This window comes from Gopherus flavomarginatus, chromosome 11 (assembly GCF_025201925.1).
Source record: "Gopherus flavomarginatus isolate rGopFla2 chromosome 11, rGopFla2.mat.asm, whole genome shotgun sequence".
NCBI classification, from domain to species: Eukaryota; Metazoa; Chordata; order Testudines; family Testudinidae; genus Gopherus; species Gopherus flavomarginatus.
The window spans coordinates 4,218,994-4,356,266 of record NC_066627.1 but is presented as its reverse complement, the minus strand read 5'-3'; the positions used below and the strand labels follow the sequence as shown (position 1 = coordinate 4,356,266).

Sequence of the window (137,273 nt, the reverse complement as noted above, 5' to 3'; positions counted from 1 at the left end):
TGGGCAAAGATCTCAAAGCCGCTTTCCCCTTGTCCCGGGCCTTCCCCACCCTCTGGCAGGGGTCACAGGATCGGCAGTACTGTCGGACATGGGTAAAGACCCCAGGCCAGTAAAAGTTCTGTAGCAGCCTCTGCCTGGTGCGCCGGATTCCCTGGTGCCCTGCGAGAGGGATGTCATGGGCCAGGTACAACAGCTTGTGACGGAACTTCTGGGGAACCACCAGCTGCCTCCTGATCCCCCATGACTCTACTTCCCCTGGGGGAGCCCATTCTCGGTATAGGAACCCCTTCTCCCACAAGAACCTCTCCTTGCAACCTCTCCTCATGGTCTGTACTGCACTAAGGTCAGCCCGGTCCCTGTGCTTCCGCAAGGAGGGATCTTTCGGCAACTCGGCCTGGAACTCAGCAGCTGGGACAGGAATGGGGACCGGCTCTCTCTTGCTGGCTGGGTCTGAGGCCGCAGCCTCTCTGCACCGTGCCCCTGGGCGTTCCCCGCCCCCTGGGTTAGGGTCCTGCACCTCGGGTTGAGTACCTTCCCCGTTGTCGGGGTGCAGTGCCCTTTGCCGACTCTGACTACGAGTCACGACCAGGGTACTCTGAGTGTTACTAGGCCAGTCCTCGAGGTCCCCTCCCATTAACACGTCAGTGGGCAAATGTGGGTGTACCTCCATGTCCTTGGGGCCCTCCTTGGCCCCCCACTTCAGGTGTACCCTCACCACAGGCACCTTGAATGGGGTCCCGCCCACGCCCATCAGGGTCAGGTAGGTGTTGGGCACCATCCGATCTGAGGCCACCACCTTGGGCCGTGCCAGCGTCACCTCTGCGCCTGTATCCCAGTACCCAGTGACCTTCCTCCCATCTACCTCCAGGGGAACAAGGCACTCTCTCCGGAGGGGCAGCCCCGCGCCCACTCTGTAAACCAAAAACCCTGAGTCCGGAGCATCCAGCCCCCCAGAGGAGCTTACCTGGGGCCCTCCTCCCTCCTTCGCAGGTGGTATGCGGCCAGTCCCCCTCTCTTGGGAACGCTGCCCCTCGTCCGGCTGGGTCTTTACCCAGTCAACCCTCTGTGGGTTGGGTCTGTTCAGTCTGTCCCTGAGCTTGGGGCATTGGGCCCGTATGTGACCTCGTTGGCCACAGCGATAGCAGCCCATGTCCTGGGGGTCCCCTTGAGTGGGTTGGATGGACCTGACGCTGGATGTTCCCCTTTTGGGGGGGTTCTCCATAGGCCCCTGCTGGGAGGTGCCATGGTGACTCTCTCTCTGCGTTGAGGCAGGCCTACTCCTTCGAGACTCCTCCCTGTCATCCCCTGCCCGACTGTCCACAAACCCAGCTGGCCTGCGTGCTGTGGGTTCTCCGGCTTCTGGTCCATCAACCACAGCCTCAAGTCGGACGGGCACTGCTCGTACAGGTGCTCCAGTATGAATAGGTCAAGCAGGTCCTCTTTAGTTTGGGCCCCAGCTGTCCACTTGCGGGCATACCCCTGCACCTTGTTGACCAGTTGTAGGTATGTGACCTCACGGGTTTTACGCTGACTCCGGAACCTTTCCCGGTACATCTCAGGAGCCAGCCCGAACTCGCGGAGCAGGGCCTGTTTGAACAATTCGTAGTCCCCTGCCTCCGCCCCTTTCAGTCGGCTGTACACCTCCACGGCTGTGGAGTCCAGTAAGGGGGTGAGAAACTGGAGCCTGTCTGCAGGGTCAACCCTGTGCAGCTCGCAGACCGTCTCAAAGGCCGTCAGGAAGGTGTCTGTGTCCTCCCCCTCCGTATGCCAGGGCAGCAAGTGCTTATCAAAGCTCTTTGTAGTCTTGGGTCCCCCGTCACTCACCGCAGCCGGCGCCCCACTGCTCCTCAGCCTGGCCAGCTCCAGCTCCTGCTGACGCTGGTTCTCCTGTTCCTCCTGCTCCTGCTTCAGTTCTTGCCTCCTGAACTCGAGCGCCTCTCTGTCATATTCCAGCCACATCCGTTCCAGGGCCGGGGAGCTCCGCTAGGACGATCCCACCGCTACCTCCAGTTGTCACAGAGTGTGGGGGGAGTCAGGGCCCTGCACCCCATCCTGCTGGTGCCCTTCACTCCCGACCTGCAGCCCCCTAATCGCCACAGTGAGCCCAGATGCCTGGGTCCTCTCCCCAGTGTTGGGATGGAAGTGGAGGCTGGGAGCCAGGACTCCTGGGTTCTACCATGGGCGGAAAAGTGGGGTCTAGTGGTTGGTGTGGAGGGAGGGATTGGGAACTAGGACTCCTGGGTTCTCTGCCTGGCTCAGGGAAGGGTGCAGGGTCTAGTTGTTACAGTAGGGGGTTGGGAGTCTGGACTCCTGGGTTCTCTGCCTGGCTCAGGGAGGGGTGCAGGGTCTAGTTGTTACAGTAGGGGGCTGGGAGTCTGGACTCCTGGGTTCTCTGCCTGGCTCAGGGAGGGGTGCAGGGTCTAGTTGTTACAGTAGGGGGCTGGGAGTCTGGACTCCTGGGTTCTCTGCCTGGCTCTGGGAGGGGAATGGGGTCTAGTGGTTAGAGCACGGGGGGCTGGGAGACAAGACTCCTGGGTTCTCTCCACGGCTCTGGGACGGGAGTGGGGTCTAGTGTTAGAGCAGGGTGGCTGGAAGCCAGGACTCCTGTGTTCTCTGTCTGGCCCTGGGAGGGGAGTGGGGTCTAGTGTTAGAGCAGGGTGGCTGGAAGCCAGGACTCCTGTGTTCTCTGTCTGGCCCTGGGAGGGGAGTGGGGTCTAGTGGTTAGAGCAGGGGGGGCTGGGAGCCAGGACTCCTGGGTTCTCTCCCCGGCTCTGGGACGGGAGTGGGGTCTAGTGTTAGAGCAGGGTGGCTGGAAGCCAGGACTCCTGTGTTCTCTGTCTGGCCCTGGGAGGGGAGTGGGGTCTAGTGGTTAGAGCAGAGGGGGCTGGGAGTCTGGATTCCTGGGTTCTCTGTCTGGCTCTGGGAGGAGAGTGGGGTCTAGTGGTTAAAGCAGGGGGGCTGGGAGCCAGGACTAATGGGTTCTCTCCCTGGCCCTGGGAGGGCAGCACCTGGCCCAGGGGGCGCCGATTGCGGTCGGTAACTGGCCCCCCCATGTCTCATCTCTCCAGGCCCTAGAGCGTCACGGGGGTATTGACACCCTGGTCTCCAATGCGGCCGTGAACCCGGTCTTGCGCAGCACACTGGACGCCAGCGAGGACGTGTGGAACAAGGTGGGGCAGGAGGGCAGAGCAGAGAGTGGGGGTTGGTGGGGGAGGGGGAGTCATGGGCAGAGGGGGACTGGGATCGGAGGAGCGGGGAGGTGGGCTCTGTGGGGGATGGGTGGAGGGAGGAGGTGATGGGAGTAGAAATGGGGTTTGGAAAGAGGAGGTGGGGGTCAGAGGGGTGGAGGGAGAGGCACTGGAGGAGGGGGGGACGAGGGGGGGAGTGTGACATTCTGCAGAGGACAATCGGGACTGTGGAACCCCCCCCCCCACTTAATTTTCCAGTCTGGGGTTTGCACAAACTGGTTGAAGTCAAACAGTTGAACCAGCCCAGTTACTAGAGAAGGGAAGATTTTTAAGTGAATATTAAGCAATGAAGCACCAAGGTCCGAGCTGACTAGAAATGAAATAAAAGTGAACTCCACAGGCTGGTTCTTCGACTCGAGCAAAGCCACCAGGTTTAAGGTGAACAGTTCCTCTCACCCAAATGCTTTCAGCACTTGGGAAATTTCCAGGTGAGGACCATGCTCCCCCAAACCACAGCATGATACAGTAACAACGGGACAGCGAAATCCTGTAACTTCCTGCACCATTTCGCTACACATATTTCAACAGGACACTGATACTCAGCAGATTATGACTTTTCACAGGGTAACCTGCCGAGGCATACTTTGTACAGGATTTATCATAGATTCATAGATTCTAGGGTCAGAAGGGACCAATGTGATCATCTAGTCCGACCCCCTGCACAAAGCAGGCCACAGAACCCTACCCATCCACTTCTATAACAAACCCCTAACCTATGCCTGAGTTATTGAAGTCTTCAAATTGTGGTTTGAAGACCTCAAGCTGCAGAGAATCCACCAGAAAGTGACCCATGCCCCACGCTGCAGGGGAAGGAGAAAAACCTCCAGGGCCTCTGCCAATCTGCCCTGGAGGAAAATTCCCTCCCGACCCCAAATATGGCGATCAGCTAAACCCTGAGTATGTGGGCAAGACTCACCAGCCAGCACCCAGGAAAGAATTCTCTGCAGTAACTCAGATCCCATCCCATCCAACATCCCATCACCAACCACTGGGCATACTTATCTGGCGATAATCAAAGATCAATTGCCAAAATTAGGCTCTCCCATCATAACATCCCTTCCATAAACTTATCAAGCTTAATCTTAAAGCCAGATATGTGTTTTGCCCCCACTACTCCCCTTGGAAGGCTGTTCCAGAACTTCACTCCCCTAATGGTTAGAAACCTTCGTCTAATTTCAAGTCTAAACTTCCTAGTGTCCAGTTTATACCCATTTGTTCTTGTGTCTACATTGGTACTAAGCTTAAATAATTCCTCTCCCTCCCTAATATTAATCCCTCTGATATATTTATAAAGAGCAATCATATCCCCCCTCAGCCTTCTTTTGGCTAGACTAAACAAGCCAAGCTCTTTGAGTCTCCTTCCATATGACAGGTTTTCCATTCCTCGGATCATCCTAGTAGCCCGTCTCTGAACCTGTTCCAGTTTGAATTCATCCTTCTTAAACATGGGAGACCAGAACTGCACACAGTATTCCAGGTGGGGTCTCACCAGCGCCTTATATAACGGTACTAACACCTCCTTATCTTTGCTGGAAATACCTCGCTTGATGCATCCCAAAACCGCATTAGCTTTTTTCACGGCCATATCACATTGGCGGCTCATAGTCATCCTGTGATCTACCAATACCCCAAGGTCCTTCTCCTCCTCTGTTGCTTCCAACTGATGCATCCCCAATCTATATCTAAAGTTCTTATTATTAATCCCTAAGTGCATGACCTTGCACTTTTCACTATTAAATTTCATCCTATTACTATTACTCCAGTTTACAAGGTCATCCAGATCTTCCTGTATGATATCCCGGTCCTTCTCCGTGTTAGCAATACCTCCCAGCTTCGTGTCATCCACGAACTTTATTGGTGCATTCCCGCTTTTTGTGCCAAGGTCGGTAATAAAAAGGTTAAATAAGATTGGTCCCAAAACTGATCCTTGAGGAACTCCACTAGTAACCTCCTTCCAGCCTGACAGTTCACCCTTCAGTACGACCCGTTGTAGTCTCCCCTTTAACCAGTTCCTTATCCACCTTTCAATTTTCATATTGATCCCCATCTTTTCCAATTTGACTAATAATTCCGCATGTGGAACTGTGTCAAATGCCTTACTGAAATTGAGGTAAATTAGGTCTACCGCATTTCCTTTGTCTAAATAGTCTGTCACTTTCTCAAAGAAGGAGATCAGGTTGGTTTGGCACGATCTACCTTTAGTAAAACCATGTTATAGTTTGTCCCAATTACCATTGACCTCAATGTCCTTAACTACTTTCTCCTTCAAAATTTTTTCCAAGACCTTACATACTACAGATGTCAAACTAACAGGCCTATAGTTACTCGGATCACTCTTTCTCCCTTTCTTAAAGATAGGAAATACGTTAGCAATTCTCCAGTTGTACGGTACAACCCCTGAGTTTACTGATTCATTAAAAATTCTCGCTAACGGGCTTGCAATTTCATGTGCCAGTTCCTTTAATATTCTCGGATGAAGATTGTCCGGGCCTTCCTATTTTGTCCCATTGAGCTGTTCGAATTTGGCTTCTACCTCAGATGTGGTAATATCCACCTCCATATCCTCATTCCCGTTTATCATCCTTCCATTATCCCTAAGCTCCCCATTAGCCTTATTAAAGACTGAGGCAAAATACTTATTTAGATATTGGGCCATGCCTAGGTTATCCTTAACCTCCTTTCCATCCTCAGTGTGTAGCGGTCCCACTTCTTTCTTCGTTTTCTTCTTATTTATATGGCTATAGAACCTTTTACTATTGGTTTTAATTCCCTTCGCAAGGTTCAACTCTACTTGGCTTTTAGCCTTTCTCACTTTATCCCTACATGTTCTGACCTCACTAAGGTAGCTTTCCTTGCTAATCCCACCCTTCTTCCACTCCTTGTAGGCTTTCTGCTTTTTCTTAATCACCTCTCTGAGATGCTTGCTCATCCAGCTTGGTCTACAACTCCTGCCTGCGGTTTTTTTCCCCTTTCTTGGGATGCAGGCTTCCGATAGTTTCTGCAGCTGCGACTTAAAGTAATTCCAGGCCTCTTCCGCATTTAGATCCACAAGTTCTTCAGTCCAATCCACTTCCCTAATTAATTTCCTTAATTCTTTAAAGTTAGCCCTTTTGAAATCAAAAACGCTAGTCCCAGATCTATTTTTGTTTATCCTTCCATCTAGTTTGAACTGAATTATCTCATGATCACTCGAACCAAGGTTGTCCCCTACAACCATTTCTTCTATGAGGTCCTCACTGCTCACCAAAACCAAATCTAAAATGGCATCCCCTCTTGTTGGTTCTTCAACTACTTGGTGCAGGAATCCATCAGCTATCACATCCAGAAAAATCTAAGCCCTACTATTCTTGCTAGCACTTGTACTCCAGTCTATATCTGGGAAGTTAAAGTCTCCCATGATCACACATTTCCCATTAGTGTTTACTTCCTTAAAAACATTAAAGAGGTCTCTGTCCATATCCAAATCAGATCCCAGCGGTCTGTAGCACACCTCAAGCACTATCTCAGGGGAGGCTGGCCATGCTGTTCCTTCCCCCCTCACAGGCCCTGGGCCCGAACAGCATCAGTCAAACGGCCGTCCAGGGCTCACCAAGGCCCTGGCACCCGAGCTCGGCGCCCGCAACACCAGCATCAACTGCCTGGCACCGGGCATCATACAGACCAAGTTCAGCTCAGGGGGCTGCTGGGGGCGGGGCCTCACCTGGGGGGCAGGGCAGTGACCCCCAAGTCTGTTTTTCCTCCCAGCTGTGGAAGGACGAGGCCGTAAAGGAGGAAATGATGGAGAACCTGAGAGTGCAAAGGTACCAACGTCCTCCAGGCCCCCACGTACCCCTCCCCCATCCCCGTACACACCCCTCCCCCATCCACCCCTACACACCCCTCCCCTCATCCCCCCAACCCCATACACACCCCTCCCCATCCATCCCTGTACACACCCCTCCCCTCATCCCCCCAACCCCATACACACCCCTATACGCCCCTCCCCTCATCCCCCCAACCCCATACACACCCCTCCCCATCCATCCCCCTACACGCCCCTCCCCTCATCCCCCGAACCCCATACACACCCCTCCCCATCCATCCCCCTACACGCCCCTCCCCTCATCCCCCCAACCCCATACACACCCCTCCCCATCCATCCCCCTACACGCCCCTCCCCTCATCCCCCCAACCCCATAAACACCCCTCCCCATCCATCCCCCTACACGCCCCTCCCCTCATCCCCCCAACCCCATACACACCCCTCCCCATCATCCCCCTACACACCCCTCCCCTCATCCCCCCAACCCCATACACACCCCTCCCCATCCATCCCCCTACACGCTCCTCCTCTCATCCCCCCCTCCCCCTACACACCCTTCTCCATCCATCCCCCTACACACCCCTCCCCTCATGCCCCCAACCCCATAAACACCCCTCCCCAGCCATCCCTGTACACACCCCTCCCCTCATCCCCCCAACCCCATACACACCCCTCCCCCATCCCCCTACACACCCCTCCCCTCATCCCCCCAACCACATACACACCCCTCCCCATCCACCCCCCTACACGCCCCTCCCCTCATCCCCCAACCCCATACACACCCCTCCCCATCCACCCCCCTACACGCCCCTCCCCTCATCCCAACCTCATACACACCCCTCCCCATCGATCCCCCTACACACCCCTCCCCATCCACCCCCCTACACGCCCCTCCCCTCATCCCAACCCCATACACACCCCTCCCCATCGATCCCCCTACACGCCCCTCCCCTCATCCCCCCAACCCCATACACACCCTTCCCCATCCATCCCCCTACACGCCCCTCCCCTCATCCCCCCGACCCCATAAACACCCTTCCCCATCCACCCCCCTATACGCCCCTCCCCTCATCCCCCCGACCCCATACACACCCCTTCCCTCATCCATCCCCCTACACGCCCCTCCCCTCATCCCCCCAACCCCATACACACCCTTCCCCATCCATCCCCCTACACACCCCTCCCCTCATCCCCCCAACCCCATACACACCCCTCCCCATCCATCCCCCTACACACCCCTCCCCTCATCCCCCCAACTCCATACACACCCCTCCCCATCCATCCCCCTACACACCCCTCCCCTCATCCCCCCAACCCCATAAACACCCCTCCCCATCCATCCCCCTACACGCTCCTCCTCTCATCTCCCCGACCCCATAAACACCCCTCCCCCATCCACACCCCTACACGCCCCTCCCCTCATCCCCCCCACCCCATACACACCCCTCCCCATCCATCCCCCTACACGCCCCTCCCCTCATCCCCCCCACCCCATACACACCCCTCCCCATCATCCCCCTACACGCCCCTCCCCTCACCCCCCCCACCCCATACACACCCTTCCCCATCCATCCCCCTACACGCCCCTCCCCCATCCCCCTACACACCCCTCCCCTCATCCCCCCAACCCCATACACACCCCTCCCCCATCCACCCCCCTACACGCCCCTCCCCTCATCCCCCCACCCCATACACACTCTTCTCCATCCATCCCCCTACACAACCCTCCCCTCATCCCCCCAACCGCATCCACACCCCTCCCCCATCCACCCCCCACACAACCCTCCCCTCATCCCCCAACCCCATACACACCCCTCCCCATCCATCCCCATACACACCCCTCCCCCATCCATTCCCCCATCCCCCTACACACCCCTCCCCCATCCACCCCCCCACACAACCCTCCCCTCATCCCCCAACCCCATCCACACCCCTCCCCATCCATCCCCATACACACCCCTCCCCCATCCATTCCCCCATCCCCCTACACACCCCTCCCCTCATCCCCCCAACCCCATACACACCCCTCCCCCATCCATTCCCCCATCCCCCTAGACACCCCTCCCCCATCCACCCCCTACACACCCCTCCCCCATCCACCCCCTACACACCCCTCCCCCATCCACCCCCTACACGCCCCTCCCCTCATCCCCCAACCCCATACACACCCCTCCCCATCCATCCCCCTACACACCCCTCCCCTCATCCCCCAACCCCATACACACCCCTCCCCCATCCATCCCCCTACACACACCTCCCCTCATCCCCCCAACCCCATACACACCCCTCCCCCATCCACCCCCCACACAACCCTCCCCTCATCCCCCAACCCCATACACACCCCTCCCCATCCATCCCCCTACACACCCCTCCCCTCATCCCCCCAACCCCATACACACCCCTCCCCCATCCATTCCCCCATCCCCCTAGACACCCCTCCCCCATCCACCCCCTACACACCCCTCCCCCATCCACCCCTACACACCCCTCTCCTCATCCCCCCATACCCATACACACCCCTCCCCCATCCATCCCCCTACACACCCCTCCCCTCATCCCCCCAACCCCATACACACCCCTCCCCATCCATCCCCCTACACACCCCTCCCCTCATCCCCCCAACCCCATAAACACCCCTCCCCATCCATCCCCCTACACGCCCCTCCCCTCATCCCAACCTCATACACACCCCTCCCCATCCATCCCCCTACACACCCCTCCCCTCATCCCCCCAACCCCCTACATACCCCTCCCCATCCATCCCCCTACACGCCCCTCCCCTCATCCCCCCAACCCCATAAACACCCCTCCCCCATCCACCCCCCTACACGCCCCTCCCCTCATCCCCCCAACCCCATACACACCCCTCCCCATCCATCCCCCCACACGCCCCTCCCCTCATCCCCCCAACCCCATAAACACCCCTCCCCCATCCACCCCCGTACACGCCCCTCCCCTCATCCCCCCAACCCCCTACACACCCCTCTTCCATCCATCCCCCTACACGCCCCTCCCCTCATCCCCCAACCCCATACACACCCTTCCCCATCCATCCCCCTACACACCCCTCCCCTCATCCCCCCAACCCCATACACACCCCTCCCCATCCATCCCCCTACACACCCCTCCCCCATCCATCCCCTCATCCATCCCCCTACACATCCCTCCCCCATCCACATCCCTACACACCCCTCCCCTCATCCATCCCCCCATCCCCCTACACATCCCTCCCCCATCCACCCCCCTACACACCCCTCCCCTCATCCATCCCCCCATCCCCCTACACATCCCTCCCCCATCCACATCCCTACACACCCCTCCCCTCATCCATCCCCCCATCCATGCCCCTACACACCCCTTCCCCATCCATCCCCCTACACACCCCTCCCCTCATCCCCAACCCCATACACACCCCTCCCCCATCCATCCCCCATCCATCCCCCTACACACCACTCCCCCATCCCCTCATCCATCCCCCTACACAACCCTCCCCATCCATCCCCCTACACACCCCTCTCCCCATCCCCCCATCCCCCCATCCCCCTACACATGCCTCCCCCAACCACGCCCCATTCATCCCTCCCCCCATCCATCCCCCCATCCCCCTACACATCCCTCCCCCATCCACATCCCTACACACCCCTCCCCTCATCCATCCCCCCATCCATCCCCCTACACACCCCTTCCCCATTCATCCCCCTACACACCCCTCCCCTCATCCCCCAACCCCATGCACATCCCTCCCCCATCCATCCCCCCATCCTCCTACACACCCCTCCCCCATCCCCCATCCATCCCCCATACACCCCTCCCCCCATGCCCCACCCCTACACACCCCTCCCCATCCATCCCCCTACACACCCCTGCCCTCATCCCCCCAACACCATACACACCCCTCCCCCATCCATCCCCCTACACACCCCTCCCCCATCCATCCCCCCATCCCCTACACACCCCTCCCCATCCATCCCCATACACACTCCTCCCCTCATCCCCCAACCCCATACACACCCCTCTCCATCCATCCCCCTACACATCCCTCCCTTCATCCCCCCAACCCCATACACACCCCGCCCCCCATCCATTCCCCCATCCCCTTACACACCCCTCCCCATCCACCCCCTACACAGCCCTCCCCTCATCCCCCCGACCCCATACACACCCTTCCCCATCCACCCCCCTACACACCCCTCCCCCATCCCCCTACACACCCCTCCCCTCATCCCCCCAACCCCATACACACCCCTCCCCCATCCACCCCCCTACACGCCCCTCCCCTCATCCCCCCACCTCATACACACTCTTCTCCATCCATCCCCCTACACAACCCTCCCCTCATCCCCCCACCTCATACACACCTCTCCCCATTCCTCCCCCTACACACCCCTCCCCCATCCATCCCCCATCCATCTCCTACACACCCCTCCCCCATCCATCCCCCTACACACCCCTCTCCCCATCCCCCCATCCCCCATCCCCCTACACATCCCTCCCCCATCCACCCCCCTACATATGCCTCCCCCATCCATCCCCCCACACATCCCTCCCCCCATCCATCCCCCTACACACCTCTCCCCTCATCCCCCCAACCCCATACACACCCCTCCCCCATCTATCCCCCTACACGTCCCTCCCCCTCCATCCCCCTACTCACCCCTCCCCCATCCACCCCCTACACACCCCTCCCCCTCCATCCCCCTACTCACCCCTCCCTCCTCCATCCCCCATCCATCCCCAAACACACCTCTGCCCCATCCATCCCCCTACACACCCCTCCCTCCCTCCCTCCCTCCATCCCCCTACACACTCCTCTATCCAACTACTCCTCCATCCATCCCCCTACACACCCCTCCCTCCCTCCTTCCCTCGCTCCCTCCATCCACCCCCCTACACACACCCTATCCATCCCTCCATCCATCCCCAAACACACCCCTCCCTCCCTCCATCCATCCCCCTACACACCCCTCCCTCCCTTCCTCCGTCCATCCCCCCTACACACACTCCATCCATCCATCCCTCCATCCATCCCCAAACACACCCCTCCCTCCCTCCATCCATCCCCCTACACACTCCTCTATCCAACTACTCCTCCATCCATCCCCCTACACACCCCTCCCTCCCTCCCTCCATCCACCCCCTACACACACCCCTATCCATCCACCCATCCACCCATCCATCCCCCTACACTCACCCCTATCCATCCATCCATCCCCATACACACACCCCTCCCTCCCTCCACCCCCCTACACACACCCCATCCATCCACCCATCCACCCATCCATCCCCCTACACACACCCCTATCCATCCATCCATCCATCCATCCCCATACACACACCCCTATCCATCCATCCATCCATCCATCCATCCATCCCCTACACACACCCTTATCCATCCATCCATCCATCCCCATACACACACCCATCCCTCCCTCCACCCCCCTACACAGCCCTCCCTCCCTCCCACACACCTCTATCCATCCACCCCCTGCCCAGTCCCCTCCCCCAGGGCTCACCCTGTCTCTTCTCCCCAGGCTGGAGGTCCCGTCCGACTGTGCCGGGATTGTCTCCTTCCTGTGCTCCCCCAACACCAGCTACATCACCGGGGAGACTGCGGTGGTGGGCAGGGGCGCCCCCTCCCTCCTCTGAGCCCCAGAACACGGATGGCCTGACGGAGGGATGGATGGGCGGGCCCTGGTTGACCCGACCCCAAATTGGGGTCTGGGAGCTCTGATGGCTATTGGGTTACACTCCTGTGGGGAGGGGAGTCTTTGGGTCCCCTCTTGGGGTCTGAGAGACAAGCAGGTTTGGATGGCAGGAATTGTGGGGAAGGGCTAGAGGGAAGTGGGGGAGCAAGATTTGGGGGGGGTTCAGTTTGAGGCCCATGGGGGGGCTGGCGAGAGCCAGTGAATCAGCTTTTGGGGGGTAGGGAGCTGGGGTGACCTGTATGGGGGGGTCTCCTTTGGGGAGAGAGAAGCAGGGTAGTTCTGGGGATGGGGGCAGGAAGGGTGGGCCCAAGGAGTAGATGCGGGCAGGGAGTGGGCATCAGGGACGTATTGGGGTACACATCAGGGAGGAGGGGTGAGGCAAGGAGAAGGGGAGATTTTGGGGATCTGTGAAGGTGGATTTGGAAACAGGGGCCATTTGGGAAGGGGGGGCTGAGGGTTGGGGCTTGGGGACCCCTGCCCTTCCCCCTTTCCCCATCTCTCCAGGTACTAGCCACCCGCCACAGGCCTGAGAGATTGTTTCTGCATCCTCTGTCTGCCTCCTTTGGGGGGTATGAAAAAGGGGGAGCAGGAGGAGGGGACAAAGCGGGGGGGCTGTAAGGGGGTGGGGGAGGGGACAGAGCAGAGAGTCTGTAGGGGGGCCAGGGGACAGAGTGAGGGGTCTGTAAAAGGGGGTCTGGGGGAGGCGACAGAGCAGGGGGGTCTGCAAAGGGGGTCGGGGGAGGGGACAGAGCGGGAGGGGTCTGTAAAGGGGGGTCTGGGTGAGGCGACAGAGCAGGGGGGTCTGTAAAGGGGGGTCTAGGGGAGGCAACAGAGCAGGGCAGTCTGCAAAGGAGGTCTGGGGGATGGGACAGAATGGGGGGGTCTGTAGGGGGTGGAGGGGAGGTGACAGATCGGGGGGTCTGTAGGAGGTCGGGGGAGGGGACAGAGCGGGGGGCTCTGTAAGGGGGTGGGGGGAGGGGACAGAGCGAGGGGGTCTGTAAACGGGGTGTGGGGGAGGGGACAGAGCGGGGGTCTGTAAGGGGGAGGGGATAGGGCGGGGGTCTGTAGGGGGTCGGGGGGAGGGGACAGAGCGGGAGGGTCTGTAAGGGGGAGGGGACAGAGCAGGGGGGTCTGTAAAGGAGGTCTGGGGGAGGGGACAGAGCGGGGGGTTTGTAAGGGGGAGGGGATAGGGTGGGCGGTCTATAGGGGGTCAGGGGGAGGGGACAGAGTGGGGGGTCTGTAAGGGGGAGGGGACAGTGAGGGGGGTCTGTAGGGGGCCAGGGGGAGGGGACAGAGCGGGGGGTCTGTAAGGGGGAGGGGACAGTGCGGGGGATCTGTAGGGGGTCGGGGGAGGGGACAGAGCTGGGGGGTCTGTAAAGGGGGAGGGGACAGAGCAGGGGGGTCTGTAAAGGGGCAGAGGGGAGGGGACAGATCAGGGGGTCTGTAGGGGGTTGGGAGAGGGGACAGAGTGGGGGGAGTCTGTAAGGGGGTCGGGGGAGGGGAGAGAGCAGGGGGGTCTGTAAAGGGGGAGGGGGAGGGGACAGAGCGGGGGGTCTGTAGGGGGTCGGGGGAGAGGGCAGAGCGGGGGGGCCTGTAAGGGGGAGGGGACAGTGCGGGGGTCTGTAGGGGGTCGAGGGGAGGGGAGAGAGCGGGGGGGCCTGTAAGGGGGAGGGGACAGGGCAGGGGGTCTGTAGGGGGTCGGGGGAGGGGACAGAGCGGGGGGGCCTGTAAGGGGGAGGGGACAGTGCGGGGGGTCTGTAGGGGGTCGAGGGGGACAGAGCGGAGGGGGTCTGTAAGGGGGAGCGGACGGGGCGGGGGGTCTGTAGCGGGTCGGGGGAGGGGACAGAGCGGGGGGGCCTCTAAGGTGGAGGGGACAGTGCGAGGGGTCTGTAGGCGGTCGGGGGAGGGGACAGAGCGGGGGGTCTGTAGGGGGTCGAGGGGAGGGGACAGAGCGGGGGGGCCTGTAAGGGGGAGGGGACAGTGCGGGGGGTCTGTAGGGGGTCGAGGGGGACAGAGCGGGGGGGTCTGTAAGGGGGAGGGGACAGTGCGAGGGGTCTATAGGGGGTCGGGGGGACAGAGCGGGGGAGCCTGTAAGGGGGAGGGGACAGGGCGGGGGGTCTGTAGGTGGTCGGGGGGGACAGAGCGGGGGGGTCTGTAAGGGGGAGGGGACAGGGCGGGGGGTCTGTAGGAGGTCGGGGGGGACAGAGCGGGGGGGCCTGTAAGGGGGAGGGGACAGAGCTGGGGGGTCTGTAAGGGGGAGGGGACAGAGCGGGGGGGTCTGTAAGGGGGAGGGGACAGTGCGAGGGGTCTATAGGGGGTCGGGGGGACAGAGCGGGGAGTCTGTAAGGGGGAGGGGACAGTGCGAGGGGTCTGTAGGGGATCGGGGGAGGGGACAGAGCGGGGGGGCCTGTAAGGGGGAGGGGACAGAGCTGGGGGGTCTGTAAGGGGGAGGGGACAGGGCGTGGGGTCTGTAGGAGGTCGGGGGGGACAGAGCGGGGGGGTCTGTAAGGGGGAGGGGACAGTGCGAGGGGTCTATAGGGGGTCGGGGGGACAGAGCGGGGGGTCTGTAAGGGGGAGGGGACAGTGCGAGGGGTCTGTAGGGGATCGGGGGAGGGGACAGAGCGGGGGGGCCTGTAAGGGGGAGGGGACAGAGCTGGGGGGTCTGTAAAGGGGGAGGGGGAGGGGACAGAGCGGGGGGTCTGTAGGGGGGAGGGGGAGGGGGAGAGGGCAGAGCGGGGGGGCCTGTAAGGGGGAGGGGACAGAGCGGGGGGGTCTGTAAGGGGAAGAGGACAGTGCGAGGGGTCTATAGGGGGTCGGGGGGACAGAGCGGGGGGTCTGTAAGGGGGAGGGGACAGTGCGAGGGGTCTGTAGGGGATCGGGGGAGGGGACAGAGCGGGGGGGCCTGTAAGGGGAGGGGACAGAGCTGGGGGGTCTGTAAAGGGGCGGGGCAGGGGGGGTTATACAGTTTGAAAGGGGCGGGGTGTAAGTGGAATCCCGCCCCCGTTACGTTTCCCCGTTCCTGCAAGGGGGGGCTGTGTTGTTGAGAGCCCCCCCGCTCACACACTCCTCCGCCGCCGCTTTCCACCTTCCCTCCATCCCTCGCCCGGCTCCGCTCCCGGGAGAGCGTCTCGCCCCCTCCGGCAGCGGCCGCTTCTCCGTCCGCCGGGGGATCTCCGCCCTCCCGGCTCAGGTTCGCTTTCCCTGCCCCCCCCCGAGCTCCCCGCCCCTGCACCCCCAGATCTTCCCTCCAATTCACTACCCCTCTGAGCTGGTTCAGCTCCCTCCCCCCCTTCCTCCTCTCAGATCCCACTCTTTCCTCCGGGCCTGACCCCCTTCATTCCTCCTCTCAGCCCCCCCTCATTCCTCCGGGCCTGACCCCCTTCATTCCTCCTCTCAGCCCCCCATTCCTCCTCTCAGCCCCCCCATTCCTCCGGCCCTGACCCCCTCCATTCTTCCTCTCAGCCCCCCCATTCCTCCTCTCAGCCCTCCCTCTTTCCTCCGGGTCTGAGCCCCCCATTCCTCCTCTCAGCCCCCCCATTCCTCCAGCCCTGACCCCCTTCATTCCTCTTCTCAGCTCCACTCAACCCTCCTTTCATGCTCCCTTCTTTCGCCTCCAGAGCATGGACGAGATTCCTCCCCGCGCAGCGCCGCCTTGGGTGTGTCCGGCTCTCTAGCTGGGCTGGTCTGTCTCCCTCCTTCCTGGCCGCATGGGGCCGCTTCCTGCTTCTTCTCTGCCTCTCGGAATGAATACAGAGTGAGTATCTGTCCATCTATCTGTCCCCATCCACCCATCATCCATCCATCCATCTATCTGTCCCCATCCACCCATCATCCATCCATCTATCTATCTGTCTATCCCATCCATCTATCTATCCCCATCCCCCCCATCCATCTATCCCCATCCACCCATCATCCATCCATCTATCTATCTGTCTATCCCATCCATCTATCTATCCCCATCCCCCCCATCCATCTATCCCCATCCACCCATCATCCATCCATCCATCTATCTGTCCCCATCCACCCATCATCCATCCATCTATCTATCTATCTATCTATCCCATCCATCTATCTATCCCCATCCCCCCCATCCATCTATCTATCCCCATCCACCCATCATCCATCCGTCCATCTATCTATCCCATCCATCTATCTATCCCCATCCACCCCCTCTATCCATCTATCTATCCCCATCCACCCATCATCCATCCATCTATCTATCCCCATCCACCCCATCTATCTATCTATCCTCATCCACCCCCTCTATCCATCCATCTATCCCCATCCACCCATCATCCATCCATCCATCTATCTGTCCCCATCCACCCATCATCCATCCATCTATCTATCTATCTATCCCATCCATCTATCTATCCCCATCCCCCCCATCCATCTATCTATCCCCATCCACCCATCATCCATCCATCCATCTATCTGTCCCCATCCACCCATCATCCATCCATCTATCTATCTATCTATCCCATCCATCTATCTATCCCCATCCCCCCCATCCATCTATCTATCCCCATCCACCCATCATCCATCCATCCATCTATCTATCTATCCCATCCATCTATCTATCCATCCCCACCCCCTCTATCCATCTATCTATCCCCATCCACCCATCATCCATCCATCCATCTATCTATCCCCATCCCCCCCATCCATCTATCTATCCCCATCCACCCATCATCCATCCGTCCATCTATCTATCCCATCCATCTATCTATCCCCATCCACCCCCTCTATCCATCCATCTATCCCCATCCACCCATCATCCATCCATCCATCTATCTGTCCCCATCCACCCATCATCCATCCATCTATCTATCTATCCCATCCATCTATCTATCCCCATCCACCCCCTCTATCCATCTATCTATCCCCATCCACCCATCATCCATCCATCTATCTATCTATCCTCATCCACCCCCTCTATCCATCTATCTATCCCCATCCACCTATCATCCATCCATCCATCCATCTATCCCCATCCACCCATCATCCATCCATCAATCTATCCCCATCCACCCCATCTATGCATCCATCCATCTATCTATCCCCATCCACCCCATCTATCTATCTATCCCCACCCACCCCTTCTATCAATCCATCCATCTATCTATGCCCATCCACCCCATCTATCTATGCCCATCCACCCCATCTATCTATCCATCTATCTATCCCCATCCACCCATCATCCATCCATCTATCTGTCCCCATCCACCCATCATCCATCCATCCATCTATCTATCCCCATCCACCCCATCTATCTATCTATCCTCATCCACCCCCTCTATCCATCTATCCATCTATCTATCCCCATCCACCCATCATCCATCCATCTATCTATCTATCCTCATCCACCTATCATCCATCCATCCATCTATCTATCCCCATCCACCCATCATCCATCCATCCATCTATCTATCCCCATCCACCCATCATCCATCCATCCATCTATCTATCCCCATCCACCCATCATCCATCCATCTATCTATCTATCTATCTATCTATCCCATCCATCTATCTATCCCCATCCACCCCATCTATCTATCTATCTATCTATCTATCTATCTATCTATCTATCTATCTATCTATCTATCTATCTATCTATCTATCATGTCCCTGCTGCCCCCTGCTGGAGGGGATGGGACTGCCCCTTGTCTGAGTGTGTGTTGGTATTTTTCAGGCTGTTTCTCTAAGTTAGGGGTCTGGTTGTTTCTCCCTCTCTCAGCCAGCCACTCTCTCACTCTCTTTCATTGTAGGTACCCCACATCATGAGGCCACTGTTGGGAGCCCTCCCTGGCCCCCCGGCTCCTCTCCACACCCCCAGCAGCTCGTTTGCTTCCTGGGAACACCTGGAGCCTCTCTGAGTCAGGGGACCGGGAGCACATCCTGACACCTGCAGCGAGAGATTCCCAAGGCCTGCTCTACGCTTGTTGGACACTATACCTGTAGCTGGGGAACTCCTGGGCTGTAGAACACCAAGAATTCCAAGCCTGGCAGCACAGGTGGCTATAAGTCTAGAGGGCTCTATCTGCCTGTAGCCAGAGAACCGACCACTCTCTGACTGTAGCTGGAGAAATACAGTCCCTGCTATATACCTGTCACCAGAGAACTCCAGGACCGCCGTACACTTGTAGCTGGAGAACTCCGGAACCATTGCATGACTGTAGCTGGAGAACTCCAGGACCGCTGTATGCCTGTAGCTGGAGAACTCCAAGACTTCTGTACACCTGTAGCCAGAGAACCCTGGGATGGCTGTACACCTGTAGCCAAGAACTCCAGGACCACTCTACACCTGTAGTTACAGAACACAGGACTCACCTGTCACAAAAGACCCCTGGACTTACTGTATGCCTGTAGCTGGAGAAATCAAGGACTTTTGCACACTTGTAGCCAAAGAACTCCCAGCCCCCATCTGCCTGTAAAATACAGAGACTCCCAGGTCACAGCATGGCAGTGCAGAGCCAGAACCAAGTCACTGCAGATTTGGAGGCCACTGTCTGCCTGTAACACATGGAGTCCAGGACTATACTACATCTGTGACCAGGGAACTCCAGGAGCCACACACGGGTGTAATCAGACAGCCTCCATACCCCAGTAGCTACAGAATTACAGGCTGTAGTTTTACTGTAGGGCATCATACAGCCATAGCTGGATTCCTGTAGGTGTAGAAGCAACCATACGCCTGTAGCCAAAGACGTCTGGCACTGCTGTATGACTGACCGCCACTTTACACCTGTAGGTGGAGAAGTCTGGACTTTTGTACCACTGCCGTGCGCCTGTAGGGGACAACTCCAGGATGTCTGTATAACTGTATCTCCATTGAATGGTTATAGGTGGAGATGTCTGGGATTTGTGTATGACTGGAGCTGAAGTACACATCTGTAGCCAGAGAACTCAGAGGTTGGTCTGACTGTAAACACTCCCCTCTCCCCCACCACCATGTGCCTGTAGGTGGAGAACTCCAGGAGTGGCACACTGCTGTAGCTCCACTGGCCACCTGTAGGAGGAGAACTGGTTCTTCGTACACCTGTAGCTACACTTGACCGTAGACAGAGAAGCCGGGGATCTCCCTACGACTGTAAGGGCCAGGACTCCAGGAGTGGTGTGCGACTGTTGCCCTGCCTGTAGGTGGCGAAGTCTGGGACCTCACTCCAGCTGTAGGGGAAGAACTCCAGGACTGACATACGACTGTTAGTCCCATTGTCCACCTGTTGGAGGAGTGGCAGTTGCTGCTCCAGATGGCACCCTGACCCTGCCACCTATCTCCAGCCCCGCGCGGTGGGGCCTGCCCCGGCAATGAGCGCAGGGTCCTGTGGGTAGCCGGCGCCGGGAGAGGTGGGGCCTCATTACATGCATGTCCCACGGGGGCAGGTTCGACTTTGACGATGGCGGCTGCTACGTGGGTGACTGGCAGGAGGGCCGGGCGCACGGGTACGGGGTCTGCACTGGTCCTGGGGCCCAGGGCGAGTACAGTGGGCAGTGGCGGCGCGGGTTCGAGTCTCTGGGCGTCTACACCTGGCCCAGCGGCAACACCTACCAGGGCCATTGGAGCCAGGGCAAGCGGGAAGGGCTGGGCGTGGAGCGCAAGAGCAAGTGGTGTTACAAGGGGGAGTGGAGCCACGGGCTGAAGGGCCGGGCCGGCGTCTGGGAGAGCCACTCCGGAGTCACCTACGAGGGCATGTGGAGGGACGGGCTGCAGGACGGCTACGGCACGGAAACCTACGCCGACGGAGGTGAGGGCGGCCGGGTGCCAGCTCTGGGGTGGGGGCGGGAGAGAGGGGAAGGGGGGATCTGTCTGTCTGACCAGTTGCGCGGGCCCTCCACCTACCCAGCCTCACGCTCCCTCCATCCAACCACGTCTGTACACAGGCCCATGTGCCATCCACTCTCCTGCCCTGGTCTGCAGGCCATCGCTGCATCCGCATTCCTCCTTCCATTCATCCGCCAGCCAGCCACCCCTCTATCCCTGCTGTTCCACCTTCTCTCCTTCCCTCCCTCCATCCACCCAGGTCCATCACCCACCCCTCTATCTCTGCGGTTCCACCATCCCTCCATCCACCCAGGTCCATCACCCACCCCTCTATCCCTGTGGTTCTACCCTCTCTCCATCCATCCACCTGCCACCCACCCCTCTATCCCTGTGGTTCCACCCTCCCTCCATTCATCCATCCACCCAGGTCCATAACCCATCCCTCTAACTCTGCTGTTCCACCTTCCCTCCCGCTCTCCCTCCATCCATCCACCCAGGTCCATCACCCACCCCTCTATCCCTGTGGTTCCAGCCTCCCTCCATCCATCCACCTGCCACCCACCCCTCTATCCCTGTGGTTCCAGCCTCCCTCCATTCATCCATCCACCCAGGTCCATAACCCATCCCTCTAACTCTGCTGTTCCACCTTCCCTCCCGCTCTCCCTCCATCCATCCACCCAGGTCCATCACCCACCCCTCTATCCCTGCAGTTCCACCCTTCCTCCCACTACTTCCACATTCACTTCCTCCCTTTGTCTGCTCATTTTCCATCCCCCACCCTCTAACCCCCATGCCCTCCTTTGCAGGCACCTACCAGGGTCAGTGGCAATCCGGGAAGCGGCACGGTTATGGTGTTCGCCAGAGCGTCCCCTACCGCCAGGCTGCCTTGGTGTGCTCCCTGCGCCGCACCTCGCTGGAATCACTCCGCAGCGACCCCGACCCCGGCGTGCCCCCTGCTCCACTCCCTCCCCCTCCCCTGCCGCCTCCGCTACTCCGGGGGGACAGCCCGGCCTCGGGCTCCCGGGGTGGCTTCGTGCTGGCCTTCCCCGGTGACCCGGACTTCCCCAAGGGGGCCAAGAAGAAGACGGGAGGCTTCTTCTTCCGGCGCTCCCTGCTGCTGAGCGGCCTGCGGGTGCGCCGGGCCGAGTCCAAAGCCTCCCTGGGCAGCAAGCGGGGCTCGCTGAAGAGTGAAGCCGGCGTGAGCTCGACCGGGAGCGAAGCCACCACCCTGAGCTACGCCGAGACCGAGCCCCCCGAGATGCCGTCGCGGTTGGCCATCGAGGGCTCCTCCACCGAGGTGTACGCCGGGGAGTGGCGTGCCGACCGGCGCAGCGGCTACGGGGTCAGCCGGCGCTCCAACGGGCTGCGCTACGAAGGCGAGTGGCTGGGGAACCGGCGGCACGGCTACGGGCGCAGCACCTACCCTGACGGCACCAAGGAAGAGGGCAAGTACAAGCTCAACCGGCTGGTGAGCGGCAAGGTCAAGAACCTCATCCCGCTCCGGCGCAGCAAGGTGAAGGAGAAGGTGGACCGGGCGGTGGAGATGGCCCGCAGGGCCGTCAGCCTGGCCAGGCAGAAGCAGGAGATGGCGGCCACCAGGTCAGCTGGCAGACGGGGGCCGCTGGCGGGCTGTGGGGTGGGGTGGGGAGTGCGGGGAGTGTGGGGCGAGAGGGACTGTGGAGGGGAATGTGGGGTGGGGACATACGGGGCTGAGGAGAATGGGGTGCATGGAGGAGCGGGGGATGTGGAGGCAGAGCATGGGGTGGGTTTTAGGGGGAAAGGGGGACGGGACTGGGGATGTAGGAGGGGAGTGGGTGCAGAGGGAAGGGGAGATGTAGAGGAATGGCTGTGTGGGTGTGTGTGTGTGTGTATTTTGTGTGGTTGGGGGGCAGTGGATGTGTGTCTAAATAACACACCCTGTTACACTCTCTGGGGCCTGCAGTGGGACTGGGGTTTGAGTTGGGCTTCAGGGGCTTGGGCAGGGAGCCCCCTCTGGGTCCTGGGAGTCACCTCTGAGAAACACCCTAGAACACTACCTTTTCTCCTGGCCACAGATCTAGGCATGGCCCAGGCTTCAGACAGGCCTTGTAGGCCTCAGTGGGCTCAAAGCCCTAACTCCTCCATCCGCATGGAGGGGCCTTTTGTCCTACAACCCCTTCCCCAGGTGCCATTTTCCCTCCTTCCTGAACCTTCACTTCCTGCCTGGGAAGGGGGACCTCAGAGCACAATGGGGAGAGGTCATGAGGGAGTCACTGGCAGCCATCTTGAAAGTTGGCTCAAGTGACCCCTCGAGTGGGTAGACATCTTGAAACCTGGGTTAAGTGACACCCCCAAGCCAACCCAACTGGGTAGCCATCTTTAAAGTTGGATCAAGTGACCCTCAACTGGGGTAGCCATCTTGAAATCAGGTTCAGACCACCCTCAGCTGGGCAGCCATTTTAAAGTTGACTCAAGTGACCTCCCCAACTAAGCAGCCATCTTGAAAGCTGGTTGAAATGACCATGGAACACCAACTTGTCCATTCTCCCAGAGGCACATTATTTTGTCAACCACCCTCCCTGTGGGCATGCATGGGCGCAACAGGAGCTGGATGGGAACTAATTAACGATGGAGTCCCAGTAGGCAAATGAACTGGGAGGTTCCAGTGGCCAGCTGAGGGGCTGCAGAAGAAGTCCCACCCCTACTAGGAAACGGGAGTTCACCCTGCATTAGGGTGAGTCAATAGTAGCCACCTTGAAAGTTGGTTCTAATGACCCCAGTTGGGACGGCCATTTGAAAGTTGGTTCTAATGACCCCAGCTGGGACGGCCATTTGAACGTTGGTTCAAGTTACCCCAGTTGGGGCGGTCATCTTGAAAGTTGTCCAGTTGGCCTGGACGGAGGAGAGGCTGGGTGAATGGTGTGGAGGCCTTGCTGAGCCTGGGGTGGTGGAGGGGAAGGCCCTACCGCCCAAACTTGACCATACTGAGGTCCTTTCTTGGGGACCACTGGGTTTCTAGCTGGCATAGGAAAAGCAGGTGGGTGGATGGACTTGGCTGCCAGAACGTGTGTCCTTGCCCAGCCCTGGAATTGAGACGTTGGCTCGGCCACAAACAGCGATGATGGCTCCTCTCTGTCTGGCTGGAGTTTGCTTTTCTCTCCTTTCCTCTGGCAGCTCCTTCTCTTGCTGCTTTTCGTTAATTATTTCTTTTGCTGGCTGTCTTGGTTCGTGTCTCGGTTTGTGTCTCGTTTCGTGTCTCAGTTTGTGTCTCGTTTCATGTCTCGGTTCGTGTCTCGGTTCGTGTCTCGGTTTGTGTCTCGTTTCATGTCTCGGTTTGTGTCTCGGTTTGTGTCTCGTTTCATGTCTCGGTTCGTGTCTCGTTTCGTGTCTCGGTTTGTGTCTCGTTTCGTGTCTCGGTTTGTGTCTCGGTTTGTGTCTCGTTTCGTGTCTCGGTTTGTGTCTCGTTTCGTGTCTCGGTTCGTGTCTCGTTTCGTGTCTCGTTTCGTATCTCGGTTCGTGTCTCGTTTCGTATCTCGGTTCGTGTCTCGGTTCGTGTCTCGTTTCGTGTCTCGGTTCGTGTCTCGTTTCGTATCTCGGTTCGTGTCTCGGTTCGTGTCTCGGTTCGTGTCTCGTTTCGTATCTCGGTTCGTGTCTCGGTTCGTGTCTCGTTTCGTGTCTCGTTTCGTATCTCGGTTCGTGTCTCGGTTCGTGTCTCGTTTCGTGTCTCGTTTCGTATCTCGGTTCGTGTCTCGGTTCGTGTCTCGTTTCGTATCTCGGTTCGTGTCTCGGTTTGTGTCTCGTTTCGTGTCTCGTTTCATGTCTCGGTTTGTGTCTCGTTTCGTGTCTCGGTTCGTATCTCGGTTCGTGTCTCGGTTTGTGTCTTGGTTCGTGTCTCGTTCGTTCTTTCTGTCCCCCACCATTCCCCGCCCCCCCGCCCCACCATGTCGCCGTCCCCAGCCAGGGCATGGTTGGGGGCTGGGGGTGGGGAAGACGGGTTCCACGGAGTGTGTGCAAGGGCCTAGCAGAGGCTGCCTGGTCTCCTAGGCAACTGGGTGATGGCAACAGCAATTGGCTGGCAGTTGCTGTGGAAACAGCGGAGCAGCAGCATCCACTGGGCATGAGGTGGGGGGAGAGGCTGCTGGTGGGGGAAGGGCACTGCCCCTGGCATGGAGGGGGGAGGGGGCTAGGATTTGGGGGAGGGGGTTGGGGGTTGGGTGAAGTGGGGGATGGGCGCTGGACAGGGATGGGTGGGGGGTGATTCCTGGGGGCCGGGGTGTGTGATCAGTACCTATGGGTGGGAACAGGTGCCGGGGCTCAGGGTGGGGGCTGGGTGGGGCGACGGCAGGGGATGGGGGCTGTGGGGTGGGATGAGTGGGGGGAGATTCCTGGGGGCCGGGGTGTGTGATCAGTACCTATGGGTGGGAACAGGTGCCGGGGCTCAGGGTGGGGGCAGGGTGGGGTGACAGCAGGGGATGGGGGCTGTGGGGTAGGACGGGTGGGGGGTGGGTGGGGGGTGATTCCTGGGGGCCGGGGTGTGTGATCAGTACCTATGGGTGGGAACAGGTGCTGGGGCTCAGGGTGGGGGCTGGGTGGGGTGACAGCAGGGGATGGGGGCTGTGGGGTGGGATGAGTGGGGGGAGATTCCTGGGGGCCGGGGTGTGTGATCAGTACCTATGGGTGGGAACAGGTGCCGGGGCTCAGGGTGGGGGCTGGGTGGGGCGACGGCAGGGGATGGGTGCTGTGGGGTAGGACGGGTGGGGGTGTGTGTGGGGTGATTCCTGGGGGCCGGGGTGTGTGATCAGTACCTATGGGTGGGAACAGGTGCCGGGGCTCAGGGTGGGGGCAGGGTGGGGTGACAGCAGGGGATGGGGGCTGTGGGGTAGGACGGGTGGGGGTGGGTGGGGGGTGATTCCTGGGGGCCGGGGTGTGTGATCAGTACCTATGGGTGGGAACAGGTGCTGGGGCTCAGGGTGGGGGCTGGGTGGGGTGACAGCAGGGGATGGGGGCTGTGGGGTGGGATGAGTGGGGGGTGATTCCTGGGGGCCGGGGTGTGTGATCAGTACCTATGGGTGGGAACAGGTGCCGGGGCTCAAGGTGGGGGCTGGGTGGGGTGACGGCAGGGGATGGGGGCTGTGGGGCAGGACAGGTGGGGGTGGGTGGGGGGTGATTCCTTGGGGCCGGGGTGTGTGATCAGTACCTATGGGTGGGAACAGGTGCCGGGGCTCAGGGTGGGGGCTGGGTGGGGTGACGGCAGGGGATGGGGGCTGTGGGGTGGGATGAGTGAGGGGTGATTCCTGGGGGCCGGGGTGTGTGATCAGTACCTATGGGTGGGAACAGGTGCCGGGGCTCAGGGTGGGGGCTGGGTGGGGTGACGGCAAGGGATGGGGGCTGTGGGGCAGGACGGGTGGGGGTGAGTGGGGGGTGATTCCTGGGGGCTGGGATGTGTGATCAGTACCTATGGGTGGGAACAGGTGCCGGGGCTCAGGGTGAGGGCTGGGTGGGGTGACGGCAGGGGATGGGGGCTGTGGGGTGGGATGAGTGGGGGGTGATTCCTTGGGGCCGGGGTGTGTGATCAGTACCTATGGGTGGGAACAGGTGCCAGGGCTCAGGGTGGGGGCTGGGTGGGGCGACGGCAGGGGATGGGGGCTGTGGGGTAGGACGGGTGGGGATGGGTGGTAGGTGCTGAGGGTAGGCTGGGGGCTTGGTTGGTTGCACTGAGGGTGGGTGCAGGATAGGTGGGCAGGCTTGGGTGGCGGAGGGGCCCGCGCTGACCCCAGGGAGGCCCCACCCCACAGAGACCCACCCTGCCCTCTCCCCAGGGCGGCCGATGCCCGGCTGAAGGCCACAGCCGCGCTGGCCTCCGCCGAGAAGGCCGTGGAGGCGGCTCGAGTGGCCAAGATCCTGGCCCAGGATCTTCAGCCCATCCTGGACGACCCTGGTGAGTTTGGGGGGTGGGGCAGGGAAGAAGGAGCACCTAATCGTGGCTCTGTCGGGGAGCCCTCTGGCCCAGCTCTCCCTCTGTACTGGGGTGCTGGATTGAGGAAGGGGCATCCACCGCTCCCCACGCTTGTATGGGGGTGATTTTGAATCCCTTTTCTCACCCCACAGCACCCATTTTGTCTCTGCCTCCCAATTCCTGACCCCCCCATCCCTTTTCTCCCTGCACCCCCAAACCTGGATTCTCCTGACAGTGTGGGGGGGCTGAATTTGTGGGGGGCATTGAACCCTGTGGGATGCTATCACCCCCCTTTTCTCTCTGCCCCCAAAAACCCAGAGCCACGGCCCCGCCTGGACTCCGAAGGCACCGACACGGACCTGTTAGAATATGACAGCCCGGGGGTCTACGAAAATGGGGTCACCCCATCTGACGTGACCCCAGACCCCAGCTACCCTCCCACTCCGCTGCAGCACTGGAGGGGGGACTCCCGCCGGACTTGGCACCCTCTGGAGAACGGGGGACCCCCTCGAGTGCCCCCTGCAGATGCATCAGACCCTGAGGATGAGTGGGGGTGCCGGAGGTTCCCTGCCCGGACACCAGGGTTCCCACCCGAGGGACTGTGGGAGAGGGATGAGGAGGAGGGGGAGGCAGGGCGCCCCCTCATGGGCACCCCCCGCAGCGGCAGCTCTGGAAGCCTCCAGGAGGAAGAGGAGGAGGAGGAGGACTACGAGGAAGAGCTCCCCCAGCTGGATATTGGGGAGCCCCAGGCGGGGCCAGAGGTGGCAGGACCCCCGGGGCACTCTGGACTGGGGGCTGACAAGCTGCCTTTGGGGGTGAGGGCTGCGGCTCAGGGTGAGAAGGAGACAGGAGCAGCCGTGAGACAGGTAAGAGGGGCAAAGGGGCTCCCTCTTCTTCCCCCCTTCCCTGAACTGGGAGAGAACCCAGGAGTCCTGGCTCCTAGCCCTCCCCCCAAACCACCAGCCCCCACTCCCGTCCCCGAGCTGGGAGAGAACCCAGGAGTCCTGGCTCCTAGCCCTCCCCCCAAACCACCAGCCCCCACGCCCGTCCCCGAGCTGGGAGAGAACCCAGGAGTCCTGGCTCCTAGCCCTCCCCCCAAACCACCAGCCCCCACTCCCGTCCCCGAGCTGGGAGAGAACCCAGGAGTCCTGGCTCCTAGCCCTCCCCCCAAACCACCAGCCCCCACTCCCGTCCCCGAGCTGGGAGAGAACCCAGGAGTCCTGGCTCCTAGCCCTCCCCCCAAACCACCAGCCCCCACTCCCGTCCCCGAGCTGGGAGAGAACCCAGGAGTCCTGGCTCCTAGCCCTCCCCCCAAACCACCAGCCCCCACGCCCGTCCCCGAGCTGGGAGAGAACCCAGGAGTCCTGGCTCCTAGCCCTCCCCCCAAACCACCAGCCCCCACTCCCGTCCCCGAGCTGGGAGAGAACCCAGGAGTCCTGGCTCCTAGCCCTCCCCCCAAACCACCAGCCCCCACTCCCGTCCCCGAGCTGGGAGAGAACCCAGGAGTCCTGGCTCCTAGCCCTCCCCCCAAACCACCAGCCCCCACGCCCGTCCCCGAGCTGGGAGAGAACCCAGGAGTCCTGGCTCCTAGCCCTCCCCCCAAACCACCAGCCCCCACGCCCGTCCCCGAGCTGGGAGAGAACCCAGGAGTCCTGGCTCCTAGCCCTCCCCCCAAACCACCAGCCCCCACGCCCGTCCCCGAGCTGGGAGAGAACCCAGGAGTCCTGGCTCCTAGCCCTCCCCCCAAACCACCAGCCCCCACTCCCGTCCCCGAGCTGGGAGAGAACCCAGGAGTCCTGGCTCCTAGCCCTCCCCCCAAACCACCAGCCCCCACTCCCGTCCCCGAGCTGGGAGAGAACCCAGGAGTCCTGGCTCCTAGCCCTCCCCCCAAACCACCAGCCCCCACTCCCGTCCCCGAGCTGGGAGAGAACCCAGGAGTCCTGGCTCCTAGCCCTCCCCCCAAACCACCAGCCCCCACTCCCGTCCCCGAGCTCGGAGAGAACCCAGGAGTCCTGGCTCCTAGCCCTCCCCCCAAACCACCAGCCCCCACTCCCGTCCCCGAGCTCGGAGAGAACCCAGGAGTCCTGGCTCCTAGCCCTCCCCCCAAACCACCAGCCCCCACGCCCGTCCCCGAGCTGGGAGAGAACCCAGGAGTCCTGGCTCCTAGCCCTCCCCCCAAACCACCAGCCCCCACTCCCGTCCCCGAGCTGGGAGAGAACCCAGGAGTCCTGGCTCCTAGCCCTCCCCCCAAACCACCAGCCCCCACTCCCGTCCCCGAGCTGGGAGAGAACCCAGGAGTCCTGGCTCCTAGCCCTCCCCCCAAACCACCAGCCCCCACGCCCGTCCCCGAGCTGGGAGAGAACCCAGGAGTCTGTCCAGATGGGAGGGAGGTTGTGGGCATGGCCCAGCTGATGAAGCTCCTTGGGATTGGCTGGTGTCCTGGCACCTGTCTCATAGCAACTGCATCCTCCATCCAGCATCCCTCCCGCCCCACTGCAGCATCTCAGCCCCACCCAGCACAGCCGCAGTGGGGAGTGCTGGGAGGAACTGGCGGTGGGGAGGGGGGATGCTGGTCTGGTGACTTAGAGGGTGTGGGGCTGGGAGCCAGGACTCCTGCGTTCTCTCCCCGGCTCTAGGAAGGAAGAGGGTCTAGGGGGTTTGAGTGTGGGGGGCAGAGGGCCAGGACTCCTGTGGTCTCTCCCCAGCTCTGGGAGGGAAGGGGGTCTAGGGGGGTTGAGTGTAGGGGGCAGAGGGCCAGGACTCCTGTGGTCTCTCCCCAGCTCTGGGAGGGAAGGGGGTCTAGGGGGTTTGAGTGTGGGGGGCAGAGGGCCAGGACTCCTGTGGTCTCTCCCCAGCTCTGGGAGGGAAGGGGGTCTAGGTGGGTTGAGTGTAGGGGGCAGAGGGCCAGGACTCCTGGGGTCTCTCCCCAACTCTGGGAGGGAAGGGGGTTTAGGGGGTTTGAGTGTAGGGGGCAGGAGCCAGGACTCCTGCGTTCTCTCCCCGGCTCTAGGAAGGAAGAGGGTCTAGGGGGTTTGAGTGTGGGGGGCAGAGGGCCAGGACTCCTGTGGTCTCTCCCCAGCTCTGGGAGGGAAGGGGGTCTAGGGGGGTCGAGTGTGGGGGGCAGAGGGCCAGGACTCCTGTGGTCTCTCCCCAGCTCTGGGAGGGAAGGGGGTCTAGGGGGGTCGAGTGTGGGGGGCAGAGGGTCAGGACTCCTGTGGTCTCTCCCCAGCTCTGGGAGGGAAGGGGGTCTAGGGGGTTTGAGTGTGGGGGGCAGAGGGCCAGGACTCCTGGAGTCTCTCCCCACTCTGGGAGGGAAGGGGGTCTATGGGGGTTGAGTTGGGGGGGCACTGAGGGCCAGGACTCCTGGGTTCTCTCCCCGGCTCTAGGAAGAAAGGGGGTCTAGGGGGTTTGAGTGTGGGGGGCAGAGGGCCAGGACTCCTGGGGTCTCTCCCCGCTCTGGGAGGGAAGGGGGTCTAGGGGGTTTGAGTGTGGGGGGCAGAGGGCCAGGACTCCTGGGGTCTCTCCCCGCTCTGGGAGGGAAGGGGGTCTAGGGGGTTTGAGTGTGGGGGGCAGAGGGCCAGGACTCCTGTGTTCTCTCCCCGGCTCTAGGAAGAAAGGGGGTATAGGGGGTTTGAGTGTGGGGGGCAGAGGGCCAGGACTCCTGGGGTCTCTCCCCGCTCTGGGAGGGAAGGGGGTCTAGGGGGTTTGAGTGTGGGGGGCAGAGGGCCAGGACTCCTGGGGTCTCTCCCCGCTCTGGGAGGGAAGGGGGTCTAGGGGGGTTGAGTGTGGGGGGCAGAGGGCCAGGACTCCTGGGTTCTCTCCCTGGCTCTGGGAGGGGAGTGGGGCGGGGGGCTGGGAGTCACATGGAGGGTGGGGGATGTGGGGTGGGAAGTTGGGGGTGTGTTTGCAGGGGGTTGAGGCTGGGGAGTTGGGAGGTGTATGGGGGGCTGTGGCGTCAGCTGGGGTAGGGGTATGGGGGAAGGGGGTATTTGCGGAGAGGGTAAGGAGGGGTGTCGGGGGGGGGCACGTCTCATCCCTCCCTTTTCCCTTGCAGGGAGCTCACCCATTGGTGGTTCTGGCCGTCCTGTTGATTGACATCTGCCTGGCTCACCTGTTCTCTCTGCTTCTCACCTGAGACGGGTGGGGGGGCGGCTCCCCACCAGACCCCTCCCTCTGCCCCTTCCCCCATCCCACCTGTCACTCGTTCTCTGCCGCTCTCTCATTCCCTCTCTCTCACTCGTTCTTTTCTCCTCTCGTTCCCTCTCTCTCACACTCATTCTTCTCTCCTCTATTTTATTCTCTCCCTCATTCTTTGTCGGTCTGTGTTGTTCATTCCTCCGTTCCCGCTCTGCCCCCTTCCCTCTCTCTCTCTAGATTGTTTACATATGAAGGGCTCTTTCTAGCAGATTTCTCTCTCTCTCTGTCTGAGACCATGACAACCCCCCCATTTGAAATTTGAGGTTCCTTTCCCCTTAATGCACTCCTTCTTTTGGGGTTCAGTAAATCGGGGATGGGGACCCCAGGGCTGGGAGTGGGGGGGAAATCCCAACAGGGGGTGTGCTTGCCCCGCCCCTCCAAAACCAAACAAAAATGGCAAACTTTTATTTCTGCTTTTTTAACTCTTCTCGCTGCGTCTGAATGAAATAACTAGTTAAAACATTAAAAAGGGGGCGAAGGGGGCGATTCTGTCATGGGGGAGTGACTGGGGAGCTCAATCCTTGTGCGAGGCTGTTGAGGGCAGCTGCTACACCTAGTGGGGCAAAAGAGGAAGTCCCGCCTTTGGAAGGATGGTTCTAAAGGGGTCAGACAGGAAGTCCTGCCTCCTAGAGGGCTTAGCAGGGACCTCATGGTGTGGAACACCATCTACTGGAGGGTGGGGAAGTGCCTCCTTCAGGAGAACCACCCCAAGCATTCAGCACAGGAAGTCCCACCTTTTGCAGGGATGTGATGGTGCAATAAAAGAAGTGGGTAGGGAACACTCCCCTAAGGGGCGAAATGGGGAGTCCTGCCTTTTGTAGGGATGTGATGGTGCAATACAGGAAGTTCCACCCTTGGCAGGGTAGAGGATACTTGTCAGAGGGATGGAGCAGGAAGTCCCACCTTTCTAAAGGGATGTGATGTGCAATAGAGGAAGTTCTGCCTTCCGGAGGGTGGAAAAGACTCCTAACGGGGGCAAAGCAGGAAGTCCCGCCTTTTTGCAGAGATCGGCGGGTGCAAAACAAGAAGTCCCACCTTCTGGAAGGCAGGGAGACACGATTTAAGGCAATGAGGGGGGCTAGATAGTCCTGCCTGACCATGGGAGAGGAACGCAATGATACCCCAAGATATGTTTTGACTTAAAGGGGGGCTGTAAAGTTGTGGGGGATACATCCCCTCCACTCACCCAGGGCAGGGTTAGGAAGTTGGGAGGCCCTTTGGGGGCCCCCCCTGGCAGGAATCTCCCTCTCAGTCCCCCGGAAAATGCATGAGGATGATCCGTGTCTTGGGAATGTGTATAATCGACTCCAGTCCCCACGGCCCTGTGGTTTTCTACCTCCCTCCCTGCTGGCTTTCTCCTCCCTTGCTCCGGCCTTGCTCTGCCGTCCCCTCCCCGATCACCTTTTCCACTGGATATTTCTTATATCGTGTCTTTGGGATTGAAAACAAAGGTCTTGCAGATTTAAAAAAAACAGAAATTTAATAAAAATATATTAATAAAAAAAGGGAAAATGGACTGATATCGTCGTCTTTTGTGTTGGGAACCCAGGAGTCCAGGCTCCCTGGGCTCCCGGCACCAGCTCCCGCCCCCCTCCCAGGGCCGGGCAGAGAACCCAGGAGTCTGGGCCCGCAGCTCTCGCCCCCCTCCCGGGGCCGGGCAGAGAACCCAGGAGTCCGGGCCCCCGGCCCCTGCCCCTCTCCCAGAGCTGGGCAGAGAACCCAGGAGTCTGGGCCCCCAGCCCCCGCCCCCCCTCCCGGGATCAGGCAGAGAACCCAGGAGTCCGGGCCCCCGCTCCCCTCCCCTCCCAGGGCCGGGCAGAAAACCCAGAAGTCCGGGACCCTGGCCCCTGCCACCCTCCTGGGAATGGGCAGAGAACCCAGGAGTCTGGGCCCCCGGCTCCCACTCCCCTACCAGGGCCGGGCAGAGAACCCAGGAGTCCGGCTCCCGCTCCCCTCCCGGAGCCAGGCCGAGAACCCAGGTGTCTGGGCCCCCGCCCCCCTCCCGGGGCCAGGCAGAGAACCCAGGAGTCCGGGCTCCCGCTCCCCTCCCAGGGCCGGGCAGAGAACCCAGGTGTCTGGGCTCCCAGCCCCTCCCCCACACTCCAACCACCAGACCCCTCCCCCCAGGCTGGGGAGAGAACCCAGGAGTCCTGGCTCCCAGCCCCACTCCCTGCTCTAACCCATCCACTCTAATTACAACCACGCGGCCCCCCGGGGCAGACAAATCAGCCACCGGGACCTCGAGCAAACCACAAAAGTGAAAAACGCCCCATTTCCAGGGCTCTTCACCCCTTCTGTGGTTCAGGGACTCCCGTTCCCCAGCTGCTCCCCGCCATCCCAGGGGCTGGGAATGGCCTAGAGGGAAGGTGAAACGACAGGACTCCCGAAGCTGGCAATTTAAGGGGCAGGGCTGGGAGCAACTTAGCAGAGTTGGCAGCGTGGTCCTCAGCCAGCAGGGCCATGGTCCGTCCGACACAGCCGGTGTGGTTCATCCAGCCCCTATTGACGGGCGAGCTGGAGAGGAAGGTGGCCAGAGCCCCGGGTCTGGGCACAAAGCTCCAGGCGCTGGAGAACGAAGCGGTTCCAGCTCTCGCCTAGTTCAACCCGGGTTTTATTTCCACTTTGAAATCAGGCGCTGCACAGACTCAGCCGAGATCAGGGCCCCCGCGGTGTCTGGGGCTGCCTAGGTGGGCCCCCCCCCCGCCCCAGAGGATGGTCTCCTGTTGGGTTCCCCGACCTGCCCTGGCTGTTACCACCCCGAGGCTGGGGGATGGGCCAGGCTCCTTCCCCCCGCCCCCAGCCCAGTGCCACAGCGCTCCCAAGGACTGACCCATCCCAGCTCCTCCGAAAGCCCCTCCCGCTTCCTCAGACCCCCCCGAAAACCCAGTAGCTCCCCCGCTTCCCCTCCCCCAGAACCCCCAACCGCTCAGTTATTGCCCCATCCCCCTCCTTCCCCAGTCCCTCCCCCGGCCCCAACGGGTGCAGTTCCGCCCGCGGCCAGCAGGGGGCGCCGGGCGCCAGGTGAGCGCAGCATACAGGTGAGGTCTGCGGAAGTCTGGAGCGAGCCAGGTAAGCGGGGGGCAGGGAGAGGAGCCCCCCCATCCTGGAGAAATGGAGGGGGAGGGGCTGATTTGGGAGAGCAGCCAGGTGAGGGGGAGGCAAGGGATGTGCCAGAAGGGGTCGGGAGGGGGGTAAAGAGGAAGGGGGCCCAAGTGCACGTGGCGGGTGAGGGAAGTGGGGGGATGGGGCCATGGAGGGGGAAATGGGGCCCAGGGGACCTCGGGGGGGGGAAGGAAGTGGGGGGAGAGAGGTGGGGAGTGGGGGAAGGGCAATGGGGAGGAGACAGGGCCCAGGTGTGGGGGTTCGGTTAGGGGTGGCTCCGCCTTGGGGTGACCCCTCCCTCTCCTCCCAGGATGGGGGACCCCGTCCTGACGCTCCCGGAGCTGATCCGGCGGGTGCGGGGGGCGCGGACGCAGGCGGTGGAGCGGGAGCTGGTGCAGCGGGAATGTGCCCGGATCCGGGGGGCCATTCGGGTCGGGGACCCCCAGGCCGGCACAGCCAACCTCACCAAACTGCTCTACATCCACCTGCTGGGGTACCCGGCCCACTTCGGCCAGGTAAGGGAACCGCACCCCGATATGGCCCCGAGCCCTGCTGTACCCCCTGAACCCCACTGCACCCCTGTGCCCCCATATCCCCCATTGCACCCCCATGCCCCCATATCCCCCCACTTCACTGTCACAATCTGATATCCTCCACTGCACCCCCATGCCCCCATATCCTCCACTGTACCCCCAGAGCCCCACTGCACCCCCCAGAACCCCACTGCCCCCCGAACCCCACTGCACACCTACACCTCCACATCCCCCACTGTGCTTTCACACTCTGATATCCCCCACTGCACCCCGTGCCCCTATATCCCCCACTACACTGTCACACTCTGATATCCCCCACTGCACCCCCGTGCCCCTATATCCCCCACTGCACTGTCACACTCTGATATCCCCCACTGCATCCCCATGCCCCCATATCCCCCACTGTACCCCCAGAACCCCACTGCACCCCCCAAACCCCACTGCACCCCATGCCCCCATATCCCCCACTGCACTGTCACACTCTGATATCCCCCACTGCACCCCCACGCCCCCATATTCCCCACTGCACCGTCACACCTTGATATCCCCCACTGCACCACCACACCCCCATACTCCCCACTGCACCCCCAAAACCCCACTGCACCCCATACCCCCCACTGCACTGTCACACTCTGATATCCCCCACTGCACCCCCACTCCCCCATATTCCTCACTGCATTGTCACACCTTGATATCCCCCACTGCACCCCCGTGCCCCTATATCCCCCACTGCACTGTCACACTCTGATATCATCCACTGCATCCCCATGCCCCCATATCCCCCACTGTACCCCCCAACCCCCACTGCACCCCCCGAACCCCACTACACCCCCCCAAACCCCACTGCACCCCCACGTCCCCATATCCCCCACTGCACTGTCACACCTTGATATCCCCCACTGCATCCCCATGCCCCCATATCCCCCACTGTACCCCCAGAGCCCCACTGCACCCCCCAGAACCCCACTGCCCCCAAACCCCACTGCACACCCACACCCCCATATCCCCCACTGCAGTCACACCCTGATATCCCCCACTGCACCCCCATACCCCCATATCCTCCACTGCACTGTCACACCTTGATATCCCTCACTGCACCCCCATGCCCCATATCTTCCACTGTACCCCCAGAGCCCCACTGCACCCCCCAGAACCCCACTGAACCCCCCTGAACCCTACTGCACCCCCAGACCCCCATGTCCCCCACTGCACTGTCACATCTTGATATCCCCCACTGCACCCCCACGCCCCATATCCCCCACTGCAGTCACACCCTGATATCCCCCACTGCACCCCCATACCCCCATATCCCCAACTGCACTGTCACACTTTGATATCCCTCACTTCACCCCCATGCCCCATATCTTCCACTGTACCCCCAGAGCCCCACTGCACCCCCCAGAACCCCACTGCACCCCCAGACCCCCATATCCCCCACTGCACTGTCACACTCTGATATCCCCCACTGCATCGCCATGCCCCCATATCCCCCACTGCACTGTCACACCTTGATATCCCCCACTGCATCCCCATGCCTCCATATACCCCACTGTACCCCCAGAACCCCACTGCACCGCCACACCCTGATATCCCCCACTGCACCCCCACACCCCCATATCCCCCACTGCAGTCACACTCTGATATCCCCCACTGCACCCCCATGCCCCCATATCCCCAACTGCAGTCACACTCTGATATCCTCCACTGCACCCCCATGCCCCCATATCCTCCACTGTACCCCCAGAGCCCCACTGCGCCCCCCACAACCCCACTGCCCCCTGAACCCCACTGCACACCCACACCCTCATATCCCCCACTGCAGTCACACCCTGATATCCTCCACTGCACCCCTATATCCTCCACTGCACTGTCACACCTTGATATCCCTCACTGCACCCCCATGCCCCATATCTTCCACTGTACCCCCAGAGCCCCACTGCACCCTCCAGAACCCCCTGAACCCTACTGCACCCCCAGACCCCTATATCCCCCACTGCACTGTCACATCTTGATATCCCCCACTGCACCCCCACGCCCCATATCCCCCACTGCAGTCACACCCTGATATCCCCCACTGCACCCCCATACCCCCATATCCCCAGCTGCACTCTCACACCTTGATATCCCTCACTGCACCCCCATGCCCCATATCTTCCACTGTACCCCCAGAGCCCCACTGCACCCCCCGTACCCCACTGAACCCCCCTGAACCCTACTGAACCCCGACCCCCATATCCCCCACTGCACTGTCACATCTTGATATCCCCCACTGCACCCCCATGCCCCCTATCCCCCACTGCACCCCCTAGAACTCCACTGCACTGCCACACCCTGATATCCCCCACTGCACCCCCATATCCACCACTGCACTGCCACACCCTGATATCCCCCACTGCACTCCCGCATCCCCCACTGCACAACCACACTCTGATATCCCCCACTGCACCCCCATGCCCCCATATCCCCCATTGCACCCCCAGAACCCCACTGCACCCCCACACCCATATCCCCCACTGCACTGCCACACCCCAATATCCCCTGCTGCACCCCATGCCCCAATATCCCCCACTGCACCCCAGACCTCCTACTGCCCCTCTGCACCCCGATATCCTCCACTGCACCCCCCAGAACCCCACTGCACCTCCAGACCGATATCCCCCATTGCACCTAAGACTACCTACTGCCCTGCTGCACCCCAATATCCCCCACTTCCCCTCTGCACCTTGATATCCCCCATTGCACCCCCTGAACCCCACTTCACCCCCAGATCCTGATATCCCTCGCTGCATCTCTAGAACCCCACTGCACCTCTGCAGCCCCATATTGCCCACTGCACCCCCAGACCCTGATGTTCTCCACTGCACTGCTAGGCTCCCCACTGCACCCCAGGCCCCAATATCCCCCACTGCACCCCGAGACCCTGATATCCTCCACTGTACCTCCAGGTATCCCACTGCACACCCACACCCTGATATCCCTCACTGCACCCCTAGAACTCCACTGCATCCCCAGGCCCTGATTTCCTACTCTGCACCCCCAGGCCTCCCACTGCACCTCCACACCCTGATATCCCCTACTGCACCCCCAGGCCGTGATTTCCCCCACTGCACCCTCACACCACAGTAACCCCCTTTGCACCTTTTGTCCTCCTGAGATCTCAATATCTTCCCTCCCTTCCCCTGAGACTCCCAAACCCTGGCCTAGAGGGACCCCAGTATCATCCCACTGTGCCCCTAACCCCCCGTCTGCTCCCCCGGGGGGACCCCAGCAGGGTAAGATGGAGACTATTATTAATTTTTCTTTCACCTGTCGCCCCTGAACTGCCTGCACCCCCATCTCCCACCCTGCACCCTCTGCGTCCCCTTCCTCCAATCGCCCCTCCCCCCACTGATCCCCTGTACCCCCCCATCCCCCCAGATGGAGTGTCTGAAGCTCTTGGCCTCACCCCAATTCCACAAGAAGCGGATTGGCTACCTGGGTGCTGCGCTCCTATTGGACGAGAGGCAGGATGCCCACCTGCTCCTGACCAATAGCATCAAGAAGTGAGGGGGAGACCGCAAGAGGGCTGGGGTTTGGGGGGGCTGAGGATTGGAGATATGGGGGGACCCCAAGGAGGCTGTTGGTTCTGGGGAGCTCAGGCTGGGGTGTGGGGGCTTGGGGGGACCCCAAGGGGGCTGTTGGTTCTGCGGAGCTCAGGCTGGGGTGTGGGGGTTTGGGGGGACCCCAAGGAGGCTGATGGTTCTGGGGGGCTCAGGCTGGGGTGTGGGGGTTTGGGGGGACCCCAAGGGGGTTGATGGTTCTGGGGAGCTCAGGCTGGGGTGTGGGGGTTTGGGGGGACCCCAAGGAGGCTGATGGTTCTGGGGGGCTCAGGCTGGGGTGTGGGGGTTTGGGGGGACCCCAAGGGGGTTGATGGTTCTGGGGGGCTCAGGCTGGGGTGTGGGGGTTCAGGAACTCAGGGGAGCTTCTGGCTATGGGGCATTGGAGGTTTGGGGGGCTGGGATCCGGTTCACCCCCCCTGTCCCCGCAGCGACCTGGCGCACCCCTCCCCCTGCGTGCAGGGCCTGGCGCTGGGCTGCCTGGGCTGCCTGGGCTCGGCGGGGATGTGCCGCGACCTGGCGGGGGAGGTGCAGCGGCTGGCGGCGGACGCCCCGGCCCCCGTGCGCAGGAAGGTGAGTGGGGACCCCCACCCCCTACAATCCCTCTGCCCCCAGAGCCTCTCCTGTTCCCCCAACCCCCTTCCCCTGACCCCTTCTCCTACCTGTACCCAGCCCCCTAACCCGCCTGCCCCCCGCAACTCCCAACCCCCCTCTGCCCCCCGCAACTCCTAACCCCCCCTGTGCCCCCCACAACACCCAACCCCCCTGTACCCCCACAACTCCCAACCCCCCCTGTGCCCCCTGCTACTTTTAACCCCCCTCTGCCCCCCTGCAACTCCCAACCCCCCTCTGCCCCCCGCAACTCCTAACTCCCCCTGTGCCCCCCACAACACCCAACCCCCCTCTGCCCCCACAACTCCCAACCCCCCCTGTGCCCCCTGCTACTCTTAACCCCCCTCTGCCCCCCTGCAACTCCCAACCCCCCTCTGCCCCCCGCAACTCCTAACCCCCCCTGTGCCCCCTGCTACTCTTAACCCCCCTCTGCCCCCCTGCAACTCCCAACCCCCCTCTGCCCCCCGCAACTCCTAACCCCCCCTGTGCCCCCCACAACACCCAACCCCCCTCTGCCCCCACAACTCCCAACCCCCCCTGTGCCCCCTGCTACTCTTAACCTCCCTCTGCCCCCCTGCAACTCCCAACCCCCCTATGCCCCCGCAACTCCTAACCCCCCCTGTGCCCCCCACAACACCCAACCCCCCTCTGCCCCCACAACTCCCAACCCCCCCTGTGCCCCCTGCTACTCTTTACCCCCCTCTGCCCCCCTGTAACTCCTAACCCTCCTCTGCCCCCACAACACCCAACCCCCCCTGTGCCCCCCACAACTCCTAACCCCCCCTGTGCCCCCCACTACTCTTAACCCCCTTCTGCCCCCTGCAACTCCCAACCCCCCTCTGCCCCCGCAACTCCTAACCCCCCCTGTGCCCCCCACAACACCCAACCCCCCTCTGCCCCCACAACACCCAACCCCCCTGTGCCCCCTGCTACTCTTAACCCCCCCTCTGCCCCCTGCAACTCCCAACCCCCCTCTGCCCCCGCAACTCCTAACCCCCCGTGTGCCCCCCACAACACCCAACCCCCCTCTGCCCCCGCAACTCCTAACCCCCCCTGTGCCCTCCACAACACCCAATCCCCCTCTGCCCCCTGCAACTCCGAACCCCCCCTGTGCCCCCGCAACTCCTTACCCCCCTCTGCCCCCCGCAACTCCTAACCCCCCCTGTGCCCTCCACAACACCCAATCCCCCTCTGCCCCCCGCAACTCCCAACCCCCCCTGTGCCCCCGCAACTCCTTACCCCCCTCTGCCCCCTGCAACTCCTATCCCCCCCTGCCCCCTGCAACTCCCAACCCCCCTCTGCCCCCCCAGGCTGTCGCCTGCGCCGTCCATGTCGTCCGCAAAGCCCCGGAGCTCTCAGACGTCTTCGTCCCCATCTGTGACCGGCTCCTCCAGGAGCGCCGCCATGGTGAGGGACCCCCGAAATGCCCCGTCCCCCCCAATCCTCAGTGCTGTCCCCCCCAGTCGCCGGGAACCTCTGCCCCCATCCCACGCCGTGATCCCACCTCAGCGCGGGGCCCACACGGCCGATCCCGAGGTCCTTCCACCCTGACCTTTGGGGGGGATGGACCCCTAGGGGCCCCTCCTCTGGCTGTGGACGCAGGAGACAAGAGGGGTCGCCCCTCCGTGGTCCAGCAGTTGGGTCTCCCCACCTGCGCTGAGTCTGCCCAGGCCTTCCTGATCCATTACACCCCAACCCAGATGGCATCAGTCCCCCCCGTGGGGAAACTGAGGCACGCCCAGGGGCCACACCCCTCTTAGCAAAATACCCTCGTTGGCCCAGAACCCCCAACCACAGAGGAGCTGGCCCCTGCCAAGGATTGTCTGGGTGCCATGGTGAGGGGCTGCAGCCCAGAGAGCGGGGGGCGGGGAGTTGACTGACACCTGTCAGCCTCTTGTCAGGCTTCCTTCAGGGCACCCTGCTGCTGATCACCGAAATGTGCGAGCGAAGCCCCGATGTCTTGAATCACTTCCGCAAGGTGAGAGAACCCAGGAGTCTGAGCCCCCAGCCCCCCCGCTCTAACCACTAGACCCCACCCCCTCCCAGAGCTGGGATGAATCCAGGAGTCCTGGCCCCCAGCCCCCCGCTCTAACCACTAGACTCCACCCCCCTCCCAGAGCCAGCGTAGAACCCAGGAGTCTGAGCCCCCAGCCCCCCTGCTCTAACCACTAGACACCACCCCCCTCCCAGAGCTGGGATGAACCCAGGAGTCTGAGCCCCCAGCCCCCCGCTCTAACCACTAGACTCCACACCCCTCCCAGAGCCAGCGTAGAACCCAGGAGTCTGAGCCCCCAGCCCCCCTGCTCTAACCACTAGACCCCACCCCCCTCTCAGAGCCAGGATAGAACCCAGGTGTCCTGGCCCCCAGTCTCCCCCCCTCTAATCACTAGACCCCACTCCCCTCCCAGAGCCGGGAGAGAACCCAGGTGTCCTGGCCCCCAGTACCCCACACAGCTGGGGATAGGTGTTGCCAGAGGTGGAAGGGGATATGGAGGGTAGGGAGAGGGGAGGGGGTGATGGGAGTGATCTGGGGGGCAATGTACTCACCTCCGTTCCCGCTCCAGGCTGTGCCCCAAGTGGTGGAGATGCTGCGCAACTTGGAGGTGTCGGGGTACTCGCAGGAGCACAGCATCATGGGGGTCAGCGACCCCTTCCTGCAGGTACCCCCCTTCCCTGCCCCCCATCCTGGCCCCCCACCTTGCCCTGCCCCATCCTGAACTTCTTCCCATCCCCCAGTCCCCCCCGCCTCCTGGGGTCCTGCACCCCCCTCTGACCCCCTCAATCTCCCCTCCCAGGTGCGCGCCCTGCGGCTGCTGCGAGTCCTGGGGCAGGGCAGCGAGGAGACCAGCGAGGCCATGAACGACACCCTGGCCCAGGTGGGTGGGGCCTGGGGGGGGAGGAGGGGGGAGGAAGCACCGAGCCGGCGCTGACCCCCCCGTCTCCCCCTCCACCAGGTGGCCACAAACACGGAGACCTCGCACAACGCGGGCAGCGCGGTGCTGTACGAGACGGTGCTGACCATCACGGCGGTGCGCTCAGCGCCCGGCCTGCGGGTACGGGGGGGCCCCAACCTGACCCCCCGGGGGGAGCACTCCTCCACCTGGGACTCTGCCAGCTCCCCCAATCAGCTCAGAATCCAGTAGCGGGTAGTTCCCCAGGTCACTGCCCCCCAGCTGCCTCCCAGGCATAATTTAACTCTGGGGCCTGATTCCCCCCCCCCGTCAGTCTGCTCTGCTCCATCCCCTCCTTCCTCCTCACTCATTTGTTCCAGAGCCCCATTCCTAACCCCCAGTCGGGCCAGAATCCAGTAGCGGGTAGTTCCCCAGGTCAATGTGCCCGATTCCCCCCTCATTCCCTGGCGGCATTGCCCCCTACCCCACCGCTCGTCCTCTAATCTCCCTGCCCCTTTCCCTCATTCCCAGCCCCCACCCTCCAACATTTGGGCCAGACTCCAGTAGCGGGTAGTTCCCCAGGTTACCACCACCCAGCCCACTCCTAGGTGTATCCGAACCCTGGGATCTGGTTCCCGCTCAGTCCCTGGCCCCATTCCCTCCTTCCTCGCCCCCCTCTCGCAGGCCGGGGCTGGGACCAGCGGGACAAGTCTCCAGCTTTGGCCTCTTCCCCCCCCAGGTCCTGGCTGTCAATATTCTGGGACGATTCCTCCTCAGCAGGGATCGGAACATCAGGTAAAAAGGACCCAGGTGTCCGGGACGCTCCTCATAAGAAAGGGGGCAGGAAGAGATCAGAACTGAGAATGAGACCCAGGTGTCTTGGACATTAGCCCCGGGGGGGGGACTAGGTTTGGGGGTCAGGGAGGATGATGGGGAGGGGCTGGGCTTGGGTGAGAAAGAGAGAGGGGGTGGGGCTAGATTGAGGGGGTCAGAAAGGATGGGGAGGAGCTGTTTTGAGCTCTTGGGAGGGGGATGTGAGTTTGAGGGCATGCACAGGCTGGGTGGGGGGCTCTGAGTTTGGGGGGGTGGGAGGGGCTGGGTGAGGGGATTGAGTTTGGGGCACAGGGCAGGGAGGGGCTGGGGAAGATCTGAGTTTGGGGAACAGGGTGGGAGGGGCTGGATGGGGGGTTCTGAGTTTGGGGGGGTGAGGGGCTGGGTGGGGGGATTGAGTTCGGGAACAGGGTGGGAGGGGCTGGGGTCAGTGGAGGGCTGGGGAGGGGACCCAGGCATCCGGGAGGCCGTGTGGGGCGCTCACCCCGGGGGGGCCGTTCCCCAGGTCCGTGGCCCTGGCGTCCCTGCTGCGGCTGGTGCATGCGGAGAACAGCGCCCTCCAGAGGCACCGCGCCACCGTGCTGGCCTGTCTGCGCGACCCGGACCCCGCCCTGCAGCGGTGAGACGGGGGGCTGGGGGCCGGGCGCCCCTGCCCAAACCCAGTGCCCGCCCCCGCCCTGCAGCGGTGAGACGGGGGGCTGGGGGCCGGGCGCCCCTGCCCAAACCCAGTGCCCGCCCCCGCCCTGCAGCGGTGAGACGGGGGGCTGGGGGCCGGCCCCCCCTCCCCAAACCCAGTGCCCGCCCCCGCCCTGCAGCGGTGAGACGGGGGGCTGGGGGCCGGCCCCCCCTCCCCAAACCCAGTGCCTGCCCCCGCCCTGCAGCGGTGAGACGGGGGGCTGGGGGCTGGGCGCCCCTCCCCAAACCCAGTGCCCGCCCCCGCCCTGCAGCGGAGAGACGGGGGGCTGGGGGCCGGGCGCCCCTCCCCAAACCCAGTGCCCGCCCCCGCCCTGCAGCGGTGAGACGGGGGGCTGGGGGCCGGGCGCCCCTCCCCAAACCCAGTGCCCGCCCCCGCCCTGCAGCGGTGAGACGGGGGGCTGGGGGCCGGCCCCCCCTCCCCAAACCCAGTGCCTGCCCCCGCCCTGCAGCGGTGAGACGGGGGGCTGGGGGCCGGGCGCCCCTCCCCAAACCCAGTGCCTGCCCCCGCCCTGCAGCGGTGAGACGGGGGGCTGGGGGCCGGGCGCCCCTCCCCAAACCCAGTGCCCGCCCCCGCCCTGCAGCGGTGAGACAGGGGGCTGGGGGCCGGGCGCCCCTCCCCAAACCCAGTGCCCGCCCCCGCCCTGCAGCGGAGAGACGGGGGGCTGGGGGCCAGCCCCCCCCTCCCCAAACCCAGTGCCCGCCCCCGCCCTGCAGCGGTGAGACGGGGGGCTGGGGGCTGGCCCCCCCTCCCCAAACCCAGTGCCCACCCCCGCCCTGCAGCGGTGAGACGGGGGGCTGGGGGCCGGCCCCCTCCTCCCCAAACCCAGTGCCCGCCCCCGCCCTGCAGCGGTGAGACGGGGAGCTGGGGGCCCAGCCCCTCCCTCCCCGGCCCCCGTGCCCAACCCCGCCCTGCAGCGGAGAGACGCGGGGCTGGGGGCCGCCCCCCCCCTCACCCCCAGTGCCCGCCCCCACCCTGCAGCGGTGAGATGGGGGGCTGGGGGCCCAGCCCCTCCCTGCCCGCCCCCGTGCCCAACCCCGCCCTGCAGCGGAGAGACGGGGGGCTGGGGGCCCAGCCCCTCCCTGCCCGCCCCCGTGCCCAACCCCACCCTGCAGCGGTGAGACGGGGGACTGGGGGCTGGCCCTCCCTCCTGCCCCCAGCGCCCGCCCCCGCCCTGCAGAGGTGAGACGTGGGACTGGGGGCCAGCCGCCCCCCAGCGCCTGCCCCCGCCGTGCAGCGGTGAGATGGGGGGGCTGGGGGCCGGCCCCTTCCTCCCCAACCTCAGCGCCCGCCCTGCCCTGCAGCGGAGAGACGGGGACTGGGGGCCGGACCCCCCCCCTCAACCCCAGCGCCCGCCCCGCCCTGCAGAGGTGAGACCTGGGGGGCTGGGGGGACAACTCCTCCCTCCCTGCCCCCAGTACCCGCTCCCGCCCTGCAGAGGTGAGACCCAGGGGGCTGGGGGGCCCGGCTCCTGCCTCCCCGCCCCCAGCGTCCAACCCCACCCTGCAGCGGTGAGATGGGGGGCTGGGGGGCCGGCCCCTCCCTCCCTGCCCCCAGCGCCCACCCCCACCCTGCAGCGGTGAGACCCGGGGGGCTGGGGGCCCTGCTCCTCCCTCCCCAATCCCAGTGCCAGCCCCCGCCCTGCAGCGGTGAGATCGGGGGGGCTGGAGGCCCGGCCCCCCCCTCCCCGCCCCCAGCGCCCGCCTCGCCCTGCAGCAGTGAGACGGGGCGCTGGGGACCGGCCCCCCTCCCCGCCCCCAGCGCCCGCCCCCGCCCTGCAGCGGTGAGACGGGGGGCTGGGGGCCCGGCCCCTCCCTCCTGTCCCCAACGCCCGCTCCCACCCTGCAGCGGTGAATCCGAGGGCTGGGGGCCCGGCCCCTCCCTCCCCATCCCCAGTGCCCGCCCCCACCCTGCAGCGGTGAGACCTGGGGGGCTGGGTGGCCTGGCCCCTCCCTCCCCACCCCTAGCGCCTGACCCCTCCCTTCACTGGTGAGACCTGGGGGGCCCGGCGCTCCCTCTCCACCCCCGGTGCCTGACCCTTCCCTCCCCCCCCAGCCGTGCCCTGGATCTCAGCCTGGCCCTGCTGTCGGGCGCCAACATCCGGACCATGGCCCAGGAGCTGCTGGGTTTCCTGGAGACCTGCCCCCCGGCCATGAAGCCCCCCTGCGCCTCCGGGCTGCTCCTCGCTGCCGAGAGGTGAGTGTGGCTGGCAGGGGGCGTGTGGGGAGCGGGGCCGGGGGTCAGCGTGCAGCCCCCCCAGACCCCTTATCTCTGCTCGTCCCCAGATTTGCTCCGAACAAACGCTGGCACATAGACACCGTGCTGCAAGTGCTGACCATGGTGAGAGGTGGGGATCTGGGGGGGCAGCAGGCAGCTTGGGGGGGCAGGGAGCATGCAGAGAGATCTGGGGGTGCAGGGGGAGATGGGGGTACGGGGAGAGCACAGGAATATGGGGGTACAGGGGGAGATGCAGGTACGGGGAGAATGCAGAGGGATCTGGGGGCGCAGGTGGAGATCGGGGTAGGTGGCGGGGAGGAGGGGCAGATGGAGGTCTAGGTGGGCAGCAGGGTAAGTGGAGGAATAGACGGGGTCCGGGGGGGCAGCGGGGTAAGTGGAGGGGAGGAGGGGCAGATGGGGGTCTGGGGGGGCAGCGGGGTAAGTGGAGGGGCAGACGGAGGTCCAGGGGGGCAGCGGAGTAAGCGGAGGGGAAGATGGGGGGCACTGGGGTAAGTGGCGGGGAGGAGGGGCAGATGGGGGTCCGGGGGGGCAGTGTGGTAAGTGGAGGGGAGGAGGGGCAGACGGGGGTCCTAGGGGGGCAGCGGGGTAAGTGGAGGGGCAGACGGGGGTCCCGGGGGGGCAGTGGGGTAAGTGGAGGGGTAGATGGGGGCAGTGGGGTAAGTGGTGGGGAGGAGGGGCAGACGGGGGTCCCGGGGGGCCAGCGGGATAAGTGGCGGGGAGGAGGGGCAGATGCGGATCCAGGGGGGCAGCGAGGTAAGTGGAGGGGCAGACAGAGGTCCAGGGGTCAGCGGGGTAAGTGGTGGGGAAGAGAGGCAGATGGGGGTCCTGGGGGGGCAGCGGGGTAAGTGGAGGGGCAAACGGGGGGCAGCGGGGTAAGTGGTGGGGAGGAGGGGCAGATGAGAGTCCCGGGGGGACAGCGGGGTAAGTGGAGGGGCAGACAGAGGTCCAGGGGGGCAGCGGGGTAAGTGGAGGAGCAGATGGGAGTCCCGGGGGGACAGCGGGGTAAGTGGAGGGGCAGACAGAGGTCCAGGGGGGCAGCGGGGTAAGTGGAGGGGCAGATGGGAGTCCCGGGGGGACAGCGGGGTAAGTGGAGGGGCAGACGGGAGTCCTGGGGGACAGCAGGGTAAGTGGAGGGGCAGACGGAGGTCTGGGGGGGCAGCAGGGTAAGTGGAGGGGTAGACAGGAGTCCCGGGGGGACAGAGGGGTAAGTGGAGGGGCAGATGGGAGTCCCGGGGGGACAGCGGGGTAAGTGGAGGGGCAGACAGAGGTCCAGGGGGGCAGCGGGGTAAGTGGAGGGGCAGATGGGAGTCCCGGGGGGACAGCGGGGTAAGTGGAGGGGCAGACGGGAGTCCTGGGGGACAGCAGGGTAAGTGGAGGGGCAGACGGAGGTCGGGGGGGCAGCGGGGTAAGTGGAGGGGCAGATGGGAGTCCCGGAGGGACAGCGGGGTAAGTGGAGGGACAGACGGAGGTCCAGGGGGGCAGCGGGGTAAGGGGAGGGGCAGATGGAAGTCCCGGGGGGACAGCGGGGTAAGTGGAGGGGCAGATGGGAGTCCCGGGGGGACAGCGGAGTAAGTGGAGGGGCAGACGGAGGTCCAGGGGGGCAGCGGGATAAGTGGAGGGGCAGATGGGAGTCCCGGGGGGACAGCGGGGTAAGTGGAGGGGCAGACGGAAGTCCAGGGGTGCAGCGGGGTTAGTGGAGGGGCAGATGGGAGTCCCGGGGGGACAGCGGGGTAAGTGGAGGGGCAGATGGAGGTCCAGGGGAGCAGCGGGGTAAGTGGAGGGGCAGATGGGAGTCCCGGGGGGACAGCGGGGTAAGTGGAGGGGCAGATGGGAGTCCCGGGGGGAAAGCGGGGTAAGTGGAGGGGCAGACGGAGGTCCAGGGGGGCACCCGGGTAAGTGGAGGGGCAGATGGGAGTCCCGAGGGGACAGTGGGGTAAGTGGAAGGGCAGACGGAGGTCCGGGGGGGCAGCGGGGTAAGTAGAGGGGCAGACGGGAGTCCCGGGGGGACAGCAGGGTAAGTGGAGGGGCAGACGGGAGTCCCGGGAGGACAGCGGGGTAAGTGGAGGGGCAGATGGGAGTCCCGGGGGGGTAGCGGGCTAAGTGTAGGGGCAGACGGGAGTCCCGGGGGGACAGCGGGGTAAGTGGAGGGGCAGATGGGAGTCCCGGGGGGGCAGCGGGGAAAGTGGAGGGGCAGATGGGAGTCCCGGGGGGACAGCGGGGTAAGTGGAGGGGCAGACGGGAGTCCCGGGGAGACAGTGGGGTAAGTGGAGGGGCAGACGGGAGTCCCGGGGAGACAGTGGGGTAAGTAGAGGGGCAGACGGGAGTCCCGGGGGGACAGCAGGGTAAGTGGAGGGGCAGACGGGAGTCCCGGGGAGACAGTGGGGTAAGTGGAGGGGCAGACGGGAGTCCCGGGGGGACAGCGGGGTAAGTGGAGGGGCAGATGGGAGTCCCGGGGGGGTAGCGGGCTAAGTGTAGGGGCAGACGGGAGTCCCGGGGGGACAGCGGGGTAAGTGGAGGGGCAGATGGGAGTCCCGGGGGGGCAGCGGGGAAAGTGGAGGGGCAGATGGGAGTCCCGGGGGGACAGCGGGGTAAGTGGAGGGGCAGACGGAGGTCCAGGGGGGACAGCGGGGTAAGTGGAGGGGCAGACGGGAGTCCCGGGGGGGCAGCGGGGTAAGTGGAGGGGCAGATGGGAGTCCCGGGGGGACAGCGGGGTAAGTGGAGGGGCAGACGGAGGTCCAGGGGGGGCAGCGGGGTAAGTGGACGGGCAGACGGGAGTCCCGGGGGGGCAGCGGGGTAAGTGGAGGGGCAGACGGGAGTCCCGGGGGGACAGCGGGGTAAGTGGAGGGGCAGACGGGAGTCCCGGGGGGACAGCGGGGTAAGTGGAGGGGCAGACGGAGGTCCGGGGGGGCAGCGGGGTAAGTGGAGGGGCAGACGGGAGTCCCGGGGGACAGCGGGGTAAGTGGAGGGGCAGACGGGAGTCCCGGGAGGACAGCGGGGTAAGTGGAGGGGCAGACGGGAGTCCCGGGGGGGCAGCGGGGTAAGTGGAGGGGCAGACGGGAGTCCCGGGGGGACAGCGGGGTAAGTGGAGGGGCAGACGGGAGTCCCGGGGGGGCAGCGGGGTAAGTGGAGGGGCAGACGGGAGTCCCGGGGAGATAGCGGGGTAAGTGGAGGGGCAGACGGGAGTCCCGGGGGGACAGCGGGGTAAGTGGAGGGGCAGACGGGAGTCCTGAGGGGGCAGTGGGTAAGTGGAGGGGCAGACGGGAGTCCCGGGGGGACAGGGGGGTAAGTGGAGGGGCAGACGGGAGTCCTGGGGGGACAGCGGGGTAAGTGGAGGGGCAGACGGGAGTCCCGGGGGGACAGCGGGGTAAGTGGAGGGGCAGATGGAGGTCCGGGGGGGCAGCGGGGTAAGTGGAGGGGCAGACGGGAGTCTGGGGGGGCAGCGGGGTAAGTGGAGAGGCAGACGGGAGTCCTGGGGGGACAGTGGGGTAAGTGGAGGGGCAGACAGAGGTCCAGGGGGGCAGCGGGGTAAGTGGAGGGGCAGACAGAGGTCCAGGGGGGCAGCGGGGTAAGTGGAGAGGCAGACGGCAGTCCCGGGGGGGCAGCGGGGTAAGTGGAGGGGCAGACGGGAGTCCTGGGGGGACAGCGGGGTAAGTGGAGGGGCAGATGGAGGTCCGGGGGGGCAGCAGGTAACCAGGTCTCCCCCCACCCCAGGCCGGCTCCTCGGTGCCGGACGATGGTGTCTCCCGCCTGGTCCAGCTGATTGGGGGGGCCGGGGAGCTGCACCCCTACATCGTGAGACGTCTCTATGGGGCACTGGCCTGCGACATCTCCCCGGTGAGGGGGTCTCGGTGGGGAGGGGCAGAAGGGTATATCCCAGCGGGGGGGGGGAGCAGAGCTGAGTGGGGGGGTGGGGTGGTCCCAGTGGGGGGCGGGGCCAAGCAGTTTGGGGGCGGGGCTAATCCACAGTCTCTCATTTGGGGGGTCGCCCCCCACCCCGCTGTTTTCCCAGCAACCCCTGGTGCAGGTGGCCACCTGGTGCATCGGCGAATATGGCGACCTCCTAGCTGACAGCTGCGAGGAGGCGGAGCCTGTGCAGGTCAGGGGGCGGGGCTGGTTGAGGGGCACAGGGGGAAGGCCCCCGGGGGGGGCTGGGGCCCGGGCCCGGCTCACCCCTGCCCCATGTCGCCCCCACAGGTGGAGGAGGGGCAGGTGCTGGCGCTGCTGGAGCGGGTGCTGCAGTCTCATCTCTCGCTGCCCCCTACGCGTGCCCTCGCCCTGACGGCCCTCATGAAACTCAGCACCCGCCTGCAGGGGGACATTGAGTGAGGCACCCCCACATCCCTGGGCATGCTCCCTGCACCCCAAATGTCCCTCAGCACCCCCACATCCCTGTGCATGCTCCCTGCACCCCATGTCTCCCTCAGCACCCCAAATCCCTGTGCATGCTCCCTGCACCCCATGTCTCCCTCAGCACCCCAAATCCCTGTGCATGCTCCCTGCACCCCATGTCTCCCTCAGCACCCCAAATCCCTGTGCATGCTCCCTGCACCCCAAGTGTCCCTCAGCACCCCAAATCCCTGTGCATGCTCCCTGCACCCCATGTCTCCCTCAGCACCCCAAATCCCTGTGCATGCTCCCTGCACCCTGAAACGCCCCTCAGCACCCCCAAATCCATGTGCATGCTCCCTGCACCCTGAAACGCCCCTCAGCACCCCCAAATCCCTGGGCATGCTCCCTGCACCCTGAAACCCCCCTCAGCACCCCGAAATCCCTGTGCATGCTCCCTGCACCCTGAAACCCCCCTCAGCACCCCCAAATCCCTGGACATGCTCCCTGCATCCTCAAACCCCCTCAGCAGCCCCAAATCCCTGGGCATGCTCCCTGCACCCCACATCCCACTCAGCACCCCTAAATCCCTATGCATGCTCCCTGCACCCCAAATCTTCTCAGCACTCTCAAATCCCTGTGCGTGCTCCCTGCACCCCACATCCCCCTCAGCACTGCCAAATCCCTGGGCATGCTCCCTGCACCCCAAATCTCCCTCAGCGCCCCCACATCCCTGGGCATGCTCCCTGCACCCCAAATCTCCCTCAGCACCCCAAATCCCTGTGCATGCTCCCTGCACCCCATGTCTCCCTCAGCACCCCAAATCCCTGTGCATGCTCCCTGCACCCCATGTCTCCCTCAGCACCCCAAATCCCTGTGCATGCTCCCTGCACCCCAAGTCTCCCTCAGCACCCCAAATCCCTGTGCATGCTCCCTGCACCCCAAATCTCCCTGAGCGCCCCCAAATCCCTGTGCATGCTCCCTGCATCCCAAGTCTCCCTCAGCACCCCAAATCCCTGTGCATGCTCCCTGCAACCTCAAACCTCCTCAGCACCCCAATCCCTGTGCATGCTCCCTGTATCCTCAAACCCCCTCAGCACCCCCAAATCCCTATGCATGCTTCCTGCACCCTGAAAACCCCCCTCAGCACCCCCAAATCCCTGGGCATGCTCCCTGCACCCTGAAAACTTCCTCAGCATCCCCAAATCCCTGTGCGTGCTCCCTGCACCCCAAATTCCCCTCAGCACCCCAAATCCCTGTGCATACTCCCTGCACCCTGAAACCCCCCTCAGCACCCCCACATCCCTATGCATGCTCCCTGCACCCTGAAACGCCCCTCAGCACCCCCAAATCCATGTGCATGCTCCCTGCACCCTGAAACGCCCCTCAGCACCCCCAAATCCATGTGCATGCTCCCTGCACCCTGAAACGCCCCTCAGCACCCCGAAATCCCTGTGCATGCTCCCTGCACCCTGAAACCCCCCTCAGCACCCCCAAATCCCTGGACATGCTCCCTGCATCCTCAAACCCCCTCAGCAGCCCCAAATCCCTGGGCATGCTCCCTGCACCCCACATCCCACTCAGCACCCCTAAATCCCTATGCATGCTCCCTGCACCCCAAATCTTCTCAGCACTCTCAAATCCCTGTGCGTGCTCCCTGCACCCCACATCCCCCTCAGCACTGCCAAATCCCTGGGCATGCTCCCTGCACCCCATGTCCCCCTCAGCACCCCCAAATCCCTGTGCATGCTTCCTGCACCCCAAATTCCTCTCAGCAGCCCCAAAATCCCTGTGTTTAGTCCCTGTACCCCAAATCCGAACTGAACCTCATAATCCCTGTGCATGGTCTTGCAGCCCCAGAATCCCTCTTTATGCTCTCTATACCAATCCTCTCAGCACCCCTTGAATCCCTCTGCATGCTCCCTGAACCCCCAAATTCCCTCTGCACCCCCAGAATCCCTCTGCATGCTTTCAGCATCCCCAAATCCCCTCTACACTCCAATAAAACCTGTCTGGGTCTCCTGCACTCCCACATCCCCTCAGAACCCCCCAAATCCATGTACATGCTCCATGCACCCATAAATATCCATTGACCCCCAGAATCCCTTTGTATGCTCTCTGTACCCCCAAATCCCCTCTACACTCCAATAAAACCTGTCTGGGTCTCCTGCACCCCCACATCCCCTCAGAATCCCCCAAATCCATGTACATGCTCCATGCACCCATAAATATCCATTGACCCCCAGAATCCCTTTGTATGCTCTCTGTACCCCCAAATCCCCTCTACAGCCCAGAATCTCTGTGCATGCTCCCTCCACCCCCAACATCCTCTCTCCCCTCCCTGATCTCCACAAATCCTCCCGGAAGTCTCCCTGCCCCCCATGTCCCACTGTGACTCCAAACCCAGCGACACCCCAATGTCGTGTATGCACCCCAAATCTCCATACAACCCCCACCAGCTCCCCCACGCACCCCGAAATCCTTCCTGCCCCGCCTCTCTCCCCCCGCCCCCTTTACCGCTGGGGGTTGATGGGACCCCAATTTGTCTCCCCAGCCGCATCCGGAGGATTGTGTGTGTGTTCGGCAGCTGCCACGACATCGAGCTCCAGCAGAGGGCAGTGGAGTACAACGCCCTCTTCAGGCGATACGACCACCTCAGGTGGGGGCGGGGCGCCCGGACTCCTGGGTTCTCTCCCCAGCTCGGGGGGCGGGGCGCCCGGACTCCTGGGTTCTCTCCCCAGCTCGGGGGGCGGGGCGACCGGACTCCTGGGTTCCCTCCCCAGCTCGGGGGGGCGGGGCGACCGGACTCCTGGGTTCTCTCCCCAGCTCAGGGAGGGGAGGGGCAGGGAGCCAGGACTCCTGGGTTCCCTCCCTGGCTCTGGAAGGGGAGTGGGGTCCCATAGTTGCATGGGGGGCAGCTGGGAGCCAGGACTCCTGGGTTCTCTCCTGGCTCTGGAAGCGGAGTGGCGGGGCGGGGAACCAGGACTCCTGGGTTCTCTCCCGGCTCTGGAAGGGGAGGGGAGGGCAGGGAGCCAGGACTCCTGGGTTCTCTCCTGGCTCTGGAAGGGGAGTGGTGAGGCGGGGAACCAGGACTCCTGGGTTCTCTCCCCGGCTCTGGGAAGGGGGGGGGCAGGGAGCCAGGACTCCTGGGTTCTCTCCCAGGCTCTGGGAGGGGAGGGGCAGGGAGCCAGGACTCCTGGGTTCTTTCCCCGGTTCTGGAAGGGGAGTGGCGGGGCGGGGAACCAGGACTCCTGGGTTCTTTCCCCAGCTCTGGGAGGGAGGGGGGGGGCAGGGAGCCAGGAGTCCTGGGTTCTCTCCCCGGCTCTGGGAGGGGAGGGGCAGGGAGCCAGGACTCCTGGGTTCCCTCCCTGGCTCTGGAAGGGGAGTGGCGGGGCGGGGAACCAGGACTCCTGGGTTCTCTCCCGGCTCTGGAAGGGAAGGGGAGGGGAGGGCAGGGAGCCAGGACTCCTGGGTTCTCTCCTGGCTCTGGAAGGGGAGTGGCGGGGCGGGGAACCAGGACTCCTGGGTTCTCTCCCGGCTCTGGAAGGGGAGGGGAGGGCAGGGAGCCAGGACTCCTTGGTTCTCTCCTGGCTCTGGAAGGGGAGTGGTGGGGTGGGGAACCAGGACTCCTGGGTTCTCTCCCTGGCTCTGGGAGGGGAGGGGCAGGGAGCCAGGACTCCTGGGTTCTCTCCCCGGCTCTGGGAGGGGAGGGGCAGGGAGCCAGGACTCCTGGGTTCTTTCCCCGGTTCTGGAAGGGGAGTGGCGGGGCGGGGAACCAGGACTCCTGGGTTCTTTCCCCAGCTCTGGGAGGGACGGGGGGGCAGGGAGCCAGGAGTCCTGGGTTCTCTCCCCGGCTCTGGGAGGGGAGGGGCAGGGAGCCAGGACTCCTGGGTTCTCTCCCCGGCTCTGGGAGGGGAGGGGCAGGGAGCCAGGACTCCTGGGTTCTCTCCCCGGCTCTGGGAGGGGGGGGGGCAGGGAGCCAGGACTCCTGGGTTCTCTCCCCGGCTCTGGGAGGGGAGGGGCAGGGAGCCAGGACTCCTGGGTTCTTTCCCCGGTTCTGGAAGGGGAGTGGCGGGGCGGGGAACCAGGACTCCTGGGTTCTTTCCCCAGCTCTGGGAGGGACGGGGGGGCAGGGAGCCAGGAGTCCTGGGTTCTCTCCCCGGCTCTGGGAGGGGAGGGGCAGGGAGCCAGGACTCCTGGGTTCTCTCCCCGGCTCTGGGAGGGGAGGGGCAGGGAGCCAGGACTCCTGGGTTCTCTCCCCGGCTCTGGGAGGGGAGGGGCAGGGAGCCAGGACTCCTGGGTTCTCTCCCCAGCTCTAGGAGGGGGGAGGCAGGGAGCCAGGACTCCTGGGTTCTCTCCCGGCTCTGGAAGGGGAGGGGAGGGGAGGGCAGGGAACCAGGACTCCTGGGTTCTCTCCCCGGCTCCGGGAGGGGAGGGGCAGGGAGCCAGGACTCCTGGGTTCTCTCCCTGGCTCTGGGAGGGGAGGGGCAGGGAGCCAGGACTCCTGGGTTCTCTCCCCAGCTCTGGGAGGGGGGAGGCAGGGAGCGAGGACTCCTGGGTTCTCTCCCGGCTCTGGAAGGGGAGGGGCAGGGAGCCAGGACTCCTGGGTTCTCTCCCCGGCTCTGGGAGGCGGGGGGCAGGGAGCCAGGACTCCTGGGTTCTCTCCCCAGCTCCGGGAGGCGGGGGGCAGGGAGCCAGGACTCCTGGGTTCTCTCCCCAGCTCCGGGAGGGGGGGGCAGGGAGCCAGGACTCCTGGGTTCTCTCCCCAGCTCCGGGAGGGGGGGGCAGGGAGCCAGGACTCCTGGGTTCTCTCCCCAGCTCCGGGAGGCGGGGGGCAGGGAGCCAGGACTCCTGGGTTCTCTCCCCAGCTCCGGGAGGCGGGGGGCAGGGAGCCAGGACTCCTGGGTTCTCTCCCCAGCTCCGGGAGGGGGGGGCAGGGAGCCAGGACTCCTGGGTTCTCTCCCCAGCTCCGGGAGGTGGGGGGCAGGGAGCCAGGACTCCTGGGTTCTCGGGCTCATTCCCACAGGGCGTCTGTGCTGGAGAAGATGCCCCCGGTGAAGGCTGAGGAAGAGGAGGGAGCTGAGCTCCTTGCAGCAGGAGGCCAGATGAGGGCGCCGTCCCCCGGCTCGAAGGAGGAGCCCAGCCAGGTGTGGGATGCGGCCTGGCCCTGGGGGGTGCCGGGCTGGGGGGGGGGGAGCTGGATGATCCCTGCCCCCCCAACCTGCATCCCACCATCTCTCTCCTCCTCTAGGTCGCTGACCTCTTGGATCTCCTTGGGGGGGGCCCAGCTGCCCCCTGGGCCCCCCCGGGCTCAGACGCTCCGGTGGCCGAATCTCTGCTGGACTTGCTGGAAGACGTGACGACTGGTGATAAATTGGGCTGGGGGGTGGGGAATGGGGGGGCTGGGAATGGGCAGGGGAGGGGAATGGGGGCACTGGGATCCAGGGGGTGAGAAATGCGGTTGCTGGGAATGGGGGGGCTGGGAATGAGGGGGTGGGGAATGGGGGGGCTGGGAACCTGGGGGTGAGAAATGCGGGGGCTGGGAATGGGGGGGCTGGGAATGAGTGGGGGCTGAGGAATGAGGGTGCTGGGAAGGGGCAGGGCTGGGGAGGCTGGGAATGGTGGGGGTGGGGAATAGGCAGGGGAGGGGAATGGGGGGGCTGGGAAGGGGCGGGGCTGGGGAGGCTGGGAATGGTGGGGGTGGGGAATGGGGGCTGGGGAATGGGCAGGGGGTGAAGAATGGGGGGCTGGGAATGGGGGGCTGGGGAATAGGCAGGGGAGGGGAATGGGGGGGCTGGGAAGGGGCGGGGCTGGGGAGGCTGGGAATGGTGAGGGTGGGGAATAGGCAGGGGAGGGGAATGGGGGCACTGGGAACCTGGGGGTGAGAAATGGGGGGGCTGGGAATGGGGGGTGGGATTCAGTGGGGGTCATTTTGTGGAGGGGGGAGCAGGGGCACCCCTGAGTCTTTGGTGTCACTGTTCACCCCCAGGGCCCCCCATCCCCTCGCTGACGGTGTGGGAGGGGGATGGGCTGCGGCTGGACTTCGCCTTCCAGCGCCCCCCGGGGGACCCCCAGCTGCTCCTCGTCACGGCCAGCGCCAGCCGCACCCAGCCCGGCACGGCCGCGGGGTTCCTGCTCCAGGCCGCCGTGCCCAAGGTGAGCCCCCCGTGCCCCCACCCTGGGGGGGGAGTGGCCATAGGGACAGGGGTCTCTCCAGGGTGGGGGTGGGGCCTAGGGGAGAGGAAGGAAGGGGCAGAGCGGGGGTCAGGGTGTGTATTTGGGGTGGGGCGGGGGAGGGGAGGAGTGGGCAGGGGGGCAGGCGCATGCTGGGGGTGGGGCGGGGAAGGGGGGAGGGAGTAGAGTGGGGCTGGGCACATGCCGGGGGTGGGGCAGAGGGGGGGCCAGGCACGTGCCAGGCTGGGATGGGGGAGGGGAGGAGGGGCAGACGGGGGGCCAGGCGTGCCAGTGTGGGGGTGGGGATGAAACTAGGGGGCAGAGGGGGCCTGGCGCATGCCGGGGGTGGCCCCCCCACTGAACCCCCCACCCCCCAGTCTCTGCAGGTGGAGCTGGAGCCCCCCAGCGGGACGTCGGTGCCGGGCCCGGACGGGGCCCCCCTGAGGCAGCGGCTGCGTGTGCGGAACCCCGGCCGGGTGAGGGGGAGGTCAGCCCGGGGACCCCCCTTCTTCCCCCAGCCCCCCACTGACCCCTTCTCCCCCGATCCCCCCACTGACCCCTTCTCCCCTGATCACCCCCAGCCCCCCCACTGACTCCCCTTCTCCCCCCAGCCCGCCTGCTGACCCCTTCTCCCTCGATCACCCCCGGCCCCCCCACTGACTCCCCTTCTCCCCCCAGGCCCCTCTGAGGATGCGCCTGCGACTCGCTTACACCCCCCCCACGGGGCGCCTGGTGCAGGAGACCCTGGAGATCAGCGACTTCCCCACAGCCGCCTGGCAGTGACCCCCCACGGCAGGGGGGCCTCGGTCCGGACCCAGCTGGCGGCAGGGGGGCAGGGTGAATAAACAGCCCCCCCTGGAGTGACGTGTCTGTGTCCTGTGTGGGGGGGGCAGGGCCGCCCGGGGGGGGGCAATTTGTCACCGGCCCCCCCAAGTGTTCAACCATTTGCTGTGGAAGGTGCCCCTAAACTGCTTTGCCTCAGGCCCCCTGAATCCTCTGGGCGGCCCAGTGGGGGGGAGGGGGCTGGAGGTCAAGCATGGGGTGGGGCTTGGTTGGGGGGCAGGCCGAGGGAGGGGGGATCCCAGGCAAGGGGGCTGTTTGGGGGGCAGGCCGGGGGGGAATCTCAGGCTAATTTGTAATGGCTCCTCCCCCCGCCCCCAGCACCCCCCAGCGGCAGAGCTGGGTTTCCCCCCACCCCGTGGCACTGTTGCCCCTCCCCTTCCCAGCCTCATTCATATTCCAGCCCTGCCCCCCCAGCGCGATACAGGGAGGGGAAGCGCTGGAGCAAAGGAGCTGCAATATCCAGCCGGTGCCCCTCACTGTCGACCTGCAGCCCCCACCGCCCTGCTGGTGCCCCTCACTCCTGACCCGCAGCCCCTCGCGCCCTGCCGGTGCCCCTCACTCCCGACCCGCAGCACCCCCAGTACTGCCGGTGCCCCTCACTCCCGACCCGCAGCCCCTGCTGTTCATCTGCATTGGATTCTCTCTGTTGTTTCCCTCTGTCTGTGCCCATATTGCGGGGGTGGGGGTGTGCCAGCCCCATCTGGCCTCTCCCTGCCCTCGCCACCCAAACAAATTCGCTCCTCAGTGAATTGAGTTTCTGTCCCTGGTGATTTGCAGTGGGGGGAGGAGGTAGAAGGGGGTGAGGGCCGTAGGCCAAGGCAGACGAAATGGGGCCAGGGAAGGGCAAGCGGGAATGAGGAAGAAATGGGGGAAGGGGGGACAGGGGAGACATCACAAGGGGCTAAGAGGAAGAAGAGGAGGAAGGAAGGAAGGGCTGAGGGGTCTCTTGTCTCTGGCTTGGGGTGGGGGGGGTGTTCACCCAGCAATGGGAGGCTGAGAGAGTATCAGCAAAGGATGACGGGTACTGCACAGCTACCAACATGGGCCCAGGCAGTGAGAGAACCCAGGCATCCGGGTTCCCAGCCCCCCCGATTCCACTGCCCTCCCAGAGCTGGGGAATGGAACCCAGGTGTCCTGGCTCCCAGCGCCCCCTCCCCCCCGACTCCACTCCTCTTCCTTTCCACAGCAGGGGATAGAACCCAGGCATCCTGGCTCCCACCCCCTGTCCTCTGGACACTGGACCTCACTGCCCTCCCAGAGCTGGGGAATGGAACCCAGGCGTCCGGGCTCCCAGGAGCAGCCTGGGAGGTTTGTCTGTCTCCCCACATGGCTTTTTCTCCTGCTTTCTTCTCCTTGTAGTCCCTTCCTCACCACCCCTCCCTGCTCAGGAAGAATTTTAATTAGTGTCTCAGGTTTAATTAATTCAGATGCTAATTAATGATGCGGCGGGGGTGGAGGGCCCAGATTTGAGAGGGGAAAGGGGGGTGGATGGGCCCAGCTGGCTTGGCATGATGCCACCACTGTCTGGGGGAACTGGCCGGGGTGAGGGAGGGGAATGGACAGACTGAGGAAGGGCAGCGGGCAGAGGAGTGATGGGGTGGCTGTCTCCCCGCCCCCTCCGGCTCCAGAGATGGGCATCCACCATGCCAGGCAGGGAAAGGGGCGCGAGACGGGGCGAAGATGGCATGATAGTGGCAGTGGGAGGGAGGGAGAGCAGAGGAAGTGGGCGGGCCGGCCAGAGCGAAAGAACGAGGCAGGCAGAGAGGAGGGGCTACAGCATCTGCCAGCCCTGATGCCCAGAGTGATGCTGCGCAGGGGGAGGGGCACCAGCTGCCAGGGAGATGCCCCCTCCTCCCACACTGCAGCATGACTCGGTGCCACCCGGGAGGGGGAGGGGGCAGCCCGGCGGGCGCCCTCACACAGTGGGGGAGGTGCCAGTCTTGTGCCCATGGGGACACAGCCCCCCCGCCACATGCCAGCCCCCAGCCAGCTGGCACAGAGTCAAAGGTGCCGGCTGGTGGGCGCACGGGGGGGAGCGGCTGGCACACAGCCCCCAAGACAGACACGCAGAGCGACTGGCACGGAGCACTGGCATTGTCAGAGCGATGGGTGTGTACAGGGAAGGATAAATAGCATGGGGAATGGATGGATCGATGGAGAGAACAAGGTAGTGTGCAGGGCTGGATGGCTAGATAGAAAAAGGGATGTACGGTGTGGGTAGAGCGATAGACAGAGGGGGCGTATGGGGCTGGACGGCTGGCGCAGGTAGGCAGCTGAGGGAGAGAGAGGAGTGGGGAGAGATGGATGCCTATCGAGGTGGGACAGATGCAGGGTTAGTGGAGTGTGGATGGAGCGAGAGGTGGAGAAGTGGCGGAGGACTGAGAGGCTTTCACTTACCAGGCCGGGAGGTAGAAGGAGGCTTGGAACCAGCCACTGAGAATTTTCGGCACTTCTAATATTTCCGTTTTTCTCTCCCCTCCCCGTCGCCCACCCCTGGGTACCACGGCCCTTGGCACCCTCCAAGCAGAGGCAGAGAAGAGAGGAAGGAGGCCAGCCAGCAGCAGTGGAGCTGGCCAGATACCAGTGGGGCATCATGAGCAGTAGCTGGATGGGTGAGACCCAGGTCTGGAGCAGAGAGATGGGGACAGCCCCGAGGGAAGAGAAACAGTGATTATCTATCTATCTATCTATCTATCTATCTATCTAACTCCCACAGAGACTGGCTGTTGAAGAGGAGGAGATGTCACCGAGGTAGATCTCAACCCCCCATTGGTCCTGCCACCTGGACATGACGAGTGTGTTCATCTCGCAGGGTGAGCATGTGGTGGAGGGAAGGGAGGCCTTGGCAAGAGCAGAGGTGGGGAAACCAATGGATGTGTTAAAGAAAAGGAGAGATGGGCCGTACTTACTGATTGGCCAAAGGAGGGATGTCCACACCTGTGATAAGCCAATGCTGTGTTTGGATTGGCTGAGGGGATGGGATGACAAAGGGTGTCTTCTCTGTACTACTCCTGAAGGGCCCATCCCTTCCCTTCATCCACTTTTGGCCACCAGAATGAGCCAAATGGGCTCAGAACTTTCTGACATTTCCCAACTGGACAATGTCACGGCATCCCCCAGGAGCCCCCCAAACACCAGTTCCAGGCAGCCACTCCATGGGATTCCCTTCCTGCAGGGCACAGCACCCTTGGAATGGGATGGGGCAGTTGGGATTCCCTGGGAAGCAGAATTCCCAGAGGATTTCCTGTCTGGAATTCAAAAGGGATTGGATAAAAATGTGTCATTTGGATTAGGCTGAACTATTTCCATTGGGTCTTGGTCAAACACTTCCACTGGGCATTATCCTTTCGATGGATGGATGGATGGATAGATAGATGGGGTGGACAGGGATAGATAGAGGGGGTGGATGGGGAAAGATAGAGCGGGTGTACGGGGATAGATAGATTAGATTAGATAAGGGGCTGGATGGCTGTCTCGATAGATATATAGATTAGATGGGTGTGGATGGGGATGGATGGATGGATGGATAGGTAGCTAGACGTGTCTGGAAGGATGAATGGATGGATGTGTAAATAGATGTGTGGATGGGGATGGCTGGACAGATGGGTGTGGATGGCTGGATTACAGAGATTGCTGAGGACAGGGGTCAGTGCATGGCTAGATTAGATATATGGGTGTTTCTTGAGATGGCTAACTAGATAGTTTAGATTAGGTGGATGTGTATGGGAATGGATGGATGGATGGATAGACAGATGAGTGTGTATTATGTATATTTGGTCTATCTCTTAGAAAGCTATCTAATCTAGTCTAATCTAATTCCACATATATTGAAGTCAAATCAAATTCATTCCAGAGAAGTGTTTTCATGAAGTTTTTTCAATGCTTTGGACATAAAATTTTTCAGGGATTTTCTTCTCTTAGTCAGACTCCATCCGTCACTTCCCGTCCCTGTCCAGGGCCAAAGGAAATTGGGAAAAGCCAGGATTCGTCTCGGAAGGGAAAATTGAGATTCCAACAGCTCCTTTCGGGGTGTCAGATTTCGGAGACCTTCGGGGGCATGTAAATGATTTATAAATGCAATGGGATTAAGGCAAGTGACTTTGCAGTCGAATCTTCTGCAGGCTGAGGACAGTGCAAGGATCCAAAGAGCAAAAACATCCCAGCTACAGGTGAGTGGAAAATGTCCCTTCGCGCATATTGGTTGTGAAAAAGAAATAATGAAAAATATGGGATAGGCTGTGTCTGGGTGCTGGGCATTCCCGGGGGCTGGGATATAGCGGAGGGGGGCGTGTCTGGGTGCTGGGGGTTCCCGGGGGCTGTGATATAGTAGGGGGGTGGGGCCGTGTCTCAGTGCTGGGGGTTCCCAGGGGCTGGGATATAGCGGAGGGGGGGACGGGGCCATGTCTGGGTGCTGGGGTTCCCAGGGGATGGGATATAGTGATGGGGGAGATGGGGCTGTACCTGGGTGCTGAGAGTTCCTGGGGGCTGGGATATAGCGGGGGGAGGACGGGGCTATGTCTGGGTGCTGGGGATTCCTGGGTGCTGAGATATAGCGATGGGGGGAATGGGGCTGTACCTGGGTGCTGGGAGTTCCTGGGGGCTGGGATATAGCGGGGGGAGGACGGGGCTATGTCTGGGTGCTGGGGATTCCTGGGTGCTGAGATATAGCGATGGGGGGAATGGGGCTGTACCTGGGTGCTGGGAGTTCCTGGGGGCTGGGATATAGCAGGTGGTGGACGGGGCCATGCCTGGGTGCTGGGGGTTCCTGGGGGCTGGGATATAGTGTGGGGGGGGGACAGACAGGGCCATGTCTGGGTGCTGGGGGTTCCTGGGGGCTGGGATATAGCGGGGGGACGGGACAGGGCCATGTCTGGGTGCTGGGGGTTCCTGGGGGCTGGGATATAGCGGGGGGGGGACAGACAGGGCCATGTCTGGGTGCTGGGGGTTCTTGGGGGCTGGGATATAGCGGGGGGGGGGACGGGGCCATGCCTGGGTGCTGGGGGTTCCTGGGGGCTGGGATATAGCGGGGGGGGGAGGACGGACAGGGCCATGTCTGGGTGCTGGGGGTTCCCGGGGCCAGGGATATAGCCGGCGGGGGATTGGCCCCTGTGTTGGTGCCTGGCGTTCCTGGGGGATTGGCTGTAACAGTGGGGGGGAAGCAGCTGTGTCTGGGTGTCAGCAACTCCTGGGCACTGGGGACATGTAGCCATGACGGCCTTTGTGTCTGTTCATCCATAATGCTCCCATCCATCCCACCACTGCCATCATGGAGATTGATGGGTTTCCAGCCCAACCCAAGTCCTTGTCCCGTCCCTGTCCCCGTCCCCATCCCCGTGTTAGAGGCACAGGTCCACTTTACACAGAGCTGCTGCCCTATGAAAAACTGACACAAAAACATCTGGCGAACTTGTGGCGATTTCCCCAGATACCTTTTGTCAACCTCCTACCTCAAAAACAATCCCGGGAAAATCTTGGTATTTTCTCTCACCATTTTCCAACATTTTGACATTTTGGTTTTGAACGACTTTTTCTCTCCCTTTTCCCCTTCCAATAAGCAATGAACAGGTCCAATTGGATGCAAAAGTCACCACTGAAGCCAAACCTTTCAATTTTATCCAAAAACCTACTGTCTTTTGCCACCTGAATTCAACTTCTTTTCACTTTTCGACTCGTTGGAAGTTTTCAAACAATTCATTTTTGTATCTACCCAAAATGAAGTTTGTTCATTTTTTCCCAAATTACCACCTGGACGATGTATTTCCCCCCCGTCTTTCCCTTTGTGCCCCAAATCCTGTTCCCTTCCCTTCACCCCGAGAGTTTCCACTTCCATCTTCTCTATTTTCCCATCATTTCCCCTTCTTTGCACCTCTCCCCATCTCTTTTCTCCTCCTCCCCAGAGACAGGTCCCTCTTCTCCTCCTTTGGCAAAAGATCCAGTTGTTTCAGGTGGGATCTCCGGCACAGAGGAGAAGAAGAGAGGCAGGACAAGAGAATGAGCATCATGATCCATGTGTTTCTGGGGCATCTGGTATTGGCCACTGTCGGCAGACTGGAAACAGGGCTAGACGGACCTTTGGTCTGACCCAGTATCTTATGTTCTTCTCATATTGGCATTGTTTCATGGTTAATAACCCCAGGCCCCACAAAGGTGAACCCTTTCTGCCCAGTTGGAGTTCAAGATATTTCACCTTGGGTGTAAAAATCGATAGACCTCTCAAGAGATTCTTAGGTACACAATTCCCATCAAAAGTGGGGTGTCTGTGTCTACCAATGGTACTTACCAAAAACCTCTTACCATGAGATGTGAGCCCCTTACAACCATTACCGTATTTACTCTCGCAATACCCCTATCACATAGGGAAATATGAATGTTAGGAAGAAGGGAAACTGAGGCATGGAACGGTTAAGTGAGCTGACCATGGAGTCTGAGGTGGATCAAGGTTTTGAACCCAAGTTTCCTGAGTGCCAGCCTGGTGCTAGATCTGGTGGAAAAAAAATTTGCTAGAGCAATAATCTTAAATAATATAGTAGTTAATATATGTATACATTCTGAAATAGATTAACTCTTTAATATTCTATGCTATATTCAATCATACAGAGCAATGGATGGGAATTGGATTTTCTGGTTATGGGAGATTGCTCAATGAAAAAGAAATGTGAAAAATGTCCGGAAAACAGAACGAAATTGTGAAAAAAAAAAAGCATTTGGGGTGTTTGAAATGTTGGGGGGGGGGGTTCCCCAATAAAATCAAAACATTTTGCTCGGCTGACGAGCTTTTTGAACGTTGTTAAATGCACCCAATGGATTTTGTTTCTGAACGTTTTCCCGCCGTCTCAAAAACACGTCATGGTTTGTTCCCTAAATGAAATTGTATTGAAACAGGCAGGTTGGTCGAAGTCTTTTAATTTTAACTAAAATGGCATTTTTTGCCAAAAAAAAAAAAAACCATTCTGAGGGGAAAAATTCACCACCTTCTGCTCTATCCATCAGCATTCATATTAATGCATAATCCAGATAGAGGTGATTTAGCTCAGGACTAGAATTGAAAAGTCCAGATGAACAGAATCACCCTGTTCGATGGGATGTGTTTTCGCTTAGCAAAGCGGCACAACTGGCAGGTGCCCCAGCTGTGGGCAGGGTGCCTGGGTCCTGGCTGTGAGCCATAATGGGTAGGGAACTGGACTAGAGGCCAGGACTCCTGGGTTCAATTCCGAGCTCTACCTTGCTCCATACCTCAGGTTTTCCATCTGTGAAGTGGGAGGTGATGACCCAGCCTCCTTTGTAAAGTGCTTTGAGATCTGCACATCCCATTTCTTCAGATCTTTGGTGTTGGTGGAGAAGGAAAAGTGGGGAGGAAGGGGGAACCGCCCCCTCCCACTTTACTCCTCCTGTTTTTTCCGTCTTCTCTTGCCCTTGGGTTAGGAAATGCCAAGTGGGTGCACTGGGGAATTGTTGGGGAAGGAAAGGGGGGCGTCAGGTGGAGGAAGGGGTTGAGATGATGGAGTGGGAGGAAGGGGGGGTGAGTGGGGAGAAGGGAGGGTGTAGCATAGTAGGTAGGTGAGGTGGGGCTGGGATGAAAGGGGCTGAGATGGGAGAGGGGACTGGGGGAGGTGAAGTTGTAGGGCAGGATGGAGGGGAGGAGTATGGGGAGCTTGGGGCTTGTATGGGGGTGCATGTTGGGGAACTGGGGGAACATCTTGTCTGCCATGCCCCCCCTGCATCCCTAAGACTCTTTCCTGACTGCCCAGGATAGATGAGGCTAGATTTGGGGGTGAGAGGGCAATAAAGCCGGGTTTTAATTTTGGTGGGTCACACCAAAATGGCATCCAGTTGGTTCCTTGCCATATGCCAGTCCCCACAGGCCCACCTCCATGGTCCCCCCCACCTCATTTTTACCTCATAACCCTGCTCCACAACTCCATTGCCCCCCCCACTTCCACTGGCCACGCCCACCTCCTTAGCCCCACCCCTTCATCCATTGGCCCCTCCCACATCCTTAGCCCCACCTCTTCCCCTGCAGGGAAGGGGCAGGCGTCTGGATAAGTATGTGGTGGCTGCTCCTCCCCCACATGCAGCATGAGAGGCGGGTCAAAGAGAAAGGGTCGGGGTCAATTCTGGTCACAAATAAAGCAGCAGAACTGGGGGGGAGGAGCAACGAGGGTGATGGGAAGGACTAATGGAGGAAGGGGTGGGGCTAATGGAGGAAGGGGTTGGCCAATGGGGATTGGTGGAGGAAGGGGGTCAGGCCAAAGAGTAGCGCTTAGGAAGTGGGAGGGGCCAATAAGGGGCAGAGTTCACTTTAGGCAGAAGGGGGCGGGTCTAACTGAGGAAGGGCGGGGCTAAGGAGGAGGTGATGGGCCTAATGGGGGAAAGGCTGGGACTAGGCTGAGAAGAGGGGTTGGGGGGCTCATGGAGAAAGGGGGGAGGCTGGGCCCAGGGAGGTGAGGACCAATGGCAGAAGGGGGCAGGTCTGATTGAGGGGGGTGGGGTCACTGGGAGAAGGGGGCAGGTCTGATTGAGGAGGGGTGAGGACCAATGAAAGAAGGGGGCGGGACTGATTGAGGAGGGGGTGGGGGTCACTGGGAGAAGGGGGCGGGTCTGAGGAGGGGTGGGGTCACTGGGAAAAGGGGCGGGTCTGACTGAGGAGGGGTGAGGACCAATGGCAGAAGGGGGCGGGTCTGATTGAGGAGGGGGTGGGGCCACTGGGAGAAGGGGCGGGTCTGATTGAGGAGGGGTGAGGACCAATGGCAGAAGGGGGCGGGTCTGGTTGAGGAGGGGGTGGGGTCACTGGGAGAAGGGGGCGGGCCTGATTGAGGAGGGGGTGGGGTCACTGGGAGAAGGGGGCGGGCCTGATTGAGGAGGGGGTGGGTCAATGGTAGAAGTGGCGGGTCTGACTGAGGAGGGGCAGGGTCAGTGGGAGAAGGGGCGGGACTGATTGAGGAGGGGGTGGGGTCAATGGCAGAAGGGAGCAGGTCTGACTGACGAGGGGGTGGGGTCACTGGGAGAAGGGGGCGGGTCTGGTTGAGGAGGGGGTGGGGTCAGTGGGAGAAGGGGCGGGTCTGGTTGAGGAGGGGGTGGGGTCACTGGGAGAAGGGGCGGGTCTGATTGAGGAGGGGGTGGGGCCAGTGGGAGAAGGGGCGGGTCTGGCTGAGGAGGGGGTGGGGTCACTGGGAGAAGGGGCGGGTCTGGTTGAGGAGGGGGTGGGGTCACTGGGAGAAGGGGCGGGTCTGATTGAGGAGGGGGTGGGGCCAGTGGGAGAAGGGGCGGGTCTGGCTGAGGAGGGGGTGGGGTCAGTGGGAGAAGGGGCGGGTCTGGTTGAGGAGGGGGTGGGGTCACTGGGAGAAGGGGCTGGTCTGATTGAGGGGGTGGGGCCAGTGGGAGAAGGGGCGGGTCTGATTGAGGAGGGGGTGGGGTCAGTGGGAAAAGGGGGCGGGTCTGATTGAGGAGGGGGTGGGGTCACTGGGAGAAGGGGCGGGTCTGATTGAGGAGGGGGTGGGGTCACTGGGAAAAGGGGGCGGGTCTGGTTGAGGAGGGGGTGGGGTCAGTGGGAGAAGGAGACAGGTCTGATTGAGGAGGGGGTGGGGTCACTGGGAGAAGGGGCGGGTCTGATTGAGGAGGGGGTGGGGCCAGTGGGAGAAGGAGCTGGTCTGATTGAGGGGGTGGGGCCAGTGGGAGAAGGGGCGGGTCTGGCTGAGGAGGGGGTGGGGTCACTGGGAGAAGGAGCTGGTCTGATTGAGGGGGTGGGGCCAGTGGGAGAAGGGGCGGGTCTGGTTGAGGAGGGGGTGGGGTCAGTGGGAGAAGGGGCGGGTCTGGTTGAGGAGGGGGTGGGGTCACTGGGAGAAGGGGCGGGTCTGGTTGAGGAGGGGGTGGGGTCAGTGGGAGAAGGGGGCAGGTCTGATTGAGGAGGGGGTGGGATCACTGGGAGAAGGGGCGGGTCTGGTTGAGGAGGGTGTGGGGTCAGTGGGAGAAGGGGCGGGTCTGATTGAGGAGGGGGTGGGGTCAGTGGGAGAAGGGGCGGGTCTGGCTGAGGAGGGGGTGGGGTCAGTGGGAGAAGGGGCTGGTCTGATTGAGGAGGGGGTGGGGTCACTGGGAGAAGGGGCGGGTCTGGCTGAGGAGGGGGTGGGGTCAGTGGGAGAAGGGGCGGGTCTGGTTGAGGAGGGGGTGGGGTCAGTGGGAGAAGGGGCGGGTCTGGTTGAGGAGGGGGTGGGGTCACTGGGAGAAGGGGCGGATCTGGTTGAGGAGGGGGTGGGGTCAGTGGGAGAAGGGGCGGGTCTGGTTGAGGAGGGGGTGGGGTCACTGGGAGAAGGGGCGGGTCTGGCTGAGGAGGGGGTGGGGTCAGTGGGAGAAGGGGCGGGTCTGGTTGAGGAGGGGGTGGGGTCAGTGGGAGAAGGGGCGGGTCTGGTTGAGGAGGGGGTGGGGTCACTGGGAGAAGGGGCGGGTCTGGCTGAGGAGGGGGTGGGGTCAGTGGGAGAAGGGGCGGGTCTGGCTGAGGAGGGGGTGGGGTCAGTGGGAGAAGGGGCGGGTCTGGTTGAGGAGGGGGTGGGGTCACTGGGAGAAGGGGCAGGTCTGGTTGAGGAGGGGGTGGGGTCAGTGGGAGAAGGGGCGGGTCTGGTTGAGGAGGGGGTGGGGTCAGTGGGAGAAGGGGCGGGTCTGGTTGAGGAGGGGGTGGGGTCACTGGGAGAAGGGGCGGGTCTGGCTGAGGAGGGGGTGGGGTCAGTGGGAGAAGGGGCTGGTCTGATTGAGGAGGGGGTGGGGTCACTGGGAGAAGGGGCGGGTCTGGTTGAGGAGGGGGTGGGGTCACTGGGAGAAGGGGCGGGTCTGGTTGAGGAGGGGGTGGGGTCAGTGGGAGAAGGGGCGGGTCTGGCTGAGGAGGGGGTGGGGTCAGTGGGAGAAGGGGCGAGCGGCTGCAGGAGTGGGGAGAGCAGGGAAAGGGGTGGAGGTGGAGGGGCAGAGCTAGGAAGGGGGTGGAGTCAGCCCAAAAGGGGGCGGGGCTCTTTCCACAGGAGGCGGAGTCAGGGGCGGGGACACACAGGACAGGTACAAACCATGGGAATCTCCACTTCCTCCCCCGCCCTTCGCTCAGCCGCTCCGGGACCCGGCCCGCTTTTCTTTCATCACATTTATTTTCAATTCCTTTTATTTCCTGTTCGGGGGGATCTTTTCCCTTGTCCCCCCCTTTTCTTTAAATACACAACAAACGCCAGGTTTTTTTGGTGCTCCGGTGGGGAGGGCAGGGTGGAGACGGGGGGGGCACAGGCCCTAGTTTTATTCCCCGCCCCCCCCACTTTCCACCCCCTCCCGCGCTTTGTAGTTCGTTTGGTTCACGGTGACGAGCGGGCACAGAAAACAGCCCCTTCCCGTCGGAGAAATGACTCGATCCTGGGGTGCGGGGGACACGGGGAAAAAAAGCTTAAAAATACCCGCCCCGGTGACGGGCATGAACTCAAATCTGACGGGCTGAGGCCGGGAAGGGGGGAACAGACCTAACCCTTCGCCGTCGGCCGTCGGGGTGCGGCGTGGGGCTGAGTTCTCGTTGGGGGGGGCGGCTGTTAGGTCCTCGCTCGGGCCGTCGTGTGGTTGGTGGGATTTTTGGTTGTGGTGCCACGGTCAGAGAAGCTTTGGCTTCGCAGGGCGGCGGGCGGAAGAGGGGTGAATTCGTTCCCCGTCCAGCAGCTTGGTTGGATGCGATTTTTTGGGGTGGGGAACCGGGCGTGTGGGGATGTTTTAAAGCCTTTGAAGGATGGGGGTGGGGAAGCGTCTGTCGATCCACGCCTTCCTCCCCACCCCGGGTGGCCCCGGAAAAATTGGGGAGCAAGGGCCAGTCCTGCAAAACCCTCAGCTGTGAGGAGAGAGACTGGAGGGGGGATGGGCCCCCGGTCTCCTGTTTGGTTGGGGCTGCAGCCAGTGTCTGTCCGTCCGTCCGTCCCGCCGAGTTCTGTACACAATGGGTGGAGCATGCTCGAGGGGGGAAGAGACAGGATACCGGGGGGACGGATGGGGGGCCAGGGGTTCCCCTCCTTTTTTCGTTTCCTTGAGTTTGTCTCTCATGCTGTCCGTTGAGTTTTGGTTTTGGCCTGTCTTGATCGGTAACAGTGTGGAGCATGTGCTGGGGAGGCAGCCTGGGGGGCACCTGGGAGTTGGCACGGGGGGGGGGGAAGAGAAGTGGGGGGGTGGGTCATGTGGAAGCCCTGTCTTATGTTATGTGGGGGGGGGCAGAGTCTGGGGCATCTCTGGGGTGCCACCCGTGATACACGGATGGACGCACCGGGAGCATGTGTGGGGCCTTTGGGGGAGCCTGCACAGTGGGAACAGGCCTGACACATGTGCGGAGAGGAGGGGATGTCTGGGGGCCAGCTGTGTTGGGAACACGTCAAGCACATGGGTGGGTATCTTGCCAACCTAGAGGGCGGGGTGTGTACTTTGAATTCACCCCCCCACACACACACACACTCAGAAGTGCCAGCTCCCTCCATCTGGGTGGGGAGTATGGGGGGGCAAGGGGGTATTTGGATATGGGGGGTTGGTATCCAGGTCTGGGGCACATTTGGAGTTGAGGATATGTTGGGAGCTGGCATTGTGGGTTCCAGGTTGGGGGTCCCGACAGTGAAGGGGCTTGGGGGCTGGCTTTGGGGGTTCCAGGCTGGGGTTCCCCAGGGCAGGGCGGGGGGGTCCAGGCGCCCCCCATCTCCAGCTGCACCCCGCGCTGTTCATAAAGCTAGAAGCGTGGTCGAGGTAGAGTTGCTTTTTGGGCTGGGGTCCGAGTGAGGTAACTTTGCTTCCTCTTTGGCAAAGGCCGGGGCGGGGGCGGGGGCGGGGCTGGCGGCGGGGGCGGGGCTGGCCTTGCGGCGGTGGGCGCTGGAGCGGAGGTGGGCCCCCAGCGCCTCCCGCCCGCTTACCAGCACCTCGCACGCCAGGCAGTGGTAGGTGCAGACGGGCACGCGCAGCGGCGCCGGCGCCGGCTGGCCGTAGTAGCAGAAGCCGGCCTGGTGGGCCGTGGCCGCCTCCTCCCCCTCAAACGCCGCCTTGCACTGGCGGCACAAGTAGCGATGGGTCACGTCCACCGTGGAGACCCCGGCGGGCTCGGGGGCCTCGGGGGCGGGCAGCAGGCTGCTGGGCAGCAGGCTGATGAGGGTCTGAGGTATGACGGGATTCATGGGGAACAGCCCCTTCTTCATGCCGTAGAGCTGCTGGAAGTACCCGCCGGGCAGCGGGGTGCTGAACAGCGAGGCTGGGGCACCCGCTGGCACGGAGAAGGGCAGGAACTGGGTGCCCAGGAGCGCGGGCACCGGCGGCTTCAAACCCTTCAGGCTCTTTAGGGTGGGCGAGGTGGGGTTGGCCACGGTGCTGGGAAGTCTGGCGGCTCCCGGCTCCGGCTGGGTCTCTCTGCTGGGCTCCGGCGCCGAGCCGAGCTGGCTCTGAGGTAAGGGACGTCCTGGCAGCGTGGAACCCAGGAGCCTGGTGCTGGGGGTGGCGGAGGGGCCTGCTCAGAGGGGGACGGAGAGGGGAAAAGCATTGTGGGGAGGTCACCATGGTGGGCTGAATATCCCTGCCCCCCCCAGTCCCACACTTCCCCCCCCCACAACCACAGGAACCCCCCCACCCGATGGGGGCCCAGAGAGGGCAGGAAGTTGGGAAGGGGGAGGGAAATGGGGGAGCAGAGGGGAAGAGGGTGCGAAGCCGGGGGGGCACTGCTAGAGGAGAGGGAGTGGGGAGCACGCGGAACGGGGACAGGAGAGGGGGACGGTGGGTGGGCCCGGGGCGAGAGGGGGAGGAGCAATGTAGAGGCATGGGGGCATGTGGGAGGACACTGGAACCAGGGGTGGGGAAACCCCCATCCCCTCCCCCCACTGACCCCACTCACCTTGCCATGTCCTGCCACTCACCTGCAGTGCCGGCTCCTGGGGGGGCTCCAGGGGGGACAGGTAGGAGCGGGGGCCCTGGTGCCCCATCATGGCCCTCGCTGCACAGCTGGGCCTGCACGGCCTCCTTGAGCCGGGCCAGGTGGCCACGGGAGAACAGGTGGCCACGGCAGGAGACGTAGAAGTCGTACTTGACCTGGCAGACGGGGCACTCAGCCCGAGGCTCAGGGGGGCCCTCAGAGGGAGCCCCAGGGCCCCCCTCAGCCAAGGCTGCCTTGGCCTTCTTCTCTTTGGCCCGGGCATTCTGGAACCAGACCTGGATGACCCTCTTGGGCAGGCCAATCTCCTCACCCAGCACCTCGCACTCCTGCATGGTGGGCGTTCGGTAGGCCTCATAACACGCCTTCATGATCTTCAGCTGCAGGCTGGACATCTGGGTCCGGTAGCGGCGCTGGGCCAGCAGATCCAGCCCGGCCGCCCCCTCCGACGCCCGCCCATGCCCGCCTGGCGACTCCGGATCGGCCAAGGAGGAGGAAGAAGAGTCACTCAGATCGCCGCCGGATGGGCTCCGGGCTTCATTCAACTCTGACGGCTCTGGCTCGGCCTGGTTGATGCTGTAGGGGACACTGGCTGTCCCACCGTCAGAGACGCCACCAGAGACGTTGGCCATCCCGCCACCAGAGACACTAGAGGTCCCGCCACCAGAGACATTGGCCATCCCGCCACCAGAGACACTGGAGGTCCCGCCACCAGAGACGTTGGCCATCCCGCCACCAGAGACACTGGAGATCCCGCCACCAGAGACGTTGGCCATCCCGCCACCAGAGACATTGGTTGTCCCGCCACCAGGACTCAACTTGGCCAAGGAACAGGATGGGGAGGTCTTGATGGGGGGGATCCCAGTGCTGGCGCTGCACCGGAATTGCCCCTTGCGTTCCCTGGCACGGGTGTTTTGGAACCACACCTGCACCACCCGTTTCTTGAGCCCCACCTCCTCGGAGATACAGTCCAGCATCTTGCGGGTGGGGTTTGAGTCCTGCACGTACCAGCGGTACAGGACGTCCAGCTGCTCCGGGAGGATGGTGGTGCGGAGACGCTTATCTCGCGGAGGCTCCCCTTCCCCGCCGCTCCCACCGCCTGGCGACTGGCTCCCATCCTCGTGCTTCCTCTTCGTGGGTGCCCCCTGGCTGCGGGGCAGCTCCGGCAGTGGGTCATGAGGGGCCAGGAGTGCTGAGCCATGGGTTCCTGGTGGATCGGAGGAGAATGTGGGGGCCTTGCTCTCCAGGGGCTCCATGGCTCCATCACTCACTGGCTGATCTTCCTTGGGGTCTCCATCACCCCTTGGTGCCTCTTCCTCATTTTCCTCCTCCTCTTCCTCAGCTGGTGGCTCGGGCTCTTCCTCTGGCTCCTCCTCCTCTGGCTCTTCCTCTCCTTCTTCCTCCTCCTCCTCATTGCCTTCCGCTGAGGGCCGGTCGTCATAGCATTTCTTGAGATGCCGCACCAGGTCGAAGATGCACCGGAAGGTGGCTTGGCATTTCTTACAACTGGGTTGGTTGGTGACGGTGCCCCCTCCGGCACTCGCAGCCTCGGCACCATTCTTCCGGGCCTTCTGCCGGGCATTCTGGAACCACACCACGATGACCCGGTTGGCCAAGCCCAGGAGGACGGAGAGACACTCTACCTCGCCGTCCTTGGGGTAGGCGCTGGCTTCAAAGAAGGACTGGAGAGCCTGCGATTGGAACTCGGTGAATTTGGTGCGGGAGAACCACCGGCTCGACTGACTGTCCCGGGATGGGTCCGTCCCTGCTTCCTCTTCCTCACCCCGGACCCGCCGCCCTTCGGCTTCAGGCAGTGCCGGGGGCACCACCACTGGCACTGGCTGCATCAGGAAGGGTGGGCAGAGAGGGGGGATGCCAGAGGGCACCGGGGGTGTCTCCGCAGGGGCAGTGCCCTCGGCTGGTGGGTACATGCTGTCGTAGGTCTTCCGGAACTGGGCGGCGTAGCGGCTGAGGGCCTCGAAGGGCAGGAAGCGCCGGTGAACATGTTCCTCGTGCGTCTTCAGGATGAGCATGTTGGAGAAGACCTTCCCGCACGTGCCGCACTGCAGCTTCTCGGCTGGCGGGCGGGGCAGCGGGGCCACTGGAGGGGGAGCCGCGCCCCCTGCCCCCTGCTTGCCCTCGTTGTACTGGATCACCAGCTCGAAGCCGAAGTTCTCCAGCAGAGCCTTGGCCGCCGGGTGGGAGGCCACGTTGGCTTCCTCTCCGCCAGCATCCTCCTCCATCTCCGGTTTGGCTGGGGCAGGCGGCGGGGGCGGCGGCGGCAGGGGCGGCTCCTTGGGGGGAGCCAGGATCAGCGGGGCCGATGGGGCCGGCAGGGCCAGGGCCGGCGCTGCCAGCGCGAGCTTGGGCGCCCCTTTGAGGTCGTGCAGGTAGAAGGGCAGGAGGAGCTGCTGCTGTTGCAGCTTGAGAAGGGATTCCGGCACAACCGGGAACTGCGGCAGCAGCGGTGGGGAGAAGAGGGGTGCTGGGAACGGCAGCGCCGTCGGCACCTCCAGGATCTTGGGGGGCTCAGCTTCGGTGGGGGGGGGCCGGGGCTGCCTCCCCCGTCTCCCCTGCCTCCGGCGCCTCTCCTTTGCTGGCGGCCTCTGCCTTGGCCACCCGGGAGCGGGTCTGGTGCAGCACCGAGCGCATGTGGATCTCGAGGGTGGAGCTCTGGTTGTAGGACACCCGGCACGTGGTGCATTTGTAGGGCTTGTCGGAGGAGGGCTGGGGGGCGCCGGGGCCCCCTGAGTCGCCCTGGGAAGGGGCGGTAGGGTCGGATGAAGCCTTCTTCATCTTGTGGAGGTGGGAGACGGAGTTGTAGTGGACCAGCAGAATGTTCTTCTGCGTGAAGGATTCTTTGCACACTGTGCACTTGTACGGCCGCGACGGGTCCAGGAACTTGTCCAGGGCGAAATTGGTGGCTTTCCGGTAGGACAGGGGGTGCCGGGGGTCCTGCAGGGCCGGCGAGGTCTCGGGGGGGCGCTGCTGCTCTTCAGGGGGGGCGGGAAGCTGGACAGGGGCTTCCTCCTCCGTGTCATCGGCCTTCGGAGCCGGGGGGGAAGCTGGGCGGGGTGGGGGGGGCAGGTCAGCCGCTGGAGGAGGTGGGGAGGGGACGGGGGGCGGGGAGGGGGGCTGAGGTGGCGGCATCTCCAGCAGGGGGCGCTGCAGGGAGGGAGCGAGAGAAAGGTGGGGGGGGATCAATAATGGAGGCGGTTCTGGGGAGGAATCTCCCCGTAAACCCCCACTCCAGTCCCCCTGCGGGTGAATCCTGCCCCATCCCCAATTCCCTCCAGAATCCCTGGCCATTTTCCGTCTCCCAGCCCAGCCCCAGGACGGGTCCCAGCCATGCCCTATGTTCCCGCCCGGCCCCAGGGGTCCCGGCCCCGCCCCATCTCCCAGCCCGACCCCAGGGGGCGCTGTGCCAGGGGGTCCCGGCCCCGCCCCATCTCCCCGCCCGGCCCCAGGGGGCGCTGTGCCAGGGGGTCCCGGCCCCGCCCCATCTCCCAGCCCAAACCCAGGGGGCGCTGTGCCAGGGGGTCCCGGCCCCGCCCCATCTCCCAGCCCGGCCCCAGGGGGTGCTGTGCCAGGGGGTCCCGGCCCCGCCCCATCTCCCAGCCCAACCCCAGAGGGCGCTGTGCCAGGGGGTCCCGGCCCCGCCCCATCTCCCCGCCCGGCCCCAGGGGGCACTGTGCCAGGGGGTCCCGGCCCCGCCCCATCTCCCAGCCCGGCCCCAGGGGGCACTGTGCCAGGGGGTCCCGGCCCCGCCCCATCTCCCAGCCCGACCCCAGGGGGCGCTGTGCCAGGGGGTCCCGGCCCCGCCCCATCTCCCAGCCCAAACCCAGGGGGCGCTGTGCCAGGGGGTCCCGGCCCCGCCCCATCTCCCAGCCCAACCCCAGAGGGCGCTGTGCCAGGGGGTCCTGGCCCCGCCCCATCTCCCCGCCCAGCCCCAGGGGGTGCTGTGCCAGGGGGTCCCGGCCCCGCCCCATCTACCAGCCCAACCCCAGAGGGTGCTGTGCCAGGGGGTCCCGGCCCCGCCCCATCTCCCAGCCCGACCCCAGGGGGCGCTGTGCCAGGGGGTCCCGGCCCCGCCCCATCTCCCAGCCTGACCCCAGGGGGCACTGTGCCAGGGGGTCCCGGCCCCGCCCCATCTACCAGCCCAACCCCAGAGGGCACTGTGCCAGGGGGTCCCGGCCCCGCCCCATCTCCCAGCCCGGCCCCAGGGGGCACTGTGCCAGGGGGTCCCGGCCCCGCCCCATCTCCCAGCCCGACCCCAGGGGGCGCTGTGCCAGGGGGTCCCGGCCCCGCCCCATCTCCCAGCCCGACCCCAGGGGGCGCTGTGCCAGGGGGTCCCGGCCCCGCCCCATCTCCCAGCCCAACCCCAGAGGGCACTGTGCCAGGGGGTCCCGGCCCCGCCCCATCTCCCCGCCCGGCCCCAGGGGGCGCTGTGCCAGGGGGTCCCGGCCCCGCCCCATCTCCCCGCCCGGCCCCAGGGGGCGCTGTGCCAGGGGGTCCCGGCCCCGCCCCATCTCCCAGCCCGGCCCCAGGGAGCGCTGTGCCAGGGGGTCCCGGCCCCGCCCCATCTCCCAGCCCGGCCCCAGGGGGTGCTGTGCCAGGGGGTCCCGGTCCCGCCCCATCTCCCCGCCCGGCCCCAGGGGGCGCTGTGCCAGGGGGTCCCGGTCCCGCCCCATCTCCCCGCCCGGCCCCAGGGGGCGCTGTGCCAGGGGGTCCCGGCCCTGCCCTATCTCCCCGCCCGACCCCAGGGGGCGCTGTGCCAGGGGGTCCCGGTCCTGCCCCATCTCCCCGCCCGACCCCAGGGGGCGCTGTGCCAGGGGGTCCCGGTCCCGCCCCATCTCCCCGCCCGGCCTCAGGGGGTGCTGTGCCAAGGGGTCCGGCTATGCCCCGTCTCCCAGCCTGATGCCGGGGGGTGCTCACCTGTGGGTGCCAGTCCACACTCCCCCACGCACTCAGGGTTTGGGGCTGCTCCTGTCTCAGGGGCAGGGCTGGGGCTGGGTAGGACTTTGGTGGCAAAGTTCATCTCCACAGTGGTGGCCTGGGGAGAGAATGGAACAGGAGAATTAAACGAGCGGAAAGTTATACTAGGTCCGGACCCCATCTCCCCACCTGGCCCTGGGGGATGCAGTGTCAGGGGGTCCCAGCCTGGCACTAGGGGGCACTGTGCGGGTGGGGGCACAGCCCAGCACTGGGGGTCACTGTGCCGTGGGGTCCCAGCCCGGCACTAGGGGGCACTGTGTCTGGGGTCCCAGCCCGGCACTAGGGGGCGCTGTGCCGTGGGGTCCCAGCCTGGCACTAGGGGGCGCTGTGTCTGGGGTCCCAGCCCGGCACTAGGGGGCGCTGTGCCGTGGGGTCCCAGCCTGGCACTAGGGGGCGCTGTGTCTGGGGTCCCAGCCTGGCACTAGGGGGCGCTGTGTCTGGGGTCCCAGCCTGGCACTAGGGGGCGCTGTGCTGTGGGGTCCCAGCCTGGCACTAGGGGACACTGTGCGGGGGGGGGGGGGGCACAGCCCAGCACTGGGGTCACTGTGCCGTGGGGTCCCAGCCTGGCACTAGGGGACACTGTGCGGGGGGGGGGCACAGCCCAGCACTGGGGTCACTGTGCCGTGGGATCCCAGCCTGGCACTAGGGGGCACTGTGCGGGGGGGGCACAGCCCAGCACTGGGGGTCACTGTGCCGTGGGGTCCCAGCCTGGCACTAGGGGACACTGTGCGGGGGGGGGGCACAGCCCAGCACTGGGGGTCACTGTGCCGTGGGGTCCCAGCCCGGCACTAGGGGGCGCTGTGCTGTGGGGTCCCAGCCTGACACTGGGGGGGCTGTGCCATGGGGGTCACAGCCCGGGGCACTAGGAGGCTCTGTTTTGGGGGGTCCCAGCCCGGCACTGAGGGGTGCTGTGTTGGGGGATCCCAGCCCGGCACTGAGGAGTGCTGTGTTGGGGGGTCTCAGCCCGGCACTGGGGGTGCGCTGTGCCATGGGGGTCCCAGCCCGGCACTGGGGGGGCGCTGTGTCCGGGGGTCCCAGCCTGGCACTGGGGGCTGCTGTGCCATGAAGGTCCCAGCCCGGCACTGGGGGGCGCTGTGTCGGGGGGGTCCCAGCCCAGCACTGGGGGGCGCTGTGTCCGGGGGGGGTCCCAGCCCGGCACTGGGGAGCGCTGTGCCATGGGGGTCCCAGCCTGGCACTGGGGGGGCGCTGTGCCGGGGGGGGTCCCAGCCTGGCACTGGGGGGGCGCTGTGCCGGGGGGGTCCCAGCCTGGCACTGGGGGCTGCTGTGCCGTGAAGGTCCCAGCCCGGCACTGGGGGGCGCTGTGTCGGGGGGGTCCCAGCCTGGCACTGGGGGGAGCTGTGTCCGGGGGGGGTCCCAGCCCGGCACTAGGGGGCGCTGTGCCGGGGGGGGGGTCCCAGCCGGGCACTGGGGGGCGCTGTGTCCGGGGGGGGGTCCCAGCCTGGCACTAGGGGGCGCTGTGTCCGGGGGGGGTCCCAGCCTGGCAGTGGGGGGCGCTGTGTCCGGGGGGGGTCCCAGCCCGGCACTGGGGGGAGCTGTGTCGGGGGGGGGTCCCAGCCCGGCACTGGGGGGAGCTGTGTCGGGGGGGGGGTCCCAGCCCGGCACTGGGGGGAGCTGTGTCCGGGGGGGGTCCCAGCCCGGCACTGGGGGGAGCTGTGTCCGGGGGGGGGTCCCAGCCCGGCACTGGGGGGCACTCACCACAAGCAGCAGCTTCTCCACGCACTCGGGCACCACGTTGTGGACGTGACTGAGGTGGACGCGCAGGCTGCCTCTGCCCACCAGCTGCTCCTCCTGGCACAGCGGGCACCGGTAGGTCGGCTGCAGGGCATGCTGGGACACGGCGTGGCTGCGCACCCCCGCCGGCGCCCGGCTCACGTAGCTGCAGTACGGGCAGCAGAACACCTGGGGGGCGGAGGGAGGAGTTGTCAGACCAAACGGGAGGGGCCCAGGCATTTGGGACACGTGAAAAGGACTCAGGCGTCCGGGATGGGGGAAAGAGACCCAGGAATCCGAGGCCAGAGAGTGGATCCAGGAATCCGGGACATCTGTCCTGCAGCTCCCGGTCCCAGGGGGTGGGGCACGGAAAGACAGGGATGGGCAAAAGGGGACCCAGGAGTCCGGGACGGGGGAGACACTCGGGCAGCTGTCAGGCCTTGGGGCATGGTGGAGGGACCAGGATTTGACCCAGGCGTCCGGGATGGGGAGTCGCCCCCTCCCACTTGGGGTGCTCACCGTGGTCTGGGTTTGCCCCCCTGCTTGGCTCTTCAGCTCTGCCTCGTCCAGTCCTGTGGGGGGGGGGGGCTTGGTTAGTGACTGGCTCTGTTTGCCCTCCCCTCCCGCCCAACCTGCCACCCCGAATCCCCCCTCGGGGCTCCATGCGGCACTAGGCCTGGCCCCTCCCCCCGCCTCTGGGGGAGAGGGCAGAGCCCGTGCAGGGTCCTCCAGCCACTGCCCAGGAGGGGAACACTGGAATCTCACGTGGGGGTGCAGGAACCCAGGCGTCCTGAGGGGGAGGGGCCACTCACCTGGGGGCGGGGCTTTCTTCAGAGTCTCTTTCTCGGGGGTCGTGGGCTCAGACGCTGATTCCTTCCCTGGGGGGGCAGACGGGATGGGTTAGGGGAGTGGGAGCCGCAGGGAGGGGCCGGGGTCATGATGTGATTGATGAAACGCTGCCCCCCTTCGCTCCCCCCTCCCTGCATCAGCTTCGTTACACTGGCCCCAGAACCAGATGGTGCCCCTCACTCCCGACCCGCAGCCCCCTGCTAGCCCAGCCCTGGGCTCCCCCTCCGCCTGCCGGTGCCCCTCACTCCTGCCCCAGCCCTGCCGGTGCCCCTCACTCCCGACCCGCAGCCCCCCAGGTTCAGGGGGTCGGGAAGTAGGGGGCAGATTCTGGGCCTTGGGAACCTCGCAGGGGCCGTCAGTTACACAGAGATAATTTCTCTCTTTCTCTCGCTCATTTTTTTCCGTTCCTTCGTTCTCCCTGCTGGTTGCTAGGCAACGAGTCCGGGTGTCTGTCATAATCCATTAGGAGGGAGCGTTTCTCCGCAGCCGCTTCGCGCCTGAACGTGTCCCAGAGCGGCATGAGAATCAGACACCCGGGGGGGTGGGGAAGAGCGGCCGTGACGATGTTCCTCACTCCCGACCCGCAGCCCTTCCCCGCCCTGCCGGTGCCCCTCACTCCCGACCCGCAGCCCCAAACGCTGCCAGCCCTGGGCTCCCCCTTTCCCAGCGCAGCCGGTGCCCCTCACTCCCGACCCGCAGCCCCGTGCGCTGCCAGCATTGGGCTCCCCCTTTCCCAGCACGGCCGGTGCCCCTCACTCCCGACCCGCAGCCCTTCCCCACCCTGCCGGTGCCCCTCACTCCCAACCCGCAGCCCCATACGCTGCCAGCCCTGGGCTCCCCACTTCCCAGCGCGGCCGGTGCCCCTCACTCCCGACCCGCAGCCCTTCCCCGCCCTGCCGGTGCCCCTCACTCCCGACCCGCAGGCCCATACGCTGCCAGCCCTGGGCTCCCCCTTTCCCAGCGCAGCCGGTGCCCCTCACTCCCGACCCACAGCCCCTGCTAGCCCAGCCCTGGGCTCCCCCTTTCCCAGCGCGGCCGGTGCCCCTCACTCCCGACCCGCAGCCCCTCCCCGCCCTGCCGGTGCCCCTCACTCCCGCCCGCAGCCCCTCCCCGCCCTGCCGGTGCCCCTCACTCCCGACCCGCAGCCCTTCCCCGCCCTGCCGGTGCCCCTCACTCCCGCCCGCAGCCCCGTGCGCTGCCAGCATTGGGCTCCCCCTTTCCCAGCATGGCCGGTGCCCCTCACTCCCGACCCGCAGCCCCATACGCTGCCAGCCCTGGGCTCCCCCTTTCCCAGCGCAGCCGGTGCACCTCACTCCCGACCCGCAGCCCCTGCTAGCCCAGCCCTGGGCTCCCCCTTTCCCAGCGTGGCCGGTGCCCCTCACTCCCGACCCGCAGCCCTTCCCCGCCCTGCCGGTGCCCCTCACTCCCGACCCGCAGCCCCATACGCTGCCAGCCCTGGGCTCCCCCTTTCCCACCGCGGCCGGTGCCCCTCACTCCCGACCCGCAGCCCCGTGTGCTGCCAGCCCTGGGCTCCCCCCTTCCCAGCGCGGCCGGTGCCCCTCACTCGCGACCCGCAGCCCTTCCCCGCCCTGCCAGTGCCCCTCACTCCTGACCCGCAGCCCTTCCCCCCCATGCCGGTGCCCCTCACTCCCGACCCGCAGCCCCGTGCGCTGCCAGCACTGGGCTCCCCCTTTCCCAGCGCGGCCGGTGCCCCTCACTCCCGACCCACAGCCCCGTGCGCTGCCAGCACTGGGCTCCCCCTTTCCCAGCACGGCCGATGCCCCTCACTCCCGACCCGCAGCCCTGTGCGCTGCCAGCCCTGGGCTCCCCCTTTCTCAGCGCAGCCGGTGCCCCTCACTCCCGACCCGCAGCCCCTGCTAGCCCAGCCCTGGGCTCCCCCTTTCCCAGCGCGGCCGGTGCCCCTCACTCCCGACCCGCAGCCCTTCCCCACCCTGCCGGTGCCCCTCACTCCGGACCCGCAGCCCCATATGCTGCCAGCCCTGGGCTCGCCCTTTCCCAGCACGGCCGGTGCCCCTCACTCCCGACCCGCAGCCCCATACACTGCCAGCCCCGGGATCCCCCTTTCCCAGCACGGCTGCTGCCCCTCACTCCCGACCCGCAGCCCCTGCTAGCCCGGCCCTGGGCTGCCCCTTTCCCAGCGCGGCCGGTGCCCCTCACTCCCGACCCGCAGCCCCATACGCTGCCAGCCCTGGGCTCCCCCTTTCCCAGCGCGGCCGGTGCCCCTCACTCCCGACCCGCAGCCCCGTGTGCTGCCAGCCCTGGGCTCCCCCCTTCCCAGCGCGGCCGGTGCCCCTCACTCCCGACCCGCAGCCCCGTGTGCTGCCAGCCCTGGGCTCCCCCCTTTCCCAGCGCAGCTGGTGCCCCTCACTCCCGACCCGCAGCCCCTCCCAGCCCTGCCGGTGCCCCTCACTCCCAACCCGCAGCCCCATGCGCTGCCAGCCCTCGGCTCCCCCTTTCCCAGAGCGGCTGGTGCCCCTCACTCCCGACCCGCAGCCCCATGCGCTGCCAGCCCTGGGCTTCCCCTTTACTGGCGCTGCCGGTGCCCCTCACTCCTGACCCGCAGCCCCTGCTAGCCCAGCCCTGGGCTCCCCCTTTCCCTGCGCGGCCGGTGCCCCTCACTCCCGACCCGCAGCCCCATGCACTGCCAGCCGTCGGCTCCCCCTTTCCCAGAGCGGCTGGTACCCCTCACTCCCGACCCGCAGCCCCGTGTGCTGCCAGCTCTGGGCTCCCCCGTTCCCAGCGCGGCCGGTGCCCCTCACTCCCGACCCGCAGCCCCGTGTGCTGCCAGCCCTGGGCTCCCCCGTTCCCAGCGCGGCCGGTGCCCCTCACTCCCGACCCGCAGCCCCGTGTGCTGCCAGCCCTGGGCTCCCCCCTTTCCCAGCGCAGCTGGTGCCCCTCACTCCCGACCCGCAGCCCCTCCCCGCCCTGCCGGTGCCCCTCACTCCCGACCCGCAGCCCCGTGTGCTGCCAGCCCTGGGCTCCCCCCTTTCCCAGCGCAGCTGGTGCCCCTCACTCCCGACCCGCAGCCCCTCCCCGCCCTGCCGGTGCCCCTCACTCCCGACCCGCAGCCCCGTGTGCTGCCAGCCCTGGGCTCCCCCCTTTCCCAGCGCGGCTGGTGCCCCTCACTCCCGACCCGCAACCCCGTGTGCTGCCAGCCCTGGGCTCCCCCTTTCCCTGCGCGGCCGGTGCCCCTCACTTCCGACCCGCAGCCCCGTGCGCTGCCAGCCCTGGGCTCCCCCTTTCCTAGCGCTGCCGGTGCCCCTCACTCCCGACCCGCAGCCCCGTGCGCTGCCAGCCCTGGGCTCCCCCTTTCCCAGCGCGGCCGGTGCCCCGCACTCCTGACCCACAGCCCCGTGCGCTGCCAGCCCTGGGCTCCGCCTTTCCCAGCGCGGCCGGTGCCCCTCACTCCCGACCCGCAGCCCCGTGCGCTGCCAGCCCTGGGCTCCCCCTTTCCCAGCGCGGCCGGTGCCCCTCACTCCCGACCCGCAGCCCCGTGCGCTGCCAGCCCTGGGCTCCCCCTTTCCCAGCGCGGCCGGTGCCCCGCACTCCCGACCCGCAGCCCCTGGGTACCGATGCTCCGTGGCATGGGCTCGGCCAGGCAGATGCATCTCTCCAGGGCCATGGTGGCCTCGTCTGTGGGTCGCCCGCCCTGCAGCAGGTGGGGGCGGTGCTGGCCCTGGGTGTCGCGGTGCTGGGGGGCCCGTAGGTGGTGCCACATGGCGAGGCAGGACGGAGCGGTGATGTTGCAGAGCAGGCAGTGGAAGTGGGGAGGGTCGGGACCCGGTGCCGACGCCTCCAACTCCAGCAGGAACTGGGGTGGGGAGAGAGAGATCAGAGGTGTTGGGGGCAGTCCCCCCCAACCCTGCCCCCCCGTGTATATCCCTCCCCCCACAGAACTGATGGGCCCCCGCTCTCTTGGCTGCCTCACCCCCATGCCTGGTTGCCACACCCTCACCTTTCATTCCCTGTCTCCGACGCATGGGGGCCGCGCCCTCTCACACCTCCTGCTGCAGCCCCGCCCCTGCTCACCTTGGATCTGAGCTTGCCCTCTTCTTGTCCCCCATCCCTAGACCTGCCTCCTTCACAGCTCCGCCCCTTTCCACAGCTCCCCCCCATCGCCCCGCCCCCTCACCTTGTAGCTTCGCTCGCGCTCCTCATGCCCCGCCCCTCGCACGTGCAGCCGCATCTTCTCCTTGCTGTTGGTCTCGTAGTCGCAGAGGTTGCAGCGCAGGTGGAGGGGGGGCGGGGTGGGGGCGGGGCCAGGCTGCAGCTCTGCCCCTCCAGGGGTGGCGGTGGGCAGGGCCCCGCCCCCCTCACGCAGGTGGGCCGCCAGCTGGTACTTGTGGGCGTGCTTGTCGGTCTTGAGGTGTAGCTGGAAGTTGGCCTTGAGCTGGGTGCTGTAGGCGCAGAGCCGGCAGCGGTGGAGATCCCCCGCCACCTCCTTCCACTCGGCCTCAGGCAGCCGGCGCGGAGCTGTGGAGTGGCCAAGCAGCTCCTCCACGCTGTCCGTGCCGAAACGCTGGCACACCAGGCAGCCAAAGAGCCGCTGCGATGCCACCGGCGCAGCCAGCGGGGGGGAGGCAGGGGCCAGCGCGGGCGGAGGACAGGGGGATGGGGAAAGTGGCACTGGCACCGCTGGGGGTGGGGCAGAGAGAGAACAAGACAAGGGAAAAGAGAAAGAGGAAAAGGAAGAATGAATGAGAGAAAAAGGAACGAGTAAAAGGAAGACAGAATGACAGGAAAGGGAAAAATGAATGCAAAAGAAAGGAATAAAGAATGAATAAGAAATTGAAAGAAAATGAACAAGAGAGAATGAATAAAAGAAAGAAAGAAAGAATGAACAAACAAGGGAGAGAGAAGACAAAGAGAATGAACAAATGAAACAGGAAGAAATGAGTAATGAAAAAATGAGCAAGACAGCCAGCCAGAAAGCAGAAACAATTGAAAGAATGAATGAGAGAAGAAAGAGAGAAAGAATGAATGTGTGAGAGCAAGAAAGGAGGAATGAAAGAACAAATGAATGTATAAGAAAGAGAATGGGTAAGAAACAATGAATGAATTAATGAATGAGAGAGAAAAGGAAAGAACAAAAGAAAAAACAGGAATGAATAAAAAATGAAAGTGGAAGAAAGGAAGAAAAGAAAAGAAAGAGTGAAATTAGAGAGAAGATAGAAGAGAATAGATGAAATCTGTTAATATTGACCTGAAAAGACATTTTCCCTACTGCCCCCACAAACTCTCTTGGGGGATCCCAGCCCCCTCCAGGTTATCAGTGTCCTTCCCCAGGGAAGGAGGAAGGAGAATGGTGGGATGGAGCAGGAGGGAGGGGATGGGGCTCTCAGAGGTGGGAGTAGGGTTGGAAAGGGGGCATGGAGCTCACTGGTGGGGTGGACATGGGGAGGAAGGAGAGACATGGGAGCATGTGAACAGGGATCCCCCTATTGATGGCCATCCTGAAGTTGGACCTGATTGTTGGCCAACCCAACGTTGACTCAACTGTTGGCCAACTCACCCAAAATTAACTACCGTGTGGAATGGGGGGCACAGTGTGGGCAGAAGGTCACTGGTGGTGATGGTGGTGACAGTGGGAGATGTGAAGACATTGTGTGAGGCAAAGGGCCGCAGCCCCTTACCTGGTGCTGAAACCGCCCCCTTCCTCCCAGCGGGACCCAGTGGGTGGAAGCCATTGAGCAGCAGCTGTGCTGGTTCCATGGGCTTCTCCACCCGCAGTCCCGGGACGGCGCCAGTGGCTCCTGCATGGTGGTGGCCGTGGTGGTGACCCAGAGCCTGCACCCCATAGAACTGGAAGAGCTCGGTCTGCGGCTGCTGTTTCCCCCCACTGCTGCCCCCTGGCTGTCCCAGGATCCCGGGCAAGGCCAATGGCAGCCCTTGGTGGAGGAGAAGTACATTCTGCATGTGCTTTTCTGATGTCATGTGGATGCGAAGGTTGCGGGAGATGCCGGTCTCATAGCTGCAGACTTTGCACTGCCAGGACGTCTTGCTCTTGGTCTCTTTCTCCTCAAGGGCCACTGGGGTTGGGGCTGTGGGGTTGGCTGGGGGCACTGGCTGGGCCCCGCTGCTCGTGTTAGCCTGGAAACCCTGAAGGTTGGCTAGATGCTTGTCCGACTGCATGTGGATGCTGAGGTTGCCCTTGGTGGTGGTGGAGTAGTTGCAAGCCTCACAGCGGTATGGCTTGTAGCCACAGTTGTAGCTCTCACCCCGGGCCAGGCGTGGGTGGGGGCCTCCGGCACTGCAGTAGGCGCAGTGGCTGTTGCTCTCGGGATGCTTCTCCTTCATGTGGACATCCAAGGTCTGCTGGTACTTGTAGTGCCAGTTGCATTTGGGGCACTTGAGGGTTTTGCAGGAGTTGCGGGAATGCAGCAGGGACATGTGGCCAGAGAGACTGAGCCCAGGATAGGCCATGGCCGTGTAATCATCCCCAAAGCCAATAGGGACCCCTCCAGTGTTGGGGTGGATCCCGCTGTTGGCCAACCCAACATTGGACTCGCTGTTGGCCTCGTTGTTGAGCTCGGTGTTGGCCAACCCAACAGTGACCTCAGTGTTGGCCTTCCCTCGTGGAGGGTCATCCGGGACATTGGTGCCTCTGGGTGGGCTTTGGCCCTGTGAGCTTTGGTCCAGCAGAAGCCTCAGCCCATCCTCTTCATCCTTCCTGTCTTCAGCCTTCTCCTCCTGTTGCTCCTCCTCCTCTCCCCTGTTGGCCCAGTCCACGCCGCCGGCCCTTGAATCTTTGGCATCAGGTGGCTTGCGTCCTTCTCGGGGGCTTCTGTCCTCCTCCTCCTCCTCCTCCTTCATTACATTCACCCATCCACTACACATTCCGGCGCTGAGGTCCACCCCGCTGGTGGGGTTATTTGGTTCTAGGAAGCTGAGGGCAGTGCCTTGGAGCATGGCGGGGACTCTGCGGGACAGGGCCCGGCGCTCCCCGGGGCTGAGCCGCACCCCATGGGCCGAGAGGGCATGGGCTGCCAAGGAGCGGCCCTGTCGGAAGGAGAGACGGCAGGCCAAGCACAGCCAGGGTGGCCATGATGGTTCTTCCTCTTGGCCAACTTTGGCTTCCCCCTCCCCGTCGGTGACGGCATCTTTGGGTTTGGTGGGAGAGTTTTTGGCAGAGGTGGTGGGAGCAGAGGCCCTGGCTAGTCGGTAGCTGTGGAAGGCGCCGGAAGGGGGCTGCTCGTCCGGCGCTGAGGTATTCTGGGACATTTGGTCAGTAGACGTAAAGCCTTGGTTGGGGCCACCATCTTGGACGTGGAGGGTGGACACCGGCAGGGTTGCTGTGGCGCCAGAGTAGCCCTTTGGTAAGAGAACATGGCCGCCGCTGAGGAGATAGGCTGAGCCATCAGGGAAGAAGAGCAGATGGGCTGTGCTGCCACCATCTTCCGCATCCTCTTCATCATCATCATCATCATCACCGCCGCCGCCTTCCTCCTCCTCCTCGGCATCTTCCCTGGGGCCGGAGGGATGGAGGAGGGACGGGCTTGGTGCTACTAGGCCAAAGCCTGCCTGGAGTTGTGGGGCGGACAAGATGGCCGCTGGGAGATTGGCGGGGCCCGGTTCCGGCTGGGGGACGGGGCTGGGCCTCACGGTCTCAGCAGGGCAAGGGGAGGCGGAGGCGGAGGGGGGGTCCGGCAGGGAGGGTTCTTTGGTGGCTGGAGGGGCGGAGGGGTCCTGAGGTGGCCAGCCTGCAGCCCTGGCATCCTGCCCGTCGGCTGGGGGGGCAGAGGAGGAGGAGGAGGCAGAGTTAGAGGGAGCGTCCATGGTGGTGGAGGCAGGAGGAGCGTGGAGGGGTCATCTCAGCGCAGGAGCCGAGACCCTGAGGGTGGGGCGGGGAGAACAGAGTGAGAGAGGGAGGGTGAGAAATAGGGAGCACTTGGGGTCCCCCTACCCCCCGTCCCCTCCCCTGTCCCTCAGCCGTGACCCCTCGAGGCTGGGAGTATTATCAGCATAGAGTGAGGAAGGGTGAGCAGAGCCCCCAGGGCAGCGACTATACTGCATCCCCCCACACCGGCGACCAGGGCCCAGGACTCAGCTCCACCCATCCCCTGTAGGGGGCACTGGCTCCTGTCCGGCCCCAGGGCTGGGCACTGGCTGGCTTGGGGTGGGGTGGGAATGGGACATGGGGCCTGTCCCCTCCATGGGGCACTGGCTGGCTCGGGGCGGGGTGGGAATGGGACATGGGGCCTGTCCCCTCCATGGGGCACTGGCTGGCTCGGGGCGGGGTGGGAATGGGACATGGGGCCTGTCCCCTCCATGGGGCACTGGCTGGCTCGGGGTGGGGTGGGGGGAGAATGGGACATGGGGCCTGTCCCCTCCATGGGGCACTGGCTGGCTTGGGGTGGGGTGGGAATGGGACATGGGGCCTGTCCCCTCCATGGGGCACTGGCTGGCTCGGGGTGGGGTGGGGGGAGAATGGGACATTGGGCCTGTCCCCTCCATGGGGCACTGGCTGGCTCGGGATGGGGTGGGGGGAGAATGGGACATTGGGCCTGTCCCCTCCATGGGGCACTGGCTGGCTTGGGAGGCGGGAATAGGACATGGGGCCTGTCCCCTCCATGGGGCACTGGCTGGCTTCGGGGGCAGGAATGGGACATTGGGCCTGTCCCCTCCATGGGGCACTGGCTGGCTTGGGAGGCGGGAATGGGACATGGGGCCTGTCCCCTCCATGGGGCACTGGCTGGAGCATTGGGGTATGGGCTCGGGAGAGACTGGCAGGGGAGGGCGGTGGTGTTTAAATTGCAAATAAGAGTCACCCAGGCTGGAGGAGGAATTTCCATTGCAAATGGAGCTGGACACGCTGGGAGCCACGGGGGGGGGGAGGGTGGTGAGGGGGTGGACATGGGGAGGGGCTGAGAACCAATGGGGGCACTTGGTGGGCTTGGGCTGAGAGACACGAAGAGCTGCAAAATGCACCTCCACCTCCGAGAGGGGGGGGGAGTGGGTGGGGATACATATATAGATAGATAGAGGGGGTGGTTGGGGATAAATAGATAAAGGAGGTGGTTGGGGATAGATAGAGGGGGTGGCTGGAGATAGATAGATAGATTGAGAGGGTGGCTGGAGATAGATAGATAGATAGATAGATAGATAGATAGATAGATAGATAGATAGAGGGGGGGGTTGGGGATAAATAGATAAAGGAGGTGGTTGGGGATAGATAGAGGAGGTGGCTGGGGATAGATAGATAGATTGAGAGGGTGGCTGGAGATAGATAGATAGATAGATAGATAGATAGATAGATAGATAGATAGATAGAGGGGGGGTTGGGGATGGATAGATAGACAGAGGGAGTGGATGGGGATAGATAGATAGATGTGGGGGTTGGAGTTAGATAGAGAGGGTGGTTGGAGATAGAGGGGGTGGTTGGAGATAGATAGATAGATAGAGGGGGTGGATGGGGATGGATAGATAGATGGGGGGTTGGGGATAGATAGATGATAGATAGAGGGGGTGATTGGGGATAGATAGGTAGATAGAGGGGCTGGTTGGGGTAGATAGAGGGGGTGGTTGGGGATAGATAGATAGATAGATAGAGGGGGTGGACGTGGCTAGATAGATAGAGGGGGTGGACAGGGACAGACAGATAGATAGAGGGGGTGGACAGGGACAGACAGATAGATAGAGGGGGTGGATGGGGATAGATAGATAGAGGGGGTGGTTGGGGACAGATAGATAGATGGGGGATGGTTGGAGATAGAGGGGGTGGTTGAGGATGGATAGATAGATAGAGGGAAGGTTGGGGATAGATAGATAGAGGGAAGGTTGGGGATAGATAGATAGATAGAGGGGGTGGACAGGGATAGATAGATAGATAGAGGGGGTGGTTGGAGATAGATAGATGGGGGGGACGGGGATAGATAGATAGAGGGGGTGGATGGGGATAGAGAGAGAGAGAGAGCCCGTGTATAGGGATGGAGGGAGGGGCTGTATGGAGATGGATGGATGGGTAGGTGGGAGGATGTATAGGAGGGTGGGTGGGTGCAGGAGCAAGATGGGGACAGGTGGGTGGGTGCAGGGGGTGGACGGAGGTATAGGAGGGTGGGTGGGTGCAGGGGCAAGATGGGGACAGGTGGGTGGGTGCAGGGGGTGGACGGAGGTATAGGAGGGCGGGTGGGTGCAGGGGCTGGATGGGGACAGGTGGGTGGGTGCAGGGGGTGGACGGAGGTATAGGAGGGTGGGTGGGTGCAGGGGCTGGATGGGGATAAGTGGGTGGGTGCAGGGGGTGGACGGAGGTATAGGAGGGTGGGTGGGTGCAGGGGCTGGATGGGGACAGGTGGGTGAGTGCAGGGGCTGGACGGATGTATAGGAGGGTGGGTGGGTGCAGGGGCTGGATGGGGACAGGTGGGAGGGTACAGGGGGTGGACGGATGTATAGAAGGGAGGGTGCATGCACGGGCTGGATGGGGACAGGTGGGTGGGTGCAGGGGGTGGACGGATGTATAGGAGGGTGGGTGGGTGCAGGGGCTGGATGGGGACAGGTGGGTGGGTTCAGGGGCTGGATGGGGACAGGTGGGGGGTGCAGGGGGTGGACGGATGTACAGGAGGGTGGGTGGGTGCAGGGGCTGGATGGGGATAGGTGGGTGGGTGCAGGGGGTGGACGGATGTACAGGAGGGTGGGTGGGTGCAGGGGCTGGATGGGGACAGGTGGGTGGGTGCAGGGGATGGACGGATGTATAGGAGGGTGGGTGGGTGCAGGGGCTGGATGGGGACAGGTGGGTGGGTGCAGGGGATGGATGGGGATAGGTGGGTGGGTGCAGGGGGTGGACGGATGTATAGGAGGGTGGGTGGGTGCAGGGGCTGGATGGGGACAGGTGGGTGGGTGCAGGGGGTGGACGGATGTACAGGAGGGTGGGTGGGTGCAGGGGCTGGACAGGGACAGGTGGGTGGGTGCAGGGGGTGGACAGATGTACAGGAGGGTGGGTGGGTGCAGGGGCTGGATGGGGACAGGTGGGTGGGTGCAGGGGATGGACGGATGTATAGGAGGGTGGGTGGGTGCAGGGGCTGGATGGGGACAGGTGGGTGGGTGCAGGGGCTGGACGGGGACAGGTGGGTGGGTGCAGGGGGTGGACGGATGTACAGGAGGGTGGGTGGGTGCAGGGGCTGGACAGGGACAGGTGGGTGGGTGCAGGGGGTGGACAGATGTACAGGAGGGTGGGTGGGTGCAGGGGCTGGATGGGGACAGGTGGGTGGGTGCAGGGGGTGGACAGATGTACAGGAGGGTGGGTGGGTGCAGGGGCTGGATGGGGACAGGTGGGTGGGTGCAGGGGATGGACGGATGTATAGGAGGGTGGGTGGGTGCAGGGGCTGGACGGGAACAGGTGGGTGGGTGGATGGATGGACAGACACAGCGGGGAGGCCATACACAGAGATTCATTCCTACCCGTCCCTTGCCGCCCGCAGCCCCCTCTATTTGCCCGTCCCCCCTCCCTGTCCCCCCTCCGCTCTGGGCTAGGGAAGGGGGAGTTCCAGGTGGGCGGGGGAGGGGAGTCTTGTGGATGCAAATCACCTCATTAAAGAGCCAGCGGGGGCGGGTAATTAGCCTGGGCCTTGTATTTCTTAGCAGCAACATAACGGGAGCGGTGTGGGGAGGGAGAGATGGAGCGAAGGAAACAGGCGCTGGACGGAGGGAAAGGGGTGGATGGAGGGAGCGGGCCAGTGGCGAGCTGGGGAGAGCGAAAGGCTGGAGAAGAGGGTTGGAGGCAGAAGCCGGCCGGCCGGACGGAGACAGAAAGAGAGTCGGAGGAAGGGGATGCAACAGACAGCGTAGGAGAGAAGGAAGGAAATGGAGAAGGAAGGAGGGAACGGGACAGAGAAGAGGAGGAAGGAGGGAACGAAGCAGGGAGAAGAGGAGGGAGGAGGGAACGGGACGGAGAAGAGGAGGAAGGAGGGAACGAAGCAGGGAGAAGAGGAGGAAGGAGGGAACGAAGCAGGGAGAAGAGGAGGGAGGAGGGAACGGGACGAAGAGGAGGAGGAAGGAGGGAACGGGGCGGAGAAGAGGAGGAAGGAGGGAACGAAGCAGGGAGAAGAGGAGGAAGGAGGGAACGGGACAGAGAAGAGGAGGAAGGAGGGAACGAAGCAGGGAGAAGAGGAGGAAGGAGGGAACGGGACAGAGAAGAGGAGGAAGGAGGGAACGGGGCAGAGAAGAGGAGGAAGGAGGGAACGAAGCAGGGAGAAGAGGAGGAAGGAGGGAACGGGACAGAGAAGAGGAGGAAGGAGGGAACGAAGCAGGGAGAAGAGGAGGGAGGAGGGAACGGGACGAAGAGGAGGAGGAAGGAGGGAACGAAGCAGGGAGAAGAGGAGGGAGGAGGGAACGGGGCAGAGAAGAGGAGGAAGGAGGGAACGAAGCAGGGAGAAGAGGAGGGAGGAGGGAACGGGACGGAGAAGAGGAGGAAGGAGGGAACGAAGCAGGGAGAAGAGGAGGATGGAGGGAAGGAAGCAGGGAGAAGAGGAGGAAGGAGGGAACGGGACGGAGAAGAGGAGGGAGGAGGAAACGAAGCAGGGAGAAGAGGAGGAAGGAGGGAACGGGACGGAGAAGAGGAGGAAGGAGGGAACGAAGCAGGGAGAAGAGGAGGGAGGAGGGAACGGGACGAAGAGGAGGAGGAAGGAGGGAACGAAGCAGGGAGAAGAGGAGGATGGAGGGAACGGGACGGAGAAGAGGAGGAAGGAGGGAACGGGACGGAGAAGAGGAGGGAGGAGGGAACGAAGCAGGGAGAAGAGGAGGAAGGAGGGAACGGGACAGAGAAGAGGAGGAAGGAGGGAACGAAGCAGGGAGAAGAGGAGGGAGGAGGGAACGGGACGAAGAGGAGGAGGAAGGAGGGAACGAAGCAGGGAGAAGAGGAGGGAGGAGGGAACGGGGCAGAGAAGAGGAGGAAGGAGGGAACGAAGCAGGGAGAAGAGGAGGGAGGAGGGAACGGGACGGAGAAGAGGAGGGAGGAGGAAACGAAGCAGGGAGAAGAGGAGGAAGGAGGGAACGGGACGGAGAAGAGGAGGAAGGAGGGAACGAAGCAGGGAGAAGAGGAGGAAGGAGGGAACGGGACAGAGAAGAGGAGGAAGGAGGGAACGAAGCAGGGAGAAGAGGAGGGAGGAGGGAACGGGACGAAGAGGAGGAGGAAGGAGGGAACGAAGCAGGGAGAAGAGGAGGGAGGAGGGAACGGGGCAGAGAAGAGGAGGAAGGAGGGAACGAAGCAGGGAGAAGAGGAGGATGGAGGGAAGGAAGCAGGGAGAAGAGGAGGAAGGAGGGAACGGGACGGAGAAGAGGAGGGAGGAGGGAACGAAGCAGGGAGAAGAGGAGGAAGGAGGGAACGGGACAGAGAAGAGGAGGAAGGAGGGAACGGAGGAGGGAGAAGAGGAGGAAGGAGGGAACGGGACGGAGAAGAGGAGGAAGAAGGGAACGAAGCAGGGAGAAGAGGAGGAAGGAGGGAACGGGACGGAGAAGAGGAGGGAGGAGGGAACGAAGCAGGGAGAAGAGGAGGAAGGAGGGAACGGGACGGAGAAGAGGAGGAAGAAGGGAACGAAGCAGGGAGAAGAGGAGGAAGGAGGGAACGGGACGGAGAAGAGGAGGAAGAAGGGAACGAAGCAGGGAGAAGAGGAGGAAGGAGGGAACGGGACAGAGAAGAGGAGGAAGGAGGGAACGGAGGAGGGAGAAGAGGAGGAAGGAGGGAACGGGACGGAGAAGAGGAGGAAGGAGGGAACGAAGGAGGGAGAAGAGGAGGAAGGAGGGAACGGGGCAGAGAAGAGGAGGAAGAAGGGAACGAAGCAGGGAGAAGAGGAGGAAGGAGGGAACGGGACAGAGAAGAGGAGGAAGGAGGGAACGGAGGAGGGAGAAGAGGAGGAAGGAGGGAACGGGACGGAGAAGAGGAGGAAGGAGGGAACGAAGCAGGGAGAAGAGGAGGAAGGAGGGAACGGGACGGAGAAGAGGAGGAAGAAGGGAACGAAGCAGGGAGAAGAGGAGGAAGGAGGGAACGGGACAGAGAAGAGGAGGAAGGAGGGAACGGAGGAGGGAGAAGAGGAGGAAGGAGGGAACGGGACGGAGAAGAGGAGGAAGGAGGGAACGAAGCAGGGAGAAGAGGAGGAAGGAGGGAACGGGACGGAGAAGAGGAGGAAGGAGGGAACGAAGGAGGGAGAAGAGGAGGAAGGAGGGAAGGAAGCAGGGAGAAGAGGAGGAAGGAGGGAAGGAAGCAGGGAGAAGAGGAGGAAGGAGGGAACGGGGCAGAGAAGAGGAGGGAGGAGGGAACGGGACGGAGAAGAGGAGGAAGGAGGGAACGAAGCAGGGAGAAGAGGAGGAAGGAGGGAACGGGACGGAGAAGAGGAGGAAGGAGGGAACGAAGGAGGGAGAAGAGGAGGAAGGAGGGAACGGGGCAGAGAAGAGGGGACAGAACAAGGCCGCGATAGGGGGTGACACAGGGGTCCGGGCTGTGGGTGCTGGGGGAGGGGTGGGGTCTGTGCAGGTCGATTAGGAGAGATTCATGTTGGGAGGGCGACAGGGCCACAGATAAACCAGCCCCTGCCCCCCCGCCCTGCCGGTGCCCCTCATTCCCAGCCCGCAGCCCCTGCCCCCCAGCCCTGCCAGTGCCCCTCACTCCCGACCCGCAGCCCCTGCCCCCCAGCCCTGCCAGTGCCCCTCACTCCCGACCCGCAGCCCCTGCCCCCCAGCCCTGCCAGTGCCCCTCACTCCCGACCCGCAGCCCCTGCCCCCCAGCCCTGCCGGTGCCCCTCACTCCCGACCCGCAGCCCCTGCCCCCCAGCCCCGCCGGTGCCGCTCACTCCAGACCCGCAGCCCCTGCCCCCCAGCCCTGCCGGTGCCCCTCACTCCCGACCCGCAGCCCCTGCCCCCCCCACCCTGCCAGTGCCCCTCACTCCCAGCCCGCAGCCCGTGCCCCCCAGCCCTGCCGGTGCCCCTCACTCCCGACCCGCAGCCCCTGCCCCCCCCGCCCTGCTAGTGCCCCTCACTCCCGACCCGCAGCCCCTGCCCCCCAGCCCTGCCGGTGCCCCTCACTCCCGACCCGCAGCCCCTGCCCCCCACCCTGCCGGTACCCCTCACTCCCGACCCGCAGCCCCTGCCCCCCAGCCCCTCACTCCCGACCCGCAGCCCCCGCCGCTGGTGCCCCCACTCTGGCCTGGGGAGCAGGGCTGGCTTCTGGCACTAATTGGTGGGAGAGAGAAACGCTCGTTACCGGCCCCAGGAAGCCCAGGCAGGGGCCAGTTGGAGCAGCAGGTGCCTCCCAGAGGGGAGCCCCCAGCTACGCCAGCCTGCTCCACCAGGGGGCGCTGGGGGCGATGCCTGCAGTGGTTGGCCTTTGTCCCACGCCTGACGTCCCACAATGCACAAGGGCAATTATTTGCATCAAATTTGCATACAATAGGAGCCCTGGGTGTCTAAGTAGCGGCTCTGATCTTGTTCTATGTGCTGGCAGGGTGGGGGAGTGGTGGACTGGAGGCTCCGCCCACTCATCTGCATATGCAAATATGCAACCCCCATCAGCAGGCCCAGGGCAGAGCTACTATAAAAGCCTCAACATCCTCTTGCTCTCGTGTGGGTGGGTGTGCGTGTGCGAGTGTGTGTGTCAGTGCGTGTGCGAGCATGGGAGTGTGTGGCTGTGTGCGTGTGTACTTGTGTGTGTGAGAGTGCACGTGTGAGTGTGTCTGGGTGTGTGTGCACGTGTGTGTGTCGTGCAAGTGTGTGTGTGTGCAGCTGTGTGCATGTATGAGTGCGTGTGTGTGCGGCTGTATGTGGGGGGGGACTGTGTGTGTGTGTGCGCGAGTGCATATGTGCTTGTGAGTGGCTGTGTGTGCATGTGTGTGCATGCATGAGTTTGTGTGTGTGCATGTGCAGGGGTGGGGTGGATGTGGGGGTGTGTGTGTGTACAGATCGGGGGTGTGTGTGTACGGATCGTGTGTTTGTGTGTGTCGTGTATCCATCAGGTGTGTCGGTTGTGTGTGCGTGCGTGTGCGTGTGTCATGTATATCCATTAGGTGTGTCAGCTGTGTGTGCGTGTGTGTGATGTATATGCATCGGGTGTGTTGGCTCTGTGTGTGTGCGTGTGTGTGTGATGTATATGCATCAAGTGTGTTGGCTGTGTGTGTGTCATGTATATCCATTGGGTGTGTCAACTGTGTGTGTGTTTGTGTGTATATTGATTGTGTGTGTGTTGTGTATAGTGGTAGGGTGTGTCAACTGTGTGTGCATGTGTGTTGTGTGAATCAATCAGGTGTGTGTTGTGTCGATCCAACAGATGTGTTGACTGTGCATGTGTGTATTGTGTGTATCGACTGGATGTGTGTTGTGTGTATCCATTGGGTGTGTCGACTGTACATGTGTGTGTTGTGTATATTCATCATGGGTGTGTTTTGTATACCAATCGGGTGCGTACTGTGTAGATCCATCAGGTGTGTGACTGTGCATGTATGTGTTGTGTGTCCCAATCAGGTGTGTGTTGTGTATATCCATTGTGTGTGTGGTTTGTATACCAATTGGGTGTGTGTTGTTTAGATCCAACAGGTGTGTCAACTTTGCATGTGCGTGTTGTTTTTCTCTCAATGGAGTGTGTGTTGTGTACATCGGTAGAGTGTGTTGACTGTGCGCGTGTGTTTTGTGTGTATTGATCAGGAGTGTATCGTGTATATCCACTGGATGTGTCAACTGTGTGTGTGTGTTGTATATATCGATTGGGTGTGTGTCGTGTATATCCACCAGGTGCATCGACTGTGTGCGTGTGTTGTGTATATCAATTGGGTGTGGCAACTGTATGTGTGGTGTATATCAATCAGCTGTGTGGCTTGGATGTGTGTGATGTATATTGATCAGGTGTCTCAACTGTGTGCTGTGTATATTGATTGGGTGTGTCACTTGGGTGTGTGTTGTGTCTATCAATTGAATGTGTCAATTATGTAGGGGTATATTGTGTGTGTTGTGTATATCCATTGTGTGTGCTGTTTATGTTGTGTGTGTCAATTGTGTACCAGCTGTGCATCGGTGCACTTGCTGTGTGTTGACTGCACACATATGTGACTGTCATGTTTGTGCTGAGTGTGTCATTGTGCTACACTGTGTCTATCCCCACTGCCTCTGTGGGGATGTTTGTGGGGTGTTACAGAATGGGGTTATGCAGGGAACTCTGTCTCCGTGTGTGCTGGGTTGTGTGGCTCAGTGGGTTGTGTTTGTGTAGTCGCAGTTGAGTGACCCATCTTTTGGGAGGGTGGAGGGTTGCTTGTGTGTTGACGCGCATGCTGTGTATTTGTGTGAGATGTTGTGTGTGTTCCTGTGTATTACTGTGAGATGCTTGTGTTTAAGTTGTGGTGTTGTGTGTTTTGGTTTGTACCTATATGTATATTGCATGTGTGATGGGGAGGGCATGTGAGTTGTGTGCATCTGGATGTTGGTGGTTGCGTGTACATTATTCAGTGTCGGTGTGTGTGTGTGGCTGACAGCAAGTGTTATGTGTGGTTGTATCTGGCTGTGGGAGTGGATTGTGTGTGTGAGAGAGAGAAAAAAAAGACAGTGGTGCATTGGTGGGATGGGTTGTGTTACTGTGGCAAGGAATGGGAGGGGTATGTGGTGGTGGTTGTGTTGTTGCAGGAGGGTTGCATTATGTGCTGTTGGTTCCATTTGGAGAGTGTGTCAGGTGGGTTTTGTGTTGTTGTATTTGTTCTCCAATTGTGTGTTGTGGGTTTCTGTTGTGGTGTAGTGTGCAGTTAGGGTGTGTGCGTGTCTTTAGAGTTGTGTTGAAGTCATAGGTTTGTTAGATTATTAGATGATGTTTCTACTTTGTTTGTTGTGACTGGTTTTCTGGGTGTCTGTTGTGTACTTTTGGTGAAGGTTGGGTTTGTGTGTGTTGTTGGTTGTGGTCTGCGTTTCTTGTGGATTTTGCTTATTGTTGGCTGGTTGTCCTTTGTGGTTTTGTAGTGTGTGTTAATGGTTGGATTTTGTGTTGGTTGGTTGTGTTTTTGGTGGGGGGTGTTGTGGGTTTTGTATTTTGTGTCTTGGCGCTGGAGTTTTTGTGGGGTTGGGTCTGGGGCTTTGTGCATTGTTGTTTTGTGGGTTTGTGTTGTGAGGGTTTTGTATGTTTCTGGTTGTATTGTGGGTTCTCTGAGGTTGTATGATTTGTATTTTGTGTGTTGTTACTTGGTTGTGCTTTTTGGTGTTTGATTACTGGGGGGTTGTGTCATCATTTGGACAGGGTGTTTTGTGAAACCTTGGTGGGGCTTGTATGATTCTGTGTTACATTTGTCATATTGTGTTTGGCTTCATTTTGGGAGATGTGGTGTTTTCATTTGTTGCTTCATTTGCCTGTTGTGCGGCCTGCTTGTGTGTTTGTCTGCAACGCCCCTCTGGCAGGTTGTGTTTTGCGAGGGTGTGTTTTTGTGTGGCATGTCGGTTGGTTGTGTTTTATTGCTGCGTTGTGTGGGACCTGGAGGTAAGGGGTTAGCAGTTGTGTTGTGGGTCTGTGTTGTGATTCTCTCCGGTGCGGTTGGGCGCTGGTTACCCTTGCCTGGCTGTGCTTTGCATGTATTGTGTCCTGCTGTTGGCTTGTGTTTGGTGTGTTTGTGTTGCCATCTCCTCTGCTGTGTCCCATCACGAGCCCCTTGGGGCTGCTACACAACTCAATGCGCACAGAACGGCAACCAGGAGAACAAGTGATTCAAACACCCCACGCTGCCCAGAGGGGAGAGTCCCATAAACCAGGAAGGGAACCCAGGAGTCCTGGCTCCCAGCCCCCCTCCCGCGCTGTGGGGAAAGGGGGGAGCGAGGGAGCGAAGAAGCAGGTGACGGAGGAAGAAGGATTGTAAAATCGATGGGCTGAGCCAGCCAGGGCACGGAGCTGTCGCCCGCACGGATATATGAGCTTCCTTGATACACTCCGACTTCCACCCCTCCGCCGGCCCGGCTCCTTCCTTCCCTCCATCCCTCCACCGGTGCGGCTCCTTCCTTCCCTCCATCCCTCTGCCGGCCCGGCTCCTTCCTTCCCTCCGCCGGCCCGGCTCCTTCCTTCCCTCCATCCCACCGGCTCCTTCCTTCCCTCCATCCCTCCGCCGGCCCGGCTCCTTCCTTCCCTCCATCCCTCCGCCGGCCCGGTTCCTTCCTTCCCTCCATCCCTCCATCCCACCGGCTCCTTCCTTCCCTCCATCCCTCCGCCGGCCCGGTTCCTTCCTTCCCTCCATCCCTCTGCCGGCCCGGCTCCTTCCTTCCCTCCATCCCACCGGCTCCTTCCTTCCCTCCATCCCTCCGCCGGCCCGGCTCCTTCCTTCCCTCCATCCGTCCACCGGTGCGGCTCCTTCCTTCCCTCCATCCGTCCACCGGTGCGGCTCCTTCCTTCCCTCCATCCCTCTGCCGGCCCGGCTCCTTCCTTCCCTCCGCCGGCCCGGCTCCTTCCTTCCCTCCATCCCACCGGCTCCTTCCTTCCCTCCATCCCTCCGCCGGCCCGGCTCCTTCCTTCCCTCCATCCGTCCACCGGTGCGGCTCCTTCCTTCCCTCCATCCCTCTGCCGGCCCGGCTCCTTCCTTCCCTCCATCCCTCCGCCGGCCCGGCTCCTTCCTTCCCTCCATCCCACCGGCTCCTTCCTTCCCTCCATCCCTCCGCCGGCCCGGCTCCTTCCTTCCCTCCATCCCTCTGCCGGCCCGGCTCCTTCCTTCCCTCCATCCCACCGGCTCCTTCCTTCCCTCCATCCGTCCACCGGTGCGGCTCCTTCCTTCCCTCCATCCCTCTGCCGGCCCGGCTCCTTCCTTCCCTCCGCCGGCCCGGCTCCTTCCTTCCCTCCATCCCACCGGCTCCTTCCTTCCCTCCATCCCTCCGCCGGCCCGGCTCCTTCCTTCCCTCCATCCCTCCGCCGGCCCGGTTCCTTCCTTCCCTCCATCCCTCCATCCCACCGGCTCCTTCCTTCCCTCCATCCCACCGGCTCCTTCCTTCCCTCCATCCCTCCGCCGGCCCGGCTCCTTCCTTCCCTCCATCCCTCCGCCGGCCCGGTTCCTTCCTTCCCTCCATCCCTCCATCGGACCGGCTCCTTCCTTCCCTCCATCGGACCGGCTCCTTCCTTCCCTCCATCGGACCGGCTCCTTCCTTCCCTCCATCCCTCCGCCGGCCCGGCTCCTTCCCTCCTTCCCTCCATCCCTCCGCCGGCCCGGCTCCTTCCTTCCCTCCATCCCTCCGCCGGCCCGGCTCCTTCCTTCCCTCCTTCCCTCCGCCGGCCCGGCTCCTTCCTTCCCTCCTTCCCTCCATCCCTCCGCCGGCCCGGCTCCATCCTTCCCTCCTTCCCTCCGCCGGCCCGGCTCCTTCCTTCCCTCCTTCCCTCCGCCGGCGCAGCTCCTTCCTTCCCTCCATCCCTCCGCCGGCCCGGCTCCTTCCTTCCCTCCATCCCTCCACCGGCCCGGCTCCTTCCTTCCCTCCATCCCTCCGCCGGCCCGGCTCCTTCCTTCCCTCCATCCCTCCGCCAGCGCGGCTCCTTCCTTCCCTCCATCCCACCGGCTCCTTCCTTCCCTCCATCCCTCCACCGGCCCGGCTCCTTCCTTCCCTCCATCCCTCCATCCCTCCGCCAGCCCGGCTCCTTCCTTCCCTCCACCCCTCCGCCGGCCTGGCTCCTTCCTTCCCTCCATCCCTCCGCCGGCCCGGCTCCTTCCTTCCCTCCATCCCTCCGCTAGCGCGGCTCCCTCCATCTCTGCCCCCTGTTCCCCAGCCCAGATGGAGGGAAGGGGAAACTCCCTGGGGCAGTGTGTTTGGGGGGGCAGCTTTTCCCCCCACATTGCTCCCCCCACCCATGGAGGGCTTGGGGAGGGGCATGGAGGGAGGGGTTCTTGCAACCCCCCTATTTCTCCTTTCCCCACCCCCACTTCCCTTCCCCACCCTTCACCTCCCCTGCCCCATCCCCCCTCCCATCTCGCTACCCACCCCCATCCCCCATGTCTGGCAGGAGTGGGTGTCTGGAGCCAAACAAGGGCCCCCTGCTGCAGGAGGGGGACCCAGCACGGGGACCCCCCAGCAGACAACCCCCCCATCTGGGCCTGGCCCTCAGCCCCCCACCTTCTCCCATTCCTTCTCCCATCCATCCTTCCATGTCCCATCTGCCCCTCCCTCAACCCCCTCCTTCATCCATCCTCTCACCCTCCACCCCTCCTTCCATCCTCCCACCCCCACCCCTCCATCTCCACACCCCTCCATCCACGCGTCCCCCATCCACCCCTTCATCCATCCTCCCACCCCCCACCCCTCCATCCCTCCTTCCATCCTCCCACCCCCCACCCCTCCATCTCCACACCCCTCCATCCCTCCTTCCATCCACCCGTCCCCCATCCATCCCTTCATCCATCCTCCCACCCCCCACCCCTCCTTCCATCCACCCGTCCCCCATCCACCCCTTCATCCATCCTCCCACCCCCACCCCTCCATCCCTCCCTCCATCCACGCGTCCCCCATCCACCCCTTCATCCATCCTCCCACCCCCCACCCCTCCTTCCATCTCCACATCCCCTCCTTGCATCCACCCCTCCCTCCATGCCATATCCATTGCACCTTCCATCCATCCCTCCATCCATCCTCTCACCCCCACCCCTCCATCTCGCCTTCCATCCACCCCTCCATCCCCCACACCCCTCCATCTTCCTGTCTCAGTCCTCTCTCCTCCTCTTCGTCCATCCCCCCTTCATCGCTCTCCTCCCCTTCCCCCTGTCCCATTCCCCCTCTTTCCTCCCTCTCCTCCTCTGTCTCCTTCCCCCCTCCATCTCTCTGTTTCCTTCCCCCTCCGCCTCCTTCCCCTCCCCTCCAATCTCCCCAACACATTCCCCCTCTCCTTCCTCCCGGGTCTCCTCCCCCACCTCCAGCCCTGTCTGTCTCCTTCCCCTCCATTTCCCCTGGCCCATTCCCCCTCTCCTGCTCTGTCCCCTTCCCTCTCTCCTTCCCCTCCATTTCCCCTGGCCCATTCCCCCTCTCCTGCTCTGTCCCCTCCCTCTCTCCTTCCCCTCCATTTCCCCTGGCCCATTCCCCCTCTCCTGCTCTGTCCCCTTCCCTCTCTCCTTCCCCTCCATTTCCCCTGGCCCATTCCCCCTCTCCTGCTCTGTCCCCTCCCTCTCTCCTTCCCCTCCATTTCCCCTGGCCCATTCCCCCTCTCCTGCTCTGTCCCCTTCCCTCTCTCCTTCCCCTCCATTTCCCCTGGCCCATTCCCCCTCTCCTGCTCTGTCCCCTCCCTCTCTCCTTCCCCTCCATTTCCCCTGGCCCATTCCCCCTCTCCTGCTCTGTCCCCTCCCTCTCTCCTTCCCCTCCATTTCCCCTGGCCCATTCCCCCTCTCCTGCTCTGTCCCCTCCCTCTCTCCTTCCCCTCCATTTCCCCTGGCCCATTCCCCCTCTCCTGCTCTGTCCCCTTCCCTCTCTCCTTCCCCTCCATTTCCCCTGGCCCATCTCTCCTGCTCTGTCCCCTCCCTCTCTCCTTCCCCTCCATTTCCCCTGGCCCATTCCCCCTCTCCTGCTCTGTCCCCTCCCTCTCTCCTTCCCCTCCATTTCCCCTGGCCCATTCCCCCTCTCCTGCTCTGTCCCCTCCCTCTCTCCTTCCCCTCCATTTCCCCTGGCCCATTCCCCCTCTCCTGCTCTGTCCCCTCCCTCTCTCCTTCCCCTCCCTTTCCCCTGGCCCATTCCCCCTCTCCTGCTCTGTCCCCTCCCTCTCTCCTTCCCCTCCATTTCCCCTGGCCCATTCCCCCTCTCCTGCTCTGTCCCCTCCCTCTCTCCTTCCGCTCCATTTCCCCTGGCCCATTCCCCCTCTCCTGCTCTGTCCCCTCCCTCTCTCCTTCCCCTCCATTTCCCCTGACCCATTCCCCCTCTCCTGCTCTGTCCCCTCCCTCTCTCCTTCCCCTCCATTTCCCCTGGCCCATTCCCCCTCTCCTGCTCTGTCCCCCTCCCTGTCTCCTTCCCCTCCATTTCCCCTGGCCCATTCCCCCTCTCCTGCTCTGTCCCCTCCCTCTCTCCTTCCCCTCCATTTCCCCTGGCCCATTCCCCCTCTCCTGCTCTGTCCCCTTCCCTCTCTCCTTCCCCTCCATTTCTCCTCTCCTGCTCTGTCCCCTCCCTCTCTCCTTCCCCTCCATTTCCCCTGGCCCATTCCCCCTCTCCTGCTCTGTCCCCTCCCTCTCTCCTTCCCCTCCATTTCCCCTGACCCATTCCCCCTCTCCTGCTCTGTCCCCTCCCTCTCTCCTTCCCCTCCATTTCCCCTGGCCCATTCCCCCTCTCCTGCTCTGTCCCCTCCCTCTCTCCTTCCCCTCCATTTCCCCTGGCCCATTCCCCCTCTCCTGCTCTGTCCCCTCCCTCTCTCCTTCCCCTCCATTTCCCCTGGCCCATTCCCCCTCTCCTGCTCTGTCCCCTCCCTCTCTCCTTCCCCTCCATTTCCCCTGGCCCATTCCCCCTCTCCTGCTCTGTCCCCTCCCTCTCTCCTTCCCCTCCATTTCTCCTGGCCCATTCCCCCTCTCCTGCTCTGTCCCCTTCCCTCTCTCCTTCCCCTCCATTTCCCCTGGCCCATTCCCCCTCTCCTGCTCTGTCCCCTCCCTCTCTCCTTCCCCTCCATTTCCCCTGGCCCATTCCCCCTCTCCTGCTCTGTCCCCTCCCTCTCTCCTCTGTTCACACGCTGCCAGCCGGAGTGAAGCGATGGGAAATCGATCCCACTTACTCTGCTCGCGGGAAGAGGGGGCTCCGCCGGGGGTGGGGGTGGGGGGGAGCTGGGCTCCGGCCGCTCCCCTCCTCCAGCGCCTCCCCCTGGCTCAGGCCCGGCCCGCGGATCGATCGGGGCGCCGCCGGGGCTTTCCCATTGATTTACACTGCTCCGCGCCCGCCGTGCTCCGCTCCCTCGCTCCGGAGCTGCCGGCAGCCGCGCCACACAATGGAATAATCAATTTCCCTCCCCCCCCGCCCTCCAGCACCTCGGCGGGGGGGCGGCAGGGAGCAGGTGCAGCTGAGCATGATGGGAAATGTAGTCTCTCGCCCCCCCCCGCAGGCTCTTCCCCCCCCGCCTCTGCACCCCGGGAAGGACAGAGTGTGTGGAGGGGGGAGCCGGGGGATGGGCCGGGAGTGTCTCACCGCCCCCCAGTAGGTGCACTGCCCCCCCCAGTGCCCCACAGCGGCCCCTAGAGGGGAAAGGGCCGTGTCTCCACCCCAGCCAGCAAGTCCCCCCTGGGGCTGGACGCAGCGCCCCCTAGAGACAAAAGACCCCGTGCCCCTCCCTGTGAGCCAGCCAGACCCCCCAGTCCATTCCCACAGTGCCCCAGCCCCCCACAAGCTTTCCCCTCCGGACCCGCTTCCGAGGCAGGGCAGGGCTATTCTCCACGTTACACCTGGGGAAACTGAGGCACGGGGCGGCTCAGGGGTTCACTCCACTCCCGGCCCAGCCTGTGGCAGGGCAGGGAGCTTGGGGCCAGTAGGCCTATTCGGACAGGGCACCCTTGAACTTCACCCTGCCTTGGGGTGACAGCTGGGGGGATGGAGAGAGTGTGGCAGGGGTGTCTGTGCCCCCTCCCCCAACCCTCCAGCCCCTTCCCTATCCCCTCTCCCTCACCTCACCCCACTCTGATCCTCCAGCCCTTCTGCAACCCAAATCCTCCAGCCCCTGCCAACCCCACCCATTCCCCTGCCCCCCACACCCGTAGCCGCCAACCTCCCCTACTCCACCTTCCATACACCCTAGACTCACATCCCTTCCCCCTAAATCTCCCCCACATCTCATCCCCTGATCCCAGAGCCCTTCACTCACGCCACCTACAACCTCCCCATCTCTCCTCCACCCCACAGCCTTTCCCTCATAATCACCCCCTCTGCCTTCTTCACCCTGCATCTCCCCACGGCTGCCTCTGAGCGGCCAGTGGCGCTGCAAACGGAGAGAGAACAGCAATAATCAGCTGTGTGCCTGCTCCCCCTGCTCTGACCACTGGCCCCCACTCTCATCCCAGAGCCAGGGAGAGAACCCAGAAGTCCTGGCTCCCAGCCCCTTGCTCTAATCACCAGGCACCACTCCCCTCCCAGAGCCAGGGAGAGAACCCAGGAGTCCTGGCTCCCAGCCCCCTTGCTCTAACCACTAGCTCCCACTCTCATCCCAGAGCCAGGGAGAGAACCCAGGAGTCCTGGCTCCCAGCCCCCTTGCTCTAACCACTAGCTCCCACTCTCATCCCAGAGCCAGGGAGAGAACCCAGGAGTCCCTGCCTCCTGGTCCACAAGGGGTTAACCCCATCTCCTCATTAAGGACCCTCCATCCTGCTGCTCCTAATTGCAGCTTTCCGGTCACCATAGCAACTGGGAGCAAAGAAGCGAGACAGACGCAGTTGCCGGGGAGGGGGAGTGAGATAGAGATAGAGGCCAAAGACACCGGTTTTCCCAATCCCTTAGTCGTCTAGAACTATAGCTCCCAGAATGCCCTGCTTCCTGTGGCACTACAACTCCCAGAATGCCCTGCCCCCATTGGCACTACAGCTCCCAGCATGCCCCGCTCCCCTAGAACTACAGCTCCCAGAATGCCATGCTCCCTTTGGCCCAATCAGTTCCCTGAACACCGTGATCTCCTGGAACTACAGCTCCCAGAATGCCCCGCTCCCCACAGAACTACAGCTCCCAGAATGCCCCGCTGCCCACAGAACTACAGCTCCCAGAATGCCCCGCTCCCCACAGAACTACAGCTCCCAGCATGCCTCGCTCCCCATCAGTCTCGCGTGACGAAGCAAGTTCATTCTCCAAAGAGAAAACTCCCGCCCCCTGGCCGTGCCGGCAGGTGGGACCCGGCGGGGAGTTGGGCCGGGGCGAGGTCGGTGCTGGCCCCGGGACAGGGAGTGGGGCTGGGTGAAGTACATGGCGCTATGGGGCTGCCATGTGGGGCTGGGTGGGGGCTGTCACGTGAGCAGGGAGCTGGGCTGGGTGGGGGCTGTCACGTGGGCAGGGAGCTGGGCTGGGGCACCGTGGGGCTGGGTGGGGGCTGTCACGTGGGCAGGGAGCTGGGCTGGGGCACCGTGGGGCTGGGTGGGGGCTGTCACGTGGGCAGGGAGCTGGGCTGGGGTGCTGTGGGGCTGGTGGAGGGTGCCATGGGGCAGGGAGCTGGGCTGGGGTGCTGTGGGGCTGGGTGGGGGCTGTCACGTGGGCAGGGAGCTGGGCTGAGTGCTGTGGGACTGGATGGGGGGATGTCATGTAGGGCAGGGAGCTGCGCTGCGGTGCTGTGGGGCTGGTGGAAGGTGCCATGGGGCAAGGAGCTGGGCTGGGGCACTGTGGGGCTGGGTGGGGGCTGTCATGTGGGCAGGGAGCTGGGCTGGGGTGCTGTGGGGCTCAGTGGAGGGTGCCATGGGGCAGGGAGCTGGGCTGGGGCACCATGGGGCTGGATGGGGGCTGTCACGTGGGCAGGGAGCTGGGCTGAGTGCTGTGGGACTGGATGGGGGGATGTCATGTAGGGCAGGGAGTTGGGCTGGTACACCGTGGGGCTGGGTGGAGGGTGCCGTGGGGCAGGGAGCTGGGCTGGGGCACTATGGGGCTGGGTGGGGGCTGTCGTGGGGCAGGGGACTTGGCTGGGGCACCGTGGGGCTGGGTGGAGCAGGGAGTTGGGCTGGGGCACCATGGGGCTGGGTGGGGGCTGTCATGGGGCAGGGGGCTGGGCTGGTGCACTGTGGGGCTGGATGGGGGCTGTCGTGGGGCAGGAGGCTGGGCTGGGGCACCGTAGGGCTGGGTGGGGGCTGTCATGTGGGGCCGGGACCAGGGGGGCGCTCAGTGGCTCACTCCCCCTCTCCTGCCCCCAGAGGGGCGCCATGCCGTGGGGCAGCATCGAGGTGGAGGCGAAGTTCACGGCTGGGCCGGACACGGAGGCCAGGCTGGCGGCGCTGGGGGCAGCCCTGGCCGGGAGCTCGTCCTTCCGTGACCTCTACTACGACACCCCCGACCTGCGCCTGACGCGGGCCGACCACTGGCTGCGGCTCCGCCAGGGGGCCGGCTGGGAGCTCAAGTGCCCCCCAGAGCCGCCCGCGGGGGGCACCAGCGGTGTCCCAGAGGCCGCGGCCCAGGAGCCTCCCGCCGTGGCCACCACCTACCAGGAGCTGACGAGCCCCCGCGCCATCGTGGGCCGGCTGTGCGGGGTGCTGGGCGTGGCCCCCGCGCCCGCCTGGGACGAGGTGCCCAGGGCTGTGGCTGGCCTGGGCCTGCAGGAGTTCGCCAGCTTCGGGACGCGGCGCCGCAGCTACCGGCTGGGGGGCCTGCGGGTGGACCTGGACCAGGCGGATTTCGGCTACGCCGTGGCCGAAGTGGAGGCCCTGGTGGGGGCCCAGGAGGAGGTGCCGGCGGCACTGGAGGAGGTGCTGCAGCTCCGGCGGGCACTGGGTGAGCAGCGCCGCGGGCACCGGTACGGGGGTGGGGGAGCAGGGACGCCCCTGCTGATCAGGGCTTCTCTCCCCTCCCAGGGCGGGACGGTGCCACCCGTGTGCCCGGCAAGATGAGCGTCTACCTCAAGCGGCATCGCCCCCGGCACTACCAGGCGCTGCTCCGGGCAGGGGTGCTGGTCAGGGACCCAGAGCCGCCCCCCCACAGCGATGACACGGCTGGGCCTGAGACGCTGGAGAAACGGGGCCCCTCCCAAGTGATGGAACTGGCACGGGGGCCGGAGGGCAAAACGGGGCATCCTAGTGCAGGGGGGGATTGGGCATAGACGGGCCCCCTCTGCAGCACAGTGCCTGCTAGCGCTGGGGGGGCGGGATTGGGCACAGACTGACCCCCTCCACAGCACAGTGCCCCCTAGCGCCGGGGGGGAGGGATTGGGCATAGATGGGCCCCCTCTGCAGCACAGTGCCCCTTAGCACAGGGGGGGATTGGGCACAGACCGACCCCCTCCAAAGCACAGCGCCCCCTAGTGCCGGGGGGGGAGGGATTGGGCATGGACCTGGCCCCCTCTGCAGCACAGCGCCCCCTAGTGCCGGGGGGATAGGGCCTGGACCGGCCCCTCTGCAGCACAGCACAGCGCCCCCTAGTGCCGGGGGATTGGGCCTGGACCAGCCCCTCTGCAGCGCAGCGCAGCGCAGCGCCCCCTAGTGCCGAGGGGATAGGGCCTGGACCGGCCTCTCTGCAGCCCAGCGCAGTGCCCCCTAGTGCCGGAGGGATTGGGCCTGGACCGGCCCCTCTGCAACCCAGCACAGCGCCCCCTAGTGCCAGGGGGATTCGGCCTAGACCAGCCCCTCTGCAGCGCAGCGCAGCGCCCCCTAGTGCCGAGGGGATAGGGTCTGGACTGGCCCCTCTGCAGCCCGGCACAGCGCCCCCTAGTGCCAGGGGGATTGGGCCTAGACTGGCCCCTCTGCAGCCCAGCACAGCGCCCCCTAGTGCCGAGGGGATAGGGCCTGGACCGGCCCCTCTGCAGCCCAGCGCAGTGCCCCCTAGTGCCGGAGGGATTGGGCCTGGACCAGCCCCTCTGCAACCCAGCACAGCGCCCCCTAGTGCCAGGGGGATTCGGCCTAGACCAGCCCCTCTGCAGCGCAGCGCAGCGCCCCCTAGTGCCGAGGGGATAGGGCCTGGACCGGCCCCTCTGCAGCCCGGCACAGCGCCCCCTAGTGCCAGGGGGATTGGGCCTAGACTGGCCCCTCTGCAGCCCAGCACAGCGCCCCCTAGTGCCGAGGGGATAGGGCCTGGACCGGCCCCTCTGCAGCCCGGCACAGCGCCCCCTAGTGCCAGGGGGATTGGGCCTGGACCAGCCCCTCTGCAACCCAGCACAGCGCCCCCTAGTGCCAGGGGGATTCGGCCTAGACCAGCCCCTCTGCAGCGCAGCGCAGCGCCCCCTAGTGCCGAGGGGATAGGGCCTGGACCGGCCCCTCTGCAGCCCGGCACAGCGCCCCCTAGTGCCAGGGGGATTCGGCCTAGACCAGCCCCTCTGCAGCGCAGCGCCCCCTAGTGCCGAGGGGATAGGGCCTGGACCGGCCCCTCTGCAGCCCGGCACAGCGCCCCCTAGTGCCAGGGGGATTGGGCCTAGACTGGCCCCTCTGCAGCCCAGCACAGCGCCCCCTAGTGCCGAGGGGATAGGGCCTGGACCGGCCCCTCTGCAGCCCAGCACAGCGCCCCCCAGCTGCAGCCCATGTAAGGCTCCCAAGGTGAAAGAACAGGCCTGTAACAGTAGGGCCCTATGGGGCTGGCCCACGGCCGAGCGGCTCCCTGCAGCGTTACCCATAGGCCTGGTTCACACTACAGCGTTAAATCTATTTAAACAGGGTTAAATCGATTTAACGCTGTACCTGTCCACACTACAAGGCACTTTAAATCGATTTTAAGGGCTCTTAAAATCGATTTCTGTACTCCTCCCCAACGAGAGGAGTAACCCTAAAATCAATATTACTATATCGATTTAGAGTTAGTGTGGACGGAAATCAAAGTTATTGGTCTCATTCTCTTACTGAGCTACCCAGAGTGCACCGCTCTGGAAATCGATGGTAGCCTAGGACCATGGACGCACACCACCGAATTAATGTGCCCTAGTGTGGACGCGTAAATTCGATTTTATAAAACCAGTTTTAATAATTTCGATTTTATGCTGTAGTGTAGACGTGGCCTCAGTCACACGCCGGCAGGCACCTGGCTTGGCCCCGGCCCAAGGGTGGAAACAGAGGAAGGCTGCAGCTGTGCAACCTGCCCCTGTTTGACCCCCTGTGGGGAGGATGTGGACAGCTGCCCCCCACCCCATCCCAAATAAATTCAACCCAGTTATGCTAGGATGAGGCAGCCCACACCTGGGGAGGAGGGGAGTTTGGGCTGGCAAAGAGCTGGGGGCTATGGGGCAGGGTTACGGTCATGCTGGGCTCCGGTTGCCCCCCAGCTGACCAATGGGATAGGACAGGGACCCTTGGCCGAAGCTGAGCAGGTTGTGCTGCAGCGCGGTGCCCTCTAGTGATGGGCCGGGCAGGGGACCCCTGTGGTGAAGTGGGGTTTTCCCGAGTTTTCCAGGGGGCTGCATGCAGAGGGAGTGCGACTCAGTGTCCCCGGGTGTTACTGGTTTAACAAGGGAGGGGAGAGGGAGTAGGCTGGGACACAGGACCGGAGAGGGAACTGGGACCCCAGCCGATGGCCTGGGGGACGGAGACCCCAGCGACTGGTGCCCTGGGGACCTGGCTCAGGAGTCACAGCCGGTTCCAGCCGGGGGGAGGACAATGGGCTGCAGGGACAGGACTGGCCCAAGGGGGGCTGAGAGGAGGAGACCCAGGCCCGGTTTCCGACCCTGTTTCCCTGGAGAGAAGCCAATGGACAGAGGGGGCTGGGGGTATCGGAGGCCCAGCTGGGAAGCAGGGGGCTCGGGGCTGGAGAGGGGGAGCAGGCAGAGCCCCCCTGGCTGCAGGGGGACTGGGATGTGCTGGGCTGGGGGAGCCTAGGCCTGAGGCCGGAGAGTTTCCTGTGCTGAGTTCAACCCTCAATAAACCCTCCTGTGTTACACTGGGGGAGAGTCGCTCCGGGCTGGAGACCAGGGGGCATCAACCCCTTCGGGGGGTGGAGGCCTGGGGGGCCCCAGAGCGAGGGGACTCCCTGAGGGGCCCGCGGCAGAGACAGACGTGCTGAGGCTCAGAGAGGTGCGGCTCCAGGAGGTGGAGGGGCCTGACCCCCCGGGAGAGAGTGGCCCCCCGAGAGGGGCTGTCACACTGAAAGGGGCACCCCCCACGGGGCCACTATCTGACAGTCCGTAACAGCCCCCTAGTGACCAGCTGGGCGACGGGCCCCAGGGCGCGGCGCCCCCTAGTGGACACTTGGACCAAGAGATGTTCAGGGGCTGATTTTATTGTCTCACACTGTCCGCATGGGAGAGTTGCTGGGCGGGGTGGGGGTCACTCCATGGGGGGCAACGTTGCCCCGTTATCACCTCCGGAAACCTAGAAAGGAAAGCGAATAAGGGAGCACGGCCGGAGAGCGAGCGGGCGAGTGACAGATCCCAGGCCCCGCTCCCCTCCTGGAGCTGGGAGCGAACCCCAGCATCCTGCCCCCTCTGCTCTAACCACTAGACCCCACTCCCCTCCCGGAGCTGGGAGCGAACCCCAGCATCCTGCCCCCTCTGCTCTAACCGCCAGACCGCACTCCCCTCCCGGAGCTGGGAGAGAACCCCAGCTTCGTCCGCACCTAACCCCGTACAGCCCACTCCCCTCCCAGAGCCAGGAGCTGGGTGACGGGCCTCCCCTCAGGCTGTTCACCTGTAGGACCCCGCCCCCCCCCCCCCCCGAGGGGCTCCCCTTCCACTCACCCTTCTTCCGCCCCTTCTTTGCGCTCATCTTCCTCCTCTTGCGCTGGGGGCTCAGCGCCTGGCAGGGGAATGGAGATGATTAGCAGGGGCGGCTCAGCCCCAGCTCCCGCCCCCCCCTCGCTCCGCGCTGCCTCACCTCTCCAGTGGGGGGCGCTGCCCCGCTCAGGGCGCTGATGTCGCCGAAGTGGGTCACGGAGTGGAGCTGGGCCCCCAGCATGGCCACGTGGCGCTGCCGGGCCTTGTCCCGCCGACTCATGTTCAGCCTTACCAGCATGTCCTCCTCATAGCGCTTCCTGCAACGACAGGGCCCGCTCTAACCACTAGCCTCTACTCCCCGAGCCAGGAGAGAACCTACGGGTCCTGGCATCCAGCCCCCCCAGCTCTAACCACTCCCCCTGCTCCACTCTGCCCCTCCGAGCCAGGACAGAACCCAGGAGTCCTGGCTCCCAGCCCCCTGGCTCTAACCACTCATCCCCACTCCCCTCTGCCCCCCCAGCAGGACAACCTAGGAGTCCTGGCTCCCAGCCCCACCCTAACCACTAGCCCCCACTCCCCTCTGCCCCCACCCCCAAAACCAGGATAGGACCCAGGAGTCCTGGCTCCCAGCCCCCATCCCCTAACCACTAGACCCTGTGATGTGTGAGCCTTACTGTTCTGCATGAATGCTGTGTGTGCCTCAGTTTCCCTGTGCATTGCACCAATGTCTAGGTGGTGGGAATAGGGGTGTGTGACTTTTGCGGGGCTGCTCCAGCTGCCTGCAGGGATGCTATGGCCGCCCCTTCATAACCTAAGACCCAGGACGGGGGTGCGACCAGGTGACTCTTGGCCCCGAAGGGAGACAAAGGCTGGAGGAGGAGCAACGGGCAGGGCCGGGGCCAGGCGGCTGGAAGCGAGTCAGTCTCGGCTGGGCTGGCTTGGGGCGCAGGGGGAGGAAGAGCCCTGGCTCTGGACTCCCCTCCCCAAGATGGACCTGACTTAGGGGTCCGGAGTCGGTACCTACAAGCTCTGTCCTACGCTGGGTTCCTGCCACTGGCTGCGGCGTCGGGGGGCAGGGCCCTCGGGCTCCCCAGGACCCCCTGGGGGGACTCGCTGCAGGACGCGCCCAGGGGGACGGGGACGCTGGATGCTCCGGGGTCAGGCCCAGGAAGGGGGAAGCCCGGGAGCCAGGCTGCTCCCAGAGGAGAATCCCCTGAGTCCCGGCTGGCTGCGTGGGGAGCAGCTCCCGAGCATCCTCCGGGAACTCCCGGACACCCAAAGCCAGGGACATACCCCAGGAGTCCTGCCTCCCTGGCCCCCTGCTCTAATCGCTAGACCCCACTCCCCTCCTAGAGCCAGGGACAGACCCCAGGAGTCCTGCCTCCCTACTCTAACCACTAGACCCCACTCCCCTCCTAGAGCCAGGGACAGACCCCAGGAGTCCTGCCTCCCTGCCCCCCCCCGCTCTAACCACTAGACCCCACTCCCCTCCTAGAGCCAGGGACAGACCCCAGGAGTCCTGGCTCCCAGACCCCCCTGCTCTAACCACTAGCCCACACTCGCCTGTGCTCATCCTCCTGGCTCTGCCGGGTCGCGTGCAGGTAGCGCCCCTCTCGGATTTCCTCCGGCGCCTCCGAGAACTGTTCTTTCAGCTCCCAAATGACGGAGCTGCTCAGCGCTCGCTTCTTCGCCCGCTCCAGGGCCTCCTTCTCCCGCTCGGCCGCCGTCTCGTCTAAGAGGGGGAGGAAGGGAGACAGATAGAGATGGGGTGGAACGCAGGGGCTGGGTATAGGGGGACCCCCCACCCGGCGCTGAGATGCGGCCACCTCTGGGGTGGGACACAGGGGCTGGGTATAGGGGGACCCCCCACCCGGCGCTGAGATGCGGCCACCTCTGGGGTGGAACGCAGGGGCTGGGTATAGGGGGACCCCCCACCCGGCGCTGAGATGCGGCCACCTCTGGGGTGGGGCATGGGGGCTGATTGTACAAACCCCGCTGTCTTTCTAAAGCTGGCCTAGAACCCAGGGGGCCGGGCTCCCAGCACATACCATAATGCACCGGGACCAGCCGGGGTGGGACGTATTTCCGGTCCCCTCCTTTGCCCAGGGGCTTCTTCCCAGCAGCTTTGCCCTCAGTGGCGTCCGCCTCCTCCTCGTCGCTCACCTGCAGGAGAGAAAACAGCCTGTCAATCAAGGGCTGCCCCCCAACGCAGGCCGAGCCCAGGGGTATGTGGGGAACCCCATTTCTCCTTCCAGAGTCAGGACAGAACCCAGGAGTCCTGGCTCCCAGTCCCTCCCCGCTCTAACCACTAGACCCGACTCCTGTCCCAGAGCTGGGGATGGAACCCAGGAGTCCTGCCCCTCCCGCTCACCTTGCTCATCATGTTCCTGGGATCTGGTTTGAATCTCAGCGGATTGTCGTCTCCTGCAACGAGAGCGCCCCAGGGGGGCATGGTCAGCAGGGGGGCCAGTCACACCCGCCCACCCCCCTCGGTGCCCCCAACTCACCCACGGCGCCCGTCACAGCCACCTTCACCAGCTTGTCAATCTGGTACCGGAGTTTGTGCTCAATGGGGCGCATCTTCTCCAACACCTGGGGGAGGAGGAGTGTGGTGGAGGGATCAGACGTGGGGAGACCCTGCCCCCCCAAGAACCCACCACACCCAGGAGTCCTGGCTCTCAGACCCCCTCTGCTCTAACCACTAGCCACCCTTCCCCTCCCAGAGCAAGGGCTAGAACCCAGGAGTCCTGGCTCCCAGACCCCTCTGCTCTAACCACTAGACCCCCCCTCCCCTCCCAGCCAGGATAGAACCCAGGAGTCCTGGCTCCCAGACCCCTCTGCTCTAACCACTAGACCCCCCCTCCCCTCCCAGCCAGGATAGAACCCAGGAGTCCTGGCTCCCAGACCCCTCTGCTCTAACCACTAGACACCCCTCCCCTCCCAGCCAGGATAGAACCCAGGAGTCCTGGCTCCCAGACCCACCCCCCCACTCTAACCACTGGACCCCACCCCACTCCTGGAGATACCCCGAGAGCCCTCCAGCAGTCGCCCACCGTGCGCAGCTCCACCAGGCGCAGGACGGCCGGCTGGGCCGCCAGGGACCGGCCCAAGCTCTTCTCCAGCACCAGCTGGGCCAGGTCCTGCAGATAGAAGAGCAGCAGCTGGGCCTTCAGCTCCAGGAAACTCAGCCCCTGCGGAGGGGAGAGGCGTCAAGGGGGCAGGATGGGGACCCCCGGGAGAGGGACTGGGGGGATGGGGAAACCCGGGAGGGGGGGATGGGGACCCCCAGGAGAGGGACTGGGGGGATGGGGACGCCTGGGAGAGGGACGGGGGGGACACCGTGGGAGAGGGATAGGGGCAAGATGGGGGGGCACACCTGGGGTAGGGGAGAGGAGAGATGGGGGCAGGATGGGGGGACACCCAGGGGCATCTAGAGGAGAAGACGCAGCAGGTCCCCAACGCTCTCACCTTCTCTGTGCGGAAGGCGCCAGCCCGGACCCTCTGCAGCAGCCCCTGGACATGGGCTGTGACCCCGACAACCTGGGGGGGAAGAGGGGGTGAATGGGGGCCTTGCCCGGGGGGGCGGCCACGATCTAGGATGGGGGGTCGGGGTCTCTCTCACCTGCTCCTGGAGCGATCCCAGCAGGGCCAGCGCGGGGGGCAGGTCGGACATCAGCTGCTCCTGCAGGGTGCGGAGACTTCAAACAGCCACCCCCACTTCTCCCCCTGCCAGGCCCCCTCCCACGTGCACCCTCAGCCTCCCCCCCGGGACCCCTTCCCCAGCCTCTCCCCCCCCGTGTGCCCCACACCCAGACCCCCTTCCCCAGCCTCTCCCCCTCCCCCGTGTGCCCCACACCCTGACCCCCTTCCCCAGCCTCTCCCCCCCCCGTGTGCCCCACACCCTGACCCCCTTCCCCAGCCTCTCCCCCCCCCGTGTGCCCCACACCCTGACCCCCTTCCCCAGCTTCTCCCCCTCCCCCGTGTGCTCCACACCCGGACTCCCTTCCCCAGCCTCTCCCCCCCCGTGTGCCCCACACCCGGACCCCCTTCCCCAGCCTCTCCCCCCCCGTGTGCCCCACACCCGGACCCCCTTCCCCAGCCTCTCCCCCTCCCGTGTGCCCCACACCCGGACCCCCTTCCCCAGCCTCTCCCCCTCCCCGTGTGCCCCACACCCGGACCCCCTTCCCCAGCCTCTCCCCCTCCCGTGTGCCCCACACCCGGACCCCCTTCCCCAGCCTCTCCCCCCCCGTGTGCCCCACACCCTGACCCCCTTCCCCAGCCTCTCCCCCTCCCCCGTGTGCTCCACACCCGGACCCCCTTCCCCAGCCTCTCCCCCCATGTGCCCCACACCCGGACCCCCTTCCCCAGCCTCTCCCCCTCCCCGTGTGCCCCACACCCGGACCCCCTTCCCCAGCCTCTCCCCTCCCCCGTGTGCCCCACACCCAGACCCCCTTCCCCAGCCTCTCCCCCCCCGTGTGCCCCACACCCGGACCCCCTTCCCCAGCCTCTCCCCCTCCCCGTGTGCCCCACACCCGGACCCCCTTCCCCAGCCTCTCCCCCTCCCCCGTGTGCCCCACACCCAGGACCCCCTTCCCCAGCCTCTCCCCCCCCGTGTGCCCCACACCCGGACCCCCTTCCCCAGCCTCTCCCCCTCCCCCGTGTGCCCCACACCCAGACCCCCTTCCCCAGCCTCTCCCCCCCCGTGTGCCCCACACCCTGACCCCCTTCCCCAGCCTCTCCCCCTCCCCCGTGTGCTCCACACCCGGACCCCCTTCCCCAGCCTCTCCCCCCATGTGCCCCACACCCGGACCCCCTTCCCCAGCCTCTCCCCCTCCCCGTGTGCCCCACACCCGGACCCCCTTCCCCAGCCTCTCCCCCTCCCCCGTGTGCCCCACACCCAGACCCCCTTCCCCAGCCTCTCCCCCCCCGTGTGCCCCACACCCGGACCCCCTTCCCCAGCCTCTCCCCCTCCCCGTGTGCCCCACACCCGGACCCCCTTCCCCAGCCTCTCCCCCTCCCCCGTGTGCCCCACACCCAGACCCCCTTCCCCAGCCTCTCCCCCCCCGTGTGCCCCACACCCGGACCCCCTTCCCCAGCCTCTCCCCCCCCGTGTGCCCCACACCCGGACCCCCTTCCCCAGCCTCTCCCCCTCCCGTGTGCCCCACACCCGGACCCCCTTCCCCAGCCTCTCCCCCTCCCGTGTGCCCCACACCCGGACCCCCTTCCCCAGCCTCTCCCCCTCCTCGTGTGCCCCACACCCGGACCCCCTTCCCCAGCCTCTCCCCCTCCCGTGTGCCCCACACCCGGACCCCCTTCCCCAGCCTCTCCCCCTCCCCCGTGTGCCCCACACCCAGACCCCCTTCCCCAGCCTCTCCCCCTCCCCGTGTGCCCCACACCCGGACCCCCTTCCCCAGCCTCTCCCCCTCCCGTGTGCCCCACACCCGGACCCCCTTCCCCAGCCTCTCCCCCTCCTCGTGTGCCCCACACCCTGACCCCCTTCCCCAGCCTCTCCCCCTCCCCCGTGTGCTCCACACCCGGACCCCCTTCCCCAGCCTCTCCCCCCCGTGTGCCCCACACCCGGACCCCCTTCCCCAGCCTCTCCCCCTCCCCGTGTGCCCCACACCCGGACCCCCTTCCCCAGCCTCTCCCCCTCCCCCGTGTGCCCCACACCCGGACCCCCGTCCCCAGCCTCTCCCCCCCCGTGTGCCCCACACCCGGACCCCCTTCCCCAGCCTCTCCCCCTCCCCGTGTGCCCCACACCCGGACCCCCTTCCCCAGCCTCTCCCCCTCCCCCGTGTGCCCCACACCCAGACCCCCTTCCCCAGCCTCTCCCCCCCCCGTGTGCCCCACACCCGGACCCCCTTCCCCAGCCTCTCCCCCCCCGTGTGCCCCACACCCGGACCCCCTTCCCCAGCCTCTCCCCCTCCCGTGTGCCCCACACCCGGACCCCCTTCCCCAGCCTCTCCCCCTCCTCGTGTGCCCCACACCCTGACCCCCTTCCCCAGCCTCTCCCCCTCCCGTGTGCCCCACACCCTGACCCCCTTCCCCAGCCTCTCCCCCTCCCGTGTGCCCCACACCCGGACCCCCTTCCCCAGCCTCTCCCCGTCCTCGTGTGCTCCACACCCTGACCCCCTTCCCCAGCCTCTCCCCCTCCCCGTGTGCTCCACACCCGGACCCCCTTCCCCAGCCTCTCCCCCCCCGTGTGCCCCACACCCGGACCCCCTTCCCCAGCCTCTCCCCCCCCCCGTGTGCCCCACACCCGGACCCCCTTCCCCAGCCTCTCCCCCTCCCCCGTGTGCCCCACACCCAGACCCCCTTCCCCAGCCTCTCCCCCCCCGTGTGCCCCACACCCGGACCCCCTTCCCCAGCCTCTCCCCCCCCGTGTGCCCCACACCCGGACCCCCTTCCCCAGCCTCTCCCCCCCCCGTGTGCCCCACACCCGGACCCCCCTCACCGGCAGCCGGGGCCCCGCCTCCGACGCCTCCATCCCGGCCTCCCCGCACACTGAGACACGCGGCGCCGGGCGCTCTGGCCACTTCCGCCTCGGTGCCCGCCTCGGCCAATCGGCGTCCGGAGTCCCGCCTCCTGGCCGCTGATCGAGCCAATCAGAGCATCATTTCCGCCCTGTTATCGCGGATCGGCCAATAGAGGCGTGGCATCCTTTGAGTTTAACCCCGTTTCCGGTGGGGAGGGGAATCAACCAATCATAGCCCCGTGTCCGCCTCAGCCCTCAAAATTTAAGCCAATCAACTTCCGGGCTCCTCCCATTTGGCCCTAACGGGCCAATTAGACTGCGGGGGGGGCGGGATAATAGTGATTGACAGGGATTGAGACCAATGGGAGGGAGAGAAGCCTTTGAGTCCTGGCTCCCAGCCCCTCCCCCCCGAGAACCCAGGAGTCCTGGCTCCCAGCCCCGCCCACCGCTACCCCCCCCCCCCGAGAACCCAGGAGTCCTGGCTCCCAGCCCCGCCCACCGCTACCCCCCCCCCCCCGAGAACCCAGGAGTCCTGGCTCCCAGCCCCGTCATATGGTGCCCACGCCTGGCCCCGTGCGGCCCGTGGGGGGGTCCCCTCAGTGTGACAGCCCCTCCCGGGGCCAGGCCCCTCCGCCTGTCTGAGCCTCGGCACGTCTGTCTCTGCCGCGGGCCCCTCGCTCTGGGCCCCCCAGGCCTCCACCCCCCGAAGGGGTTGGTGCCCCCTGGTCTCCAGCCCGGAGCGACTCTCCCCCAGCCCAGCACATCCCAGTCCCCCTGCAGCCAGGGGGGCTCTGCCTGCTCCCCCTGCTTCCCAGCTGGGCCTCCGACACCCCCAGCCCCCTCTGTCCATTGGCTTCTCTCCAGGGAAACAGGGTCGGAAACCGGGCCTGGGTCTCCTCCTCTCAGCCCCCCTTGGGCCAGTCCTGTCCCTGCAGCCCATTGTCCTCCCCCCGGCTGGAACCGGCTGCAACTCCTGAGCCAGGTCCCCAGGGCACCAGTCGCTGGGGTCTCCGTCCCCCAGGCCATCGGCTGGGGTCCCAGTCCCTCTCCGGTCCTGTGTCCCAACCTACTCCCTCTCCCCTCCCTCGTTAAACCAGTAACACCCGGGGACACTGAGTCGCGCTCCCTCTGCATGCAAATCATTGGAAAAACAAGAAAATCCCCCACTTCTTCACCCCCCCAACCACTAGCCCCCCCTGAAAACCCAGGAGTGCTTGCTCCCAGCCCCCCCCTCACTAGCCCCCCCGCCCCCCAAGAACCCAGGAGTCCTGGCTGTCCCCCGCCAACCACTAGCCCCACAGTCTGCCCCTGTGATGAAGTGCGACTGTTCTTAATGTTTCCACTGAATACACTGTGAGTGCCTCAGTTTCCCCTATGCATTTCTTAAATCTCTAGGTGGTGGGATAAGGGGGTGTGATTGTTGCAGAGCAAAGAGCCAGTGCACATAAATGGCCAACACTATCTCCTGGCACTGATGGCCTGGGCCCTTTCCCCCTGCAAGGGGATAGCTAAAGCTGCTGGAGAACAAAGGAATCAGGTGACCTCCTGGCCTGGAAAAAGGACAAAGCCCAGAGGAGGAGGGGCTGGAGGGTGAGTCAGTTTGGGGCTTGCTGGGGAGGTGGAGTGAGGAGCAGACTTGGTTGTCTGGCTCCCTGCCCCCCAGAATGGACCCGGTGATGGCCTATCACCATCCCCTTGAGATGGACATTGTGATCCTGTGCACAAAGAGAGGGTTCCACATTGGGAAGGTTCCCAAGGCCCAGTTAATTGTGCGTCTGGAGGACGAGGACCGCTCTGAGGAGCAGATTCCTGACCCAGATGGGGCTACAAGAGGATCTGGGAGCAGCTGGAGCAGCAGCCAGGCATCCCCGAGAGTCTGGTCCCCAACCAGACGAGGGTCTTCACAATCAGGTTCCCCATCAGGATCGGAGACGGATGGGATGGGAGCAGAGTCTGAGGGAGCGAGAGGACCAGGAGAGGCAGCGAGAGCCTGGGAAAGAGCTGCAGAAAAAGTAACAGCAGCGTGGACTGGTGATGGTGGAGCGGAGAGACATAGGGGGCTTCCCAGGAGTGAGTGGGGCTAGACCCTGGGCTGCCAGTTCTGCTGGGGACCTCGACACTAAATTGCTGCCCCTAATTAAGCAGGGAGGGGATGTGGATGCCCACCACACGGCCTTCTAGCAGGCGGGTGATTTGAACCAGGGGGACTTTGCAGAAAAGCCCCGGTATCTAGCTCCCTTGCTGGGTCCCAAAGCCATAGACACTGTCAGCCAGATGGGTGGGGTGCTGGCCAGGCTCCCACTCCTGGCCCCGGCCTATATGTCTGCGTGGAGTCTCCTGGGCTCGGGCCCCTCAGACTCCCAGTGGGAGTGGAAGGTGGCGGTCAGTGGGGAGACCTGCCTGGGGTGGTGAGACCCTGGGGCAGAGAGAAGTGTGGTGGTGCAGCCGCAGATGCTGAGGGGCTGTGGGGCCTGGGTGAAGGTCCCCGGGGTGAAGCCCCTCGCCCTGCCTATGGCCCGGATCCCTGTGAAGACCCAGGAGCTGGCTGGTCGTTGGGGTTCTCCAGGACACCAGCTGTGAGGTCCTGTTGGGGGGTGATTCTGTCTCTTTGGGACAGGATCCAGCCCTGGCTCCTGTAAGGGCCGAGGGTTTGAATTTGGATCCAGGGAACCGATTGGCTAAGGTGGAGATGGTCAGTGAAAATGCGAATGACCCGGCTGGCAGTGGGGAGGAGCTGCAGGGCTCAGGATACCTGCCTGCCCGTAACCAGGCCCCTGGGGCTGAGAGGGAGGGAGCGATGGTAAACCCGGACAGTGCCAAGCCCTTTGCAGTGTTCAGCGATGCCTCAGAGGCAGGGCTGGGTGCGGTGCTGATGCAGGTCGATGCTAAGGGAGGGAGACACCCTGTTGGGCGTCCAAGCAAGAAGCTGCTGCCCCGGGAGCAGAACGACGTGGCCACAAGGAAGAAATGCCCGGCCATGGGGCAGGCCCGTACAAAGCTGCAGCCGTCTCTATTTGGGCGGCGCTTTGTGGTGTATACTGACCCCTCTGCCCTGACCTGGCTGCATCCAATGCAAGGGGCTGATGCCGAGCGGCAGGAGACAGAGACACCTGGTCAGAGGGTGGCCAAGGTCAAGCTGGGGGCTCTTAACCGAGAGAACCCGAATCGCAGCCCTCCAGACTGGAGCTGTCAAGGTTCCTTCCCCACTCTGAACTTTAGGGTGCAGATGTGGGGACCTGCATGGACACTTCTAAGCTTAATTACAAGCTTAGATCTGGTAACCCTGCCACCAGCCAGAATTTCTGTGTCTGGAGCACTCCCTGTCCCCCCAAAACTTTCCCCTCCCTGGGTTGCCTTGAGGGACTTCACCAGTTCCCTGGTGAACACAGATCCAAACCCCTTGGATCTTAAAACAAGGAGAAATTAACCATCCTCCCTCCTTTCCCCCACCAATCCCTGGTGAGTCCAGATCCTATCCCTTTCGATCAAAAAAAAAAAAAACCAAGGAAAAAATCAGTCAAGTATTAAGAAAAAAAAGCTTTTAATTAAAGAAAAGAAAGGTAAAAGAAAACCCTCTGGGAGAGATTAGCATACCAGCTGCTCTCACAGACAACAGATTCAAAACACAGAGGATCCTCCCCTGGGCACAAATTTAGTTACACAAAGAAAAAATACCCAAATACCCAATTTTTGATAATTCCCTTAATGGTACCAAGACAAGTTACAAAGAAAAGAAACATAAACCTACTTATCCCTTTCTAAAACTTACTGCTCTGATCAGAGGCTGGTTCCTTGATCTTTTTCACTCCGGCTGAAACTGAAACTCTCCAAACAAAGGAAAAACTTCCCTCCTTCTTTTGAAATGTCTTGTTCCCCCATTGGCTCCTCTGGTCAGGTGTCAGCTAGGCTGGGTGAAAGGTAAAAGAGGCATTAACCCGTAACCACCTGTTTATGACAGGAGTGTTGCAAGCACAGAGGGTGCCCGATGCAAGCAACAGTGGTTTGTTGCCCAGAGTGCGTAGCGCCAATAAACACACCAGGGTGGAGAATCAAGCAAAGTTTATTTGAGATCTCAAAGCGGTGCTGGGAGACTTAGCAGGCCTCAGATCCAGCACCCCTACACAAGCGGCTTTTCCCTTTTTATACGTTTTTTTTCTCTTTCTTCTTTCTTCCCCCCCACCCTCCTCCTCCTCCTTCTCCTTCCTCCTCCCCCTGTAGCAATTACGTAAGCGCGGGTGCATTAAGTAATCTTGGCCACGGCAGCTCGTTAGTAAGTTTTCCTTCTGCAAGTTATCTTGTCCTTCTGCTAAAGGTGCACAGGCCTCATTATTTCTGCTTTAGACCAGTTAGAACTGTTGCAACTGATAACGGCTGTTACATCTGGCCTTTTAGGTCGATTAAAGTTCAAACATGGAGGGACTTTTGTCTGCTGAGGCCTAAAACCAGGAAGGCTCCATACCCTTGTGGCCTTCCACCCTCCTGAGTTACTTAGGGTTATGCTTAGTGACACCAACAGGAGCGCTGGGAGAAGACCCAATCCCAGTTTCAACCCCAGGGGTATTGAGGTGGCAAAAGAGTTCGGGCCACATAAACTTTCCCACATGCAGCCTGCGAGTGCCATCGAGCACACCCAACCTAAGGGCGAGCGTGAGACTGGACTGTTCTGGTGTAACTCACACCAAGGAATGGGAGAGATGCTGGGCCATCCATGGGAGCATTGGTGGGTTCAAAACTCCCCCAGATCACTGGCTAAAGTGACCCCGCTCAGTTTGGTCTTGAAGGGGGGACAGATGTCACGAACTAGGAATGTTCTTAATGTTTTCTCTGAATACTGTGTGGGTGCCTCAGTTTCCCCTATGCATTTCTTAAGTCTCTAGGTGGTGGGATACGGGGGTGTGATTGTTGCAGAGCAAAGGGCCAGTGCACATAAATGGCCGACACTCTGTCTCCTGGCATCTAATGGCCTGTGCCCTCCCCCCCTGCAAGGTGATAGCTAAAGGTGCTGGAGAACAAAGGAATCAGGTGACCTCCTGGCCCGGGAAAGGGACAAAGCCCAGAGGAGGAGGGGCTGGAGGGTGAGTCAATTTGGAGCTGGCTGGGGACATGGAGTGAGGAGCAGACTTGGTTGTCTGGCTCCCTGCCCCCCAGAATGGACCCGGCTGAGAGGTCCTGTTCTCTGTACCTACACGCTCTGTCCTACGCCAGGTTCCTGGCTGGCTGAGTCACATCTGGCTGCAGCGTCGGGGGGCAGGGCCCTCTGGCTCCCCAGGACCCTCCGGGGGGACTCGCTGCATTACGCGCCCAGGGGGACGGGGACGCTGGATGCTCCGGGGTCAGACCCAGGAAGGGGGAAGCCCGAGAGGACAATCCCCCGAGTCCCAGCTGGCTGCTTGGGGAGTGTGACATTATTGATATAAACTGGGACCATATAGAACATGGTTTGCAACCAAGGTTCTGTAGTGGCACCAAATCCTATGTAAAGGGGGTCATGTAAGGTGTCTAAGACCAGGTTATGGGTTATTGGTTATGATTATGCTGTCTGTATGTCTGTAGCATTTTGTAGTTGAAGTTATAAGTATTGGCTCTATACTGTCTGTATTTCAAATTGGTGCTGCAGTTCTGGGAAATACCCCAGACAAGTTGGTGTTAGCTCTGCCCAGCCTGCTTGATGGCCCATTAAGGACCATCAGCTACACAACTGACCCATTGAGAGGAGGCAGATACGCCTTGTAACTCAGCAAAGTATGCAGGGACTTGCCCATGTGACTCCAAACTCCATGTTGCTGTCATTTTCCACAGTAAGAACAAAGAAGTGTTCTCACACCTGGAAGAGCCTATATAAGGCTAATGCCTCATCTCCATCTTGTCTTCAGTCCTGCTTCCTGCCTCTGGAGGGACTTTGCTACAAACTGAAGCTCTGAACAAAGGACTGAACGACCCGTCCCAGCGGGGGATGTTCCAGAGACTTGATTTGAACCTGCAGTTTACTCCATCACTGCTACAAGCCTGAACTAAGAACTTTGCCATTACTGTATGTGATTGATTCCATTTAACCAATTCTAGCTCTCATCTCTATCTTTTTCCTTTTATGAATAAACCTTTAGATTTTAGATTCTAAAGGACTGGCAACAGCGTGATTTGTGGGTAAGATCTGATGTGTATATTGACCTGGGTCTGGGGCTTGGTCCTTTGGGATCGAGAGAACCTTTTTCTTTTACTGGGGTGTTGGTTTTCATAACCATTCATCCCCAGGACGGGTGGCACTGGTGGTGACACTGGGAGACTGGAGTGTCTAAGGAGATTGCTTGTGTGACTTGTGGTTAGCCAGTGGGGTAGAGAAATCTCTGTATTAACTATCTCTATAAATCTTTATAACGTTGCATTGTGTTATTTTGTATTAAGTATCTTTCTGTATTAAGTATCTTTATGACATTGCATCTGGCATGATTTTATCTTGTATTTCATATGACCTGGCATTGTGCCTCTTTATTTTCATACAACTTTGTATTAGATCCCTATATAGAAAATTGGTAGAAAACTTTGTATCAAATGTTATAGGCCCTAAGGATAGTATAGTTAAAGTAAAAGAAACATGTGCCTTTTTGCTAGAAGAATAAGATCTTCCCCCCACTCTGTAATCAATTGCTCTATTGACTGAATGAGGTGTGAATGAGTGAGGCTTGGAAGACACCCACCTCCAGACAGCTACAACAGCTGAAGAGGGAATGGGAGCCAGAGCAAAGGACAATACAACTTGTCAAGTGAGCCCAATAAAGAAGAGCAGACATATTGATGGCCTCAGGGATTAGAAGCAAGCACCTTCTTTAGAAAACACCCTCTTTGAGCAGCATTGGGACAACACCCAGAGAAAAGCAGCACAAAGACCAACGGACGCAGACCCAGATTTTGAATCTGGTCTAGATTTGCATAAGAGGGAAGCTGCTATAAATACAAGGTGTCTTGCAGAAGGACCCCGGGTCTCGTCTTGTCACCATCGGAGCATCAGTCCGGATCAGCAGAAGCCCGGCTCCACCCCTCCCCCATCTAACTCACCTGGCCAGTGCAGTTAAGGGGAGCAACTAGTTGGTAACAACAGCAAGACGGAGTGTGTTTGTGTCTGTGTGTGTGCGTGAATGCATGACTGTGATATATATCTCATATGCATATCATAGAGTATTAATTGATACCTGTATTACTAATAAATGTGGCGTTTTGCCTTAATCCCCCTGAAAAGATCCTGTATAGTACTTTGAGTACAACATTTTGGTGGAGAATTGCAAAAGGGGGAAGGTACCACGAGCATTTATTGAGTAAAGAAACAAACTTTGATATTGAGTATTGAAAAGTATTGAAAAGTGATCGATCATTAAGGTGTGCACACCCCCAGTGGTAGGAGGCCGTGTATAGAGAGGAGGAGAAGTAGCTTTCTCGCTCCCCCGGTCGTAGAGTGCCGGCAGTAGAAAGAAGAGAGAAGAATTAAATTTCTTGCTCCAGGTGACTAGGATAAGCATTGCTGTTGTAATCCCAACAGGAGGTTGGGTACACTAGAAAATGTTTAAAGGTAAGCAGTCTTTTAAGAAGGCTCCCAGAGAGGGGACTGAAAAATTGGTGTTTGTAAAAGATGTTACTCCTTTTGAACAAATTTTGCAAAAATTTGGACACAGCCCTTGGTCTGATCAAGTGTTAGCTGATGTCCACACAATTTCGGACCTAGAAGATAAATTGGCTCAATATATATTAATATATAAACCCTCAACTCCAATAAAAAAAGCTGCTGCAGTTTGGCTTCTATGGAAAACCTGTAATGAGGTATTCCTTCGATTGGCTGAATGTGAAAATGAAAAGGAGAAACTGCACCAAGATTTACAAGCCTCTACTGCAGAAGCAGAGAAATGGAAATGTTTGTCCATTAGCAGCCAAACCCAGCTAGACTCCCTTAAGGATGGGTACAGAGCGTTAAAACAACACTCTCAAATCTTACAGGAGCATACCAAAGAAAAGGAGAGAATTGAAAAAGAAAACCAGGTATTACAGGGAATGGTCAAAAAGTTATCTTTAGAACAGGGGAAAGCCCCTATTGACCACAACCACTGTAAATCACTTATCAAACAATTACAACAAAAAGTGGAATTTGCAAACAGACAAGTTGCAGCAGTAACTTCAGGAGAAGGGATATTTGAGACCCCAGATGGGGCAGACTTTTTAGACCCCTCTGGAGATTGGAAAGGTGATATTTGGGTAGATTCCTCCTCCGAGAGCCAAAATGCCATTTCAACAATAACAAAAAAAACAGTCACCACCACGAAAGAGGGTGGTGGGAGTGAAACAGTAACAACAGTGCCTGTTTCTGCCTCCGATCTCCAGGCCATGGCAATGTGGCTGGGGATTTTAAAACGGGAAAATTTCTCTAGATGGTGTATGAATGCTCTTGTACTGAGAGAAAGGGAGGATCTAAACTCACAAGAACTGCACCGCTTAATGAGCATTTGTGCAGCTGCAGATATGCGGGGACTTATAGACAGGTTCACGGTTGGTGGGGATTACCAGCTAATGGATGTTCTGACAAAATTTGCAGAACTAATGGGCAGGCGTAATTTCGTGGCCCAAGCCATTGTGATTTCACAGGAAACTGAGGAGGACCCCGAAATGTTTTTAACCCGATGGGGTCTCATGCAGATGATGGCTGGCTTAGTTACACGTGATACGGCCACTAAACTGGACCTGGTGCCTTTCAGTGTAGATTCTTTAAGAGAATGTGCTGCCTCCTTACAACCGTTTTATGCAATGAGACTGGGAGTGTGGCAACCCGGCCAGCCTGCCACATTACGGGAACTAAGAGACATGGTCCGGCAAATACTTACATATTCCGGTCCTGCCCCTACCATAAAAAAGGAACGAGTGGCGTATGTTGCAGCATTAGAGCCCTCAGTTACTTATTCTAATGAAAGCGGCAATAAAGGCATAACTGGGGCACGGGGAGCAGACACTAGAGGTAGATCTCGGGGTAGAGGGTATTATGGAGGAAGACAAAGGGATAATTCGTACCCAGACCTCCCTCCAGAAATTTAAAACAGACACCCCAGCTCCAGGCAAGGAAGAGTTAACTGAAAGAGACGCTCGCCGCATGGCCTGGAAGGTGTTAATGCAACACGGGGCAGATAGAGACAAGTGGGACGGGGCACCCACACGGAACTTATTGGCAGAAGCTTTTAAACTTCAGATGCTCTCTAAGGAGGGGAGAGTGGCGAGCATACTAACGCGACAGCTCCTCTCCCTCCCCCTACTCCTTCTGTATTTACGGACCCCCTCCCATTCCCAGGAGATACGGTACAGGGACACCCTCTGGATGTTGAACCTCCTCCATGTGTAGGAGCACCACGTTGGAGGTTCATCAGTAAAATTGCATGGGACCCCGAAGGTCGACCATGTATTTATATCCCGCAGGGCACATGTGCTCCTACATTGGCTTTAATTGACACAGGCCCTGCAGTTTCGCTAATTAGAACTCAGCCACCAGCCGGTACTAGAATCAAACAAGTCACCCTGCAGTCCTTTCAAGGGAAGCCCAGTCCAGGATGGGAGTGGGCAGAAGTGCCTTTCTCTGTGCAAGGGTTTAAAACCCACGGAGATCTGATCCAGACCCCAGACATGACAAATGATATGATTCTTGGCACAAACTGGCTATTTAAAAATTGCATAATAATTGATTTACCACGAGGCACTTTATGAAAACTGGACATGCCCCCTCCCCATAAGGGAAAAGTGGAACAGAGGACCCCTCTAACCAAAAGGGGACCAGTAGCTGCCACCATAATAACTCAGCAAGCTGAGGTGTGGCACTCAAAATTCCCCACTATCTGGACTCAAAAAAAAAACGGACTGTGGGAAAATACAGGCTTGTGTAAAAATCATTGGGGATTTGGTACCTCCTCAAAAACAAAACCCCTATCCCAAGGAGGCTGAAACACAGTTACAGCAAACAGTCCGGGACTTAGAACAGCAGGGAGTCATTCAAAAAACTAACTCCCCTTTTAACTCTCTCGTCTGGCCAGTCCTCAAGGCAGACGGCAAATCTTGGCATTTAACTATTGACTATAGGCGTGTTAACAAAGGCACAATCCCTGGGGCCCCTATAGTAGCCGATATGACTCAGGTAATTCAAAAGGTTCAGGCTACTTCAAAGTATTTCTCAGTCATTGATTTGGCTAATTGCTTCTTTGCTATCCCATTGCACCCAGACTCACAGGATAGATTTGCCTTCACGGTCAATGGGCAGCAACGGGCATTCCAGCGTCTACCCCAAGGATTTCACAATAGCCCAGCTATAGCTCACAAACATGTGATAGACATGCTGGATCGCCTTAGCCCACAAGATCGGTCCTTTGTGTTTTCCTATGTAGATGATATTTTAATTTTTGGGGAAACTGAGGCACAAGTACAACGATTAACTGAAAATGTTTTGGCTCTAATCCAAGAGACTGGTTTTAAGGTTAGCTTAGAAAAAGCCCAGTTGGTCCAGTCTCAAGTGACTTATCTAGGCATTGTTATAGGAAAGGAAGGGAGGCAGGTAGACCAATGAAAAGTAAGAGCCCTGATAGAAATGCCGGCTCCTATCAACCAACATTCCCTACGAGTCTTGTTGGGAGGCTTTAATTTTCTAAGATCTCATATTTATAAATATGCTGAGATTACACTGCCCTTGTGGAAACTGCTTAAGAAAAAGGTAAAGTGGGAGTGGGGGTCAAAGCAAGTGGAGGCTCTAAGGGTGCTTAAACAAAAAGCCCTGACAGCCCCTGCTCTGCGATTCCCAGATGAGTCCCAGCCGTTTGTAATCTGACTCGCGGCTACTCTCCTCCAAAAGAATGAGGAGGATAAACTGGTCCCGGTAGCTTACGAATCTAGGAAGTTACAGGGGCCAGAAATGAATTTTGATCCCTGTGGGAGGGAACGTTTGGCAGCGGTGTGGGCAGTCCAGTCTTTTGAACCCCTAACTGGAACGGCTCCCCTAACAATCCAAAATACCCACACCCCTTTAAAGTACATTCTGTCTGGGAAACTGGTTGGGGGCAAGGTCTCAAACACCCGCATGGCTCAGTGGACCCTCACATTGATAAACAGAGGAGTCACCACCGAGACCGTGTCTAGACCTGACCTATTGACTCACACTCTGATTGAAAAAGGGAATAAACATGACTGCCCCGAGGTTACACTAGAGCAAAGAATAGCCCTGATACAGGCACCCCCCTTGGAGGAACTAGATACCATTGGGATAGAGGGACACGTGTAGTTCACAGATGGGAGCTCAATGGTGCTTCAAGGCATAAGGAAGATTAAATATGCAGCAATTAACTTAGAAGAGGAAATACTACAGGGATATTTGGATCATGGGTCAGCCCAGCATGCTGAACTCCATGCCATATATCGGGTACTACAGCAATATAAGAACAACCCCAGACCTGTGTTTATCTATGCAGATAGTGATTTCTGTGTCAAGGGAATACAATACTGGATGCATGACTGGGAAAGAAATGGGTGGAAGGCAGCAGATGAGAAAAGCATTTCGTATGTAGAGGAGTGGAAATGGATTTACCAATGGGTAACACAACATCCTGGCTGTTTAAAGATCAGGCACGTAAAGGCACGTAGCAGACAGAACACCCCAGAGGTTTTTTGGAATAATAAAGTAGATGGTATAGCCCGGCAGTATGATATAGCTGCAGTAGCAACTAGAAGTCAGGCAGGAAAGATAATGGGGGATCCGCAGTCAATTGATGAACTTGTTAATAACAATAACTGTTTAAATTCCCCAAACAGAACCCCAGGAAAGATAGAAAAACAGGAACTGGTTAATGTTGCACATCAGTTCATGCATGAGGGAGTGGAAGGGACGCTAAGCAGGCTAAGAGAGGTAGCCCAGTGGAAAGGTATGGAAGATGATGTTAAAACTTGGGTTCAAAATTGCATCAGGTGTGCTCAGGATAAAGCCCGGCCACCACATTACCAGCCCCTTATGCACCAGAGACGAGTAGGTCCCTGGCATAGAATATAAATTGATTACGTAGACAAATTGCCACAGAGCAAAGAGGGATTCCAGCACCTACTGGTAATAATCGATGCCTTCTCTGGTTGGGTAGAGGCATTCCCCACTAGAAGAAACACCACCACAGAAGCTGCAAAAAAATTATTTACTGAGGTGGTCTGTCGTTATGGAACTCCTGAGATAATAGATTCGGACAATGGAGGAGCATTTGTAAGGGAAATGTTCACTAGCTTGTTACAAGCCTTAGGTATTAAACAAAAATTTCACATCCCCTATCGCCCTCAATCATCAGGGCAAGCAGAGAGCATGAATCGCACTATTAAAGAAGCCCTAAGGAAGGGGGTAAGTAATACTGGGAAAAATTGGCCAGAGAAGCTGCCTCTAATTCTGACTGCCATCCGCAGTAGCAACCGGCTGAAAACAAAAATCCAGCCATTTCAAATTTTCTTTGGACAGCCGATGAAACTGATGATTGATCCCACACAGGTGGGTTTAGGATCAGGGGAAATAGATGTGGTAACACCACAACATGATTATTTTCAGTGGCTCAAACAATTACAGAAGGACAAATTAACCTTGCAATACCGGATTAATGAGGCCATTGATAAAATGGATAACAGACTCCATAAGCAGAAAGCTGGTAACTGCCGGCTCTGGGAGCCTGGAGATCTGGTTATGTATTTAAAATTGGGTAGAAGGGAGCACAATTTGGAATCTAAATGGATAGGTCCATATTCTGTTGTGGACCGGCTCAGCCCTTTGGTGTACCGGATAGATAAAGAGGGCAAGCTAAAATGGGCTCATACCTCGCAACTAAAATTGTTTTCTTAAGCTACAGATACCAACATCACTAACAAACACAAACCAGCAGATGCCGCTCAAGGCATGGAGCATTTGGATTCCAGTAACTTTGATAATGATTCACGCACTGGAAACAGAACAACAACTGGACCCACAATGGGGAATTCAATGGTATAACTGGACCAGTTGGGACACACCACAGGAAATACCAGTGACCAACAATACGCTGCAGGGGATCTTTGCACTCGTATCGGTCCAAGTCTGGGTAAACATTACTCCTGGTGATTATGGATGCACCTATGCTGTGTCAGCCCCAGGGGACTCTAGGTGGGGCTCCAACCCCTCATGTAAACCTGGCCACCCTGGAACTCAAACCGTACCCCCTTTTAAACCAGAGCCAACAGAAACAAGAACAATAATGATCTGGGTAAATGAGACTATTCCTGTTGGAAATGTAACCTTTCTAACTATGAATGGCCCAGATCCAGAAACTGTGAAAGTCCCCCACTTCCTCCGAAGACAACCCTGTATTCGGGTGCAAGTGGCCTCCATGATTTATACCCTACATGTCACCATGCGCTGGAATAAGAACAACTTGGCTGAGGTGAAGCCCGAGTGTGCCCCTGATTTGATGCATGGTACCGGGCATTATTACGAGAACATATTCCTGGAAGAAGGACTAGAAGTGTAGCTGACACCATACTGGGGGGAATCGGAACAGGAACTAGTGTCCTGAACTCCACAGACCTTGAAGCACTAAGAAATAAAGTTAGTGCCATGGAAACCCTGCACTACCAATAACTGAGGGGCAGGAACACCAAATTGCTCAGCTGGTGCAAACAGATATAGATGCTGTTGATCTACAATGGTATACATGGCAGCATATAAATCATACTTTCTGGGCAGAATATGCTACCATGAGAGAGATCACAGATAAAACTGCCATGGCTCTGTGGTGCTCAGAGCAACAAATCCTTTCCATAATGTTGATGGAGAGGGAAATGGACTGGGTACGGGCCAAGGATATGATGATCCTAGCCCCTTTATTGACACGCCATCAAAGTAATCTATTCACACCATATATTGCTGGGTGGTACAAACCATTACATTCTTACCTTAATGTACAACAACTGAGCGGAAGTATTTCAGTCCAAGTGGTAAGAGCTCGAGATGCACAGATAACTACAGTACTTTGGCCATTCTCAGCACTGCCAGTAATCCAAGGACAACATATTTGGGTTCCCCGGCTAGCTGGAACATACATGAATGTTAAAGGGGATATAGTAGACCATAGAGAGTGTGAGGAGTGGTCCCCACAACAATGGGTGTGCCACACACTTGCTGTCCTGGAGGAGCCATGCTCCCTCCAAAACAGAGAATTAGTTACATGTTTCTGGGATGAAATGGATAATTCCACCACCAAAGTATATTTTAATGGAAAGAATTGTGTCTGTGTTGTAGGTCTGGAACCTGTAATATGGCAAAACAAATTTCATTCAGATCCCCCGGTGCAGAAATGTATGTGTAATGTCTCCATACTACATACCCCTAAACTAGTATTCTATTTCCCAACCTACAAAAAAAAAAAATAGATATGGGGACTTTGAACCTGAAAAACCTTGACCCTGATTTCTCCCTAGGCATTAATTGGACAGGCCTAACAAAATCCACTCGAGAGAAAATCCAAACCAGAAGTTTGGCCATCCTCCATGAGGGGGGAGAAATACTCAGGGTAGCTGAACAGGCAAAACAATTAAGTATTCACCACTGGTACGATGTGTTTACAGGTTGGTCACCCACCTGGTCAGCAGTCCTAAATATAATTTTCCATTCCATCATTGTTCTATTAGAAATCCTGACTGTTATGTTAGTTCTAATGCTCTGCATGTGCTGCTGAATAAGACAGATGTATTCCACATTGAAACCACATTCTGAAATCATAACCCAATACATAGCTTTAAAACAGCAAAGAATCCTGTGGCACCTTATAGACTAACAGAAGTTTTGGAGCATGAGCTTTCGTGGGTGAATACCCACTTCCTCAGATGCATGTAATGGAAATTTCCAGGGACAGGTATATATATGCTAGCAAGCAAGCTACAGATAAAGAGGTCAGTTCAATCATGGAGGATGAGGCCCTGTTCTAGCAGCTGAGGTGTGAAAACCAAGAGAGGAGAAACCGCATCTGCTCTAACCCCTCAGACAGAGACCAACACCTACAAAATCTCCACCAAGCATTCTCAAAACTACAATACCTGCACGAGGAAATAAGGAAACAGATCAACAGAGCCAGACGTGTACCCAGAAGCCTCCTACTGCAAGACAAACCCAAGAAAGAAACCAACAGGACTCCACTGGCCATCACATACAGCCCCCAGCTAAAACCTCTCAAATGCATCATCAGGGACCTACAACCCATCCTGGACAATGATCCCACACTTTCACAGGCCTTGGGTGGCAGGCCAGTCCTCGCCCACAGGCAACCTGCCAACCTGAAACATATTCTCACCAGTAACTGCACACCGCACCATAGTAACTCTAGCTCAGGAACCAATCCATGCAACAAACCTCGATGCCAACTCTGCCCACGTATCTACACCAACGACACCATCACAGGACCTAACCAGATCAGTCACACCATCACCGGTTCATTCACCTGCACGTCCACCAATGTAATATACGCCATCATATGCCAGCAATGCCCCTCTGCTATGTACATCGGCCAAACTGGACAGTCTCTACGGAAAAGGATAAATGGACACAAATCAGACATTAGGAATGGCAATATACAAAAACCTGTAGGAGAACACTTCAACCTCCCTGGCCACACTATAGCAGACCTTAAGGTTGCCATCCTGCAGCAAAAAAACTTCAGGACCAGACTTCAAAGAGAAACTGCTGAGCTTCAGTTCATCTGCAAATTTGACACCATCAGCTCAGGATTGAACAAAGACTGTGAATGGCTTGCCAATTACAGAACCAGTTTCTCCTCCCTTGGTTTTCACACCTCAGCTGCTAGAACAGGGCCTCATCCTCCCTGATTGAACTGACCTCATTATCTGTAGCTTGCTTGCTAGCATATATATACCTGCCCCTGGAAATTTCCATTACATGCATCTGAGGAAGTGGGTATTCACCCACGAAAGCTCATGCTCCAAAACGTCTGTTAGTCTATAAGGTGCCACAGGATTCTTTGCTGCTTTTACAGATCCAGACTAACACGGCTACCCCTCTGAGCTTTAAAACAGAGATTTTAAATGGTGACCACTCAATAATTGTTCTTGAGAGGTCAAAAAGGGGACAATGTAGAGAAATCTCTGTATTAACTATCTCTATAAATCTTTATGACGTTGCATTGTGTTATTTTGTATTAAGTATCTTTCTGTATTAAGTATCTTTATGACATTGCATCTGGCATGATGTTATCTTGTATTTCATATGACCTGGCATTGTGCCTCTTTATTTTCATACAACTTTGTATTAGATCCCTATATAGAAAATTGGTAGAAAACTTTGTATCAAATGCTATAGCCCCTAAGGATAGTATAGTTAAAGTAAAAGAAACATGTGCCTTTTTGCTAGAAGTAGAATAAGATCTTCCCCCCCCCTCTGTAATCAATTGCTCTATTGACTGAATGAGGTGTGAATGAGTGAGGCTTGGAAGACACCCACCTCCAGACAGCTACAACAGTTGAAGAGGGAATGGGAGCCAGAGCAAAGGACAATACAACTTGTCAAGTGGGCCCAATAAAGAAGAGCAGACATATTGATGGCCTCAGGGATTAGAAGCAAGCACCTTCTTTAGAAAACACCCTCTTTGAGCAGCCTTGGGACAACACCCAAAGAAAAGCAGCACAAAGACCAAGGGACACAGACCCAGATTTTGAATCTGGTCTAGATTTGCATAAGAGGGAAGCTGCTATAAATACAAGGTGTCTTGCAGAAGGACCCCGGGTCTCGTCTTGTCACCATCGAAGCATCAATCCGGATCAGCAGAAGCCCGGCTCCACCCCTCCCCCATCTAACTCACCTGGCCAGTGCAGTTAAGGGGAGCAACTAGTTGGTAACAACAGCAAGACGGAGTGTGTTTGTGTCTGTGTGTGTGTGTGAATGCATGACTGTGATATATATCTCATATGCATATCATAGAGTATTAATTGATACCTGTATTACTAATAAATGTGGCGTTTTGCCTCAATCCCCCTGAAAAGATCCTGTATAGTACTTTGAGTACAACAGTGGGGTGAGACCAAAGTCCTCTTTGTCTGGCTGGTTTGGTTTGCCTTAGAGGTGGAAAAACCCCAGCCTAGGGCTGTAACTGCCCTGTTTGAGCAATTGGTCCTGAACTGGCACTCTCAGTTGAGTCCCGCCAGAACCGCATCGTCACAGGGAGCAGCTCCCGAGCATCCCCCGGGGACTCCGGGACACCCTCGTCGCTGGAAATGGCCTTGCCGGCCGAGCGCATGTGGACGTTTTTGACGGCTGCTTGTCCACTTTAAGCTCCTTCCCTTCCAGCTTTCGCGGATCCCACGGGTCCCGCAGCGATGGGGGAGCGTGGAAGTGACCCACGACGGACGGTGCTGGGAGTCATCATGGTGTTCGGGCGGGCCGGGCAGGGCCGCCCAGAGGATTCGGGAGGCCTGGGGCAAAGTGGGGGAGCGGACATGAAAAAAGGGTCCACTTGCTGCAGTGCTTGTACTCGCCAGGCAGTGCCCCGAGTCTGCGGCAGGTCCCTCACTTGCTCCGCGTCTGCGGCGGGTCCTTCCCTCGCCCCGAGTCTGCGGTGGGTCTTTCACTCGCTCCGCGTCTGCGGCGGGTCCCTCGCTCGCTCCACGTCTGCGGCGGGTCCTTCGCTCGCTCTGCGTCTGCGGCGGGTCCCTCGCTCGCTCCACGTCTGCGGCTGGTCCCTCGCTCGCTCCGCGTCTGCGGCGGGTCCCTCACTCGCTCCGAGTCTGCGGTGGGTCTTTCACTCGCTCCGCGTCTGCGGCGGGTCCCTCGCTCGCTCCACGTCTGCGGCGGGTCCCTCGCTCGCTCCATGTCTGTGGTGGGTCTTTCACTCGCCCTGCGTCTGCGGCGGGTCCCTCGCTCGCTCCACGTCTGCGGCTGGTCCCTCGCTCGCTCCGCGTCTGCGGCGGGTCCCTCACTCGCTCCGAGTCTGCGGTGGGTCTTTCACTTGCTCCGCGTCTGCGGCGGGTCCCTCGCTCGCTCCACGTCTGCGGCGGGTCCCTCGCTCGCTCCATGTCTGTGGTGGGTCTTTCACTCGCCCTGCGTCTGCGGCGGGTCCCTCGCTCGCTCCACGTCTGCGGCTGGTCCCTCGCTCGCTCCGCGTCTGCGGCGGGTCCCTCGCTCGCTCCACGTCTGCGGCGGGTCCTTCGCTCGCTCCACGTCTGCAGCGGGTCCTTCGCTCGCTCTGCGTCTGCGGTGGGTCCCTCGCTCGCTCCACGTCTGTGGTGGGTCCCTCGCTCGCTCCACGTCTGTGGTGGGTCCCTCGCTCGCTCTGAGTCTGCGGCAGGTCCCTCGCTCGCTCCACGTCTGTGGTGGGTCCCTCGCTCGCTCTGAGTCTGCGGCGGGTCCCTCGCTCGCTCCACGTCTGCGGTGGGTCCCTCGCTCGCTCTGAGTCTGCGGCGGGTCCTTCGCTCGCTCCGCGTCTGCGGCGGGTCCCTCACTCGCTCCGAGTCTGCGGCGGGTCCCTCGCTCGCTCCGAGTCTGCGGTGGGTCCCTCGCTCGCTTCGCGTCTGCGGCGGGTCACTCGCTCGCTTCGCGTCTGCGGCGGGTCACTCGCTCGCTCTGAGTCTGCGGCGGGTCCCTCACTCGCTCCGAGTCTGTGGCGGGTCCTTCCCTCTCTCCGAGTCTGCGGCGGGTCCTTCCCTCGCTCCGCGTCCGCGGCGGGTCCCTTGCTCGCTCCGCGTCTGCTGCGGGTCCTTCGCTCGCCCCGAGTCTGTGGCGGGTCCTTCGCTCGCTCCCAGTCTACGGCACGTCCTTCACTCGCTCCACGTCTGCGGCGGGTCCTTCGCTCACTCAGCCTCTGCGGCGAGTCCTTCACTCGCTCCGCATCTTCGGCAGCCCTGAAGGACCCACAGCTGAAGACCCGGAGTGAGTGAAGGACCCGCTGCCGAAGACCTGGAGCGAGTGAACAACCCACCACCGAAGACTCGGAGTGAGTGAAGGACCTGCCACCTAAGTAGTGCCGAAGACCCAGAGCTAGTGAAGAACCTGCTGCCAAAGTGCCACCAAAGACTTGGAGCGAGTGAAGGACCCGCCACCTAAGACCTGGAGCGAGTGAAGGACGTGCTGCCGAAGACCCAGAGCGAGTGAAGGACCTACCACCGAAGACCCAGAGCGAGTTAATGACCCATCACCGAACTGCCGCTGAAGACCTGGAGGGAGTGAAGGACCCGCTGCCGAAGTGCCGCCAAAGACCCGGAGCACTGCTGGGTGAATAAAAATTAACAAGGCGCCTCTAGCCAGGGAAGGGATTCTTGGCCAGGGCTCGCGGCGTCACTGCGGCAAATAGCCCCACTTGCCCCCCTCTCTAGATGGCCCTGGGGTCGAGGCTTCGGCCACTTGTGCGTTGACTTGGTAGGGGAGGGCCGCGGTAGCTTGGCCACTTCTTCGCCGCCTCAGCTGCTCTGTTCAACGAGAGCCCAGCCCACCTCCAGCTGAGGGGGGTGCTCGAAAACACACCCAAAAACTGTTCCTCCCGGACAGCCTTGGCCAGCTGCCATCAACACATAAGCCTTGAACAGCTCCCGTGTTACAACATGGGATGTCCGTGTGCTTCTTCATCGTCCAAATCCAACTGACCCCCTGCGCTCTGGCTGCTTGGATACTCGGCCCCTGCGCCATTGCAGCGCTGAATGAGATGTGACTTGCTGAAGAGGGTCGATTGACTGAGCAAGTGGCAGATTCGCTTTCTTGTGGAAGGGACGGACAGGAAACACGCCGGGTGACTTGGGCATCGATGTCACAATGAGAAAGAATCTCGTTTGGAGAGTCTGCCCATCGGGATAAATCTCAGGACTGGAAGGGTCCTTAAGTGGTTGTCTAGTCTAGTCGTCTGTCCTCATAGCAGGGCTTTCAACCTTCCCAGTCTACCGTACCCCTTTCAGGAGTCTGATTTGTCTTGCGTACCCCAAGTTTCACCCCACTTAAAAACGACTCGCTTTCAACATCAGGCGTAAAAATTCAGAATTGTCCCAGCGCACTGGTACTGACAAATTGCTGACTCTCTCATTGGTACCATCTAGTTATAAAATAAATCGACCAGACTATACATATGGTGCTTCCATTTCTGTGTGATACATGACCCTGGTTTTCACTTGTGAGCCTTGGCATTCTGGGAGGCGGTGAAACGACAGCAACAACCAAGTTTTTCTCCACATTGAGTCTATTCCGACTCTCGAGGCCGGACTTAGGGGCGTGGCAAGCGGGGCGAAGCTAAACTGCTCGATCTTTGACTTTCCACTTTGGGGTCACAACTCGCAGTTTGAGAACCACTGATGTAGTAGATAGAGCAGCATAAACAAGTCATTGTCTGTGTGAAATCTTAGCGTGTCCTGACTTCGCTCCTGCTTCTTATGCAGCCTGTTGTACACCAGGCAAATCCCTAGCTGAGCTGATGTACCCCCTGGAAGAGCCCTGCGTGCCCCCCGGGGTACAGGTACCCATGGTTGAGAACCCCTAGACCAAATGACAGACCAGTGACGCTCCGACTGAACAGTGCCTGTGCCCTGACAATGACTAACCCGATCTTGTTTCGTTGACTCCCCCATGAAAATGAGTGGATTCGCCTCAGTGACTTTAACCATTCTGCATGGCAAACATGGCGAGATGAACGGTAATGGCAGACTTCTGCTGAAGGCATGTGTCGGGCCCCAATTACTTATCACAAACTCTGGCCTTTGGCTCCCTGACAAATACAAGCCAACCTGGACGTGCCCTCGCTGTTAGAGAGCTCATTCCTTCACTTTTACCCTTCCCTGGTCCTTCTCGCGTGAACAGGGAGCAACAACACCCGAAGTCCGAAGGTGCAACCAATTCGATGTTTATTCGGGTGAACTTCCAGCAAGCTTAAATTCAAGTTCCTTTTCCTTATTTTCGAATGTCAACTTATTTCCTGTTTGCCCCTAATTTATATAGTAATATTTTCAGCTCTACCTTAACCAGTCATTCTACTAAAATTTACCTAACCAATCCTAATGTATTGTAACATGATTAGCTAACCAATTATATCCCACCACCTTCATTAGTTTACACCGAGCAAAATTAATGATACAGCAGACAGAAACAATCACAGAACCAGACAGATACCATGCAAATAAACATACAAAACAATAAGAAGTGAGGATTTTACAACTACATCTATACAGACATAAGGGTTCTCCAGCTGTGTCTATTGATAAGTGAGTTCTTACCAGACAGAAAACTATCAAACTAAATTTCTTGGCTCTTCCCTTCCTCTGGAGGTGATAGATTGAATCACCTTCCTAACAGCCCCAGATTGCCTTATTTCAGTATGACTAGTTTGGAATGTGAGGATGTGACTGTACACTTCCCAGTTTATGGCTGCTAAAGAACCAGGCCTCAGACTGTCACAGTAAGAGAAGGCCACTACACAGACAGGGATTTTTAATTCTTTCTTTTATATCTCTATAACTAGCTAAGTGATAAGAATACACCAAAATCTTAAAGTATAGGCCTCTGCAGACAGGCCTGAATATCTGTATCCTAACACGCGCTTGCATCGTTGGCATCCAGTTGACTATGGGTTGGTTTGACAGCGAGACCCACGAGCTGGGAGAGTCAAG

The 137,273-nt window shown here is 61.9% G+C and overlaps 5 protein-coding genes and 1 long non-coding RNA gene across 11 annotated transcripts; 4 read left to right on the top strand and 2 right to left on the bottom strand.

Annotated features, from left to right (window-relative positions):
• The first annotated feature begins 15,843 nt into the window (after positions 1-15,843).
• JPH4 (junctophilin 4) lies at positions 15,844-32,120 on the top strand. 3 transcript variants are annotated; one of them, XM_050918962.1, is made up of 7 exons: positions 15,844-15,945; positions 16,373-16,509; positions 18,524-20,500; positions 21,324-22,116; positions 26,316-26,434; positions 26,771-27,318; positions 30,507-32,120. In XM_050918962.1, the coding sequence occupies exons 3-7, from the start codon at positions 20,122-20,124 to the stop codon at positions 30,585-30,587; spliced, it is 1,920 nt and encodes a 639-aa protein (XP_050774919.1). In that variant the 5' UTR covers positions 15,844-15,945; positions 16,373-16,509; positions 18,524-20,121; the 3' UTR covers positions 30,588-32,120. The 3 variants fall into 3 exon arrangements, with proteins under 3 accessions (XP_050774919.1, XP_050774920.1, XP_050774921.1); XM_050918963.1 differs by having other exon boundaries at positions 16,373-16,513; XM_050918964.1 differs by lacking the exon at positions 16,373-16,509.
• A 1,942-nt stretch (positions 32,121-34,062) lies between these two features.
• Positions 34,063-54,835, top strand: AP1G2 (adaptor related protein complex 1 subunit gamma 2). Of its 3 annotated transcripts, none has more exons than XM_050918965.1 (17): positions 34,063-34,266; positions 37,702-37,826; positions 38,312-38,453; positions 39,803-39,899; positions 40,394-40,470; positions 41,057-41,152; positions 41,288-41,368; positions 41,447-41,545; positions 42,123-42,178; positions 42,720-42,833; positions 44,964-45,104; positions 45,194-45,248; positions 48,858-48,980; positions 49,156-49,242; positions 49,341-49,468; positions 52,027-52,131; positions 54,724-54,835. In XM_050918965.1, the coding sequence occupies exons 1-17, from the start codon at positions 34,063-34,065 to the stop codon at positions 54,830-54,832; spliced, it is 1,839 nt and encodes a 612-aa protein (XP_050774922.1). In that variant the 3' UTR covers positions 54,833-54,835. The 3 variants fall into 3 exon arrangements, with proteins under 3 accessions (XP_050774922.1, XP_050774923.1, XP_050774924.1); XM_050918966.1 differs by lacking the exon at positions 54,724-54,835 and adding an exon at positions 54,518-54,607; XM_050918967.1 differs by lacking the exons at positions 49,341-49,468; positions 54,724-54,835 and adding an exon at positions 54,499-54,601.
• Positions 54,836-58,458: 3,623 nt separating this feature from the next.
• Positions 58,459-60,653, top strand: LOC127031937 (uncharacterized). The gene is made up of 3 exons (XR_007768607.1): positions 58,459-58,598; positions 59,206-59,302; positions 60,411-60,653. It is a non-coding gene; the product is annotated as an uncharacterized LOC127031937 (long non-coding RNA).
• Positions 60,654-69,049: 8,396 nt separating this feature from the next.
• On the bottom strand, positions 69,050-101,764 carry ZFHX2 (zinc finger homeobox 2). The gene is given in 12 exon segments (XM_050918956.1): positions 69,050-69,969; positions 70,373-72,932; positions 72,934-73,506; positions 73,508-73,551; positions 75,322-75,439; positions 77,098-77,301; positions 77,632-77,684; positions 77,925-77,990; positions 81,553-81,793; positions 82,115-82,617; positions 83,616-85,813; positions 101,630-101,764. Coding segments are annotated over 11 exon segments (7,278 nt in total). The 5' UTR covers positions 85,759-85,813; positions 101,630-101,764; the 3' UTR covers positions 69,050-69,196.
• Positions 101,765-103,600: 1,836 nt separating this feature from the next.
• On the top strand, positions 103,601-105,904 carry THTPA (thiamine triphosphatase). Of its 2 annotated transcripts, XM_050918910.1 has the most exons (3): positions 103,601-103,747; positions 104,726-105,297; positions 105,378-105,904. In XM_050918910.1, exons 2-3 carry the CDS (start codon positions 104,733-104,735, stop codon positions 105,620-105,622), a joined length of 810 nt encoding a protein of 269 aa, XP_050774867.1. In that variant the 5' UTR covers positions 103,601-103,747; positions 104,726-104,732; the 3' UTR covers positions 105,623-105,904. The 2 variants fall into 2 exon arrangements, with proteins under 2 accessions (XP_050774867.1, XP_050774868.1); XM_050918911.1 differs by lacking the exon at positions 103,601-103,747 and having other exon boundaries at positions 104,674-105,297.
• A 2,793-nt stretch (positions 105,905-108,697) lies between these two features.
• On the bottom strand, positions 108,698-115,894 carry NGDN (neuroguidin). Its single transcript, XM_050918912.1, has 11 exons — positions 115,605-115,894; positions 112,773-112,832; positions 112,619-112,690; positions 112,204-112,341; positions 111,658-111,742; positions 111,522-111,574; positions 111,199-111,313; positions 110,710-110,882; positions 109,311-109,463; positions 109,175-109,232; positions 108,698-108,809 (listed from the first exon to the last, which is right to left on the bottom strand). Exons 1-11 carry the CDS (start codon positions 115,635-115,637, stop codon positions 108,796-108,798), a joined length of 954 nt encoding a protein of 317 aa, XP_050774869.1. The 5' UTR covers positions 115,638-115,894; the 3' UTR covers positions 108,698-108,795.
• Positions 115,895-137,273: the final 21,379 nt, after the last annotated feature.

Excerpts from the sequence above, each read along its gene's own strand:
- JPH4 (XM_050918964.1), top strand. The coding sequence starts at position 20,122 with ATGTCCCACGGGGGCAGGTTCGACTTTGACGATGGCGGCTGCTACGTG. Across the intron at positions 20,501-21,323 it reads GGAAACCTACGCCGACGGAG|GCACCTACCAGGGTCAGTGG; the intron begins GTGAGGGCGGCC and ends CCTCCTTTGCAG. Across the intron at positions 26,435-26,770 it reads GCCCATCCTGGACGACCCTG|AGCCACGGCCCCGCCTGGAC; the intron begins GTGAGTTTGGGG and ends CCAAAAACCCAG.
- AP1G2 (XM_050918965.1), top strand. The coding sequence starts at position 34,063 with ATGGGGGACCCCGTCCTGACGCTCCCGGAGCTGATCCGGCGGGTGCGG. Across the intron at positions 40,471-41,056 it reads TCTTGAATCACTTCCGCAAG|GCTGTGCCCCAAGTGGTGGA; the intron begins GTGAGAGAACCC and ends TTCCCGCTCCAG. Across the intron at positions 41,153-41,287 it reads TCAGCGACCCCTTCCTGCAG|GTGCGCGCCCTGCGGCTGCT; the intron begins GTACCCCCCTTC and ends CTCCCCTCCCAG.
- THTPA (XM_050918910.1), top strand. The coding sequence starts at position 104,733 with ATGCCGTGGGGCAGCATCGAGGTGGAGGCGAAGTTCACGGCTGGGCCG. Across the intron at positions 105,298-105,377 it reads GCAGCTCCGGCGGGCACTGG|GGCGGGACGGTGCCACCCGT; the intron begins GTGAGCAGCGCC and ends CTCCCCTCCCAG.
- NGDN (XM_050918912.1), bottom strand. The coding sequence starts at position 115,637 with ATGGAGGCGTCGGAGGCGGGGCCCCGGCTGCCG. Across the intron at positions 111,743-112,203 it reads GCCTGGTGGAGCTGCGCACG|GTGTTGGAGAAGATGCGCCC; the intron begins GTGGGCGACTGC and ends CTCCTCCCCCAG. Across the intron at positions 109,464-110,709 it reads AGGAGGATGAGCACAGGCGA|CGCTATGAGGAGGACATGCT; the intron begins GTGTGGGCTAGT and ends CGTTGCAGGAAG.